Source organism: Spinacia oleracea, chromosome 1, assembly GCF_020520425.1.
Source record: "Spinacia oleracea cultivar Varoflay chromosome 1, BTI_SOV_V1, whole genome shotgun sequence".
NCBI classification, from domain to species: domain Eukaryota; kingdom Viridiplantae; phylum Streptophyta; class Magnoliopsida; order Caryophyllales; family Amaranthaceae; genus Spinacia; species Spinacia oleracea.
Window position 1 is genome coordinate 6484382 of NC_079487.1, and position 144179 is coordinate 6628560.

General features: G+C 38.0%; 6 protein-coding genes and 1 non-coding gene across 7 annotated transcripts; 3 read left to right on the plus strand and 4 right to left on the minus strand.

Moving 5' to 3' along the window:
- Window positions 1–37547: 37547 nt before the first annotated feature.
- On the plus strand, window positions 37548–64703 carry LOC130462644 (protein FAR1-RELATED SEQUENCE 5-like). The gene is made up of 6 exons (XM_056831363.1): window positions 37548–37607; window positions 37779–37921; window positions 50656–50785; window positions 52580–52676; window positions 63093–64197; window positions 64394–64703. The coding sequence occupies exons 1-6, from the start codon at window positions 37548–37550 to the stop codon at window positions 64701–64703; spliced, it is 1845 nt and encodes a 614-aa protein (XP_056687341.1).
- Window positions 64704–72025: 7322 nt separating this feature from the next.
- LOC130462645 (uncharacterized) lies at window positions 72026–78111 on the minus strand. The gene is made up of 13 exons (XM_056831367.1): window positions 77620–78111; window positions 77500–77532; window positions 77267–77326; window positions 77056–77115; window positions 75733–75789; window positions 75053–75109; window positions 73813–74645; window positions 73607–73723; window positions 73406–73513; window positions 72886–73113; window positions 72781–72805; window positions 72556–72650; window positions 72026–72471 (listed from the first exon to the last, which is right to left on the minus strand). Exons 1-13 carry the CDS (start codon window positions 77676–77678, stop codon window positions 72026–72028), a joined length of 2178 nt encoding a protein of 725 aa, XP_056687345.1. The 5' UTR covers window positions 77679–78111.
- A 1144-nt stretch (window positions 78112–79255) lies between these two features.
- On the plus strand, window positions 79256–82309 carry LOC110775995 (adenosylhomocysteinase). The gene is made up of 3 exons (XM_021980581.2): window positions 79256–79621; window positions 80337–80771; window positions 81262–82309. The coding sequence occupies exons 1-3, from the start codon at window positions 79340–79342 to the stop codon at window positions 82006–82008; spliced, it is 1464 nt and encodes a 487-aa protein (XP_021836273.1). The 5' UTR covers window positions 79256–79339; the 3' UTR covers window positions 82009–82309.
- A 2932-nt stretch (window positions 82310–85241) lies between these two features.
- On the minus strand, window positions 85242–85313 carry TRNAW-CCA (transfer RNA tryptophan (anticodon CCA)). The gene has a single exon. It is a non-coding gene; the product is annotated as a tRNA-Trp (tRNA).
- A 111-nt stretch (window positions 85314–85424) lies between these two features.
- On the plus strand, window positions 85425–86197 carry LOC110775996 (photosystem I reaction center subunit V, chloroplastic-like). The gene has a single exon (NM_001426323.1). It carries the CDS (start codon window positions 85569–85571, stop codon window positions 86070–86072), a length of 504 nt encoding a protein of 167 aa, NP_001413252.1. The 5' UTR covers window positions 85425–85568; the 3' UTR covers window positions 86073–86197.
- A 2277-nt stretch (window positions 86198–88474) lies between these two features.
- On the minus strand, window positions 88475–101421 carry LOC110775994 (partner of Y14 and mago). Its single transcript, NM_001426322.1, has 4 exons — window positions 100880–101421; window positions 99296–99412; window positions 94523–94756; window positions 88475–89093 (listed from the first exon to the last, which is right to left on the minus strand). Exons 1-4 carry the CDS (start codon window positions 101090–101092, stop codon window positions 88947–88949), a joined length of 711 nt encoding a protein of 236 aa, NP_001413251.1. The 5' UTR covers window positions 101093–101421; the 3' UTR covers window positions 88475–88946.
- A 15166-nt stretch (window positions 101422–116587) lies between these two features.
- Window positions 116588–133779, minus strand: LOC110775997 (DEAD-box ATP-dependent RNA helicase 10-like). The gene is made up of 13 exons (XM_021980583.2): window positions 133587–133779; window positions 133322–133451; window positions 132329–132398; window positions 131968–132030; window positions 128699–128773; window positions 124392–124511; window positions 123844–123885; window positions 123688–123762; window positions 121451–121594; window positions 120559–120696; window positions 120298–120409; window positions 120131–120219; window positions 116588–116792 (listed from the first exon to the last, which is right to left on the minus strand). Exons 1-13 carry the CDS (start codon window positions 133777–133779, stop codon window positions 116664–116666), a joined length of 1380 nt encoding a protein of 459 aa, XP_021836275.2. The 3' UTR covers window positions 116588–116663.
- Window positions 133780–144179: the final 10400 nt, after the last annotated feature.

Sequence of the window (144179 nt, forward strand, 5' to 3'; positions counted from 1 at the left end):
TACAAGAAAACATTATATGCAAATACGGCGTTCCTCACGAGTTCATCAGTGACCAGGGAACCCATTTTCAAGGAGAGTGTGAAGATCTATTCACCGAGTACAAAATTCAACATCATCGCTCTTCGCCTTATCGCCCACAAACCAATGGAGCAGTCGAAGCAACCAATAAGAATGTCAAGACCATCATCATGAAAATGACTACCAATTACAAGGACTGGCCTCGGAAGCTGCACCTTCGCATTGTGGGGGCATCGAACTTCAACCCCATTCTCATTGGTCTATGGAATGGAGGCAGTACAACCTATCGAGCTGGAGATACCTTCTCTAAGGATAGTCCTCGAAAGAAAAATCCCAGAAGTTGCATGGGTACAAGCAAGGTATGACGAGCTAATAATGCTCGATGAGCGTCGACTTCAGGCGGCTCACCATGTACAAGTCTATCAGCGCTGAGTGGCCAGACATTTCAACAAGAGGGTCAGAACCCGAAACATCAAGGAAGGCGAGCTTGTCCTGAAAGCCCTTCGCAAAAGCATCATGGACCCAAGGGGAAAATTCAAACCCAACTGGAAAGGCCCATACATTGTCAAGAAGATCCTCTCCGGGGGAGCAGTCGAACTAACAGACGTCGATGGAACAGAATTCAGAGCTCTGACCAACCTCGATCAACTCAAGAAGTTCTACGTCTGAGTTCCATATTCAAATTCAAGATTTCAATTCAAAGTCCTGTAAGGTAGTCAGAACTACGTCCGACCTGATTCCTTAACGGGACACGTAGGCAACCTCATTGCGAGGCCCGGCCACTTTAATACAAAAAAAAAATCAAAATTTCCACTTAAATACAAAAAAATTCAAAATTTCCTCAATTAAGGGCATCCTAAAAACCAAATCAAATTCAAAACTCAATTGTTGTTGTCTTTATTCCAAACGTGCCAATTCAAAGCAAAGCATGATCAAGCGGAATTTAACACAATAACCATTTATTTGGCTCTAAAGCCTTCAAAGCTAATACAAGGTTAGGATCAAGTGAAGCAAATTTCAAAAGCCTTTTCACTTCTTAAACACATTTTCTAAACACATCTTCCAAACACATTCTTCAAACACAATTCCTTCTAGTACAATTCAAACACATTCAGCCTACAAAGATCTAGGGTCGGCGACTATGCTCTTGATTCATGGCACCTGGAGTACTATCCCCCGGCTCCTCCCGTAATCAATCATCAATCTTCCCCTTGCCCAAGCGGCGGGAGAAGGAACTTGCAAGCCTTCCAAAACGAGAGGAAGACGAACCTCCTTTGGACTCAGATCGGTCAAGCACCGGATGGGCCACACTCCCGTCACCTTCCTCGTAGTCAGTTGATGCAGGATGTCTAGCTCTAGAACCTCGGACTCTAGCTGGTCCGAGAGAGAAATGTCCCTCTCGCTTAGGCCTCTGATCCAAACAATGTACCCCGCTGACAGAGTAACTGGCTCAGGCGGGTATTGAACACTCAAGAATGGTTTGGAGACCCAATACAGCCTCCAAACTTCAAGACAACTCCCATTCAGAGCAACAGGTTTTGGGTTCTCTTCATCACAGTCTGGGAACTCCTGTTTCAAGCCATACTGTCTCATCACTCGGGCAGGCGAGTAGAAGACCAGCATTGTAAGGCTTGGCACCCTCAAATCAGTAGAACCAGGGGCATGTCTCATGGCAGCAATCCCCCACCAAGGAACTACCCACCTTATACAAGATTTAATCCCAGAGAGTGAGCTTCGCCACTCGTCCAATGAAAGTCGGCCATGCATCATGGGCCGCACGGTGAACCCTTTTCTATTATAGCTCTCCATGTTCTCCGGTGGTGCCACCAGCATGAGCCTCTCCATAAGAAAAACCTTGGGGAATATACAAGAAAAGCAATTCAATATTCAACTTTCAAAATACAAGTACAAATTCAATATACAAGAAAGCTCCAGATCCTTACTTGGAGTAATACCGGACTTCCTGACGGCAAAGAAGAGGGGTCCGACTTCAGCATGTCAAGGCCCATCAATGTTTCGCCAACCACAAGCGGCATTGGGTCCCGACCACTAGCAAACTGCTCTACAATCTCTATTAGGGAGGCATCGCCATTGCCAAACCCCTGCTTCGAAAAGAGGAAGCGAGCAAAGATACAAAAACCCAAGGCCCTCAAGCGAAAAACCTTGGGAACATTAAGCCCAGCAAAATAGGTGACAAGGAGGGACAAATCCACCCCCTACCATATACAACAGCACCCAAAAGTGGGGGCTTCAAGCCCAAATATCTTAGAAAGCCCAAGAAAAAGTGTTCTTCAACACTAGGCATGCATGGCTCCGGCATAATGGGTGTGAGGGGGTCGAAAAAGCACGAGGCTAATGCGTGACCTTGTCCCTCGTGGGTGTGACGTTTATTTTTGTCAAATCAAGTGTAATTGGATTTCCTGTGAGTTTACACCCAATTGACTAGTAATATAGGAGTCGCCATTCAGTTTTTAACGACAATGAGAAAAACTGACAAAACCCGGTTATCGTGAAATAAAGGGAGTGCAATTATGTTTGACCACGATGGCCGTAGGTTCCCTTGTGATCCCTGGTGTGGGGATCTCTCAACATACACCCGCAAGGTAGAGATTGAGGGTTCGGGGGACTGTAACTACCGAGAGGAGTACTCGCTCTTCGATAACTCCAGAGGCATGATATCCTTACTAGCTCAACATAAATAATTGAAGGGACATGCGTTAACTATTAAACTAATCCGAGTTGGTTTTAAAAATATGCAACATATAGTACTAGATCGAGCGCGATTATCTGATTTAGATTGTATTAAGGGACCTAGCATGATAATCCAATTTCCCAAAATATTATCTTTATTAGGCGTGATAGAACAATCAGATTTAATTAGTTTAACAGTTCATAAAAGGGCGAGGAAAGCAATTAAACCATGGAAAAAAGACACATTACGACGCACCCTTGAGAGGTGCGTCACGGTTCTCAGAAAACTAACCACTTTGACTTTGCTATTTCTCCTTTTATTTAACGAATCTCAAATTATGGGGCGGGATACGTTCTGTTCGATTTATGGATCGATTGCGACAGAACGCGTGATCAGTTTTGCAGCGTGAGGCTTAGGCTTAGGGGTTTAGAGTCAATACTCAGAATAATAATTGTGTGTTCTTTTTTCACGTCGAACTTGGGCTATATTTATAGAAAAGAGTTCGTGGAAAGATAGAATTGTAGAGCTCTAATCCACGAGGAATTAGGAAAGAATACGTCCCAGGTAATTTCAGCGCCCAGGCCTGGGCGCCGAAGATTTCGGCGCCCAGAGCCAGGCGTTGAAGATAGGATTTGGGCTGTTTTCTTAGTCAGATTCGGATTCCTAGAATCCGGAGTGTTTGAGACTTAATCGAGTCTTTTACTGCGTATTAACCTTGTGACGGAATGCGTCTGGGCCCGTTACGAACTCTAGGCTTGTTAGGATTTTAATTAATACGTGACCCTTATTTTCGAATCATATTAGGAATAGGATTCTCTCATAATCTCTATCTCTTTTAGGATTTATGTTGGAGTGCAACACCTAATTCTGACAAGTTTCTATCTTTTATGACTTGCCACTTTTAACAACTACCTATTACGGCAATTACTATTTTTAGCAGGTTTCCATAAATAGCAGGTTTCTATAAATAGCAGGTTTCGGGTGAAATGAAAAGGGGAATTGAGATTCGTTATTTTATAGGAGATGCGTTGTCAAGTGGAGATTCATGTTTTCATCATCGAACCTTCCCTTTCGGGAATGGGGACAAAAGTAGGTGTCTACAGTTAGCCCCTACTTTGACTGAGTCTTGGAGTAAGACGATGGTCAAAGTATTAGACGGAGTGCGTCGCACAAGCCATGGTGACCTGTTTTGGCGAGGGTCTCACGAGCCCCCGAGTGATAACATTTGACTTAAGGGTCATCACTTGAAGTGTCGACATATCCCTCACGTGTCATTGGGATTTGTCAACGGATAGTATAAAAACTTCCTCACTTTGTCATTGGAAGGATCTAAAGGTGCGTAGAAACTCCCTCACTTTATCATTGGGAGTAGCTACAGATGTTTTCGAAATCAAAGCTATAAAGTGTAATTGGGCCTGGCCAAGCCCAATCACGAGGTAAAAATGTTTTTAAAGATTCTCATTTTCAGGGTTAGCTAAACGAGAAAACCCCCTTGTTTTTATGGGACGTAAAACGAAGGAAAATCCAGCACATCGTTCTTTTTTGGAAAAAACGGAAAACCAATCTTTGGAAAAAGGGAAAGCTACTCACATCGTTCTTTTTTGAAAAAACGGAAAACCATAAAAAGTTATCGCTGCAGCGACTAAGGACCTGCGCGGTTAGTGACGCAGACCCCGCCGGCTAAAGATGGCGAGCCTGTCCGCTAAGGGTGGACACCCCGTCCGATAGAAGTGGACGAATCTATTTTTGAAATTTGAAAATAAGGACCTACGCGGTTTGTGACGTAGACCCCGCCGGCTAAAGACGGCGAACCTGTCCGCTAAGGGTGGACACCCCGTCCGATAGAAGTGGACGAATCTATTTTGAAATTTGTTTTGTGTTTATTTTTTTGAAAATGAGGACCTACGTGGTTTGCGCCGTAGACCCCGCCGGCTGACGATGGCGAGCCTGTTTCATTTTGTTTTTTTGAAGACTATATTTTTCGAAAACTGAGGATCTGCGCGGCTAGTGACGCAGACCCCGCCCGCTGAGGGTGGGCGAACCCTGTCCGCTGAGGGTGGACGTCCCTGAATTCGTTTTTCGTTTTGGAACTCGCGTGGTTCGTGACGTGATCTTGCCAACTGAGATGGGCAAGTTTCCTATTTTTTCATCGTGATTTCTTTTTTTAGAATTTCTTTTGTTCATTCTTGCAAGAGCGAATTCTTTCGAGGGATGCTCGAATTTAGTAGTGACCTGAACGTTGGTTGACAACGGGTTTAGACGGACCGTCTTGCGACCGTCTGCTTTCGTGGTTTTGAGCTAGTCTTTACGCCTCGATTTTTGCCACTACTTGGTCTTTGATCAGAGGACCATGTAGTGGTGTCAATGACCACCCTTTTCTGAGGTCGAACCTGTTCTTTTGAGATCATCCAAACATGGGACGGCGTATAGCGTAGTCCGAGAATGTGATTTCGATTGCGCACTCTTTGTTGGAGTATACGTTTTGCGAGCCCCCTAGCACTCGGGCTTGGTTGGTCATTTTTCGCATATTTCATAACGTCTTTTAATCATGTTTAGGGTCGTGCTCGTATGTGCGAGCGACCTTTCATAGTGGTGTGCTATTTTGGCGAAGTCGTGGGGTGCGACTTCAGTCTTCGGGCGACAAGGTTTAATATCATCCGGTTTAGCTTGCCCCGGATTAATCTTTTGACAGACAAACATTTTTTATTTGAGAAGCCAACGACTTAACAACATTTTTTGGTGTTTCGAAGAATGACCTTGATATTTCATATTTGTTTTGAAAAGTGTACATATATGTTGAAGGAAATAATGCCCTTGGTCCAAGTATGCATTCTATGTTAAGTCTAATAAGTGCGGTTCAGTATTAATTAACAAGTTAATAATTCAGTGAGATCAAGTGAGCTGAATGCCTAGCTAGAGGCCGCTTCAGTTCAAGTGGAATTAATGATATTAATCCACAGCTTACTCTTGACTGAACCTGTAGGGTCACACAAATAGTACGTAAACGGATCAAGTATTTAATGGCATTAAATAATCTATCTATGGATATTCGGAATCGACGGATCTTGGTTTCAGTGGGAGCTGAGATCGTCACAAGCAAGAAATGAATACTCCGGAAACGATGATATTGCCGGAAACGGAAATATGGATCGTATCGGAAATATAAATATTATCCAAGTCGTAGATGTTGCCGGAAACGGAAACATGGTACGTATCGGAAAATATTATCGGAAATGGAAATATTGCCGGAATCGGAAATATTGCCGGAAACGGAAATATTGTCAGAATCGGAAATATCATCGGAATCGGAAAATAATTCCGGAAACGGCAATATTAAATATTTGTTCGAAACGGAAATTAATTCCGGAATCGGAAAAATTAAATATTGTTCGTATCGGAAATGAATTCCGAAAACCGGGAATTTTATCGGAAGCGTATCGTACGAATAAGCATCGGACGAGGCCTGCCGGACGAAGGCCCAGCACGAAGCCAGGCCATCGCCCAGCAAGCAACGGCGCGCCACAACACAGCCCAAGGCTGCGGCAGGCCTACCGCAAGGCAGGCCCAGCGCGCAGCTTAGGCCATGGCAGCCTCGTGGGCTGCGGTAGCTCGCATGGGCTTCGTGGGCGTGTGGGCTGTGCGCGGGCATGGCCTGCATGCTTGCGGGTCATGCTCGTGTGTGTGTTTGTGTCCATGCATGATTCCTAAAACTATTAGGATTTGATGTATGATTAAATTCCTATTCCTATTGGGATTATTTAATTAAATAGAGTCCTTGTAGGATTCTAAGTTTAATTAAATCGTATCCTACTAGGATTCCAGTTCCCTTTCCAAACCTCTATAAATAAGGGCCTATGGTCATAATTTATACGAACGATTGAAGTATTCAAAGGGTAAGTTTTTGAAAGAAAATTCAGCCACACTCTTGCACAATAATAACCGAAATTCCTAAGCACCTTAAGGGCGATTCTAGTTGGTCAATCTTGAGGCGGATCCGGACGTACTGTGGACTATCTACGGAGGGACGACACTTGGTGTCCTAAAGACTTGTTCTTGTTCTTGTTCGGTTCGGGCGCAGCTAGGGAAGGCACGCTACAAAGTGCATGCATTCTAAAATTTTGACAAAAATAAGTGTTTTTCTGCCGAATACAGAATTCTCAAATTCGAAGCCTAACTATGACTTTTCGGAGGTTTTAGTTTTTCGAATGCAAAATTTCGTAAATTTAAGATGTTAAATTAAATATTTGCGATTCTTGTTGATAAATCTTGAATTTTTGATTGACCTACTGTATATGTTTAACAAGTTTGAATGCCTAGCCTTGTTAATTATGCAATCTAATTTGTAATTATGATTAATTTGTTGAAAATTGGAATAATTTAGAATTAATTTGATTTTCATAATTAGTTATAATTTAATTAGATACCTATGATTAAAAACCACCATAAAAATTGTAAATTTATGTTAAATTTTAATTTTTATGACCTACACTTGAATCCATGTTAATCGAAAATCAATTAAATAATAAATTTTCGATTTTTCGCCCTAAAATTATGAAATTAATATTATTTATTAATTTGTCATTAATTTTGAATAATAAATTTTTAATTTTATGCGACTCGCTCATATAACTTGCACGCACAAAGCAATGGACGCTACGTGTTACCCTTAAGGGGTGTTGTATAGTGCGGGCATGCGACGACGAGCAAGGGAGCTCGTCGCCCATGCGGTACGAATACAGCGAGCAAGGGCATGGTGCACGAGCACAAGGCAGTAGCCCTGCCTTGTGTCGTGGGCTGTGAGCAATGGGCGTGTGGGCAGGGGCGAGAGCAAGGCACGAGCAGTCTCGTGTGGGCAGCAAGCGTGTTGCGCCACAGCGCGCACTGCCTCGCGCAAGCATGCGGTGCCTCGCGCGCAGCGAGCGCAAGCTCGCGTGCCACGAGCGCTACGCACAGCGTCGATAGCTCGCGCGCAGCGAGCGCCAGCTCGCATACTGCTGGCTCGTGCGATGAGCGCAAGCTCGCGTGCGGGAAAGGCAGGCGCGCAACGAGCGATGGCTCGCATAAATCGAGCGCTGGGGCGCGCAGCGAGCGATGGCTCGCGTACATCAAGCGCTGGCGCGCGCAGCGAGCACCAGCTCGCGTGTTCTATTGATGCCTTGCGATGGTGAGCAGCAGCGATGCGACGCAGCGCATGGGCTGCGCGCACATGGCCAGCGATGGCTGTGTGCGTGTGGCCCATGGGCGTGCGTTGCGTGGAGTTGTTGCGTTGCGATTAGATCGTTTTGAAATTTTAATTTGAAATTTTCAGTTTACGTAATTTTAATTTATTTTAAAATTAATAATTTAAATTATTTTCTTGGATTTTAATTTTGAATATTGTAATTATAATAAATTTTATTTATTCTAATTATTTTACTAAAATTAAAATCATGAATTAATTTAAATACGACTGAAATTAAATTAAACTTTTTGGATTCAAACATAAATTTATATGAGCTTTAAATTTTAATTAAATTTGTATGTTTCCGGTTAGACTAGAAATACATTTTTATGTTTAAAATTAGTAAAGAATATGAATTTATTGGTTTAAGTGGGAGCCCTTTTTAGTCATATACTCTTGATTAGGTCTACAAATCCTTAAGGTTAAAACAACTTGATTAGAATTAATAAGGACTGAATAATTGGTAGATTATTGGTGCCCTTGATTAATTGCTGCAAATGTTTATGTGATGCATAATGTGTTTTACTAACCAGCTATGTGGGCCATTCATGATAATGAATGGGTGAATGGTATATATTGTATATGTACTGTTTTGCAGGTTATGAAGTGACTAGTATGGCCCAAATAGGACAGAAAATATGGTCTGCGTACCATTAATTTGAATGTAATTGGTCTAAAGTACCAAAGTTGTTTTTCAATTCAAATATGGTCTGCGTACCATCAAATAGTTGTAATTAGTTTTAATTATAGCTTATCCTATTTGAAGAAAATGGTTCCTCCCATGGAGATTTTCAAGACGGACTTTGAAGTTAAAGCTTCAAGATGAAGTCGGGCCATACTAGATCACATTTATCTTATGCATGTTTTAAGTTATTTATTGCTTTTAAATATGTCTTAAAATGCATGAGATCAAAGCTTGATTATGTTGCATGATTAAGGATTTTAGTTAACTTAAAATCTAACCAACATAGTAAGAGCCTTAAGTTCCAAACTTAAAAATTGAGTTAAAAGGTGCCATGCCAAAATATACACTTGCTTGGATATCCTTTACATCAATCTAGTAATAGTTTTCGCTCACCGAGGTGTTACTTATTGGTCCTAAAGGGGAAAGGTACACAAATAATTGTGAGTACATGTTAGTTTTGGTGAAACTCAACGATATAAGTAAGGAGTCCTTTTATGTCGTGGAAAAATCGATAGGTTTACCTAATAAGTTCTTAGACGTACCTATCAACCAAGAATAGTTTCTAGACTATTAGCAAAAGGCTTTTGCTTACCTAAGATGTTTAGAATTAAGTCGACAAACTGTGCTTAATTTTTCAATGATTTTAGGATCTTGGAATCATTTTATTCACACCTGCCGGAACACATAACTTGAATAAAATGCTTAATGAACATTGAATTATGCATGTTTGCTAGAATTTAAGTTTATTAAGAGAAACTGTGAATGGTAATTTATTTGTTTATTCTTTTCAATTGTAGTTTTAACTATGGAAAACAACAATCAAAACATCATCATGGGTTCTGAGCTTATGGTCAAGCTGAACCTAGCAAATTTTCTTGAATGGGAAGCTAAGCTAGTTGAAATAGTCAGACTCAATGGACTTGAGTATGTACTGACCAATCCCATGCCAAGCTACTATGCCAGAGACATGAACCCTGAGAGATTTTACGCCTGGGATGCGGATCTCAAAAAGGTTATGAGTCTCATGCTGAACAATATCCCTGATGATTGGGCTAGAAGGTTTGTAGGCTATGAACCTTTTACGCTCATCAAGAATCTGAGGGATATCTGTCGTGGGAGCACGGAGGACACGGACCTGAACGTCCATGAGTTGATTGAATCAATGTCTGGTCTAAAGGTTAGTTCTCCCAACAGGTGTTATAGGATGGAAGTCCAAGAAACACATGTTCAGCTCCTTCGCACTAAACAGAGGGTAGGCGTCCCACTAAGGTTCCATGTGGATCTTATGCGTTCATACTTTGATCGCCTAAGTCTACTAGGAACACCAATAAGCGAAAGGATGGTGAAGGAAATAATGCCCTTGGTCCAAGTATGCATTCAATGTTAAGTCTAATAAATGCGGTTCAGTATTAATTAACAAGTTAATAATTCAGTGAGATCAAGTGGGCTGAATGCCTAGCTAGAGGCCGCTTCAGTTCAAGTGGAATTAATGATATTAATCCACAGCTTACTCTTGACTGAACCCGTAGGGTCACACAAATAGTACGTAAACCGATCAAGTATTTAAAGGCATTAAATACTCCAACTATGGATATTCGGAATCGACGGATCTTGGTTTCAGTGGGAGCTGAGATCGTCACAGGCAAGAAATGAATACTCCGGAAACGATGATATTACCGGAAACGAAAATATGGATCGTATCGGAAATATAAATATTATCCAAGTCGTAGATGTTGCCGGAAACGGAAACATGGTACGTATCGGAAAATATTATCGGAAATGGAAATATTACCGGAATCGGAAATATTGCCGGAAACGGAAATATTGTCAGAATCGGAAATATTATCGGAATCGGAAAATAGTTCCGGAAACGGAAATATTAAATATTTGTTCGAAACGGAAATTAATTCCGGAATCGGAAATATTCAATATTGTTCGTATCGGAAATGAATTCCGGAATCGAGAATTTAATCGGAAGCGCATCGTACGAATTAGCATCGGACGAGGCCTGCCAGACGAAGGCCCAACACGAAGCCGGGCCATCGCCCAGCAAGCCAAGCGCAACAACCACACGCCAAGCTTACGACCAGGCCCAACGCAAAATCCAGGCCCAGCCGAAGCTTGGGCGCGCGCGCGGGGCTGCGACGAGTGGGCTGGCGCTGTGCGTGGGCCGCAAGGCCTGCGTGCGGTGCTAGCGTATTACTCGAAGTGTGTTACTCGAATCCTAAGGCTACCGGGGTTCGTCATATGATTAAATCTAATCCTAAAAGATTTAGTTTATTTAATTAGAGTCCTAGTAGGATTATAATTAAATAAATTAGTATCCTAATAGGATTCCAAATCCTTTTCCATAACTCTAAAAATAGGTGCCTAGGGTCACATATTTACAACGAGTTTTCAAGTATTCAAAGTGAGTTTTTGAGAGAAAAATTCAGTCACACAATTGCCTAAAAGTGCCGAAAATAATAGTACCTTAAGGGCGATTCTAGTTGGTCAATCTTAAGGCGGATCCGGACGTGCTGTGGACTATCTATGGAGGGACGACACTTGGAGTCCTAAAGACTTGTTCTTGTTCGGTTCGGGCGCAGCTAGGGAAGGCACGCAACAAAGAGTATGCATCTAAACTATGTTAAATTATTATGTGTAAATAATATGTATTCCTGGCTTTATGGTTGTTTCCGCATGATTTATGAATTGTCATATGTATCATAACCTAACAGTGTTATCACGAGCCTCTTATTATTTTCATAATCTAAATTGCATGAACATGGTTAAATATTACAAATTTTCAAGAATTAAAAGGGGTGATCAATTTTCGTGATTGTTAATTAATTGCAAATTGCGTTTATTTAATTATACGTACGCAGTTTTTCGGCAGTTTCTTCGTTACTCATCCAAATCGAGTGATTTTTGTGTCAATTCCGCATGTAAAAGACATTCTAAAATTTTGACAAAAATAAGAGTTTTTCTGCCGAATACAGAATTCTCAAATTCGAAGCCTAACTATGACTTTTCGGAGGTTTTAGTTTTTCGAATGCAAAATTTCGTAAATTTAAGATGTTAAATTAAATATTTGCGATTCTTGTTGATAAATCTTGAATTTTTTATTGACCTACTGCATATGTTTAACAAGTTTGAATGCCTAGCCTTGTTAATTATGCAATCTAATTTGTAATTATGATTAATTTGTTGAAAATTAGAATAATTTAGAATTAATTTGATTTTCATAATTAATTATAATTTAATTAGATACCTATGATTAAAAACCACCATAAAAATTGTAAATTTATGATAAATCTTAAATTTTTATGACCTAGACTTGAATCCATGTTAATCGGAAATCAATTGAATAATAAATTTTCGATTTTTCGCCCTAAAATTATGAAATTAATATTATTTATTAATTTGTCATTAATTTTAAATATAAATTTTTTAAATTTTATGCGATTCGCTCATATAACTTGCAGGCACAAAGCAATGGACGCTACGTGTTACCCTTAAGGGGTGTTGTATAGTGCGGGCATGTGACGACGAGCAAGGGAGCTCGTCGCCCATGCGGCACGAATGCAATGAGCAAGGCCATGGTGCACGAGCACAAGGCAGCAGCCCTGCCTTGTGTCGTGGGCTATGAGCAATGGACGAATGGGCATGGGCGAAGGCAAGGCACGGCAGTCGCGTGTGGGCAGCAAGCGAGCTGCGCCACAGCGCGCACTGCCTCGCGCAAAGCGTGCGGAGCCTCGCGCGCAGCGAGCGCAAGCTCGCGTGCCACGAGTGCTCCGCCCAGCGTCGATGCCTCGCATAGCCAGCGATGGCTCGCAGCATCGAGCGCTGGCAAGCGCTGGCGAGCGCGCACTGCGAGCGTTGGCTCGCATGCAGCGAGCGCTGGCGAGCGCGCACAGCGAGCGCTGGCGAGCGCGCACAGCGAGCGTTGGATCGCATGCAGCGAGCGCTGGCGAGCGCGCACAGCGAGCGCTGGCGAGCGCGCACAGCGAGCGCTGGCGAGCGAGCGCAGCGAGCGATGGCTCGCGTGCATCGAGCGCTGGCGCGCGCGCAGCGAGCACCAGCTCGCATGAGGCCTTGCGAAGGAAAGCAGCAGCAGCTATGCGACGCAGCGCATGGGCTGCGCGCACGTGGCCAGCGATGGCTGTGTGCGTGTGGCCCATGGGCGTGCGATGCGTAAGGTTGTTGCGTTGCGATTAGATCGTTTTGAAATTTTAATTTGAAATTTTCAGTTTACGTAATTTTAATTAATTTTAAAATTAATAATTTAAATTATTTTCTTGGATTTTAATTTTGAATATTGTAATTATAATAAATTTTATTTATTCTAATTATTTTACTAAAATTAAAATCATGAATTAATTTAAATACGACTGAAATTAAATTAAACTTTTTGGATTCTAAATTTATATGAGCTTTAAATTTTAATTAAATTTGTATGTTTCCGGTTAGACTAGAAATACATTTTTATGTTTAAAATTAGTAAAGGATATGAATTTATTGGTTTAAGTTGGAGCGCTTTTAGTCATAAACTCTTGATTAGGTCTACAAATCCTTAAGGTTAAAACAACTTGATTAGAATGAATAAGGACTGAATAATTTGTAGATTATTGGTGCCCTTGATTAATTGCTGCAAATGTTTACGTGATGCATAATGTGTTTTACTAACCAGCTATGTGGGCCATTCATGATAATGAATGGGTGAATGGTATATATTGTATATGTACTGTTTTGCAGGTTATGAAGTGACTAGTATGGCCCAAATAGGATAGAAAATATGGTCTGTGTACCATTAATTTGAATGTAATTGGTCTAAAGTACCAAAGTTGTTTTTCAATTCAAATATGGTCTGCGTACCATCAAATAGTTGTAATTAGTTTTAATTATAGCTTATCCTATTCGAAAAAAATGGTGCCTCCCACGGAGATTTTCAAGACGGACTTTGAACTTAAAGCTTCAAGATGAAGTCGGGCCATACTAGATCACATTTATCTTATGCATGTTTTAAGTTATTTATTGCTTTAAATATGTCTTAAAATGCATGAGATTACGGCTTGATTATGTTGCATGATTAAGGATTTTAGTTCACTTAAAATCTAACCAACATAGTAAGAGCCTTAAGTTCCAAACTTAAAAATTGAGTTAAAAGGTGCCATGCCAAAATATACACTTGCTTGGATATCCTTTACATCAATCTAGTAATAGTTTTCGCTCGGCGAGGTGTTACTTATTGGTCCTAAAGGGGCAAGGTACACAAACAATTGTGAGTACATGTTAGTTTTGGTGAAACTCAACGATATAAGTAAGGAGTCCTTTTATGTCGTGGCAAAATCGATAGGTTTACCTAATAAGTTCTTAGACGTACCTATCAACCAAGAGTAGTTTCTAGACTATTAGCAAAAAGGCTTTTGCTTACCTAAAATGTTTTAGAATTGAGTCGACAAACTGTGCTTAATTCTTCAATGGTTTTAGGGTCTTGGAATCATTTTATTCACACCTGCCGGAACACATAATTCGAATAAAATGCTAATGACTTGTTTAAATTGCATGATTGCTTTAATTTTCAAGTTATTATTCATGATAAATGTTTAGACTTTGCATGCTTCAATGAATGTTTTAATTATTGTTTATAATTAAATATCTTGCACTGCAATAAATCCTTTTAGAAAGGTAACAGTAAATTTCCTCGATTGGTAGTGAATCCAAGAACGATTCACGGAAATGAGAGAAAATGAGCAATTTAAAATGTACGTTTCTTTTCGCGACTTTTATGGTTGTTTTCGAATATCAAAATCGAATGGCAAACCAATTGGTGCTTGTGAATTCAAAATACAATATAGTTTTGAAATCATAAAGCATTGAGTTTAAACGCTCAGCTTTACCAATGGTTAACAACCTAAAATCTTTTTTCCATTTAATTCTCGAATGAGTCTAGTCCCTAGACATTCGAATAGATCGATGCTTAGAGAACTTTAGAAGCTTCTGGTAAGATCATCTAGCTGAAACAAAATATTCAACATAAATTAAAATGGTAAAGAACCTTGTTGGTGACATTGGACATGTCTAACAAAGTATAAAAGTCAACACTAAAGAATTCAATTCTTAAGACTATAAGAAAGGGTACAAGAAATAGGAAAACGAGGAACAAATGAAAGGAATTTACGATACCGTTTCTACCTATAAGTTTATGTTTAAAGAGAAGTAACCTAGCAATCAAACTTCCTTGGTATCATATACCGCTTGAGGTTCTTACTTCGGTAATAACTCAAACAATGGAAGCTAGGATACACTAATGATCTACAAGTGGGAAATGAAGCATGGCAATGCTACATTAGTTGTAGGGTCATCTAGTTTGTTTTAAGTCCTTTCAAAGGCTGGAACTTAATGGCTATTTTGTTCCATAATCAGCACACCTAAATTTCTGTTTTCAAACACAGAAAGACTCACATTCAAGAAAAACAAAAACAATGTTTGTTTGTTTATTTGAATGAAATGGTCAATTACAGGTTGAGTCAATATGCTTGATTAAAACAAACAACTCTTTAAAGAACTTTACTAGGTTCAAATCAACCCCTTGATTTGAGTTCCACTAATCTTTGGCATTGTTGCTTAGACCATATCAACAAGTTAACATTCATAAGCTCTATTTTGATGGACTTTTGAAAGTTGATTGATTTATAGATCATTTTAAGACAACTAGTCTTACTTGTTAAAGGTAACAAAAGATATGAACTATTGTTAGAACGCCTAGACAATAGAGTTCAAAGCTAAAGAAAGATTTTATGACTTTATTATTTCACATGGATTTGAGTGAACATAGGTTTATTTACTCAAATGTGATATAAGTTGAATCTGTTTGGCTAGTTCAAAGATTCGGAAGTATAAAATCCACTTGGCAAGAAATCATAAAGATCAAGGTTAGATCATGTTGATGATTACTTGAGACCAAATATGATCATCAATGATTGTGTGTTGTAATTTCACAATCTAGGTCCATAAGATATGGCATATCTTAGTTGGAATAATCGAAGTCAATTAGTACTTGATTCGATTAATGATGAATCATAAAGACTTTTCCTATAATTTCTAAAACAAAATGCTCAACTACCACCAAACTAAACCAAATTCCAAAGCTATTGAAAAGTAATTTCAGGATATCTTTTCAATTATATATATCTAAAGAGTTGCTAAACTCAGTGGGAGCTTAGTGTTTGTTATTCAACAAACTAAAGGCCCAAGTATAGATATATGTTTCATCGTGATATATGTTTCATTCAAATGAGACACAAGGGTATTGTTTCTACCACGAATTTTTGAGAACATAATGTTTGTTTGCTCGAAATGATGTCCTTTTGGAGATTCGTTTCCAAAATGACAAGTGGGAGAAAATAGACCTCGAAAGTCTTCGAGGCGAACAACAAACATAAACGGACATTCCGGAGGCTTTTCGAAGTGCTTCAGAAAATTCGAACTTATTCTTTAAGGACTTTAGAAGTGGCTTTAAAGAATAGACATCTCTTAGAAGACTTTACAAGTGCTTCAAGGAGAACAGAATATTCAAAGGACTTTCAAGTGGCTATTGATATTCTATTGTTTGATGTTCTATACCCTAGTAGGCATAGAGTTCAAGTCACTGGAACTATGAGATTCTTCTATTAGATAGTGAAGAAACATGGAGTTCAGGTCATTGAAGCTATGCGATTCTTCCATTAGATAGTGAAGAAACCTACAACTTGCAGTCAAACTATTATCATGTAGATTAATGAGTTTGTGACTTGTAAGAAAGCTATGACGAAACCCAGATTCCCTAAAATGGTTAGAGGCCATATATAGACTATATGTTTAATTGGTTAAAGGCCATAAAACATACTCAATGTTTTGATGACAAAATTGAAATTTTGTTGATTTGCAAGACTAGTTTCACACCTATTGGTTGCAAGTTTGTTTTAAGGATAAAAACCATCAAACATGGAATTGTGTTCACACACAAAGCTAGATTAGTTGCTAAAGGTTACAAGCAAATTCATGGTGTGAATTGTGTTGAAACCTCATGCATAATCGTAATGCTCAAGTCTATAATTCAAGCAATGATTGCATATTGGTACATATAGCAATTGGATGACAAAACGTATTCCTCAATCAAATGTTGGAATAAACTATGTACATGGTATGTCATAGGATTTGTGGATCCAAATAAATGCTTGAAAGAGAAAGCTAGCTTATAAAATCTAAGTACAGATTTAAGCAAGCAATTGGGAATTGGAATTATATTTTAATGAAGCTAATAAGTATTTTAGTTTCATAAAATATACATGATTCTTATAGATATATAAGAAGTTTAGTGGGAGTACTTAAAACTTAATTGGTCCTATGTGTATTACACACATATCTCTCTATTGTGAAATAACATTCAAATGCTAATGACTTAGATTTGAAATTATTCATCAATGATGGACCATGGCGAAACTTAGTACATACTGGGTATTAAGATCTATTTACAAAGATCTTATGATATTGTTTTGGATTAAGTAATGGCATTTACTAAATCAAACACGAAAGTCTCCATTGGAGATATTTGACCCATGTGAATAAATCTAAGTAAAGGATGTTTGAACTATGTATAAGCATTTACTAAGTTAAACATCAAAGAGTCTAAATGAGATTCTTAACCTATATTATATGTCAAAGAATTTAGCTGAATTTAGTATCTACTGAAACTAGATAAGCTAAAGTTACATGAATAGAATTCAATTGGGAATTATTCTGCAAAAGAATTTATCATGTATGATATAATATGAGGATCGCCAAAAACGTATCGTATGACTTTAGGCATGAAGAACATATACCAATCTCTATTGATCTAAGTAAAGATCAACTAGATTGAGATCAAGAAAAACTTATGGTACTTAAAAAGGTACATAGGAATAGTTCTTGATTCAAGGAAATAAAGATATGCTAAATATTGATGCTACACGCATAAACACTGGCAAAGGATCAAGCAAGATTCCCTTGGAGTTAAACATTGATAAGGACGAGCTATAGAGCATCGTGTTTTGAAATGGCAACATGGGTTGGAGACCATGAGTTGTTGCGTGGGAAATTAAAATATTAATTTCTATGTTCTAAGATACAGCTGGAAAGTCTTCCACATGTCTGTGAACTGCTTGGATAAGTAAATCCAAACAAAGCATCACTAGCAACCTAAACAGTTGAAGTAAAAGTACTTATTGCCTAAGAAGCAATAAAACAGAGTTGTTTATATTAATGAGTTCTTCATTGAACTTTGGTGGATCACATGTCTGCTAACTTGATGGCTCTTCATTGCAAAATGCGTAGAACCACTATCGAGGTAAGAAAGACTAGATCACATAATAAACAAACTCAAAAGATCTTATCATCCTATCTCGAATATCATTCGATGAAAAAGATATTAAGATTGGCAAAGCATGATAACTAAACCTATGCAACAAGTGAGAAAGCAACACTCACATTGTAGCACTGGAAATCAAGCATAGCTTTGAATTCCATGAAATGTTTTAAAGATGGGTTCGAGGCCCATGGTTGTAAAACATTGGGGTTGAACATTTATCATATGTGAAATGAATTTTCATATTCCATTTAATCTTGGTTTAGTATTAAATGATGAGTCCCTTCAATTTGATGATATATTCAAGATAGACTGTCAGGACCAGTCCTGTGACTAAGAAATGTCTATCAAGTGAACTTGAATGTCAAAGGTTGAAAATGGTCCCTAGTCGGAGTTTTCTATAAAATTGGACGCATAGAAAACGTTAGACGATTAGAATGCAAGATGACTAGTAGTTCTGTTTCTTGAGCTATGCGGACATGGCAATGTCATAATCATTTGCATAGATACTTACTTTGGGAAGACTAGTATCGGACAAGACCTATGAAACTTTACTGTAAGAGATGAAAATCTGTCATAAGTAAATTTCATTAAAATTATTAGACACTAAATCCTCAATACCTGAGTGATTTGAGATTACTTGTTTGAGAACTGGTTGCTTTGACGTTGACCAACCGTCGCACCGTAAAAGGATGCTATAAAGGCTACGCTCAGGTAATCACCTATCAAACGAAGTCTAATCTCAAGATCGCAAGATTGGGATTGTCCTCCCATAAATCGGGATGAGATGCTTAAAAGTTGTACAAGGCCACTCGGAGAGCTAGAAACTGTGAAATGCATGGCCGTGCTCGGATGAATCATAGGCTATGATTATCTGTTTATTTGATCAGTTAAACTCTGAAACCGAGGAACACCTCTGGACATAATAAGGATGACAACTCTTACCTTATGTTCAAGAGCAAGCATCGAGTGACAAAGGAATTAGGAAATGCACACTTGTCCCTAAGGACAAGTGGGAGACTGAAGGAAATAATGCCCTTGATCCAAGTATACATTCAATGTTAAGTCTAATAAATGCGGTTCAGTATTAATTAACAAGTTAATAATTCAGTGAGATCAAGTGGGCTGAATGCCTAGCTAGAGGCCGCTTCAGTTCAAGTGGAATTAATGATATTAATCCACAGCTTACTCTTGACTGAACCCGTAGGGTCACACAAACAGTACGTAAACGGATCAAGTATTTAAAGGCATTAAATACTCCAACTATGGATATTCGGAATCGACGGATCTTGGTTTCAGTGGGAGCTGAGATCGTCACAGGCAAGAAATGAATACTCCGGAAACGATGATATTACCGGAAACGGAAATATGGATCGTATCGGAAATATAAATATTATCCAAGTCGTAGATGTTGCCGGAAACGGAAACATGGTACGTATCGGAAAATATTATCGGAAATGGAAATATTGTCGGAATCGGAAATATTGCCGGAAACGAAAATATTGTCAGAATCGGAAATATTATCGGAATCGGAAAATAGTTCCGGAAACGGAAATATTAAATATTTGTTCGAAACGGAAATTAATTCCGGAATCGGAAATATTAAATATTGTTCGTATCGGAAATGAATTCCGGAATCGAGAATTTAATCGAAAGCGTATCGTACGAATTAGCATCGGACGAGGCCTGCCAGACGAAGGCCCAGCACGAAGCCGGGCCATCGCCCAGCAAGCCAAGCGCAACAACCACACGCCAAGTATACGACCAGGCCCAGCGCAAAAGCCAGGCCCAGCCGAAGCTTGGGCGCGCGCGCAGGGCTGCGACGAGTGGGCTGGCGCTGTGCGTGGGCCGCAAGGCCTGCGTGCGGTGCTAGCGTATTACTCGAAGTGTGTTACTCGAATCCTAAGGCTACCGGGATTCGTCATATGATTAAATCTAATCCTAAAAGATTTAGTTTATTTAATTAGAGTCCTAGTAGGATTACAATTAAATAAATTAGTATCCTAATAGGATTCCAAATCCTTTTCCATAACTCTATAAATAGGTGCCTAGGGTCACATATTTACAACGAGTTTTCAAGTATTCAAAGTGAGTTTTTGAGAGAAAAATTCAGTCACACAATTGCCTAAAAGTGCCGAAAATAATAGTACCTTAAGGGCGATTCTAGTTGGTCAATCTTAAGGCGGATCCGGACGTGCTGTGGACTATCTACGGAGGGACGACACTTGGAGTCCTAAAGACTTGTTCTTGTTCGGTTCGGGCGCAGCTAGGGAAGGCACGCAACAAAGAGTATGCATCTAAACTATGCTAAATGATTATGTGTAAATAATATGTATTCCTGGCTTTATGGTTGTTTCCGCATGATTTATGAATTGTCATATGTATCATAACCTAACAGACGGCAGTCTCTATCTTGCTCAATTCACTACACAGTGGGTTTGGTTGCTTCAAGCAACTATACCTAAGTGAACCAAGAGAAGAAACAGTTGCAGAATTTGTTCACCTTGTCAGAAAGGCTGAAATAATACTGGACTGTGAAGCCAAAGATTTACTCAAGGCTAGAAGGAGACCGTTCAAGAAAAGTGGAAAGTCCAAGGGCGATGCTAAATCAAAGCAGGACAAGTCCACATCAAGCTATCTTTATTGTGATGGAATAGGCCATTACAAAAGAGAATGTCCAAAGCTAAAGGAAGATCAGAAGAACGGAACAGTCGTTCCATCTTCAGGTATTTTCGTTATAGACTGTATACTTGCTAATTCAACTTCTTGGGTATTAGATACAGGTTGTGGCTCACACTTATGTTCCAATCCACAGGGACTAAGAAGAAGTAGAAAGTTAAGCAAGGGTGAAGTCGACCTACGAGTGGGAAATGGAGCGCGGATTGATGCATTAGCTGTAGGAACTTATTATTTGTCGTTGCCCTCCAGGCTAGTTTTGGAACTGGAAGAATGTTTCCATGTTCCAAGTCTTACTAAAAACATCATTTCGGTTTCTTGCTTAGATGCTAAGGGATTTTCCTTTTTAATAAAAGACAATAGTTGTTCGTTTTATTTTAAAGAGATGTTTTATGGATCTTCTAGATTAGTCAATGGACTTTATTTATTAGATCACGACAAACAAGTTTATAACATAAATACCAAAAAGGCCAAAAAGGATGATTCAGATCTCACCTATCTGTGGCATTGTCGATTAGGCCATATAAACTTGAAACGCTTAGAAAGACTTCAAAAGGAAGGAATTCTAGAACCATTTGACTTAGAGGATTATGGTAAATGCGAATCATGTTTACTTGGCAAAATGACAAAGCAACCTTTCTCTAAAGTTGGAGAAAGAGCAAATGAACTATTGGGTTTAATCCATACAGATGTATGTGGACCAATGAGTACAAATGCTAGAGGTGGTTTCAGCTACTTTATCACTTTCACTGATGACTTCAGTAGATATGGTTATGTCTACCTAATGAAGCATAAGTCTGAATCCTTTGACAAATTCAAATAATTTCAGAGTGAAGTAGAGAATCAATTAGGCAAGAAGATTAAGGCACTGCGGTCTGATAGAGGCGGTGAATATCTGAGCTATGAATTTGATGACCATCTGAAAGAATGTGGAATTCTATCAGAATTGACTCCTCCTGGAACACCACAATGGAACGGTGTGTTGGAACGGAGGAACAGAACCTTGCTAGACATGGTCAGGTCAATGATGGGTCAGGCCGAACTTCCATTAGAATTTTGGGGACATGCACTAAATACAGCTGCACTCACTATAAATTGAGCTCCGTCTAAAGCTGTCGAAAAGACTCCATATGAGTTATGGTTTGGAAAGCCTCCAAATGTGTCTTTTCTTAAGATTTGGGGATGTGAAGTATATGTCAAACGATTAATTTCAGACAAACTTCATCCAAAATCTGACAAATGTATCCTTGTGGGCTATCCAAAGGAAACAAAGGGGTATTACTTCTAAAATACATCTGAAAACAAGGTGTTTGTTGCTCGAGATGGTGTCTTTTTGGAGAAAGATCACATTTCCAAAATGACAAGTGGGAGAAAAGTAGACCTCGAAGAAATTCGAGTCGAACAACAAACTCTAGAGAATGCTCAAAATGACATTCAGGATGAAACTCAGAGATCTTTAGAAGAATCTGGTGAGAATCATGGTCAATCTAGAAATGTTACCCCGCGTAGATCGCAAAGATATAGATCTCAACCGGAAAGGTACTTAGGTATTTTGACGAACGAGAGCTATGACGTTCTATTACTTGAAAGTGATGAACCTGCGACTTACAAACAAGCTATGACGAGCCCTAGCTCCAAGCAATGGCAAGAAGCCATGCAATCTGAATTAGACTCCATGTCTGAAAACCAAGTATGGGATTTGGTCGATTTGCCAGATGGCTACCAAGCCATTGGAAGCAAATGGGTTTTCAAACTAAAAAAGGACAAGGATGGGAAACTTGAAGTTTTCAAAGCTAGATTGGTTGCAAAAGGTTACAGGCAAGTCCACGGCGTGGATTACGATGAAACCTTTTCACCAGTTGCAATGCTAAAATCTATTTGGATAATGTTAGCAATCGCTGCATATTACGATTACTAAATATGGCAGATGGATGTCAAAACTGCTTTCTTGAACGGCGTTTTAACATAAACTGTGTTTATGACACAGCCTGAAGGTTTTGAGGATCCAAAGAATGCTAAAAAGGTATGCAGGCTAAAGAAGTCAATCTACGGATTGAAGCAGACATCTAGGAGCTGGAATATACGTTTTGATGAAGCAGTCAGTGACTTTGGTTTCATCAAGAACGCAGACGAATCTTGTGTATACAAGAAGGTCAGTGGGAGCAAAATTGCTTTCCTAGTATTATATGTCGACGACATATTACTTATCGGAAATGACATTCCTACGTTGAACTCTGTCAAGATTTGGCTTGGGAAATGTTTTTCGATGAAGGATCTAGGAGAAGCACAGTACATATTGGGCATCAAGATTTACAGAGATAGATCTAAAAGGATGATTGGACTCAGTCAAAGCACTTATATCAATAAGGTGCTTGATAGGTTCAAGATGGCAGACTCCAAGCGAGGCTACCTACCCATATCTCATGGAATAACTCTAAGCAAGACTCAGTGCCCAAAAACACTTGATGAGCGTAGACGAATGAATGGGATTCCATATGCATCATTGATTGGTTCAATAATGTATGCTATGATATGTACACGCCCGGATGTTGCGTACGCACTCAGTGCTACGAGCAGATACCAGTCAGACCCAGGAGAGGCGCATTGGACTGCTGCCAAGAATATTCTGAAGTACCTGAAAAGGCACAAAGATGACTTCCTGGTCTATGGTGGAGATGATGAATTAATTGTTAAAGGCTATACGGACGTAAGTTTCCAAACCGACAAAGATGATTTCAGATCACAGTCTGGGTTTGTCTTCTGCCTCAACGGAGGTGCAGTAAGCTGGAAAAGTGCTAAGCAAAGCACCATTGCGGATTCTACAACTGAAGCGGAGTACATTGCTGCACATGAAGCAGCAAAGGAAGCTATATGGCTAAGGAAGTTCATAGGTGAACTTGGTGTAGTCCCCTCCATTAAAGGACCAATAGCCCTGTATTGTGATAATAACGGAGCTATTGCACAGGCAAAGAAGCCTAGACACCACCAGAGAGTCAAGCATGTACTTCGTAGATTTCACCTTCTACGAGAGTTCGTTGAAAGAAAAGAAGTCGAGATAAACAAGATTGGAACTGATGACAACATATCAGATCCATTGACTAAACCTCTGCCGCAGGCGAAGCACAACTCGCACACTGCAGCTATGGGAATCAAGCATATTGGAGAATGGCTTTGATATCCCTGTTTAATGTTTTAAAGTTTTAGAGTTTAAATCTTTGTAAAACATTATTGGTTAATCATTCACAATAAATAAGGAGAATTCATTTTTCCATTTAATTTGTGGTTTATTAAATGATGAGTCCCTTCAAATTTGACGATATATTCAAGATAGACTGTCAGGACCAGTCCTGTGACTAAGAAATGTCTATCAAGTGAACTTGAATGTCAAAGGTTGAAAATGGTCCCTAGTCGGAGTTTTCTATAAAATTGGACGCATAGAAAACGCTAGACGACTAGAATGCAAGATGACTAGTAGTTCTGTTTCTTGAACTATGTGGACATGGCAATGTCATAATCATTTGCATAGATACTTACTTTGGGAAGACTAGTATCGGACAAGACCTATGAAACTTTACTGTAAGAGATGAAAATCTGTCATAAGTAAATTTCATTAAAATTATTAGACACTAAATCCTCAATACCTGAGTGATTTGAGATTACTTGTTTGAGAACTGGTTGCTTTGACGTTGACCAACCGTCGCACCGTAAAAGGAGGCTATAAAGGCAACGCTCAGGTAATCACCTATCAAACGAAGTCTAATCTCAAGATCGCAAGATTGGGATTGTCCTCCCATAAATCGGGATGAGATGCTTAAAAGTTGTACAAGGCCACTCGGAGAGCTAGAAACTGTGAAATGCATGGCCGTGCTCGGATGAATCATAGGCTATGATTATCTGTTTATTTGATCAGTTGAACTCTGAAACCGAGGAACACCTCTGGACATAATAAGGATGACAACTCTTACCTTATGTTCAAGAGCAAGCATCGAGCGACAAAGGAATTAGGAAATGCACACTTATCCCTAAGGACAAGTGGGAGACTGAAGGAAATAATGCCCTTGGTCCAAGTATGCATTCTATGTTAAGTCTAGTAAGTGCGGTTCAGTATTAATTAACAAGTTAATAATTCAGTGAGATCAAGTGAGCTGAATGCCTAGCTAGAGGCCGCTTCAGTTCAAGTGGAATTAATGATATTAATCCACAGCTTACTCTTGACTGAACTCGTAGGGTCACACAAATAGTACGTAAACGGATCAAGTATTTAATGGCATTAAATACTCTATCTATGGACATTCAGAATCGACGGATCTTGGTTTCAGTGGGAGCTGAGATCGTCACAAGCAAGAAATGAATACTCCGGAAACGATGATATTGCCGGAAACGGAAATATGGATCGTATCGGAAATATAAATATTATCCAAGTCGTAGATGTTGCCGGAAACGGAAACATGGTACGTATCGGAAAATATTATCGGAAATGGAAATATTGCCGGAATCGGAAATATTGCCGGAAACGGAAATATTGTCAGAATCGGAAATATCATCGGAATCGGAAAATAATTCCGGAAACGGAAATATTAAATATTTGTTTGAAACGGAAATTAATTCCGGAATCGGAAATATTAAATATTGTTCGTATCGGAAATGAATTCCGAAAACCGGGAATTTTATCGGAAGCGTATCGTACGAATAAGCATCGGACGAGGCCTGCCGGACGAAGGCCCAGCACGAAGCCAGGCCATCGCCCAGCAAGCAATGGCGCGCCACAACACAGCCCAAGGCTGCTGCAGGCCTACCGCAAGGCAGGCCCAGCGCGCAGCTTAGGCCATGGCAGCCTCGTGGGCTGCGGTAGCTCGCATGGGCTTCGTGGGCGTGTGGGTTGTGCGCGGGCATGGCCTGCATGCTTGCGGATCATGCTCGTGTGTGTGTTTGTGTGCATGCATAATTCCTAAAACTATTAGGATTTGATGTATGATTAAATTCCTATTCCTATTGGGATTATTTAATTAAATAGAGTCCTTGTAGGATTCTAAGTTTAATTAAATCGTATCCTACTAGGATTCCAGTTCCCTTTCCAAACCTCTATAAATAAGGGCCTAGGGTCATAATTTATACGAACGATTGAAGTATTCAAAGGGTAAGTTTTTGAAAGAAAATTCAGCCACACTCTTGCACAATAATAACCGAAATTCCTAAGCACCTTAAGGGCGATTCTAGTTGGTCAATCTTGAGGCGGATCCGGACGTACTGTGGACTATCTACGGAGGGACGACACTTGGAGTCCTAAAGACTTGTTCTTGTTCGGTTCGGGCGCAGCTAGGGAAGGCACGCTACAAAGTGTATGCATCTATACTATGCTAAATGATTATGTGTAAATAATATGCTTTCCTGGCTTTATGGTTTTTTCGCATGATTTATGTATTGTCATATGTATCATAACCTAACATATGTTCCTTGAGACAAGTCTAAGTTTCGACCAAGTTTTACCATTCATTTTTGCTATTTGGGAGCTTAAAGGTGCTTTTGGGCTTGATCTTAATTGCAATAGGGTCTCGTGTCTAGCAACACGGTTTTAAGTCTTTTCCTGTTCCGCGTTTTATGAAATCTGGGCCTTGGGCTGCATTTTCGGCGCCCAAGGCCGGGCGTTAATTATTTCGGCGCCCAGCTTCGGGCGCTGAAAGTCCTTTCCTGGCGAATTTTGACTTTCGGATTTCTTAACGCGTTTCCGAATGGGATCAGGATGTCACTTGATGCGTTCAGCTATATATAGGGGCTAGATACGTCCCTATTTTCCATCACTCTCAATTTCCTTCTTTCTTTGCTGTGTTTTAGTTACTCCTTGCTTTCGTCATGTCGATTCCTACTTTCTCACTCCAACGGGCTGTTAGGCGTTGGCTACGGGCCCTTAGTCCTACAGAAAAGGCTTTGTTAAAAGAATACCACTTAGAGGCACTTTTAGGCTTACAACAAATTAATATTGACTATAATTTTCTGCATGCAGCCCTAAGCTTTTGGGATTCCGATCATCATGTTTTTGTCTTTCGGGGCAACGAAATATGTCCTTTGCCAGATTAATTCACTGCGATCCTTGGTTATCCTACTAATGCTACCCCTGCCACTCCTGGCACTATTGAAGAGGGTAAAATAACCATAGGGGCTTTCCTAGGACTAGATGCTAACATGCTTGCTGAAATTGTTGTAGGTGATGAGGTTAATTTGGCAAAACTTGTAAAACATCACTTTAGGCCTAGTAAGAATATGACCGAACAGAAATTGAATATTCGAGCCCTTGTATTTTGCTTGTTGAATCATTATTTGCTGTCGAATAACAATGGTGAGTTCGGTGACATAAGGTTGATCCCCTTGATTAGCCAGATGGAAAGTTGTTATTCTATTATGCCGTTGGTTGTTGCCGAGACTTTGCTGAGTGCGGATGAGCTGAAGAAGGATGCCAAATCTGAATTTTTTAAGGGAAGCCCCCTATTACTGCAGGTAATCAATTTTTTTTCTTTGCGCACGTATACGTTTTTTTTGCATATATATTTTTTATTCGTCCTGCCTTGGGGCTGAGTTTCAGCGCCCAGGGCTGGGCGCTAGAATTTTGATGGTCTAAGTATTATGATGGTCTCCCGCGTTGGGCCGTAGCTACAAATGGCTTTGTGGGTCTTTCTGAAAACTACAAGTTGTGGATGAGCTCCGATGATAAGGCCGTGAGGACCGAGGCTCGAAATGGGGAGCCGGCTGAGCTTTTGATACCTCGCATTCGGTCAGATATGAGGGCCGTGATTCTGCCAATCCTCGCACCCATGGTATTAAGACTGTGAAAGCTCGTCCTGATCGAAAGCGAAAGAAAGTTCCTCCCCGTTCCAGTTCTAGGCCTAAAAAGGTGCCTAACATGAAGGGGCCTGCTGTTGTTAAAAGAAGTGCAGGCTCTCGCGGAGATCGTCGCCGGAACAATGTATGGGTTAGGAAGGCTCAGCCGCCTGTAGAAACAGTGGCTAGTCTAGTTGATGATGATAATTCTTCTCCCACCATTGTCTGTGCCCTTGAGGCTGAGCGGGCTATAACCGAGAATGTTTCTGAAGCCTTGGCGTCTTTGGAAGTTAGTGTCCAGGAGCCGGTTCTTATGGAGATTGATATAGGGGCGGAGCAGAAGACTGTGGGGGTGGATCTTGCGAACATTGCCCTCTACAAGACTTTATTTGATGATCCGGAAGAACTAGAGTAGTGTAGTTCTTGCTAGGGTGTAGGTGCCCTTTATTTATTTCAGTTGTGTTTGTTTTTTCATTTCTTAGCACTTTGTTTTCCTTCTTATTATTTTTCAATAAAGGCGTATTTTATTTTTCATTTTTTGTTTCTCCTCCTTTTTATATTTTTAATATGTCTAACACTTTTTGCACAATTTATATATGTTTTTTTTTATTGGACCGAATCCTTGGTAAGGATTGCCTACGTATCTTGTCAGAATCAGGTCGCGCGTAGTTCTAGATAGAATAAATTCTAAGATGCCGGATTTTGATAGATATGCCCTGAGGTGGAAGCATATTACTTAACCGTTCAAATGAGTGAAGTATTAACATTATTTTCGTCTGCCGTTTTTTTTTGCCGTAAGTCGCATAAAAAATGAAATTCGACTATTTTTTGTATGGCTATATTTTTTGGTGAGCCTATTTGGATACGTGTTGTACCCCCCAAGTGTTCGTTATTTTTCCGTTATGTGCGGATAAAATGACGAGCACTTCTAAAAAATTTAGGCAGGCAGAGAGTTTCAACGCCCAGGCTGGGGCGTCAAAGATTTCGGCGCCCAGCCCTGGGCGCTGAAAATGATTTATGGCGGTCGTTTTTTACGCTTTGCTTCACGTGTTCTTGCATTTATTTTTTTTTTCTTCGTTTTAGTGCTTTGCTTTTTACTTGTATAAAAATTGATTTTGAGGCTATTTCGGAGGCTTTTTTGACTGTTAGCGTGAGACACATTTTTGTCCGGATTAATTTTTTCTATTCGTGACTCGAAACGGCTTTGAAAATGGAGTTAGGGTGCGGGAGTTGTGAAGATCTTTGTGTAGGCTTTTGGGTGGGTTTGAGGTGCGTGTCGTTTTTGAAGGGTATGGTGGGGTTACATTTTATTAATTCCCTTTTTAAGCAACATTTGCATTTATTTTGGATTTTGATTTCCTTTGATTTCTTTGGGTTGCATGGATTGACTTTTATGATGACACTGGTTGACTTTTATGTTTTGGGGATATGAAGGGGATGGTACGGTTTATTTTGTGGATTTCGGGAATTGGTTCCCATGGCACGATTTCAAGACCGAGTGGGTCTCGTTTATTGGGCCTAGAGTGGGCCGCCTCTTTATTTTTGTATTTTGCAAGTGCATTTGGTGCTTACTTAGTGTTGTAAAGCTAGGGTAGTCATCACAGTCTCGTCCTCCATAGGCCTCGATTCGTTAAACAATGTCCATAAAGCCTGGTTGTCCAATACTTCAGCTGTTTTAGTCTTGGTGAGGTGGGGTACCTCATCCAAGGTGTGGCAGTCATGGAAGATTTCGAATCCTGGTTTTAGCAAGCCATCCTGAACGAAGGGTTCAGGGAAATCACAGCATGGGTGTCCTTCTCCTTCCCGAACGAACATCCCGTTAAGGGTTCTTTGATACGAGGAAATGAGGGTGGATTGTTTGGCCTTGTTAAGGCGTAGCCCAGACATGCGGTCAGCAATATCTTCCTCCGTTGGTTCATAGCCTAAGCCAAAGGGAGTAGATTTGTTGGGTAAAGGATGGAATGTGCATTCCTTCTTCCTTATGCCCAATGGGGTTCCAGGGAAATAACCTTGAGCTAACAGCATTCTAGGGATGACTCGGGATGCGTGCGGGTCTAGGAATGCTGGATCATAATCTTCGATGAACTGGATTGCTTCTTCCATTTGAAACCCGTAAAGGTCGTCTGCAGTTTCGGCCGTTCCAACCATAGTACAACTGACGTCGAGAGGAGGGGCGCGGATTTCTAGTATTACTCCGTTATGGTTAAGTTTAACCATTTGGTGCAAGGTAGAAGCCACACCTCCTAAGTCATGGAGCCAAGGTCGCCCCAAGAGGAGGTTGAAAGTGGGCTTGATGTCGATTATTTGAAACTCCGTGGTGCGTGCCACAGGCCCGGTTTGTATGGTAAGGTTGATTTTTCCCAACACAAGCCTTCAGGAGTTATCATAAGCTCGTACCCCTTGCGTGGAGGTTTGGAAGTCATCGTTTCCTAGCCCCAAGCAATGGGCGGTTCGCAATGGGCAAACATTAACCGCCGAACCGTTATCTACGAGCGCTAGGGGGATGTTTTGTCCTTTGCATCCAACTACTAGATAGAGGGCTTTATTGTGAGCACCCCCCTCTTTGGGAAAGTCTTTGTCAGTGAAAACTATGGCCTTTTCTCCGGCATCTCTCGTGACGAGGTTAACCAATGAGTCAGGTGTGATATCTGTAGGTACTGAGATGAGGTCGAGTGAGAGAATAAGCTTTTAGCGATGTTCCTTTGAAGTACACATGAGATCCCAGATGGTAATTTCAGCTTTGGTTCTTTTTAGTTGTTTCAAGAGAGGATTTTCAATAACTTCTGCGACGGTGGCGTGCCGTCCATTCTCAAGAGTTTTCCTAACTGGGATATCGTCCATAGGAGGTGGGAGAATATCCGGTTGGTATATCCTTCCGGATCGGGTGAGGTTGTCGACCTCGAGCTCCTGAGGGGTGGTGTCAATGTGAGCATACCCGGGCCAAGTTTCAGTAAAGAGGTCCTAACCCGACACTTGAGATAGGTAAATATCTTCAACATCATCATCCCACACACCGCACACTTCTCTCTCGATTCGATCCATAGGGACCACAGCGAGTGGTGCACCTTAAGGCGTAATGTACACTGTAGGGTCGAAGTTCTCATTTTCTGGTTGGTCGAGAGAGATGTGACAAGAGCCGAGTGGGCTCTTGTTGTTGTTGGGTTTGCCAACGTTAGAGAGAGGTATCACTTCATCCTCTATCATGTCCTGGATTGTATTTTTTAGGTTCCAACAGTTTTCGGTGTCATGCCCATTTCCTTGATGGAACTTGCAATAAGTACCTTCGACCCAATATTTGCTCTTGACAGGAGGGTCACGGGTAGGGCCTATAGGTCTCAACTTTCCTTGATTGGTTAGTCTTTCGAAGGCTTGCACCAAAGTCGACCCGAGTGGGGCAAACTTTCGGTCTCGGACCCATCTTCCAGGGCTTCTTCGGGCGGGAGTCTCCTCTACGACATGGACTTCTTGGGCTTGGGATGTGTTGCCTCTGTTGTAGGTGTTGCTTTTGTATGCGGGTTTACTTTGTATTGTTTTTGCGAGATCATCCTCGATCTTTATTCCCACATCATAAACTCTTTTGAAAGTGTCAAATCCCAGGTACCTAAGGTGTTGTCTGTAAGTCGGGTCCAGGTTGTCAATGAATTTTTGGACCAATTCTGTTTCGGGAGGCCTATTGATTAGTTGGGCCGCCTGGTCCCTCCATCTAGCAAAGTAGGTTGTGAAACCCTCATTTTTCTTTTGGAAGAGAACTTCCAGCTCGCGCATGGTGACTTGAAAATCCATGTTCAACGAGTATTGCTTAATGAAGACATTGACAAAGTCTTCCCAAGTGGGGAAGAGCTTAGGGTTCTGGTGATAGTACCATTTGAGCGGCACAGGTTCCAAGGACAAAGGAAAGGCAGGTAAATACATGAACTTGTCCACGCCTTTCAAGTTCATGGCATTCACAAAGCTAAATAGATGATCACGGGGATTGTACGTGGCTTTAAACTTTGGTAAGTCAGATGAACTAAACTTTTCTGGTAGTTTGCCAGGAAAAGGTTCAGGATCGAGGGAGAAGTACTTGCTCCCCATGGTTTGCTGTAGGACAATTTTTTCAATCCTCTTCTCGTTATTGAGGTCATTTTTGGCTTGTGCAGCCGCTAAGGCTTCGTTTTCCATTTTCAGTTGGCCCATGAGTTGGGTCATTTGAGCCATCTGGTCTCGCAATTCTTCGATGGACATGTTTGAGGGTGCGAATCGAGGTTGGGGAAGCGGAGATCCTTGAAATGAGGGATGACGGACGGAGCTTGGAGTCACTAAACCTGGTGTTGGCGACGTATCTTCGAGACGTACTAACCTTTGATTTCCCGATCGGCACCAAGTGGCAGGACCAGTCCTATACATAAGATAAGCTAAAGTTTAGGCCCCAAAGTTTCAAGCATTACTTAGTCTAGACTTTGACTCTCTCTATTGGTTTTTCTCTCTTTCTTTTGTTGGTACACTTTTAGTTCTTCCTTTTGGTCATTCTTTGGATTTTCAAAACACTTGCCCGTGTGACATTCATAGTTATTAGCATGTTCGGTTTCGGTGCCGAGCATTGTCGTCGTAAGATGCCTAACAACGACACAAAGAGTTATTTATTTATTTTTATTTTTTAAGTCGCTTCTAGAATCGAGTGCTTCTTCTTACGCTCTCGTAGCAATTTTTTTTTACGAACGTTTTTTTTGTGCTACGTATTTTCCTTTTGCGCGGGCACCGAGGCTGCTGCGCCTGACCAGAAGGCCAAGCAGCAACTTCAGCGCCCAGCATAGGGCGTGAGAAATTCTGGCGCCCAGCCAGGGGCGTTGAAAATGCGTCCCTGGCTGGTTCTCGTTTTCTGTTTGCGTCTACTTTTATTTATGCGACTTTGATTTTGCGTGCATGCCTAATAACGTCCTTTACGCGTCGTGCAGCGTTTGTTGGATTCGTTACAGGCCGTCCCGAGCGTCGCTTATGTTTGTGGCGATCGTTCGGGTTTGCGGAACACGTATTTCGGTATAACTCTTTGGCAAATTGGTTTATGAATGTTTGGGCAAATTTTTTTTTAAGTCGTTGGTTTGCTAACATTGTTTGTCACACAATCACATATTTTGCTACACATTACTAACATTACATCATGAAGCAATAATAATATGCCATGTAGTTTATGATAGGCTTCTATGGGTAGTTTTTGCGCCTGGCTTGGTACCGCTTCTATCGCAGATCCAACACATGCCCCGGTCGAGGTAGTGCCTTCAACAGACGAATTTCGCCCAAGAGGCCAATCACGATGTAAGCCAAGGGGGCATGCACCAATGAGAGGGACCTAATGGGCGAGCGATTGGGTTTGGGATGGGTGTACTACTAGCGAACGTGCCGAGTTGACAACATTCGAAGCGTATACACCCCCCGGTTGGCGATGGGTATCCTTAGTCCCAACTCCCGAGATGAAACACCAAGGGAGCCAAGATTCGTTATGCGGTTCTGTCCGTTCACATTAATATGCTGATTTTCAGGTCGTCCCAACTTGATGGGGAAATAAACGTGAAGGAAATAATGCCCTTGGTCCAAGTATGCATTCTATGTTAAGTCTAATAAGTGCGGTTCAGTATTAATTAACAAGTTAATAATTCAGTGAGATCAAGTGAGCTGAATGCCTAGCTAGAGGCCGCTTCAGTTCAAGTGGAATTAATGATATTAATCCACATCTTACTCTTGACTGAACCCGTAGGGTCACACAAATAGTACGTAAACGGATCAAGTATTTAATGGCATTAAATACTCCATCTATGGATATTCGGAATCGACGGATCTTGGTTTCAGTGGGAGCTGAGATCGTCACAGGCAAGAAATGAATGCTCCGGAAACGATGATATTGCCGGAAACGGAAATATGGATCGTATCGGAAATATAAATATTATCCAAGTCGTAGATGTTGCCGGAAACGGAAACATGGTACGTATCGGAAAATATTATCGGAAATGGAAATGTTACCGGAATCGGAAATATTGCCGGAAACGGAAATATTGTCAGAAACGGAAATATTGCCGGAATCGGAAAATAATTCCGGAAACGGAAATATTAAATATTTGTTCGAAACGGAAATTAATTCCGGAATCGGAAATATTAAATATTGTTCGTATCGAAATGAATTCCGGAATCGGGAAATTAATCGGAAGCGTATCGTACGAATTAGCATCGGACGAGGCCTGCCAGACGAAGGCCCAGCACGAAGCCGGGCCATCGCCCAGCAAGCCAGCGCGCCACAACGCACCAGCCAAGGCTGCGCCAGGCCCACCGCAAGGCAGGACCAGCGCGCGCCAACGCTGCGGCAGCGTGTGGGGCGTCGCAGCAATGGGCTGCGAGCTCGCGGGCTGCGCGCGCGCGCATAGCGCCCCTCGTGGGCTGCTGTGCGTGCGTATGTGTTGGTGTGCTATACGAATCCTAAAGCTATCAGGTTTCGACTAATGATTAAATTCCTAAACCTAAAAGGATGAATTAATTAAATAAGAATTCTATTAGGATTCTAGTTTAATTAATTCGTATCCTAATAGGATTACGATTCCCTTTCCATACCTCTATAAATAAAGGCCTAGGGTCATTATTTTGTATAGAGATTTCAAGTATTCAAAGTGATTTTTGAGAGCAAAAATTCAGTCATACAATTGCCTATACTAGCCGAAAATTCTAAGTACCTTAAGGGCGATCCTAGTTGGTCAAGCTTAAGGCGGATCCGGACGTGCTGTGGACTATCTACGGAGGGACGACACTTGGAGTCCTAAAGACTTGTTCTTGTTCGGTTCGGGCGCAGCTAGGGAAGGCACGCAACAAAGTGTATGCATCTAAACTATGCTAAATGATTATGTGTAAATAATATGCTTTCTTGGCTTTATGGTTTTTCCGCATGATTTATGAATTGTCATATGTATCATAACCTAACAAAACGCGGTAGGATCGTTTCACCCTTCGGCTATTTTGATTACCCACGAGCACGAGTATTTCCTTCACTGTCCCCAGCGGAGTCGCCACTGTGAGGGGGTCGAAAAAGCACGAGGCTAATGCGTGACCTTGTCCCTCGTGGGTGTGACGTTTCTTTTTGTCAAATCAAGTGTAATTGGATTTCCTGTGAGTTTACACCCAATTAACTAGTAATATAGGAGTCTCCATTCAGTTTTTAACGACAATGAGAAAAACTGACAAAACCCGGTTATCGTGACATAAAGGGAGTGCAATTATGTTTGACCACGACGGCCGTAGGTTCCCTTGTGATCCCTGGTGTGGGGATCTCTCAACATACACCCGCAAGGTAGAGATTGAGGGTTCGGGGGACTGTAACTACCGAGAGGAGTACTCGATCTTCGATAACTCCAGAGGCAGGATATCCTTACTAGCTCAGCATAAATAATTGAAGGGACATGCGTTAACTATTAAACTAATCTGAGTTGGTTTTAACAATATGCAACATATAGTACTAGATCGAGCGCGATTATTTGATTTAGATTGTATTAAGGGACCTAGCATGATAATCCAATTTTCCAAAATATTATCTTTATTAGGCGTGATAGAACAATCAGATTTAATTAGTTTAACAGTTCATAAAAGGGCGAGGAAAGCAATTAAACCATGGAAAAGGGTCACATTACGACGCACCCTTAAGAGGTGCGTCACGGTTCTCAGAAAACTAACCACTTCGACTTTGCTATTTCTCCTTTTATTTAACGAATCTCAAATTATGGGGCGGGATACGTTCTGTTCCATTTATGGATTAATTGCGACAGAACGCGTGATCAGTTTTGCAGCGTGAGGCTTAGGCTTAGGGGTTTAGAGTCAATACTCAGGATAATAATTGTGTGTTCTTTTTTCACGTCGAACTTGGGATATATTTATAGAAAAGAGTTCGTGGAAAGATAGAATTGTAGAGCTCTAATCCACGAGGAATTAGGAAAGAATACGTCCCAGGTAATTTCAGCGCCCAGGCCTGGGCGCCGAAGATTTCGGCGCCCAGAGCCAGGCGTTGAAGATAGGATCTGGGCTGTTTTCTTAGTCAGATTCGGATTCCTAGAATCTGGAGTGTTTGAGACTTAATCGAGTCTTTTAGTGCGTATTAACCTTGTGACGGAATGCGTCTGGGCCCGTTACGAACTCTAGGCTCTTTAGGATTTTAATTAATACGTGACCCTTATTTTCGAATCATATTAGGAATAGGATTCTCTCATAATCTCTATTTCTTTTAGGATTTATGTTGGAGTGCAACACCTAATTCTGACAGGTTTCTATCTTTTATGACTTGCCACTTTTAGCAACTACCTATTACGGCAGTTACTATTTTTAGCAGGTTTCCATAAATAGCAGGTTTCTATAAATAGCAGGTTTCGGGTGAAATGAAAAGGGGAATTGAGATTCGTTATTTTATAGGAGATGCGTTGTCAAGTGGAGATTTATGTTTTCATCATCGAACCTTCCCTTCGGGAATGGGGACAAAAGTAGGTGTCTACAATGGGCCACCCCAATATTGCGCTAAACTCTTCAGGGAGGGGACATACCTCATTATTCCCAAAGCGGAAGACATGATGATTAGGATCCCAAGCCTCCAAAGCAGCAAGAATGAAGTGCACATCCAGCTTTACAAACCGGAAAGAGGCGAGCACCCCAAGATGCATGCCATCGAGCTCCCTTTTCTCCAATTAGGCTCACAACTTGCTCTTGACTGAACCTATAAGGTCACACCAATGACATGTAACAGATCACCGGATTAAATGAATCGGAAATTCATTTAATAGTTTTTCGGGAATTAGTTTGGAAAAGCGTATTATACGATACGACCTTGTATCGGAATCGTATATCGTATCGCGAATATTCGTAAGTCGGGCGAAATGAATAATCGTATCGTACGACGATTATTCGTTGTGTATGATACGATAAATAATAGCCGTAAGGCGTTCGTCGCGAATACGAGCCACATCGGAGCTGCCGGCCCGTCAAGCCAAGCGCGCATGCGCGCAAGGCCCAAGAGCCAGCGAGCTCGCAACGTAGAAAGAAAGCCAGCCCGCATGGGCGTGGCAGCGCGCACAAAGGCGCAGCAACACAGCAGCGAGCAATGCAAGGCCCACGGCCCATGCTGCTCGGCTGCGCTGTGTGCTTCGGCCTGCAGTGTGGGCTGTGCGCGGGGTTGTGCACGCGTGTGTGGTGTGTGGCCGGTCAAGGCCTTTGGTCTTGGCCGATTACACCTAATATAACAATCAGGTTATATTTTTCACACACACGACAACCCAATCGTTTTCCAATAACCCTAAACCTAATTCCTAAATTACGTTGTTTAGTTTTTGCTCTCTACCAAAAACTGTTCTTCCCGAAAAAGCAAAGTATCTTGTACGTTGTCTAAACTACAATAATCAAGACGGATCTGAACATGTCGGTGAACCAAATAGAGGAACGAAAAGTTGTGTTCTTTGTTCGTGTTCGTTGATACTATACTCGGGAACACACGCTTCAAATGTAAGTATGCTTAATCTGTGCTTTATACATGTTTCCTGGCTTTGGGGATGTTCCGCACATGTTATGTATGTTTAACTGTATTCCCCTACCATTGTAACAATTGAGGCATCATGTATTGAACGGTTTTGGGTAAGGGATTCCGAGTTATTATTCAAAACTAGGCTCTTAGTTGTTTTTAGAATTTGATTAAAATGTGTAAGATTGTGATTTTGGGTACTATAAAGTGTAAACATTACATTATAATTTTATGCTCAATGTTGATTGTCATGTAATTATTAAATTATTTTAAAAGTTTTCTGGATCGAACTTCGGAGACTCCTTATTATAGAGATGAATTTTGCATCTTTTTGTGTTAATCTGATTTCAAAATTTTCATATAATCTTCAATTGATCGATTTCAATTGATTTTGGATTAAATTACATTAATTAGCAAGACATAAATTCAATCTCAATTTATTAACTTAAATTTTATTTGGAGTTAACCTTTCTATCTATTTAAGGTGTTCTATCTCAATCTCTCCTCCATTCCCTCAATCTCTCATCTTCGACCTCTCCTCCCTCCATGAGATAGAAAGGGAAAATGAGTGAACCCGGCGAATTGAACTTCATCATCTCAATGGGTTTCTCTTTCAAATCTCAGGTACTCGCTCAAATTACTTCTCCCGATTGTGGTATGGAATTGGAATTGAATTGTATATTTGTATGTAATTATGCATTTCGTTTTTGCTTTGCTGTATTCGTGCGGTTTCAAAGAATTTTCTTCAATTTATTTGTGTTATGTTTTGTGTGTTTTTGTTGTTTATCGGTTCAGATCTGTATTAACTTCTTTCGATTTCACCCAGAAGCCTCAAATTTGGGTTTTTATAAAAATCAAAGCTTTCTACAATCTGCAAGATACCCAGAACACGAATTTGGTGATTCTGCAATTTATGATTTTGGAATTCATGTTTTCTGGTAATTTCATCATTACCCCCTCAATTAATTATTATTTTTCCTTACTTTTTTTTTGTTTTTTGTTTTTTGTTTTTTTGTTTTATATGGTGTGCTAATTTTAGATTTTTTGTGTGTTAATTTCCTGATTTTGGAGTTCACCAATTGATGTTTAATTGTGCATTTGGAGTTCGTGGAAAATTGTGATTATTTTCACCATTAGCTCATTTAAAACATAGGTAATGTTTGAACTAGTATGTGGTTGTTCGATCTAAAATTACTGTTTTGTAATTGGACTGTTATTGAATTAGTTTTATTTTTAGTTTTCTAATGACAATCTATGGCTTTAGTGTTGATTTTTGGTGTTCATACCATATTTCAATTTTATTTCAGTGTTGATTGTTGGTGCTTTGCAGACTGGACCAATTTGTGTTTCGATTTTTGTTGGATTTTCTCCCATCACATTCAAGAATTCAAATTGAAACCTGGGTCAATTAAATCCTGGGTAATTCTTTTAATTTCTCTATTTTATTGCTTTGTTCAATTTCTTTTCGCTTTTGCAACGGCTTGAATCAACGGTTAATGTTTCTGAACTTGCCTAATTTCAACTAGGCTTTGGTAGGTAATTTTATGTTAACTTTTCTGATTCTTCGCTTAATGTTTGTGGAATTTATGGAATTTGTTGATTTTTTGCAACGAAAACTGATGAATCGTGTTAGGTTATGATACATATGACAATTCATAAATCATGCGGAAAAACCATAAACCCAGGAAAACATATTATTTACACATAATCATTTAGCATAGATTAGATGCATACTCTTTGTTGCGTGCCTTCCCTAGCTGCGCCCGAACCGAACAAGAACAAGTCTTTAGGACTCCAAGTGTCGTCCCTCCGTAGATAGTCCACAGCACGTCCGGATCCGCCTTAAGATTGACCAACTAGAATCGCCCTTAAGGTACTATTATTTTCGGCACTTTATAGGCAAATGTGTGACTGAATTTTTCTCTCAAAAACTCACTTTGAATACTTTGAAACTTGTGTTATAAATTGTGAGCCCTAGCCTCATATTTATAGCGGTATGGAAAGGGAATCGAAATCCTATTCAGATACAAATTAATTAAACCTAGAATCCTATAAGAACTCTAATTTAATTAATTTTATCAAATAGAATTAGGAATTTAATCATTAACCGAACTCTGCATGTTTTAGGAAACGTGCACGAACACAAACACTTGCACACACACGCACGGCAGCCACGATGGGCCCCATGCGTGCGCGCGAGCAGCAGCCCACTCAGCGCCCGCGCGCGCTGCGCGCTGCGCGTGCTGTGCGCGCTGTGCGCGCTGTGCGCTGCGCGTGCTGTGCGCGCTGTGCGCGCTGCGCGCTGCGCGCAGCCTGCTGGGCCTGGCCTTGCGCTGGGCCTGGCCTTGCGCTGGGCCTGGCGTGGCTGTTTGTGCGGCGCGCTTGGCTTGCTGGGCGATGGCCTGGCTTCGTGCTGGGCCTCGTCCGGCAGGCCTCGTCCGATGCTTATTCGTACGATGCGCTTCCGATTAAATTTTCCGATTCCGGAATTCATTTCCGATACGAACAATATTTAATATTTCCGATTCCGGAATTAATTTCCGTTTCGAACAAATATTTAATATTTCCGTTTCCGGAATTATTTTCCGATTCCGGTAATATTTCCGATTCTGACAATATTTCTGTTTCCGGCAATATTTCCGATTCTGGCAATATTTCCATTTCCGATAATATTTTCCGACACGTACCATGTTTCCGTTTCCGGCAACATCTACGACTTGGATAATATTTATATTTCCGATACGATCCATATTTCCGTTTCCGGCAATATCATCGTTTCCGGAGTATTCATTCCTTGCCTGTGACGATCTTAGCTCCCACTGAAACCAAGATCCGTCGGTTCCGAATATTCATAGATGGAGTATTTAATGCTATTAAATACTTGATCCGTTTACGTACTATTTGTGTGACCCTACGGGTTCAGACAAGAGTAAGCTGTGGATTAATATCATTAATTCCACTTGAACTGAAGCGGCCTCTAGCTAGGCATTCAGCTCACTTGATCTCACTGAATTATTAACTTGTTAATTAATACTGAACCGCATTTATTAGACTTAACATAGAATGCATACTTGGACCAAGGGCATTATTTCCTTCAGTCTCCCACTTGTCCTTAGGGACAAGTGTGCATTTCCTAATTCCTTTGTCGCTCGATGCTTGCTCTTGAACATAAGGTAAGAGTTGTCATCCTTATTATGTCCAGAGGTGTTCCTCGGTTTCAGAGTTCAACTGATCAAATAAACAGATAATCATAGCCTATGATTCATCCGAGCACGGCCATGCATTTCACAGTTTCTAGCTCTCCGAGTGGCCTTGTACAACTTTTAAGCATCTCATCCCGATTTATGGGAGGACAATCCCAATCTTGCGATCTTGAGATTAGACTTCGTTTGATAGGTGATTACCTGAGCGTTGCCTTTATAGCCTCCTTTTACGGTGCGACGGTTGGTCAACGTCAAAGCAACCAGTTCTCAAACAAGTAATCTCAAATCACTCAGGTATTGAGGATTTAGTGTCTAATAATTTAATGAAATTTACTTATGACAGACTTTCATCTCTTACAGTAAAGTTTCATAGGTCTCGTCCGATACTAGTCTTCCCAAAGTAAGTATCTATGCAAATGATTATGACATTGCCATGTCCACATAGTTCAAGAAACAGAACTACTAGTCATCTTGCATTCTAATCGTCTAACGTTTTCTATGCGTCCAATTTTATAGAAAACTCCGATTAGGGACCATTTTCAACCTTTGACATTCAAGTTCACTTGATAGACATTTCTTAGTCACAGGACTGGTCCTGACAGTCTATCTTGAATATATCGTCAAATTGAAGGGACTCATCATTTAATAAACCACAAATTAAATGGAAAAATGAATTCTTTTCATTTATTGTGAATGATTAACCAATAATGTTTTACAAAGATTTAAACTCTAAAACTTTAAAACATTAAACAGAGACATCAAAGCCATTCTCCAATATGCTTGATTCCCATAGCTGCAGTGTGCGAGTTGTGCTTCGCCTGCGGCAGAGGTTTAGTTAATGGATCTGATATGTTGTCATCAGTTCCAATTTTGCTTATCTCGACTTCTTTTCTTTCAACGAACTCTCGTAGAAGGTGAAATCTACGAAGTACATGCTTGACTCTCTGGTGGTGTCTAGGCTCTTTTGCCTGTGCAATAGCTCCGTTATTATCACAATACAGGGCTATTGGTCCTTTAATGGAGGGGACTACACCAAGTTCTCCTATGAACTTCCTTAGCCATATAGCTTCCTTTGCTGCTTCATGTGCAGCAATGTACTCCGCTTCAGTTGTAGAATCCGCAATGGTGCTTTGCTTAGCACTTTTCCAGCTTATTGCTCCTCCGTTGAGGCAGAAGACAAACCCAGACTGTGATCTGAAATCATCTTTGTCGGTTTGGAAACTTGCGTCCGTATAGCCTTTAACAATTAATTCATCATCTCCACCATAGACCAGGAAGTCATCTTTGTGCCTTTTCAGGTACTTCAGAATATTCTTGGCAGCAGTCCAATGCGCCTCTCCTGGGTCTGACTGGTATCTGCTCGTAGCACTGAGTGCGTACGCAACATCCGGGCGTGTACATATCATAGCATACATTATTGAACCAATCAATGATGCATATGGAATCCCATTCATTCGTCTACGCTCATCAAGTGTTTTTGGGCACTGAGTCTTGCTTAGAGTCATTCCATGAGACATGGGTAGGTAGCCTCGCTTGGAGTCCGCCATCTTGAACCTATCAAGCACCTTATTGATATAAGTGCTTTGACTAAGTCCAATCATCCTTTTAGATCTATCTCTGTAAATCTTGATGCCCAATATGTACTGTGCTTCTCCTAGATCCTTCATCGAAAAACATTTCCCAAGCCAAATCTTGACAGAGTTCAACATAGGAATGTCATTTCCGATAAGCAATATGTCGTCGACATATAATACTAGGAAAGCAATTTTGCTCCCACTGACCTTCTTGTATACACAAGATTCGTCCGCGTTCTTGATGAAACCAAAGTCACTGACTGCTTCATCAAAACGTATATTCCAGCTCCTGGATGCCTGCTTCAATCCGTAGATTGACTTCTTTAGCTTGCATACCTTTTTAGCATTCTTTGGATCCTCAAAACCTTCAGGCTGTGTCATAAACACAGTTTCTGTTAAAACGCCGTTTAAGAAAGCAGTTTTGACATCCATCTGCCATATTTCGTAATCGTAATATGCAGCGATTGCTAACATTATTCGAATAGACTTTAGTATTGCAACTGGTGAAAAGGTTTCATCGTAATCCACACCGTGGACTTGCCTGTAACCTTTTGCAACCAATCTAGCTTTGAAAACTTCAAGTTTCCCATCCTTGTCCTTTTTCAGTTTGAAAACCCATTTGCTTCCAATGGCTTGGTAGCCATCTGGCAAATCGACCAAATCCCATACTTGGTTTTCAGACATGGAGTCTAATTCAGATTGCATGGCTTCTTGCCATTGCTTGGAGCTAGGGCTCGTCATAGCTTGCTTGTAAGTCGCAGGTTCATCACTTTCAAGTAATAGAACGTCATAGCTCTCGTTCGTCAAAATACCTAAGTACCTTTCCGGTTGAGATCTATATCTTTGCGATCTACGCGGGGTAACATTTCTAGATTGACCATGATTCTCACCAGATTCTTCTAAAGATCTCTGAGTTTCATCCTGAATGTCATCTTGAGCATTCTCTAGAGTTTGTTGTTCGACTCGAATTTCTTCGAGGTCTACTTTTCTCCCACTTGTCATTTTGGAAATGTGATCCTTCTCCAAAAAGACACCATCTCGAGCAACAAACACTTTGTTCTCAGATGTATTGTAGAAGTAATACCCCTTTGTTTCCTTTGGATAGCCCACAAGGATACATTTGTCAGATTTTGGATGAAGTTTGTCTGAAATTAATCGTTTGACGTATACTTCACATCCCCAAATCTTAAGAAAAGACACATTTGGAGGCTTTCCAAACCATAATTCGTATGGAGTCTTTTCGACAGCTTTAGACGGAGCTCTATTTATAGTGAGTGCAGCTGTATTTAGTGCATGTCCCCAAAATTCTAATGGAAGTTCGGCCTGACCCATCATTGACCTGACCATGTCTAGCAAGGTTCTGTTCCTCCGTTCTGACACACCGTTCCATTGTGGTGTTCCAGGAGGAGTCAATTCTGATAGAATTCCACATTCTTTCAGATGGTCATCAAATTCATAGCTCAGATATTCACCGCCTCTATCAGACCGCAGTGCCTTGATCTTCTTGCCTAATTGATTCTCTACTTCACTCTGAAATTCCTTGAATTTGTCAAAGGATTCAGACTTATGCTTCATTAGGTAGATATAACCATACCTACTGAAGTCATCAGTGAAAGTGATAAAGTAGCTGAAACCACCTCTAGCATTTGTACTCATTGGTCCACATACATCTGTATGGATTAAACCCAATAGTTCATTTGCTCTTTCTCCAACTTTAGAGAAAGGTTGCTTCGTCATTTTGCCAAGTAAACATGATTCGCATTTACCATAATCCTCTAAGTCAAATGGTTCTAGAATTCCTTCTCTTTGAAGTCTTTCTAAGCGTTTCAAGTTTATATGGCCTAATCGACAATGCCACAGATAGGTGAGATCTGAATCATCCTTTTTGGCCTTTTTGGTATTTATGTTATATACTTGTTTGTCGTGATCTAATAAATAAAGTCCATTGACTAATCTAGCAGATCCATAAAACATCTCTTTAAAATAAAACGAACAACTATTGTCTTTTATTATAAAGGAAAATCCCTTAGCATCTAAGCAAGAAACTGAAATGATGTTTTTAGTAAGACTTGGAACATGGAAACATTCTTCCAGTTCCAAAACTAGCCCGGAGGGCAACGACAAATAGTAAGTTCCTACAGCTAATGCAGCAATCCGTGCTCCATTTCCCACTCGTAGGTCGACTTCACCCTTGCTTAACTTTCTACTTCTTCTTAGTCCCTGTGGATTGGAACATAAGTGTGAGCCACAACCTGTATCTAATACCCAAGAAGTTGAATTAGCAAGTATACAGTCTATAACGAAAATACCTGAAGATGGAACGACTGTTCCGTTCTTCTGATCTTCCTTTAGCTTTGGACATTCTCTTTTGTAATGGCCTATTCCATCACAATAAAGACAGCTTGATGTGGACTTATCCTGCTTTGATTTAGCATTGCCCTTGGACTTTCCACCTTTCTTGAATGGTCTCTTTCTAGCCTTGAGTAAATCTTTGGCTTCACAGTCCAGTACTATTTCAGCCTTTCTGACAAGGTGAATAAATTCTGCAACTGTTTCTTCTCTTGGTTCACTTAGGTATAGTTGCTTGAAGCGACCAAACCCACTGTGTAGTGAATTGAGCAAGACAGAGACTGCCATCCTTTCGCTTATTGGTGTTCCTAGTAGACTTAGGCGATCAAAATATGAACACATAAGATCCACATGGAACCTCAGTGGGACGCCTACCCTTTGTTTAGTGCGAAGGAGCTGAACATGTGTTTCTTGGACCTCCATCCTATAACACCTGTTGGGAGAACTAACCTTTAGACCAGACATTGATTCAATCAACTCATGGACGTTCAGGTCCCTGTCCTCCGTACTTCCACGACAGATATCCCTCAGATTCTTGATGAGCGTAAAAGGTTCATAGGCTACAAACCTTCTAGCCCAATCATCAGGGATATTGTTCAGCATGAGACTCATAACCTTTTTGAGATCCGCATCCCAGGCGTAAAATCTCTCACGGGTCATGTCTCTGGCATAGTAGCTTGGCATGGGATGTGACAGTACATACTCAAGTCCATTGAGTTTGACTATTTCAACTAGCTTAGCTTCCCATTCAAGAAAATTTGTCAGGTTCAGCTTGACCATAAGCTCAGAACCCATGATGATGTTTTGATTGTTGTTTGCCATATTAAAACTACAATTGAAAAGAATAAACAAATAAATAACCATTCACAGTTTCTCTTAATAAACTTTAAATTCTAGCATACATGCATAATTCAATGTTCATTAAGCATTTTATTCAAATTATGTGTTCCGGCAGGTGTGAATAAAATGATTCCAAGATCCTAAAATCATTGAAGAACTAAGCACAGTTTGTCGACTTAATCCTAGAACATCTTAGGTAAGCAAAAGCCTTTTGCTAATAGTCTAGAAACTATTCTTGGTTGATAGGTACGTCTAAGAACTTATTAGGTAAACCTATCGATTTTGCCACGACATAAAAGGACTCCTTACTTATATCGTTGAGTTTCACCAAAACTAACATGTACTCACAATTATTTGTGTACCTTGCCCCTTTAGGACCAATAAGTAACACCTCGCTGAGCGAAAACTATTACTAGATTGATGTAAAGGATATCCAAGCAAGTGTATATTTTGGCATGGCACCTTTTAACTCAATTTTTAAGTTTGGAACTTAAGGCTCTTACTATGTTGGTTAGATTTTAAGTGAACTAAAATCCTTAATCATGCAACATAATCAAGCTTTTGATCTCATGCATTTTAAGACATATTTAAAACAATAAATAACTTAAAACATGCATAAGATATTTGTGATCTAGTATGGCCCGACTTCATCTTGAAGCTTTGACTTCAAAGTCCGTCTTGAAAATCTCCGTGGGAGGCACCATTTTCTTCAAATAGGATAAGCTATAACTAATTACAACTATTTGATGGTTCGCAGACCATATTTGAATTGAAAAATAACTTTGGTACTTTAGACCAATTACATTCAAATTAATGGTACGCAGACCATATTTTCTATCCTATTTGGGCCATACTAGTCACTTCATAACCTGCAAAACAGTACATATACAATATATACCATTCACCCATTCATTATCATGAATGGCCCACATAGCTGGTTAGTAAAACACATTATGCATCACGTAAACATTTGCAGCAATTAATCAAGGGCACCAATAATCTACCAATTATTCAGTCCTTATTAATTCTAATCAAGTTGTTTTAACCTTAAGGATTTGTAGACCTAATCAAGAGTTTATGACTAAAAAGCGCTCCCACTTAAACCAATAAATTCATATGCTTTACCAATTTTAAACATAAAAATTTATTTCTAGTCTAACCGGAAACATACAAATTTAATTAAAATTTAAAGCTCATATAAATTTATAATTGAATCCAAAAAGTTTAATTTAATTTCAGTCGCATTTAAATTAATTCATGATTTTAATTTTAGTAAAATAATTAGAATAAATAACATTTATTATAATTATAATATTCAAAATTAAAATCCAAGAAAATAATTTAAATTATTAATTTTAAAATTAATTAAAATTACGTGAACTGAAATTTTCAAATTAAACTTTCAGAACGATCTAATCGTAACGCAAACACCCTACGCGTTGCACGCCCATGGGCCGCACGCACACAGCCATTGCTGGCCATGTGCGCGCAGCCCATGCGCTCGTCGCATAGCTGCTGCATCCCTATCGCAAGCCTCCGCACGCATTGGTGCTCGCTGCGCGCGCCAGCGCTCATCGCACGCGGGCTATCGCTCGCTGGGCGCGCGACATCGCTCGCTGGGCGCGCGAGCCATCGCTCGCTGGGCGCGCGACATCGCTCGCTGGGCGGGCGACATCGCTCGCTGTGCGCGCGAGCAATGCTAGGCGCAGCGCTCGTGGCACGCGAGCTTGCGCTCGCTGCGCGCGAGGCTGCGCGCTCTTGTGCGAGGCAGCGCGCGTTGTGGCGCAACTCGCTTGCTGCCCACACGCGACTGCCTTGGCTCGCCCTACGCCCATGCCCATTCGTCCATTGGTCGTGGCACACGACACAAGGCAGGGCTGCTGCCTTGTGCTCGTGCACTACGCCCTTGCTCATTGCATTCGTGCCGCACGGGCGACGAGCTCCCTTGCTCGTCGTCGCATGCCCGCATTATACAACACCCCTTAAGGGTAACACGAAGCGTCCATTGCTTCGTGCGTGCAAGTTATATGAACGAATCGCATAAAAATTTAAAATTTATATTTAAAATTAATGACAAATTAATAAATAATATTAATTTCATAATTTTAGGGCGAAAAATCGAAAATTTATTATCCAATTGATTTCCGATTGTTATGGATTCAAGTCTAGGTCATAAAAATTTAAAATTTATCGTAAATTTACAATTTTTATGGTGGTTTTTAATCATAGGTTTCTAATTAAATTACAATTAATTATGAAAATCAAATTAATTCTAAATTATTCTAATTTTCAACAAATTAATCATAATTACAAATTAGATTGCATAATTAACAAGACTAGGCATTCAAACTTGTTAAACATATGCAGTAGGTCAATCAAAAATTCAAGATTTATCAACAAGAATCGCAAATATTTAATTTAACATTTTAAATTTACGAAATTTTGCATTCGAAAAACTAAAACCTTCGAAAAGTCATAGTTAGGCTTCGAATTTGAGAATTCTGGGTTCGGCGGAAAAATACTATTTTTTGTCAAAATTTTAGAATGCCTTTTACATGCGGAATTGACACAAAAATCACTCAATTCGGATGAGTAACGAAGAAACTGCCGAAAAACTGCGTACGTATAATTAAATAAACGCAATTTGCAATTAATTAACAATTACGAAAATTAATCACCCCTTTTAATTCTTGCAAATTTGTAATATTTAACCATGTTCATGCAATTTAGATTATGAAAATAATAAGGGGCTCGTGATACCACTGTTAGGTTATGATACATATGACAATTCATAAATCATGCGGAAAAACCATAAACCCAGGAAAACATATTATTTACACATAATCATTTAGCATAGATTAGATGCATACTCTTTGTTGCGTGCCTTCCCTAGCTGCGCCCGAACCGAACAAGAACAAGTCTTTAGGACTCCAAGTGTCGTCCCTCCGTAGATAGTCCACAGCACGTCCGGATCCGCCTTAAGATTGACCAACTAGAATCGCCCTTAAGTTACTATTATTTTCGGCACTTTATAGGCAAATGTGTGACTGAATTTTTCTCTCAAAAACTCACTTTGAATACTTTGAAACTTGTGTTATAAATTGTGAGCCCTAGCCTCATATTTATAGCGGTATGGAAAGGGAATCGAAATCCTATTCAGATACAAATTAATTAAACCTAGAATCCTATAAGAACTCTAATTTAATTAATTTTATCAAATAGAATTAGGAATTTAATCATTAACCGAACTCTGCATGTTTTAGGAAACGTGCACGAACACAAACACTTGCACACACACGCACGGCAGCCACGATGGGCCCCATGCGTGCGCGCGAGCAGCAGCCCACTCAGCGCCCGCGCGCGCTGCGCGCTGCGCGTGCTGTGCGCGCTGTGCGCGCTGTGCGCTGCGCGTGCTGTGCGCGCTGTGCGCGCTGCGCGCTGCGCGCAGCCTGCTGGGCCTGGCCTTGCGCTGGGCCTGGCGTGGCTGTTTGTGCGGCGCGCTTGGCTTGCTGGGCGATGGCCTGGCTTCGTGCTGGGCCTCGTCCGGCAGGCCTCGTCCGATGCTTATTCGTACGATGCGCTTCCGATTAAATTTTCCGATTCCGGAATTCATTTCCGATACGAACAATATTTAATATTTCCGATTCCGGAATTAATTTCCGTTTCGAACAAATATTTAATATTTCCGTTTCCGGAATTATTTTCCGATTCCGGTAATATTTCCGATTCTGACAATATTTCCGTTTCCGGCAATATTTCCGATTCTGGCAATATTTCCATTTCCGATAATATTTTCCGACACGTACCATGTTTCCGTTTCCGGCAACATCTACGACTTGGATAATATTTATATTTCCGATACGATCCATATTTCCGTTTCCGGCAATATCATCGTTTCCGGAGTATTCATTCCTTGCCTGTGACGATCTTAGCTCCCACTGAAACCAAGATCCGTCGGTTCCGAATATTCATAGATGGAGTATTTAATGCTATTAAATACTTGATCCGTTTACGTACTATTTGTGTGACCCTACGGGTTCAGTCAAGAGTAAGCTGTGGATTAATATCATTAATTCCACTTGAACTGAAGCGGCCTCTAGCTAGGCATTCAGCTCACTTGATCTCACTGAATTATTAACTTGTTAATTAATACTGAACCGCATTTATTAGACTTAACATAGAATGCATACTTGGACCAAGGGCATTATTTCCTTCAAATCGGATCGGGAGCTTCCATGGAGGACGGTTCTTCTTCCGCCTATCTGCCGCCATCCAGTTCCATTCCGACAACCAGTGGCACGGTTGCCGAGTTTCTCCCCTACCATCTGTTTCGCGATCTCTTCTACCGCCGTTTCCTCTTCTAATCTGGTACTCTTTCTTTCTCCTCCATTAGAATTAGCCCTAAGTTTTATTTTCTTTTATATAGTGTTAAAATTTGTTGTAATTTATTTGATGTTGGTATTGCCATTGTGAGAATTAACAAACATCAATTTAGTATTGTGGTCTGATCATCAACAGGGATGGCAATGGATCGGACTCGGGTCTGATGCAGCAATATCCAATTCCGATCCATTTACTAATCGGATGCTAAAAATGGATCTGAATCCGAATCCGAGTCTGAAACTCCGAAACTCGAGTCTGATCCGAATACTCAATTTGAAGGTCCGAATCCGACCCGATCCGTCGGACCTCCGACGAGATCCGAATCTATCCTAATCAATTTGAACGCTTCCTGCAACATTTTTCTTAAAGTTTTCCAACAAAAAAGAAATTCGTATAAAGACGATGAACAAATACATAGTACATATGATTCTTAAATTTAAACCTAGCTCATATAAAATTAAACTAGAAATAATCCAAGTTGATTACATATATTATTCCTATCGGTTAAATAAATTACACTTAAATTGATTACAAAAATGAACAAATACAAATCTATGTCCTAGAACTCTAATTAAGGAGTACAAGAAATCTGAAATTAAAAGATTCATATAACGAATTAATGAAGTAACCATATACCTATAAATCTAGCCCAATATATAAATAAATCAACCATACCTTAAACAATTAATTCAAACCATAGATCATCACAAAAAGACCGATTGAAATCGGAAACCGCAGCACCTAGTGGAAGGCGGCGATGGTGGAAGGCGGCGATGGTGGTCGAATTTATAAGAGAGATGGAGTAGAGAAGAGAGAAAGATTCCTTTGAAAGAGTTCTTAGTGGAGGTCGAAATGCTGGATGATTTCTATGGACATGGAGCAGGGGCTACTTTGAATCTTTGATACTTCGTAGTTTCTAATTTCTGAGGGGGCTGTAGGGGTGGGAAGGAGAGAGAGTTAGATTAGGCGGTGGATGAGGGAGTTGGAATTAGGGTTTTCTTTTATATATTACAAGGGAAAATGAATTATTAATGTTAAAGATTAGCGGGTCGGAGTCGGGTCGGATGCCACGCAGGATCCATATCCGATCCGACTCCCATTCAGACTCGGAGTTATTTTTTTGGATTCGGATTCGGATTATTTTATTTTGGATGAGCGGAGTTTTTTCTTCATATCGGGTCGGATTCGGATCTGAGTCGGATTGAATTGTCATCCCTAATCATCAAGCCTTTATGGTAGTATATCTCAGCAGTAGACGGCGTTGAAAAAGGAATTATATTGCCTGATTTGTAGTAATGGAAATGGTTGTTGCTGTTTGTATAGCCCCATATTGGGTATAGTATTCTTGACTGTTGTATACTGGGGCATGGTTTGCGGAAAGGATGTCAGGGTTATTGATTTTGAGGAATGCAATGGCTATAGGGGATATCTAGAGAAGAACACAAACTGGTGGGTAGTCAACTATTTAGATTCTGTTTTTGGTTGATTACATAAACATTCTTAAAGCGAGGCCTAAAAATGGTTTATGGAGAAAATACTTCTATAATTAAAATTAAATGAAGCATTTTCTATTTACTTCAATTGAGATTCTGCACAAGTGCTCCCATTTCAAAAACCTCATTGTTAAATCCTTCAGGAACTTTTGTTTTGTCATGGTATAAATGTACTGTTAAGGTGGACAGGTGTGATGAATTCCTAGGCATATTGTAGATTCCTAAACTCTTTCAATGGACTGATGGAGTATACTATTTGCATGGTAGTTTATCTTATGCCTATTGGCCACCCAAGAGTTACACTTCGTATATGTCATCATTCAAACATTTTCAGAACTTCAGATGTTCTATTTCTAAAACAATAGGAATTAGTTACTCGACTCTTCAAACATGTACGTCCTTCAACTGTTTTAGGTTAGATGCAGTAGGCTGATGTCTGATGCTAACTGGAGTACCGAATATTTTATTGTATACTGGTAAGTCTGTTTTTACCATTTTGCTGCTAAATCTTGGGCCTTAGGTATACCGGTAAGTCTGTTTTTTATCTTTTTTTGTTTACTCCATGAATTCAAACTTGAAAGATCCTAGAACCTTCAAGTTCTTTAGTAATTAAAATAACTTTGCAATGTGTTTTTGTCCTCATACTCCGTAGCAATCAACTATTGAATGATAGTCTTATATTTTATAATCTATTATTTTAATATAAGTCACGACTGGCTCAATTTTTTCTCACATGTTGCCACCTCTAGAGTTTGTGACTACCGGTAGCAGTCTCGATGAAAAAAGTGAAGGGTGTATAAGAGGGATGGTGGAGGAGAGATGGATAACATTGTTGTAAATTTCAGAAGTTGGATCTTTGAGAAATTATAAAAGGAGTGAAGGTTATAGTAATTTCAAAAGACATAGTAGTTCTAATCGTCATTTCAAATTCATTAGTTCATGCGATATTTTTAAAAAAAAATTATACATAGTAGGATGTTGACCGGTTCAAATTTAAAAATCTTTCTGGGCTTTCCTTATAAAACCACCAAGCGGTTATTAAGATTTTCTTAAACTACATATCTACAATTAGTTGAACAAAAACGACATAAGTAACTTTAGAATCCAAAACACTGTGCTAACAAGCAATCAACGCATTTTTTTTGTTATTAATTCCTAAACTAATATTCGCCCTGATTTTAGGAGTTACATAATACAAATTTATTAGCACAAAGATTTTGAAATAATTGCATGATTTACTATAGCACAAATTTGTTAGTTAGCACAAATTTGTTAGCACAAAATTAGTTTGTTAACCGTGAATGATAGTTGGGAATGATAGTCTTATATTGAAGCTGATTTAATTTCCACAAATTTTGAAAGATATAGTGATACAGGAGATATAGTGATTGAAAGAAAGTTGGCACAAAAATAGTTTGTTAACCGTGGATGATAGTTGGGAATGATAGTCTTATATTGAAGCTGATTTAATTTCCACTTTGTGCATATTATAATTATACCAGTGCATAACCTGCATATTTGATTCTTCGGCGCCGGCTATCATACTATTTCACCATTAATTCTTTTTTGGGTATTGCTTTAATTTTTCTAGGTTTGTTCATTTTAATTAATATGAAATTGATAATTACAGAGTATTTCTTTGAATTTGATGTAAAAGTGTTATTACCTAGGTATTAGTTCAATGATGATTGTATTCATGTATTGTGATACTTTGTAAGGTTTTTATATGTTGTGACTATTTTTTGAATTCATAGATTGAAGGTCTGCCACAAATGGTTTCGGGTGTTTGTTCAGATGACGGAAATGCTCAACTTGAAGCTACTACTCATTTTCGCAAGCTGCTTTCAATAGGTAGCTATCTGATGTTCTCTATATGTATTGGACTATAGGAATATGTGTATAAACATCTTACTTTGTGTAAAAGGTAGAGAAATTCTTATATAGTTCCTCAATGAATGTACTGTATCACTATATCTCCTGCGTTACGTTATTGTGGCAATTGTATAATTCGGAATTCTGTTGTTTTGTGGTTGATTATTATAGAAGGGCTCTATTAATTCCTAAAGTTTGATGTTCTATAGTAATTCTTTATTTTGGTACTAAGATTTAGATTCTTTGTCATGTAAAGAAATGATTACTTTGTTTCACTATTTAAATGTATGATCATATAGTATAACCTTAATTTTTTTTAAATAATGAATTTTGTGAACATTTTTTTAATCCAATATTTATATTTAGTGGTAGTAATACAATTTTAAGTTTTTATATAATCCCGCACGCATCGCGTGCATATAAGACTAGTATATTATGTATGAACAAAATATATTGTTTATAGATTATGGAAATAATATATGTCACATATTAATAATTTGCTAAAAATGATTTTTGGTAATACTTTAGTTAAATTGTTCGTATTAGATTATTATAAATGAGTATGTTCAAGATTTATTAATTATGCAAAAATTTTAGGGAGAGAAATATATTAGTCAAATATATTATAGAAAATTAGTCAAATAATTTTAGAATATCCGTGCATGCACGGACCCTAATCTAGTAATTTTATATTTTTATGTACCAACAATCATGGTGCATACACTACAAAAATTTGTATCTTTTATGACAACCTAATAACGACGGGTAAAAATCCCGTCGCAAAATGGCTTTTGCGACGGGGATAACTGAAGGAAATAATGCCCTTGGTCCAAGTATGCATATAATATTAAGTCTAATAAATGCGGTTCAGTATTAATTAACAAGTTAATAATTCAGTGAGATCAAGTGAGCTGAATGCCTAGCTAGAGGCCGCTTCAATTCAAGTGGAATTAATTATATTAATCCACACCTTACTCTTGACTGAACCCGTAGGGTCACACAAATAGTACGTAAACGGATCAAGTATTTAATGGCATTAAATACTCCATCTATGGATATTCGGAATCAACGGATCTTGGTTTCAGTGGGAGCTGAGATCATCCAAGGCAAGAAATGAATACTCCGGAAACGATGATATTGCCGGAAACGGAAATATGGATCGTATCGGAAATATAAATATTATCCAAGTCGTAGATGTTGCCGGAAACGGAAACATGGTACGTATCGGAAAATATTATTGGAAATGGAAATATTGCCGGAATCGGAAATATTGCCGGAAACGGAAATATTGTCAGAATCGGAAATATTATCGAAATCGGAAAATAATTCCGGAAACGGAAATATTAAATATTTGTTCGAAACGGAAATTAATTCCGGAATCGGAAATATTAAATATTGTTCGTATCGGAAATGAATTCCGGAATCGGGAATTTAATCGGAAGCGTATCGTACGAATTAGCATCGGATGAGGCTCGCTAGACGAAGGCCTAACACGAAGCCAGGCCATCGCCCAGCAAGCCAAGCGCAACAAACCACACGCCAAGCCTCGACCAGGCCCAGCGCAATGCCAGGCCCAGCTAAGGCCTGTGGCGCGCGCGGAGCAGTCGTGGGCTGCGACATGGGCTGCGAGCAAGAGCAGCTCGCGTGGGCCGCGAGGCTTGCGCGGGCTGTGCTTGTGCTCGTGCTCGTGTGCGGTTGTGTGCAATACAAATCCTAAGGCTATTGGAATTTGTTCTATGATTAAATCCTAATCCTAATAAAGATAGAATTTGTTTAATAGAGTTTTAATAAGATTCTAATTAAATAAATTAGTATCCTAATAGGATTATAATTCCTTTCCATAAACTGTATAAATAGGTGCCTAGGGTCACATATTTAGACAAGGATTGAAGTATTCAAAGGTAAGATTTTCAAGCAAAAATCAGCCACAAACACATGCCCTGTTTAGCCGAAAATCCTAGTACCTTAAGGGCGATTCTAGTTGGTCAATCTTAAGGCGGATCCGGACGTGCTGTGGACTATCTACGGAGGGACGACACTTGGAGTCCTAAAGACTTGTTCTTGTTCGGTTCGGGCGCAGCTAGGGAGGGCACGCTACAAAGTGTATGCATCTGAATTATGCTAAATGATTATGTGTAAATAATATGTTTCCTTGCTTTATGGTTTTTCCGCATGATTTATGTTTATTCATATGTATCATAACCTAACAATAACAACCCAACAAAGACGGGAACAACTGTCGCAAATGTATTTTACGACGGGTTAACGACGGGATTTTCCATTAACGACGGCCCCCTTTTATGACGGGTTCGCGACGAAAAATTCCGTCGTTAATCAACAATTATTGACCTTTAGCGACGGAATTTCCCATCGTTAATAGTACACAATTTCTTGTAGTGATATTTCTTCCACCGCCACTAGCTATTTATGGCGGATCTTGAACAAGTTTATGAGGGGGGCCGGTAGAAACATTAAAAAATATAGTATAAAATTATACAATTATATTCAAATTTTAGGGGGTATCGGAACTGGAATTTTTTCCTGAAAGAGGTTGGGCCTACCCAGACAATAACTAAGAACCGTCACTGCCCACTACGGTATACATTATAAAGTACTACAATAACGAATAATTCTTTATATATACATACATTTCAAAATAAACGAAGATGAAAATATAATGAATATCGTATTAATAAGCAACATAATATACATTATGCATTCATGATCCCTGATGAGATAAGAATTCATCTTTTTCTTGGTGGTGAAAGGGAACTTTCACTTTGGAAGGAAGCAAGGGAAGAAAGGGAATGACCAAGAGTAGTTTTATTGAAGCTTTTCACCACGATTGAAGTCTATCATATCATCTACTTTGCACCCAAATAATATCAAAGTTCCATGGATTAGTTTGGTAACATAATACGAATTACATGTTTATAGTAGGTAATTAGATTAGGGATAGTGCTACTTGAAAACAACACTTTCTCTCTCTTATAAAAAAAACCTCTTCCTTCTCTCTACAAAAACCCAAACCCTAGGTTTTCCCTTAGCGTCGCTGGCGGCTTGAGAATCGTCACTCCTCTCAGGTCGCCGGCGAGCGGTTAAGTGTAGTAGTTTCTTTCTTTTAGGGTGTTTTTATTTTTATTTTTGGTGGAGGAGCTACCTCCGGCAAATTAAAGAAGGATTTTCAATAGATTGAAGAAGCTTTTTTGCTTCTCTCGATCTCCTCGTCGGCGATTTAGTTTCAGTCAACTTTGCCGACCTTTGAAACAAGGGATCTCCGTCAGATCTGGTTAATTAAGCAACCTTGGTGTCCATCTCCAAAGCTTCCCTAGACGCCGCCGTGGATAATTTATCTGGTAAAGGTGAAATTTGGGGTAAGGGTCTAATTCGGATTAGGGGTGCTAGTTAATTAGGTTGTTTGCTCTATTTCTGTTAGGTTTTCGGAAACCAATTAATACCTAAGTTCCTTCTCGCCGCCGTCTTGCATTGTCGGAAAATACGCCGATCTTGATGGTAAAAGGTAAAGACTAAGTTAGAGTGTGGTGTTTGGTATTAATTTTGGCCGAATTTTGGAGGATTATGTCATTTATGTGAGTGGTGTGATCCTTGTTTTCATCCCTGTTGTGTTTTTGATTGGTTTAGTTGGTTAGTTTTAATGTCAAGTTCTTTTTTAATGTTGTTGGGTAGTATGGTTTTATGCTTTGGTGTTGGAAGTTTTCCTGTTAGCTAGAACGGTTAATTATTGTAGCCCTCTGAGTTTTTTTCCAAAATTGGTTTATTGTTGGATGTCTTATATGGGTATCTTCAACTTTGAGGCAAGTATGGGTTGTTCGATTGAGTTTAAGTGTTGGCCCGATTCTAATTACAAAAGAGTCAGTTAACCTTGTTAGCAATCTTGTCCTAGGCGTTCATACTACCTCTAGTGGTGGTATGTCAGATTATAAGGCGAAGGGAGAAGATGGGGGTTATGGAAGGGGGTGTTGGTGTCCACAAAGTTGGGTTGTTCGATTTAGGTTTGAATTGCGATGAGAGGCGATCTTATTGCATTTAAAATTTCTTATCCGAAGACAGCTCCCCAATGTTTGGGGGTTCATAGCTTGTCAACTAGATTGAGTCTCTCCCGTTACAAGGAAAGACTCCATATACCTTTTCAAGAAGGTATAAGGTCAGTGTCTCAGTTTATTTGTGACCATTTCACCCTGCTTATAAAGTTGGGTGAATCAATGAGTGGATTATCTATCCTTCCTTGCCTCTCTTTGGCGTTCAAGTGTCATAGGGTTTCAAGGGCTTCCTTTCGATTACAAGCTTGCTTCGAGCCAAGTGAAAATGGGAATGTAGAAAAGGACTTCATCAGTCAACGGATGACGATCAAAGTGTTCACTACCGTTGCGGGTTTAAAAGTTTACTGTTTAATTTGGTTTAAAAGAGCTAGTAAAGCTCTAATTGTAGTTTGTTGTAATATGTGAACCTTTTCAATTATGTATGTTTGAGTCTATGTCAAAAATAAATAAATTAGGGATGATACTTCAATAGCTTTTCTACTAAAGAAAGCTGTTGAAGTGCTTTAATCTATAATGAATCACATCCATTTATTTTTGCCAAATTGATCTCAAACCATTAAAACTATTTGATTTCATATAATTTCAAAAATAATTTCCCAAATGTTACATAAATCATTTATTATATTTTCTGGAAAAACTTAAATAATTTAGGAAACTAATTTCTAAAATCAAACATATAAAAAGTTGGGGGGTGGGGGTACCCAAATTCTTATTTACAAGTGGTGTACAATAAGGGTAGTTTATCCCCATACTCACCTCCAATCTTTAGACTCTGCCACATCAGCTTTTCACTAACTTTTTCATTATCCAGACTCACACAAAACTCACTCTATTTTTACACATTATCTCAGACTCATTTCAGACTCACCTAACTCTTAAAATAATATTTTATGTATATACCTTTTTTTTGGTACATAAATATTGAAACTATGTTTTCTTATATACAAACAAAGTAATTTATAATTCGAGAAAAAAAATGAAAAATAAAACAAAAAATGTTAATTTCGAAATTGACATATATTCCGTACAAATTAGAAACAATAATACAACATATTAAATTCAAAAGATATAGAACATAAATTTAAAGGCAAATGAAACAAAATAATACATAAACCATGAATAATTTAGTTGGGTAAAATAAGATAAATTAAGTTTGATGATGTGACATGATTTGATTGGAGGAGGAAAAAAGTGGAGTCTTAAGTGAGTCTTGAGTGAGTCTTGGATTTTCAAACTCATTTCAAGACTTGGTGTAGTCTTTTACAACGTTATCCCAAGATTTAGGCTTGAGACTCACCTCAGACTCCCTTCAAGACTAGGGATAAACTCACCCTAAGTAATGTACACTTAAGTAAAAGTTAACTCAAAATGCATGAAAGTTACCCTTATATATGTAAAAGTTATCTATTTTTTGTGATGAAAATTTTCATTTTAATAAAAATTATTTCTTCAAAGTCACTAATAATGTATAAAATTTAATCATTTAACCTTTTAATATGTTTATCTATCAACTTTTTTAATAACATAAAAGTTAATCAAAACATATTAAAAGTTACAAAAAAAATTAGGTAAATGTTAGAAAAGACTTGGTAAAAGTTATCATGGTATACAATAATTATTGTACACCTTGTGCATGCAAAACCTTTTGAAAAAGTAATTATTGTTCATTCTCCTTTCTCCTCCTCCTCCTCTCCTATTCTTCATTATGGGTTATGTTCTTCATTCATTTTACGAGAAAAAACATCATATTCTTCATTCTCATCTTCCTTCGTTCTTTCTAGCTCCTTCTTGAACCTTTTTTCTTCCTTCTCTCCTATTCTTATTTAAAGGAATGGCGGTTCGAACATTCAACCAAGTATATATCTATAAAATAATGCCAAGGATGTGGTGTAGGCAAGAAAGCTTAAATTCGATGGACAACGAGTCTAGTGATCGTGTGAAATCGGATGTGGTGTATTGAAGTTTAATTCGATGGACAATGAAATACTGGAATTCACATTCCCCCCAAATTTTCTCATATAAACCTTGAATTTCTATTGGGTATTCATCATTTCCTCCTATAAACCCTAAATTTCAATTAAATTCAGCCTATGAAAATAGAAATTGACCAATTGAAAGAGAACAAATCCATAAAAAGAATACTAAAAAGCTGGATTTTCTTCAAAGAACAAAATTTGGGTTTGTAATTAAATTCTTCGCATTGGCCACTTAATTTTAGAACTTAACCAATGACCAAAATATACTTTGGTTATCCCAGGAAGCACATTACTACGTAAACAAGGAGCAACACATTGCAAACACGAGTTCAAATAGTTCTTAGGCGCAAAGTTTTTGCTATACCCGGGTACAGCCAAAGTTGGCTGTACCCCCATCCAAAACGATGTCGTTTTGTCTTGTTTAAAATGAACATTAATATACTGGTACAAAACTGAACATTTAGTATTTTGGAAATGAACATTTATTTATTTATTTGGAATGAACATTTACTATTTTGGAAATGAACATTTATTTATTTATTTGGAAATAAACTACAAAAATGAACATTTACTATTTCGGAAATGAACATTTATTTATTTATTTGGAATGAACATTTACTATTTTGGAAATGAACATTTATTTATTTATTTGGAAATAAACAATATAGGCGCTTGTAAAAACATAAAAGACCAATGAAGTGAACAATTTCATTATGAACATTAACCATATATTTATTTTGAACAAACAAATAAATAAGAAAGAACAAATAATTCAACAAAAAAGAACAAACAATATAAAAAAGAACATAAAATTCTAGAAAAAAGAACAAACAATACAACAATTATGAACAATTTTATGATGAATTTTAAAGCCAACATGAAAGAACAAACAATACAACAAGAAAGAACAAACAATAAAGCATATACTTATTATGAACAAACAAATAAACAAGAAAGAATAAATAATTCAACAAAAAAGAACAAACAATATAAAAAAGAACATAAAATTCCAGAAAAAAGAACAAACAATACAACAATTATGAACAATTTTATGATGAATTTTAAAGCCAATATGAAAGAACAAACAATACAACAATAAGTTTGATGAATGAATTTAAAAAATAACAAGAAAGAACAAACAGTACAACAAGAGAGAACAAACAATACAAAAAGAAAGAATAAAAGATTAATGAAGAGTTTAATTATGAACATTAACCATATAATTAATATAAACAAACAAATAAACAAGAAAGAACAAACAATATAAAAAGGAACATAAAATTCCAGAAGAAAGAACAAAAAATACAACAATTATGAAAATTTGATGATGAATTTAAAAAATAACATGAAAGAACAAACAGTACAACAAGAATGAACAAACAGTACAACAAGAAAGAACAAACAGTGCAATAAGAATGAACAAACAGTACAATAAAAAAGAACAAACAGTCGACAAGAATGAACAAACAATATGAGCGCGTCGTTTTTGGGGGGTACAGCAGTTAGCGATTGGTTCTTAGGTGATGTCTATATACACATTTGATCATTCATTATTGTTCATTTGCTTTCATTAGATATCGATGGTGTTCCGCTACATCAAGATCGTTACTTATAGTTAATGAAAAATCATAGAGTTTTCAAATAAAAACTAAAGAAAAAGTATAACAACCATTTAATAGGAAATTACAATAATACGAGAGTAGAGATTCAAAAAATTATAGTCACATGTTAAAGTTGAAGTGGGATTAGATAAAAGTTAAGCTCCTTTGAATTGAATAATTACGATAAAGAGATAAAGACATATATAGGGGTCAGGTACAAGAGTTTAAAGTTTCTTTCGATGTATAATGGACAAATTGATATTATGATAGTTGTATAACTATATAAGGTTATTAGTTACTCCGTATATGTATACAATAATATAAAATAATAATTTATCAAGTAACTAATAACCTTATATATACAGAGTAAATCATATAACTATAACAAGTCAAATAATTTCATATAATTTACTCTGTTGATAAAATAATAATTTGATTAATTTGCAAGTCGAATAAGCTCGTTTGATAACAAACAAAAGGTCTTGCGCGCATAAGGTGTACAATAAATTTATTGTACACCAAGATAACTTTTACCCATTTTTTCGTAACTTTAACCCAGTTTTGATTGACTTTTATATTAGTAAAAAACAATTGATAGAAATGATTAAATGATTAATTTTATAAATTATTAGTGGTTTTGGAGAAATATGATTTTACTGAAATGAAAATTTTATCACTAAAAAAATAGATAACTTTTACATATATAAGCTTAACTTTTAAACATTTTGAGTTAACTTTTACTTCGGTGTACAATATTTATTGTACACTCTTTATAAATAAGAATTTGTGGATAACAAATTATACTTCGTATTATTTTAGTTAACAGAGTACTACAACCATGATAACAGGAATACATGATACTAATAGTAGGTCACGTATAATTCGATTACGTGGTTGAGTATTATGTATTAAACTAGATCACTAGCTTAAACAAGTTTCAAGTTGCGAGTCAAATGATATAGTTTGACAACGAATTATATCGTTTTAGTTAAAATAGACTACAGCCATGATAACATGATAACAACTAATTTGGGACGGACAAAAAAGGAAAGTGTAACTACTAATCTGGGACAGAGAGAGTATCATTTTATTTTAAATGTAATATTATGTTTAGGGAATGGTTAGTTGAATATGAATTAATAACTTACAAATCTATACTAATATATTAAAAGGCGTTGCGAGAAAAGTTTATGTGCCACGTATAACTCTCCTATTTACGACACATCATCCATTCACCAAGGTTGTGTGATGTTATTGACAACAAAAATCATTACAATAAAGGTTTGAACACAAGACCTCAAGTTTCGAGATTAACTCTCATTACCATCTTAACCCACCACTAATTGGTGTTTATTCATGTACTTTAACTTATAAATACATATAACGTGAAGTTGAAAACAACAATTTCTTTATGTTACCTTTATTTCTTATGAACTGTATTGGAATAAAATAATAATTAAAATATTAGGAAAATCACAAATTAACACATGATACTATAAGTCTCATAAACATCAACTATAGACATACCCTGCACGCAATTTTTTGGCTGCCCTCGGGTACAGCCAAGCTGGCTGTACCCCTAATCAAACGACGTCGTGTGATGCGGGTACATCCAGCGCTGGCTGTACCCCCCCGAAAACGACGTCGTTCAGCGTATTTTTATCCCCTTCCTGAGTTTCCTAAGTTAGACAACTCTTTAATTTTTTGTTTCTTCTTCTTCAAGTTGCGATATATCTTGTTCTTAGGGTTTATTTCGATTTTTTCTCTCCTATTTTCTCTCTCCTCTGTTTCCATGGATCTCGCAGTTATGGAAAATTCTGAAGCTCTTTTCGAATCTAATTCTGGAATTTTAAGTACATTGATGTCATAACGTAAGTTTATATTTTTATTATTTTCATTTATTTGTTTTGATTTCAATGTTTTTGGTTTTGATTGTTTTCGATTTTATATTTTGATTTTGGATAAAATGTGTTTAGAATTTTGTTATTTTTCGTGTTTTCGCTGGATATTTCGATTTTGATTTGTTTCTTTGTTTTTGTTTTCTGCAAATTTTCTTATTTTTTTGCAATTGTACGTTATTTTTTGTTCGATTTTTATTCATAATTTTATTTATTATCAATGTATATAATGTTAATGAATTTTTAGCTCAGATCTTATGAACATTATATATTTTGATAAAATACATATTATGTTATGAATTTTTGAATTGTTCTGTCCCAAAAGAAAATATTGTTCATTGTTTACTTATAACATTCTTAACAAATATATGAATATTCAGTTCAAAGAAATTGAACATTGTCTACAACAATAATGAACATTTTATTGAATGACTTTGAATGTTACGTATATTAGTAATGAACATTGCATTAAAATATATTGAATATTTTTTATTTAGATAATGAACATTGTATTGTATTATATTGAACTTTCTATTAAGAGTTATTGATCATTACCTATGTTACAATGAACATTTAATTCAAGTATTTATCATTATTTATAATTTATAATGAACATTTTATTTAATGATTTTGAATATTACCTATGTTCGTAATTACCATTTTATTTAAGTACATTGAACAACACCTAATTAAGCAATGGACATTCTATTTTTAACATTACTATTTTAATATTGAATATTTTATTTAAGGATATTGAACATTTCAATTTTCCATTGTTAGTTATTATTGAAATTGATCATTCACTATTTTAACATTGAACAATCACTAGTTTAACATTGAACATTTCTTCCTTTCGCAGTGAATAAGGAAGTAAGTCTTTTTGTTGAAGGGTCAGAATCTATGTTAATGATGAAGGAAGTTAAAAATGAAGACGAAGCTTATGATTTGTATAATGAATATGCTTTTAGTAAAGGTTTTGGTATTAGGGTTGGGAAAGGTCGGAAGCGTCAAAACAGTGAATTTTATACTATGAAACGGTTCTTGTGTAGCTGCGAAGGGGTTAAAGATGAAAAAAGGAAGAGAACAAGGTCTTATGCTAGATTGGATACGCGTACTGGGTGTACTGCTTTTGTTCAGTTTTCTATTGGTAAAGATGGTGTATGGACGGTTGTGAATCATAATATGATTCATAATCATGCTATGGTTCCTCTAAATAAGAGGCATTTGATAAGATCACAAAGGAAGGTTAGTAAGGAGGCTCTTTACTTTATGTCTACTTTAAAAGCTAGTGGTGTTAAAGTGTCTGATACCTTGAGGGTTTTGAGGAAAGAAGTAGGCGGATCACCTATGGTCGGTTTTACAGCTAGTGATGCTTATAATGCTTTATCACGTGCAAAAGCTAATAAACTTGAAGGTCATGACTGTCATCAGTTAATCAAGTATTTTGCTCAGAGAAATTCCAGTGAAGAAGGTTTTTATTATGACTTTGAGCTTAGTGAAGAAGAGGGACTTTTAAGTTTCTTTTGGCGTGATGGTCGGATGAAGAGAGATTATGATTATTTTGGGGATTTATTGGTTTTTGATACTACTTATAGGACCAATAAATATGATATGATTTGTGCTCCTTTTGTTGGTATGAACCATCATTCTAATAATGTTATGTTTGGAATGGGTTTTGTTATCAATGAAAAAACCGAATCTTTTAATTGGCTTTTTCAAACTTTCCTTACATCCATGGGTGGAAATCCCCCAATAACCATTATGACAGACCAAGCTCCATCCATTGCTGCTGGGATAAGAAATGTTTTTCCAGATGCTAGACATAGATTATGTACGTGGCATATTGGGGAGAATTCAAAGAAGCATATTGGGCAGTATAGAGCTTTAGATGGTTTTTCTGACATATTCAATTATCTTCTGAAGTATTGTGAAACTGCTGCTGAGTTTGAATATCATTGGCCAAGGTAATTAATTTGGATTACTTATTTACTTTTAATTAATAAATAATATGTACTTGTAACCTTATGAACATCTACTTACAAACAAATGAACATTTAGGAATTTCATGTTATTACTAAGTTATATGCTTTCTGACTTTGATCAAATAGGTATATTCCGATGAACAAATTTGATTTTTATATTGAACATTTTGTTTTTCAGAATGTTGACTCACTATAAATGCGTTGAAAATCCATGGTTGAAGAATTTATATACAATTAGAGAGATGTGGTGTCCTGCTTATTCTAAGAATTATTGGTCTGGTGGTGTGTTATCATCACAGCGATGTGAAACTACCAACAAGTCAGTTTCCCATCGACTTGATAAGACACAAGGGTTATGTGATTTTTATCATGTTTTTTTGGATGTTATTTCTGATTGGAGGAGCAAAGAGAATGGTCATGACTACAGAAATTGGAAAGGTAGACCAGAAGTTGCAGCTGCAAATTGCGGAATTCTTCTTCATGCGTGAAAGATTTACACTATAGAAGCATATGTTTTGTTTGAAGAACAATTTCTTAAAGGGATGGCATGTTCTAAAGAAGAAATACGTGGAAACACAGCTATAGAGAAAAGTTATTATGTGTGGAGGCCTAAAAAAGACTTGATTAAACATGAAGTTCGGTTTAACCAAGAGACTTTTGCAGTGGATTGTACTTGTCAGTACTTTACTGAAATGGGTTTTTTATGTTCTCATGCGCTTCGTGTTTATCATGTGCATTGTGTCCCAGAGATTCCCAATCTTTATATATTGAAGAGGTGGACAAAAGCGGCTATGTGCAGTCATTTGGTTGAAGATGATGGTGAAAAGTCTAATATAGTTGCGGCTTCTGTTTGGAGGGCACAGGCCCTTAGGAATTTTGTTAAGCTTGTTATGTCTAGTCAAGATTCTCTTCAAGCTAGGGCTGAGGTTGATTCTGCCTTTGGTCTTTTAAAAGAAAAAGTGGAGAGTATTAGGGGTACTATTGATTTTTCTGATCCTAAAGAGGGTGAAGATATCTTTGTGTCGTTAGTAAAAAACCCACAGAATTTAAGGAAAAAAGGTGAGAGGAATGACAGATTGAAGGGTACAGTTGAGAAAATCTACAATAAAGCTAAAGGGAATTGGAGGAGGAGGAAAGCAAAATTTACAGATGCAACAAGGTTTAAGGCTCAATTTGCAGTCATGGTAAATATTTATTAATATTGAACATATATGTTTTATAAACTGATCATTTGCTTATAACTAATTGAACATTTTTGTTTTTTTTTTTTGCTTGGTTTTTGCAGGAGTTGGATGAAGTTGGTGCTCCTGTGATTTTTTCTAATTCTCTTAATGACTCATCTGATCTAGTTGTACTAGATCCATCACTATTTCAGGTTTTTTTTCTTGCGAAGTTTGAACATTTAGTTATAAATATAGTAACATTTACTTGATAAATGATCACTATATTATTTCAGGTTGATGCTTCTTTTCCGAAGCCACCTCCAAAATATTTTAGAAGAGGTGCTGCTGTTGATAAAAATGTAGAATCATCGGACAAGGTAGATATTAATATTTAATTCTTTAAAGTGAATATTTAAATTTCTGTTTTTGAATGTCTTTACATTTTGTGTCAATTTTAGGAAAACAATTCAACAAATGAAACATCAAATGATTCATATGTTCATGGAAGTACTAAAACCGATGCATGTACAAAAGTTAAAGCACCATTGGCTACTAAAGCACCATCGGCTACTAAAGCACCATCGGCTACTAAAGCAACATCGGCTACTAAAGCACCATCGGTTAATAAAGCACCATCGGCTACTAAAGCACCATCGGTTAATAAAGCACCATTGGCTACTAAAGGAACATCAGCCACTAAAGCAAAAAAGGATCAGCAGAGATTTGAGTATAATATCAAGAGTGCATTTGACTTGGGACTTTCACCAACACCGATGCTTACTAAAGTTTCATCTGTTACTAAAGCTCCATCTTGTACTGAAGCTAAAGTTCAAGGACCTATTCATGCTTCAGAAATTATTCAAGTAGTACCTACAGTTCACGGATCTATTCAGGCTGAAAAAATTACTCAAGTTGGATCTAAGGTTCAAGGACCTCAAGTTTCATTGGTTACTAAACCTCCGTTGGGTACTAAAGGATCTCATCAATCTGCTAATGATCAAGCTTATTTGAAATTTAAGTATGATGCTTTCTTAGCTCTTTTTGATGAATCAATGGCTGCTGAAGAAGCCATTAAAAGTCAAGGATTTAGTAACTGTTGATTATTGAGTTGAACATTTAGTTTTAATAGAATGAACATTGAGTTCAAAAATTTTGAACATATAGTTTTAATAGAATGAACATTGAGTTCAAGTAGTACGTGCTCTTTTTCTGTTTGATCATTTAGTTTTAATAGAATGAACATTGAGGTCAAACATTTTGAACATCACCTTTTTTCATAATATTTTATGTTTGAATTTTTTTTTTTTTTTTAAGGCATCCTTCTGAAGTTTATGAACATTTTAGTCAAATATATTCAACATTATCTACTTTTGTTCACTTGATTTTGAACAATACGTATTTGTCAATGTGTTTTCTTTAAAGGTTTTGAACAATACGTATTTCAAAGTGAATATTCTATATGAAAATTTTGAGCATTAAGTATTTTAATAATGAACATTTTATTGAAATACAATAATTATCAGTAATTTAATAATTGAACGTTGTATGAATCATATTGATTATTACCTATTTTTACAATGAACATTGTTTAACGATATTAATCATTATATGTAACTTTCATAAATCAAGCAGTTAAAAAACATTTATTTTGTATGCATTATTGATTTGGAGTATTTGTTTGTGCATTGGATTTTCTACAGCAAAGGAAACTGAATATTAAACATAAAAGAAATGAACACCAAGTTATATGTTTTTGAACAAACCACCAAAATACCAAAATATTGTCTTTACATTGTACTAAAAATCTATCTATTGTTTGTTAACCTTGAAATACTATCTGCTTAATTTTTCATTAACTCCTCCATGCTTCATTTATGTTTGACTCATGCATTTCATTTTGCTTTGAAAGCATTAGGAGACCACAGAAAGTGACACGAAGCTTCCTTATTTGATTTGTCTGTATATCAAAAATAAAAATAAAAAAATAAAAAATGTTTTATAAAATCCAAATATTAAATTATAAATTTGAGGAATATAAAAGAAATTCAACAGGCAGAACAATAAAACAGAAAAGACCAAAACAATAAAAATAAATGAACAAAATACAAAAGAAGAATGAACAAAATACAAAAGAAGAATGAACAAAATTCAACTTACATCATTTGCCTTCAAGTCACATATCCATTCATGTTCTGGATCACCAGTATAGGTCTCCATGTGCTTCATGACATACACACCGCAGTTTGTATAGTCTTTCATGCTTCTCCATTTCATCTTGACCAAATTCATTTCATACTTTTGCATTGGTTCTACCTCATAACCAAATGTGCCCATATATTTTGCAAAAGCATCCAACTGGAATTTATGTTCATAAATGTAAGATAATTATCTACGATGTTTCAAATATACATTTTATGAATGATTTATTTCTTACCACAACTTCTGGGTGTCCCTCATATTTATCCTCAAATTTTACATTTCTTGGTAGAGGCCTGTTGTCAATTACATCCACAGTTGCATTGTAATGGTTGATGACTAGGAGATAGAAGTGTTTTGCAGCAAGAACAGGGATGAATATCTGAAAAAGAGGTAATTATTTAACTTAAAAACAATGAACAAATTACATACATTAAAATGAACATTAAAGTTTGAAGAATGGGTTAATAGTTATATAGGTTTACTTGTTTAAATTGATGAATGTTTTTGAAATTATAGTTAACCAGTTCTTCGTTAACCCTTATGTTAAAATCCTCAAGCCTTTTTTCGTAGGAGGATCCTGCTGGACACACCTTGTTTGTGCACATAATATGCTGCATTTAAACATAATCAACATTCAATTATAAATATATGTAAAATTAGTTACAATGATAATGAAAATTTCAATTTAATCATTTGTAATTTTTATCTTAATTTTGTAGAACATTAATTATTTCAATAATGAATATTGTATTTCAAAATTTTGAACATTATGTATTGTAATTATGAACATTCTATTTAAATATATTAAACATTACTTGTTTTAATATTGAACATTCTTTTTAAGAAAATTGATCATTTTATATAAACAAAATGAACATTTTAAATAACATCAATTATTATACTTACATATGGAACTGTTGAAAGGAAGAGTTTATCTTTATGGCCCTTTGCATTTAGATACTTTGACCATGAATCAATCACACAGTCAACCACTTCCGCTTCATCAACCAGTGTTTTCATGTCCTCTCTATTGATGTAGTTGTATCCATCAAAATAAAGAACCTCACTACAAACAGGAAGTAAATTAGGAGGAAGTATAAGAATTTAAATTTTAAATTATTTTTACGTGAAATTAAAGAAAATACCTGTTGTCCTGACCACTTAAGACATAATCTGCTAGGCTTTGATGCATTGTGTCCAGATTTTTGAACAAGTCTCGATACTTGACCAAATATGGAGAAGAGAATGCAGCCGGTAGTTTGTGAATCCTTTGAGGTCTTTTTCCTTTGTCACCTTTCTCATTTCTGTATATACAAAAAATTTAACAAAAAATCAACATAATTATAAATTGAACATATAAGATTAATAATATGAACATATAAGATTAAGAGTACCAAAAATTTAACAAAAAATCAACATAATTATAAAATGAACATATAAGATTAAGAGTATGAACATATAAGATTAAGAGTATGAACATATAAAGTAAAAAGAATGAACAAAAGGTACAAAAAGAAAGAACATAACATTCAAAAAGAATGATCCAAAAAAATTTAACAGGTTTGAAAAAGATAGAACAAAAACTAGAAGAGTATGACATATTATTATGACATTTTAAATAACCAAAACATTATTATGTCTTTAAAATAGTTTTCATAATATAACCAAAGTTTCACAAATACTAATTCAGTTTTAATACAGTTAAAATTTACCCTTCTCCTTCATCTTCTTTTTCTCCTTTGTCTTCAAAAATTTCGTCCAATTTCAAATCTGTTTTTGTGCTTGAAATTAATGTTGATATTGAGACTTCATTCAATGGAGTTTTTGGTGAAGGAAGAGAAGATTGTTCTGCACCAACAGATAGTTCAGCTTCCACTGGTTGTTGCACCTGCGACTGTGTAGGAGTATGAGGTTCTGCTGGCTCCTCAACCATTTGTTGTGCAACCGTGTTCTCAAGCACTTGTGGTTCAGCACTTTCATTTGTCTTATTTTTTGCAGGCTGCTCCTCGACCCCATCTGGTGTAACCTTCTTCTCAATCACTTGTGGTGCAGAATCCTCTTCATTTCTCACTTCTGGTGCAGGCTCCTCTTCAATTACATTAGTTACAGGCATCATTTCTGATACATGCAACTCAGGCTCCACTGTAGCTTCATCCGAGCTCACAATCTTCTCTTCTTGTACAACAATCTCCTCCACTGTTGTTTTTGGTTTTTCTGAAGCTGGTTCACTCACTTCTGATTCTGCTTGCATCATTTTCTTAGCTTTTGCAATTTCATTTTCTTTTTTCTCTTCCTCCCTTCTTTGTTTTAGATTCAGCATAGCAGAAGCCAAAGATTCATCTATTTCTTCAAGTGACAAACTTGGCGTAGAGGTGGATGTACCAGCTTTCTCACGTTTCAACTTGTCATCATCTATTATCGGTGATGGTGAAAGTCCCAAGTCGAATGCATTCTTGATATCATACTCATATCTCTGCTTATCCTTTTTTGCTTTGTTTTTCTCCAGCTCAATTGCATCCAACAACTCTGTTTCTTTTTCCAACAGAGCCTTAATGAAGTCATCAGACCACTCATCTTGGCTTAATGATGGTTCTTTTGCCATTTTTGACAAGAACTCTTCCACTTTAGATACCAACTCATTTCCTGGGAAGAATTCTTGCGCCTTCTTCAGTGAATCAGAAAGCTTTGACAAATTGTCACCAACAGCTTGAATTACCGACAAACTCATCCATAAACTCCTGTGTTTTAAAACCCATTGACATATATTAGGGAATAGTAAACTTTTAGGTGTTTCAGTTTGAACATTTAAAAGTAAAAGTATGAACAACTATATATACTGAATGACACTTGTGCACATATACAATATATAAATAAATAGGCTTGAACACTTATTTTTTATCATTTATTGATACAGTTTGAATAAATAACTAAAGAAGTTTGAACATTTTATCTTTATATATTGCACTAATTCTTTATTATGTTATGTTATGATATGTCTTAGAGAGGTATGAACATTATATGCAAAAATAAAGAACATTTAAGCAAAGGGTTATGAGCATTTATTTATATATGTTCTAAAAATATTATTTAACATATTAAAGGAAGGAACATAAAATTAATATTACCCATATTTATATTTGGCAGAAGAATTAAATTTAATCTATTAGAATTTGATTTATTTAGTAATACCTTGCGAGTTTGTTTTTCTTCAATATTGATTTTGGGTAACACCTTCCCCAATCCAAAGCCACTTTCCTCCAATTTATTCCGTTTGTGTCCTATTTCCTTTGTCCAGCAGGACACAAGTGGAATTCGTCTTGGAGGAAAAAAGTTCATTCTTTGAACTCTGTCAAAATAGAAAATCTGACATACAAAGTATAAGTGTTAGAAAATCCCTAAGATTGATCAAGTACATTAAAATCATCAATTTAGAAGGTGTAAATGAAGTTATACCGTCAATAACGGCAATGGTCCTGTGAAAAATGTTGCTTTGTCCTTTTGTTTCAGGTTTTTCTTATACTGTGCAGTAGTTGAGAGCAGTGCCTCCCACACATACTTGCACCAATTCAAGTTCCGGATTTGCTCATGATTCATCATTGAGAACAAAAATTTGAAGTATGCTTGGTTTGACAACGTGCTCTTGATCAACGTGTTGACAGTGACCACCAAGAAGCTTGTAATGAAATTTGCATCCGGTCCAGCCTCAATTTGGTCTTCTCGACTGTAGTACTTTAAAATTTTCTGAACTGATGGGACCTTATTCCCATTAGGATTCCACTTTGAATCTATAAAGATCTTTTTCCAACTGTTTTTTTAAATGAGCAAAATTTAATTAAGATAAACATTCCCAAACAGAAAGAACAACCAATATAAAAAGAAAGAACAAACTCAACAACAACTATGAACAATTATGAACAATTATATGAATCAGGGTTATAGAAAAAGAACAAGCATAGACATATGAACAAAATTTAATTAAGAAAAACAAAATTTAATTAAATATGAACAAAATTTATTTAGGATTCCACTTTTCATGTATTACTGTCTTCTTCCATCTGTTTTTGTTAATGAACAAAATTTAATTAAGGAAAACATTTTGAACATAAGACTAAAAACTTTGAACATAAAGGAAAAAAACTTTGAACATAATGGAGAAAAGGTTTGAACATATTGGAGAAGCTTTAAACATATTAGGGAAATTTTTTGAACATAATTGATAAAAACTTTGAACATAAGAAGGAAAAACTATGAATAATTCTATGAGAAACACAGAAAAAACTTTTTCTCATTATAATTGTAGTAAAACTTTCAAATTCTGAATGTATATTAAGCCATACACAATTGAACAAATAACTTTAAGAAAAAGAACATTTGTAGTACATGCATAATGCAGTTAGATTTTTGAAGTCTATAATATATTGAAAATATAAGTATAGATTTAAGATCATTTACCTTGCCATGAATGCAGAAAACTCTTCACTAGCCTTGTCAGACTTTGCCTCAACTATGTCTACTTCACCGCTAGGAAGGCCATATATCTTTTTCACGTCCTCAAATTCTATCAGGATTTTCTCATTCTTCGGCAGATAAAGATATTGGCTGTTTTCCTCAAAGTTGTTACATAGCCATGTAACAAATTGTTGGGATGAAGTAGGTAGCTGGAAATCTAGCAATGCTCCTAGACCGATATTCCGAACGGCCTCCTTCTTCTGTTCATTCATCATGGAAATGAAAGTGATGAATTTTCCATGTCCTCCTCTAACTCCAGTTTTTTCTTCCTCTTCTTCTGCTACTTTTTCCTTGTAAACAGCAATTGATTTCTTTGGTTTCTTTTTTGCAGGAACTTCTTTGGTAATCATCGCCAAAGGGGAAACCTCCCGTTCCACAATTAAAGCTGATTAACAAAACCAAAAATTAATGCAGGAATAATAAGAATAAAAATAAATTACATAGATTCATTCAAGTATTTTTATTTTACCTTTTTCTATATTTTCTTCCTTCACTTCATATTCTTCATCAGTTATTTTCCTTTTTGTTTTTCTTTCAGCAGGTAGGTTTGCTTTTGCTGCTGTTCTTTTTTATGCTGGAAAAGGAACACATATAAGTAAGTTTTAATAACAATTGTAGAATTTTTAATTTTATGGAGAACAAATAAATTTTAATTTTACCTATTTTTTGTCTTTGTTTTTCAAACTGAACCAACCTATCTTTCACCGGTACGGTTTTCTCTGTTGGAGAAGAACATACAGTTAAGAAGTTTTGATAAACATGTAATACAATGTTTAATATTTTAGTATACTAAATATACCTTTTGGCATCTTGTTTTGTTCTTTTTCTTCTTCTTCTTCCCATTCTTCATCTTCCTCATCTTCCTCATCTTCTTCCTCTTCTTCCTCTTCTTCCTCATTTTGTTCTTCCTCCTCTTCTTGCTCTTCTTCATCATTTCCCTCTAACTCCTCTTCTTCTTGAACCTCTTCTTCTTCTTCCTTTCTTTTTTTCATTTTCCTTTTCCCTTTAACATTGACTTTTGCAAGTTCTGTGAACAGAACAAAATAGTAAAAATGTTTGAACATATTACCCAAAAACTTTGAACGAAATAGTAAAGCTTTGAACATAAGATAATAAACTTGGAACATAATGGAGAAAACTTTGAACTTAATATAGAAAACTTTTGAACATGATGGAGAAAAACTTTGAACATATAACCAAATAGTTTGAATAACTGTGAGATAAAAACAGAAAGAATTTTTATCCAAACAAAAATAACATTTTATGATAACCAAATGAACGTTCCTTGAAAAAACTTTGAACAATGTTAAATGTAATACCTGTTTTCTGTTCTTCTTTCACTTCTTCAATATCATTTTTCTTATTTCTTTTCAATGCACTCCTAAGAGGAAGAATTCTTCCCTTAACAGGTGCTTTTTTTTCAACTCCTGTAAAAAAAATTACAATGTATTTAACATATTAACATTTTATCAATTATCTTAGATTATTTTTTAACAATGTTTTTTTGTAAATATGTTTACCTTTTTGTTTTTTTATTTTTATTATCTCAACATCCAAAGGCTCATCCTCATCTTCTTTCTCAGCCGCTTTCCTTTTCTTTGGAGTATTTGTTACTTTGGAAGTAACTCCAGAAACATCTACATTATTAACAAATACTAAGTACAACTTACATAATAATATATTTTGAATATTTATTGAAATAAGATTGAACAATGTAAATAGTTACATTTGCCTTCAAATTCTTCTTTGCTAACTACTTCAGCACAAACATTTTGTTGCACTTTCACTATTGATCTTGTACTTCTTCTCGGATTGTATGAATCTGATATGTTGTGCAACTTCTTTTGTAGTTCTTCATCCATAGTAATACTTAGAATGGTGTTCTTCTTGGTAGCTGGTGTCTTCTTTCCTCTTTTTGTGCCTTTACCACCAATGGTTTGAGCTTCACTCTCTGAAGCATTTACATTTTCAACCACCATGGCAATTGCTTTTGTGGCATCATCGTCTTCTTTTTTCTTTCTCTCATCTTCTCTTTTCTTTCTCTCAGCTTCTTTCCTTTCCGCTTCCTCTATCAACTCTTTGTTGTTTTTAGCCATAAGCTGGCTCATTTTTTCTTCATATTCTTTCTTTCTTTCCTCTAAATCCTTCTTCATTGCTTCAGCTTTATCTTCTTCTTCCTTCTTCTTATTAGCCTCGATCCTCTTGTTTTCAGCTTCTTTCAGCTCAGCTTCTCTTTGGGCATCACCTGCAGATGCCTTCTCCTCATCCAGTTTTTTCGCTTCTGCATCAGCTGCAGATGCCTTTTCCTCAGCCACTCTTTTGGCTTCTTTCTCAGCTGCATACGCCTTTTTCTGAGCGACTCTTTTGTCTTCTGCATCAGCTGCAGGTGCCATTTTCTCAGCTTCTATTTGTGCTGCAACGGCAGCTGTATCTATCTTTTTGTCAGCTTCTTTGCTGGCCATTGCAGCAGCAGCAGCTGCAGCTACCATTTGTGCAGCCTTTTTTTTGTTGTTCTGCTTTATGCTCTTTGCTAAAAGTTGTTTCAGTAAGTTGTTGCCCCTGATAAACAAAGAACAAAAAAATTCAATAAATTAAAACGACAAATGTGTGATCATATATATGAAAACGTATGAAAAATATCATTTATATATAAAGTTACAAATAAAGAAGAAAGAAAGAGTTTTTCAATAATAAAGAATAAACCATAAAAAATAAAGAACAAACAATTCCAAATGAATGAACAAACAATGAAACCATTATGAACAAATATGCAGAAGAAAATGAATTGTAAAAAAATGCCAAATTCTACATATTTTTTGTAGCAATCTTTCTTTGTACCAAATATTTTGAAGACTCTTCTTGATCTATTTCACTGTTATTTGAATAATATATTTTTAATATACATGCTATTTTATATAAAAATTATGAACGATTCAACTAAATTGAAAATTCATATTAATTTTTACCTTGATGTTTTTTGAACTTCAGGCTGTGATTTTGATGAAGATTTCTTATCTCCTTCACTGTAATTTGAATAGTAAGGTGTAAACGTACAAGTCATTTTATATAAAATTAATAAAAAATTATTTAAAAAGCTAAAAATGGACATTATATTATACTGTGAAATTTGAACCCATGACTAAAAACTTGAACATTAGGGTAAAAACTTTGAACATAAAGGTAATAAACTTTGAACAAAATGGAGAAAAGTTTTAAACATAATAGGTAAATTTGAACATTTGACTAAAAACTTTGAACATAAAGGTTAAAAACTTTGAACAAAATGGAGAAAAGCTTTGAACATATAACCAAATAGTTTGACTGAGATATAAACAGAAAGAAAGGCTTTGAACATATGACTAAAAACTTTGAACATAAAGGTTAAAAAATTTGAACGAACAATGGAGAAAAGCTTTGAACATATAGGAGAAGCTTTAAACATAATAAGTAAATTTTTTGATCATAATTCATAAAAACTTTGAACACAAGGAGGAAATTTTTTGAACATAATTCATAAACGCAGATGAGATAAACTTTCAATGTATGAATGAATATTAAGCCATACACAATTGAACAAATAACTTTAAGAAAAATAACATTTATATTACATGCATAATGTAGTAAAAAAATGGACATTATATTATACCTCAATGGTTTTTGAACTTCTGTCTCAGAAGTTGTACATGCCTTCCCATCTCCTTCACTGTATTTTTTATTAATATGATGTTAATGCACACATTATATTATATAATATTAAAAATAATTCAAATTTAATAAAAAATTGATATTATCTTATACCTTAATACTTTATGAACCTCTGGCTGGGATTTAGTTGGTCTTCGCTTAAATTTGAGTATTAACCTTTGTGGTTGTTCTCTAGATTTTATAAATGTATAACTAATGAGTGTCCAGAGCAAAATTCAGTTTGAAGAAATGAATATTTTATGAAAACAAAATGAACATTTAACATAAAAACAGTTATCATGAGTTTTAATAATAAAAAGGACTGAAGAAATGAACAAAAGTTCAAACATTGAAATTATGAATATAGTAGTTGAAATAATTGAAGATTTCTAAACCAAACTTAGTATATCAGAGTAAACGAACATTTTATTAAAAAGAATTGAATATTTTAGCAAAATAAATTGAACATTTTTCGCAGATGAGTGTAGATTTAAAATTTTACTGTAGAAAAATTGAATATTAGTACAAAGAACATTTCCATTATGAATATAATACTAGAAATAATTCATAGTATATTCCAAAACAAAACTCCGTAACAAAATATATTCCAGAAAAAAAATTGAACATTTTATAAAAAGAAAATGAACTATCAAAATATATTGAATATTTTATAAAAAGAAAATGAATATTTTATCAAAATATATTGAACATTTTGGAGACAGACAGTTACCATGATTTCTGGATTTAGTTTTTGGACATATGAATGAACAAATGTTCAAATTATTTTAATTATATATATAACATTCGAAATAATTCAGTATTCCTAAAGAAAATCTCAGTAGACCAAAAAGGATATCCAGTTTGGAATATATGATCATTTTCCAAAAAGATATTGAATATTCTGCTATAATCAATTGAACATTTTGCATAAGATAGTTATCATGAGTTCTCAAGACTTAATTTATTTTACAGAGGAATGAACAAAACTCAGTGGACCAAAATGAATATCTAGCTTAAACAATATGAACATTTTACACATAAATTGAACATCTAACATAAGATTAGAAAAACTCAACAAAAGTTCATCACATTTACATTATTATAATAATATTTAAATTAATTGACATTCCCAATCCAAATTTTAATCATCAATAAGATTATTGTTAAATCTCTATGAATATGAACAATGTATCATTAATTTGTATTTGTATTGTATCAAATGTCAAAAACGGCACATTCGCAAATTAAATAGAAATAGATATTCAAAAACATAAAAATTACTTACTGGAATGTGTCTATTTGCTTTTCAGCTTCAATTTCCTTCTCAATTTCGTATTTTCCAGTTCTGTGATCAAAAAACCAATAGTTAGGGTTTGGTTAAATCATCACGCAACGAAAATGAACATTAAATTAAAAACGATTGAACATTAACATAAAATTGATTGAACAAATGTAAATTAAAATGAATTTATCTACGAAAACTTAAAATAACTTACTCCTTCATGTCTGGTTGCTTTGCATTCCCGATTTTTTGCTCTTCACTAGATCTTCCAGTCCTATAGCCAAAAAATCAGAAGTTAGGGTTTGCTAACATCATAAACCAAAAAATTGACCATTATAATAAAATTATTTGAACATTATAAAGAAAAATACTGAAAATAACTGAATTAAACAAATATTTAAGTAATAAAACAGTTGCATGTTCGAAATCTGAAATTAAATTACATACGTTTCCTTTTTTTCTTTCGGCATCTTCGTTTTTCTGAAATAGAACGAAAATAAGCAAAATTAGATTTCATTTTAGTTCGAAAATAAAATCGAAACATCAGAATCAATTGTAATTACTTACTTTTTGCTTTTCGGTGGATTTTGAAGCTTGTTCATGTCAATTTCGTCACGAACATCCATTTTTCTCTTTTTTTTCAGTAAAAAGAAGTCACAGATTTCTTCTCTTGATATTTTGTGGAAATTCAGCTTTAATAATGAAGATTAGTAGCGGTTTGAAGAGAGAGAAAGTTGATTGAGGTGGTTGCAGGAAGTTTAATGGCGGTTTTAAGAGAGAGAAAACAACGAAGTAGAAGAGTGGGCAGAGGAGAGAGAAAATTTTTTGCGTGCTGAGAATTTGAAAGGTTTTCGAAATGATTTTCCTCTTTTTTTTTTGTATTTATAGGCGATTCTTGCGCGAAATTTATTCCCATCACGTGCCACAATATTTGCTTACCCGCGCGTGGGTTCCACGCGCCTAACAATGGCAGGGGGTACAGCCAAGTTGGTTGTACCTGGGTATTTTACCCAAACGACGCTGCGCGTCGTTTTGGGCAGGGGGTACAGCCATCTTGGCTGTACCTGGGTATAGCAATTAGGGATATTACCCTGCATATATCTAATTTTGGTATTTATTAATTTGAAGCACTTAGTTCCATTAGAAAATAAATTAGACGAATTGTGAGATGATCTAATTGAAAAATCACTTGGCATGATAAATGACGTAATGCACATGTGTAGTTGATGAATTTAATTAATCTTTTCACTTTAATGGACTACATGCATTTTGGTCAAATATTGAGCTGAGAAGAATGTCGAATTTTAATTATTCAAAGTAGCAATCGGGACATTGTCCGGGCCACACACTAGTTTAAAGACTATAACGTGTATAAGTGATTACTCTAACAAGCTAATAAGTGCTGATTTGATGATGAACATAACCAATTCAAATTTTTTTAAAAAAGCTTCACAAAGCCATATATAACAAGACTATAAGATTATCCGCCGGATTAGATGATGCCATATCTTATCATGCTTTTAAAAAACCATGTGACCCGAGTTCAACCCAACACTTCGTGTTGGTGTCGGGCCGTTCTTTTTATCAACCCGACCAAATGCCCATCTTTAGTACTCCCTCCATTCCTAAATGATCTTCCTATTTGATGTTTGGGGTAGAAAATAAGAAAATGGAATCTTGTAATGATTGGGGGTAAGAGTAATGATTGAGTGTAAGAGAAAATAATAAATAAATAAAGGAGAGAAAAGATATTTTTATTAAAGTAATAAAAAATCATAAAAGTGGGGTTGGGTGGATGAATGGGGAAATGTGAATGAATTAAATAAGGGATGGTGGAGAAATTTATGCTAAAATGTCATGTCCAAAAATAGGAACAAGAAAATCAAATAGAAACGACATTTATAGAAACAGGAAGATAAAAAAAAAAATGGAAGGAGTAATCACTATTAGTAGTCTAGAACCATACTAGTATTCCTATTTTTACTCCTACCAAAAGGGTTGGGCTATTCGGACCTATTCTATAGAAAGCAACCAAATGTAATTTTACTAATTCCATCACCACTAATTTCCACCAATTACTATCGATTTTCGCATCACCAACCCCTCAAAATATACACGTAGAATTCAAATTAAAAAAAAAAATCGTGACCGTCAAAAGCCTCCCCTTGAAACCCTATTTATACCCCCACCCCTCACTCCATTTTTCCTCGCAACACCCTCTCCTTCTACTCCTCTTTCTTCCTTCTACTTCCCTCTTCAAGGTCGGTTTTCTCACTCCTCAGCAACAATGGCGACTTCATTGTCAGTCGAGAAGACCACCTCTGGCCGGGAGTACAAGGTCAAGGACATGTCCCAGGCTGATTTCGGTAGGCTTGAAATTGAGCTTGCTGAGGTTGAAATGCCTGGACTCATGTCTTGCCGTACTGAATTTGGCCCTTCTCAGCCATTTAAAGGTGCTAAGATCACTGGATCTCTTCACATGACTATTCAAACTGCTGTTCTTATTGAGACTCTTACTGCTCTTGGTGCTGAAGTTCGTTGGTGTTCTTGCAACATCTTCTCTACCCAGGTTTCATTCATTTCTGATCTTACCCTCGATTTCATAATTTCAGATCTTAAATGGGGTTTACCGTTTTTGTTGATTAGATCTTGTGATAATTTTGAATAATGATTTGAGAAATGGGGGGTTTTAAGATCTCAGATCTCGTGATGTTTGTCGGGTTGGTATTTATTGATTATTTATGATGGCTCTGATTATTTAAATGCCGTGGTTTTAATTAATGATAAAATGGATGATTAAATTGTTGTAAATACTCAAATGATTTAATCGAGTTGCTGGGATTTATATGATTTTCATTTTGAAATGTGTAGAGTTAAGATCAATTCGCATATTTCCTGATCTCTGTGTTTTTTTTTCTCCCAGAGATTTGCGTAAAGTTGTTGATTGTTCACTAAAATTTTAAGTTTAAGATTAGTATAATAATTGATTATATCTGTTGGATCTCAGCATTTTGGCGTGTAATTCTGCTAGAAGTTGCACATTTCCAATACTAAGAATCATGTTTTCCAGATTATGAAGTTTATAATTTAAAAATCATGTTTTCCAGATTATGAAGTTTATAATTTAAAATATGAGCATAAGATTCGGATCTTTCCATGATTTTTGGGCTAACAGTTAGACTGATTCAGTGATTCAGATGCGTTATTATTGGATCTATATTCATGATTATAAAACAAAAATGGTGATTAACTAATTGAGTTTTTATAATCACTTAATTATATAGGACCATGCTGCCGCTGCTATTGCTAGGGACAGTGCCGCAGTTTTCGCCTGGAAGGGGGAGACCCTCCAAGAGTACTGGTGGTGCACAGAGAGGGCCCTTGACTGGGGTGCCGCTGGTGGCCCCGACCTTATCGTCGATGACGGTGGTGATGCTACGTTGTTGATCCACGAGGGAGTGAAGGCCGAGTTGGAGTTTGAGAAGAATGGCACCATCCCTGACCCAGCTTCCACTGACAACGTCGAATTCCAGCTTGTATTGGGTCTGATCAAGGAAAGCTTGAAGGTTGACCCCAAGAGGTACCACAAGATGAAGGAAAGATTGGTCGGTGTTTCTGAGGAGACCACCACCGGAGTTAAGAGGCTTTACCAGATGCAATTGAACGGCACCTTGTTGTTCCCTGCCATCAATGTTAACGACTCTGTCACCAAGAGCAAGGTATAATTCTAACTCCCATACATGAATTTTTCGAAAATGGGTACCTTTTTTATTTAAGATGATGAACTTAGACATTAAACTACATGGTTGGCTGGATGCAAATTTGATTTTAAAACATCATATGTTTTTCTTTTGGTGGGTTTACAACTGTTCTCAAGTATTTGCTTCTACAAGTTTGAGTTTGACAACAACTTTCGGTAAAATTCTTGATCTTAAACTTGGCACTTTTAGATGTGAAGTAGTACTTAGAGATTGTTTTTGTTGTTGCTTGGTAAGAGTTTTGGAGGAAGTTGTTGTTATGCTTCTAGTTTAGTGTGACAGTTGACACTCATTAGATTTATATTCTGACCTCATTAGTTTAGTGGAAATTGTTTTTGTTGTTGCTTGGTAAGTCTATGGATATGATTTGGATTTAAGATGATGAACAATGGAACCTTGTGATATTTGAAATGGGTGTGCTTACAACAACTTGTTTGATGTTTGTTAACAGTTCGACAACTTGTACGGATGCCGTCACTCCCTTCCCGATGGTTTGATGAGAGCCACTGATGTCATGATTGCCGGAAAGGTTGGTGTTGTCTGTGGATACGGAGATGTTGGAAAGGGTTGTGCTCTTGCCTTGAAGGCTGCTGGTGCTCGTGTGATCGTGACCGAGATTGATCCCATCTGTGCTCTACAAGCTCTTATGGAGGGTTTCCAAATCTTGCCGTTGTCCGATGTGGTATCTGAAGCTGACATCTTTGTGACCACCACCGGTAACAAGGACATCATCATGGTTGATGACATGAGGAAGATGAAGAACAATGCCATTGTTTGCAACATTGGTCACTTTGACAATGAAATTGACATGGCAGGAATTGAGAACTACCCAGGTATCAAGAGGATCACCATCAAGCCACAAACTGACAGATTCGTCTTCCCCGAGACCAAAACTGGTGTTATCATCTTGGCCGAGGGCCGTTTGATGAACTTGGGTTGTGCTACTGGTCACCCCAGTTTTGTCATGTCCTGCTCATTCACCAACCAAGTTATTGCTCAGCTTGAGTTGTGGAATGAGAAGGATTCAGGTAAATACAAGAAGGAGGTGTACGTGTTGCCAAAGCACCTTGATGAGAAGGTTGCTGCCCTTCATCTTAACAAGCTTGGTGCTAAGCTGACTAAGCTTACAAAGGACCAGGCTGACTACATCAGCGTGCCCGTCGAGGGTCCATACAAGCCAGCTCACTACAGGTATTGAGCAAGGAATTGGAGATTGGCTTATGGGATCTCTTCCCAGAAGGGGCTGTGTTTTTTAGGATGTTAGTTACTTCCGGAAGAAGAAAAAAAAAGCATTCATCAGTTTCTGGTCTCTGAAAGAAAACATTTATGTATAATTTAGCGTTCAAATTAGACAAGAAAAGAATGCTTGGAAGAGTGGTTATAATAGACCAAACTATGTCATTCATTTTGTGTTAGATGGTTGCTGGGTTCGAAACTCAGCGAAAGAAATTGTTTTGTTTACGTTTTCATAAGAACTTAAGAAGTTTGCAGAGACTTTATCGGGCTTGTTTTCACTGCATTGCTATTTGCTACCCCTCAAGTCTTACTTTCAATCTGGGCCCTTCCCTTAGGTATCCAGGAGGCATCTTCTTATAGACTGTTTCCTGCAAATCACCCTGAAGAAGCATTTTTAACATCCATCTGATGTACTATCCATCCTTCAATTGATGCTACGACTATTAGAGATCTAACAATGGTTATCTTACTATCCATCCTTCAATTGATGCTACGACTATTAGAGATCTAACAGTGGTTATCTTAGCTACTAGAGCAAATGTTTGGTCATAATCAATTCGATGTTTTTGATTATTTCCTAAAACTGCAAGTCTGGACTTAGGGTTCCATTTTGCATGATTCTTGGTTCTGTACAAGCATTTACAGCCAATTGTTGTTTTCTCTTTAGGAAGATCAGTGATCTCCCATGTCTTGTTGATTTCAAGAGCATCCAACTCTTCAGTCATAGCATCAACCCATTATGAGTGCTTGATAGCCTCTTTAAACAATTCTGACTGGAGTGATATTTCTAGTACTGAATTCCTGACCACTTACATCAGGAGCGTTATCTTCAGTGTCAACCCATCTGCTATGAGGTGATACAGAGCTTTGTATGTTAGAATCAATAACCAGTTTAGGAGTATTAGGGTTTAAGATCCTATATAGCTTCATAAAATTTCACATCTCTACTTACAAATGTTACGTTGTTAGTGAGATTGTACACTTTATAACCCTTTTGTGTTTGAGGATAGCCAATAAATAAAGACAGTACCTCATATGGACTCTTGTTTTCCGTGAGTGGAATAGGTAGCCTGTTTGTGATATAGACTGCTGGTAGGACACAATAACCCCAAAAACTAAGAGATAGCCCCGCCTGAAATCTGAGTGCTCTACTCATTTTCTGGTAGTTCAAACTGAGCTCTGCAATACTCATGGCATTCAAACTGTAGCATCATTCAACACTTATTTATCAAGTAGTAAAGTCCATTAGTATGCAGCTCAGTTTATCAATTTCTGCCTGATTCAAGATGACCAGGCTTATTGATCACATGCTGTACATGTATTTTGCTAAACATAGCAAGCGAATCAAGTTCTTCTTTCACAGTTGTTGAGCACTTGTCTGTGTGATTCCTCTTGTTGAATGATGCTACATGTCATCTCCACAGAAGGCAGAGGGTTCATCATGAGCCATTTGACGTCTTTGAGGTCCATATGCCTCGAATCTGAAAAAGCTTCTGTTTTTCTTGATGCATATTCAAAGCAGTCACAAATGCATTGATTTGACGCTTGAGTTGGGAATTGAGTGTTGATTATGTAGCAATGTTGGTGACAGATTCTCAAAATATACAGGAAGTCTTACTCTTGTAAGTTCTCCAATAAGGTGAAAGATTGAGTTGAGCTTCAACTGGAATGTTTAAGGTGAAGCTCATGTCGGATATTACCACTTAAGCTTGGACTTCCCTCCATTAAAGTTAGGTTAGTGTTGTAGGTTGTAGACCATTTTCTGTGGTGAAAAAAGCTTATAAAAGCAAGGTGCTACACTATGCTTCTTGCTTATGACTTTGATGTTTTTCTTTGCATTGTTCACTAATATTGTTTGATTTGAATTATGAACGTAGCAAGAAGCCAATTAAGGAAGTTGAACTGTGTAGGGCATGAAAATCAAAACCAAATCTAATATCATCAAAACAAAATAATATTTCTGGAAAATATTCAGCTCACTGTGTTTGCTGTCAAGGGATCACTTACATATTTAGTGTTTAAACCAAATACAATTTCCCATATGCAAATACAACATCCCTATTCATATTAAGTGTTCGGCGGTAGCGTTTGAGGTAGCGGGTATCGTTTTGACCTATTCAAGACGTTACTTGTAAAATTTGTAAGTGTTTGGCATGGTAGCGGTTTAGGTAGCTTTTGTCAAACGTTAAAATTAGTATCGTTTAAGGTAGCGGGTAGTGTTTGACAAACTTATACTCCGTAGTAAAGTTTTAAATAATATTTCAGCTTTTATTTTATTTTACAATATCAACCGCTATCCAGTGCTACCCGCTACTCAAGCGCTACTTTTGCCGAACACTGCCATAGTTATAGTTATAACCGGTGTCTTGCGCGGAGGTGGTTTTTTTAGTGTCACCTAAGATACCTGTTATAACCTATAACTCTGGGCTATATTTTTCTTTTTCATTTTTTTTAATCCTTGCACCCACGTGGCTTCGCCACAGACTCCGTAGATGACTATAGGGATAAGGATGCGTTTATCTAAACCGACCTATAATCAACTAACTAGTGTGTGGCCCGGGCGATGCCCCGGTTGCTACTTTGAATAATTAAAATTCGAGAATCTTTTTCAACTCAATACTTGATCAAAATGCATTTAGTCCATAAAAGTGAAAAGATTTATTGAGTTTATCAATTACACATGTACGTTACGTCATTTATCTTGCCAAATAATTTTTCAGTTAGATCATCTTATAATTTGTTTAATTTATTTTCTAATGGAACTACGTGATTCAAATTAATAAGATATATGCATGGCATTTCTGTAGTTGATGCTTATGAGACATATGATATATATATCATGTTTAATTCATTGTTCTCCTAATATTTTAATTGCTATTTTTTATTCCAATATATTCCATAAAAATTAAAAGGTAACATAAGATTTAGTTGTTTTTGACTTCATGTTAACATGCGTTTATAAATTAATCTGCATGGATAAACAACAATTAGTGGTTGGTTAAAATGGTAGTGAGAGTTATTCTCCAAACGTGAGGTCTTGTGTTCAAACCTTATTGTATTGATTTTTGGTTGTCAATAATACTATAAATAAAAATATAGTGATATATTAAAATTTCAATCAATTATAAACAAAATTAGTTAAACATGCAATGCCAAACATTAAAATAAAAAAATATGATCCAATGAGTTCGGGATTGAACCCGACGTGAATCGAACACGCAACCTTCTGATCTGGAGTCAGACGCGCTACCATTGCGCCACGGATCCTCATTTGTTAACTCCTTTGTCCAAAACTAATTAACACCAATATAGAAAGTGGATATTACAATATAATCTTAAATCCAAAACAAACCAATAAAAAGATGCCAAGTCAGCTAATAAAATCAAAATTTCCACCCACAAAAAGTTCTGATTGGTCTGTCAGTTCTGTGGACAACATCACTTGATCATTCTTTTACATGATCATATAACAAAAATACACCATATAGTTTCTGAAATCCAAAAAAATAAATCCGTAAAAAAATGGCAGCAGCAACAGCATCTTTGAGCAGCACTTTACTAGCACCCTGCAGCTCAAAGCAGCCGCAGCCGCAACAGCAACATCAGCATCAGCAGCTCAAATGCAAGTCCTTTTCCGGCCTCCGCCCACTGAAGCTAAACATCAGCAGCAACAACAGCAGCAGCAGTCTATCGATGTCTTCTGCAAGAAGATCAATGACTTGCCGTGCAGAGTTGAGCCCATCATTGGTGATAAGTCTGAGTACAGGGCTATCCCTTTTCTTAGGAAGGTTTGTGTTCTTCAATTTCCAGAGGGAGAATATGGCCAAACAGGTGCCTGAACAAAATGGTATGTCTCATTTTGAGGCGGGCGATACTCGTGCTAAGGAGTATGTGAGCCTTCTTAAGTCTAATGATCCTGTTGGGTTTAACATTGTTGATGTTCTTGCTTGGGGTTCTATTGGTCATATTGTTGCTTATTATATCTTGGCTACTGCTAGCAATGGTTATGACCCTAGCTTCTTTTAAATTATCATATTTCGGATTTTAGTTTCTTTTTTAATTGTTATATTATTATTATTATTATTATTATTATGTTGAGTTGTTGTGTAATTAACAGATTCTGCTCAAATATTATTGCATTCACTTCTGTATTACTTGCTTTTAATGCTACTTGCCTACATGTAAGCCTTAGCGCGATGATCTCTGTTATGTTCTCCCTCCGTCCCTTAAAAGATTGCTATATGTAAGCCTATCAAATCAGGTTTGAGTTTGGGGGATCGGGTTGGCTCCATTCTCTTCACCTTATTCTTATTGCTTATTAGACCAGACCAAATCGGACCTGACCAGACTAGAAAAGAAAAAAACACACTCACATATATAGTCACAAGAAACAAGCAGACCAAGCCAATACATAGACTAGATAAATCTGACCAGAACAAACTAGGTGAAGAGAACAAGACCATAGTTGTTTATCATTATAAAATGAACGATACTGAAATTTTCGAGTTAGGTTTGATTCCAATTATGTAAGATCGAGTCTAGTTTAAACAGTACAAATTCCGCAACGGGTTATTTTAATGAGAAATTTGAGTTGTTGATCCAGAATCCGACAACCAGACGTGTAACTTGTAGGAGGCTAGTGGTATGCCGTAATAAGATGCACAAAGTTAACTGACATATTAAGCATATAAAAACTATGTACGTACATCTTTTGAGGTGGGATCATTACGTTATAGTATTAGTATATGATTAATCTAATTAAATCTTGTTTAAGGAATGGAAATCTAGGTGCCCAGAAAAAGGCGAAAGAATTGCCAGATCTTGTTGGAAATAATGCAAAGAAAGAGTATTACCATATTGTGAAAATGTCCCACATTGGTAGAAATGAAAAGGAGGCTTTTCAAGTGGAGTATTTAAAGAAAATGACTTTGTCCCACATGGAAAGAAAACAAGCTTTTCCCTTTGTTTAAATATAGGGAAGTAATGTTTATACTTTGAAGTACTTCCCCAAGTGTTGTGGGCTAGAAGGGGGAATCCCCACGCGCGGCGCCGCCGCCCGTCCGGCCGGTTCGTGTTCGTGGCACGTGCGCGGTGTGGTGGGGCCTCCTTTATGGGCCAAGTCGTAGCTGACGGTCCAGTCTTTATGAGGCCGGTCAGTTACGTAGCTCACTCCACAATCGTAACGGTCCATGTTTCCCCAAGTGTTGTGGGCTAGAAGGGGGAATCCCCACGCGCGGCGCCGCCGCCCGTCCGGCCGGTTCGTGTTCGTGGCACGTGCGCGGTGTGGTGGGGCCTCCTTTATGGGCCAAGTCGTAGCTGACGGTCCAGTCTTTATGAGGCCGGTCAGTTACGTAGCTCACTCCACAATCGTAACGGTCCATGTTTCCCCAAGTGTTGTGGGCTAGAAGGGGGAATCCCCACGCGCGGCACCGCCCCCCGTCCGGCCGGTTCGTGTTCGTGGCACGTGCGCGGTGTGGTGGGGCCTCCTTTATGGGCCAAGTCGTAGCTGACGGTCCAGTCTTTATGAGGCCGGTCAGTTACGTAGCTCACTCCACAATCGTAACGGTCCATGTTTCTCCTTAGTTGAGTGCACATTTTGGAGAGACGCTGTGTAAAATCTTGGGGGGCAACGCCTTTTCCGATTGCACCATAGTCGGGGCGAATTTTGCTTCTAAGACAATGTTTCGTAACACGTCACAGCTTTATTTACATCAAATATTCGGCCCACATTTTATTAACTTTTTCGGATTTTACAGTCTTAGTTCCTACAAATCTAACCTCATTCTATTAAAAAGGGTTGAGAGGAAAAGTAGAAAGTAGAAAGTAGTTGCATGAGGTTGAATCATATATCCACGACAACCGGATTCGAACAGAGTGGCAAAAGCAGCAGATATCCAACCTGGTGCAAACGACTTTCTAAAAAAAAACCAATCTAATTAAGGACTTTGCACTTGTTATACTTCCTCCGTTCCGGAATACTAATAACGATTTGATTTTTTTCACTATTCACATAATTCACTTTGACCGTATTTTATTTATAGTACTCCCTCCGTTACTAAATAAGTGTCCACTTTCCAAAAATAGTATTCCCTTATAAGTGTCCACTTTCTATTTTTGAACATACACTTTTCCCATTTTATATACACTTTTCCCACTCTTCCACATACTTTTCCCACTTTCCCATAAATCATTATTACTTTTTCATCACATCCACTTTTATTTGTACTTTATCAATAAACAATTATTTACTTTTTCCTTTACCAAAAAAAAACATTCTCAGTCATTATCTCTTACACACAATTCAGTTTTATTAAATCCCATGTAAATGTCCAAAGTGAACGCTTATTTAGAAACGGAGGGAGTATATGAAAATAAGTGTTAGCATATGATATATTGTTGATTTCATCTTAATATATATTTTATAAGTTTTTATAATAATTAGAGATATTAATAGTCAAAATTATGCATTAACAAGCGTATACAGTCAAAACATTGAGAGTAAGGGAGTATGACTCAATTTCAAAGAACTCGAAAAGGCTTCTAGTTCCTGCTCTATCAAACGACTTTCTTTTAAAAAAAATAAAAAAATCTAATTAAGGACTTTGCACTTGTTATATGACTCAATTTCATACCGGCAAATGCGAAACATACGTTACAACAAACATTGATCAACAATACCACAATACCACAATACCACAAGTTACACACAGCTAAACATCAACTAGACCATGGCAGAGAACTCCCTAGACCAATCAAAGCCTGAACTGTTGAGTTGAGTTGAGTTGAGTTGAGGTGTGATCCCTCTCTCAAGAGCATCTAATGAAGGATTAACTTGTGACCTTACTCAATCAAGATTCAAGACAAGCTTGGATAAATAGCGATTAGAAGGAATGAAGAGGGTCACGATTTTGATAATACTGACGAATGTTCACCCTCCAGATGTTTCAGCTCCTCACGCCAACCATCCAACTTGTTGGCCTTTTCGAGCTGTTCAGGTTTCATATCTTCAGGGCTAGCCTTCTGCAGTTGAGCTTCTGCAAGCCGAATCTGAAGAAAACCAAATACAAGTTCACAGGTCAAATATGTTTCATGACATTAGTAGTCACCTCCAAGAAAATTATCAACAGATCCCCCTGCAATTGAATCATAAGTTCTTGCAAAACATAATTCAAGTCTTTCGATTGCAATAAATTACCACGTTCAGATCATAACATTAACAACATAAATCCTATTGTGATTTGTGAATATAGAGAAAGGGAATGGCAATAAAATGCTCGTAAGCATGTTATGAGTTATGACTGAGCCACTGAGGGATATCCCATATCATAATTAATCAATCTTCAGAGATTTATGTTTGTTCGTGATACATCAGGGTATCAAGATCATCAACGCATGTACCAATCATAATATACACATCACTTTGTTAACAAAAAATTCCAATGTTCCCTTGACTCTGATAATCCACTTAGTAAAAGGGGGAAGAGGACATAAGGAATCTTTGTTCTCATGTAGATCCAATTTTCTGTAATGTATCCTGTATCACCTTAAGCAGGCAACGTATAATCAGACTGAACCAAGTAAGGTATTTGGCAGATTATATCACAGTTGTGGCAAAATGAAGGGGTGAAACGCCGAAACTAGAGACTCCCTTGCGGGATAATTAGGCCTGGTTATTGGGTGGGTTGAGGCATTCAAATGAGGTAGGACCAAAGTTGTTGCGGGGTGGGCCAGGGTCATGCGATTCAGGTCCATGGCCTTTCAAAGGAGGGTCGCTAATGGACTTTAAGCTGGTCTCTGTAAGGTAATTCAAGTATATCTATTGAATGTCAATCCCTACTTTTTTTAACAAACAATTTGGGCCTCTTTTTAATTTAAACAAATAACAATTTAACGATGGAGAGAGGAGAGTGGCTAAAGTTGCTTTACCCCTCATGACAGGAAGAAAGTACCCCCCAAATTTTTTTTGATTGCGAGATCAAGGGCTAAGGGTCAAGTATGAAGTGAGTCCTCAAATCCTCAACAATGGGCTTCTCTGATGAAGGAAAATCCAACATGTGGCATTACTTGGGGTACTGAGTGTAATATTTAGTTGACTAAGGCCACCAAAGATGATATAGCTATTGAAGGAAGCTTCGGTACTCCGACTCTTCACTTCATCTCAAGTACACGCTAACATGGATATGGACACGCTAACTCAGTTTTCAGCCGAATTCCCCATGTTTTCAACAAAAAGAAAGGGAAAAAGGAAAGAAATGGAGAAACTCCATTGAAATAGAGTAGAGAACTCCATTTTCAAATCTAAAACAAGCAGGAAGAGAAGGTAGACAAAGGAATTCATTTTAACTATGTCACGTGTACGGTTTAGGGGAGGGGGACTAGGGTAGGTAGTGAATGGGGCTGACATGGGGCTTATTTTTAGATTTCAAATTCCTACGCGACAACCGCGACACGGTCCGCGACTAACGCATCATTTCCGTTACCGAGACTCCGCGACCGATCCCGCGACCGTGACCGATACCGCATTTTTTATCTATTAAGCCGCAACATTTGGCCTGACCCTTTTTCCTAATCAGGCGTTCAAGACTTCAAGCCTACGTATAAACCCAAGGAACTTATGGTTTCCGACACCATTCACCACAGCCTGTAAAGGTCTTATAAGTGAGTCATATCCTTCAAAATAGGATGTTGCTTAGGAGCCAAAGAGTCTTCCAAAATTCATCCAAACTTTTTCGCAAGCATTGAAAACAAGCTTTTATATGCAGCAATCCAATCTCGTAAATCATTAGAGAGCTTGGAACCCAAGTGGGCTCACTCTGGTTGGTTTCCATAACCGTCTTAGGGTGTGAGACTGTGAGTTACATATTGCCTCCAAAATGGAAATGGCTCGGGCTATTATCTTCAACAAAAAACTAATAATACGGACACTGGAATCCTTTCAGGACTATTTGGGAGCTCAGTAACCTTTAGGAAAAGTTCATTTTAAGCATCCAAACAAATCCCGAAGTAGGTCTCTTGGACATGACTTTTGATTTTTGTAGGGCCCAAAGAGTCAAAGACCATTAGGCAACCATGACAGACATCCCATTTTTCAAAACACAAAACACCAGATTTCAATAGGGTTGCACCATGGTTCATACTTCATAGTCAACTTTCCATCATCAGTAGAACATGCGCTTAAAGCTATGTGAGTTCAAGAGACTTCTCTAACTTTCCACCACTTGTCAAAGTGAGTGACTTAAACATGACTAATGGCATACGTACCTTAAATCTGGTTTACATACACATCCTACTGACATTAGGCAATGTTTGTGAAGCCTTCATAGTCTCTCTGTAGATTCCAGAAGAATGCTCGGGCTATTTTGTTAGGTGTTGTTTATAATTCAGACGGTCTCTAAATATCCTTTGCAGAGCCGCAGGAATAGAAAAGCACCTCAAATTATATTCTAAACTTTCCATTAACATCCAGAAGGCGCGATCGTGCAAACTAATGTCTCTCTCTACATACAATCAAAGCCAAATTCCAACATCACATATGGAAACTGTGACTGTTAGGTACTCCCTCCGTCCCTTAAAGATTGTTCTATTCCCTTTTTTTTAACTTTGTTAAGAGTTGTATTGAGTAGGTAGGTAGAGAGTTGTATTGTTGTTTAGCATATGCAATAGTGAACAAAGTAGAGAAGGATGGTGGGGACCATATTAACAAAAGAGGAAAAGAAGCTATCTTTTAGGGACGGACTAAGAAGGGAAAATGAGAAAAATCTTTTGACGTAGGGACTTGGGGAGAAACTGAGTAGAGTTAGAATTTATTTCTATTGAAATGGCTGAACTTGTCCGTTAAGGCAATACACACATTTGAAATGAGGGCACTGAGATTTCACAATTGGTACTGACCAGTTGGAGTATGGACCTAAGGCTACCAATTATCCCAGAAACCTTAGTACACTGCGCACGACCACAACACAAGGTCTTCGCCTTTTTCATAGTACCGTATGCAAATTTGATTCAATGGTCAGATTGGTCACTGAGAAAACGTACAAAATTTTACCCTTCAAAAAAGAGCCTGCCTTAGCTATTACTCCTGTTAGAATAATGCCTTGAATCAGTCAAGCCCCTTACTGCAACGCCCCAGCACGGGGATCTGACATTATAATGGTGCATGTGGTACATCTGTTTTTGTGAGAGGATTCAAGTCAAGGTGGAGATTTGTTAGAATAATGCCTTGAATCGGTCAAGCCCCTTACTGCAACGCCCCCGAACTTTACGGTATCTGTTATTCTGGACTAGGGTTATCTGTTTTGGGTCTATTTTCTGGGCTTTTCCGCATCTGTCTAGAGAGTACTATATAAACTCTCTAGGTCATAACCTAGTTGTATTCTGTAATCTGTATTCCTCAAGATCAATAAAACTTTCCTCCCCTCTCCTTGTGGACATAGCTAACACATTGTTAGTGAACCACGTTAAAATTCTCTGCGTTCTTTATTACGTTCTTTATTCTTTCTTTGCATCCGTTATAACAACTCCATATAACACTAAAAAAGCCCTTGAATCCAAAGCCCTCCCCAGCTTTCTACCAATACCTAAAAGAGGGCGTTTGGCAAGAGCAAAATATCTCACATCCCCTGTCGCATAGAAACCCTACAGCTACTGAGTAGCAAAAAACATGTTCCCTCCCAAGTTCAATTGGTAATCCTCATCTGGCCTCAATGTCTATGACAAGTTAAGTCATAACCAACCAAAAAATCACTGATGCATTGTAATCCTGATAAAGTCAGGGTGTAGCAGAAACAGCATAAGGTGGTGGTACTCCGAGTTTCACATTTATCATATTGACTTTTCAAGATTAAAAAAAAAAATTGAAGAAATTCCACTTTCTACTGTAATTAATAATTTTGGAGCATATTCTAAATTTATAATTCACTATTTACTTTCAAGCACCTTATCCATAGAAAAAATCGCGGATGCGGTTGCAACCGCGGAAACCGATTGTAACTGATAAATAAAACAGACCGCGGCTAACGTAGTGTGGATTGTCTAAAAACTCACATTAACATGTTCAAGCCTGTTAGTACTTTTAAGTTTAAAAAATATTTTTTCAACACAATATAACCAAACCTATCATAATATGAGTGGTCATATTTTGTGAACAAATAATCACTCATAATATCATGTTCCATAAAATACATATTAATTACTAAAATATTTTTCGCCAATTTTTACAAAAAAACGGTACAACGGGGAAAAAAAAAACGTTCTAAGGCAGCTAGTTACCACTACATAACCGACAACGCGTGGAGATAGGTGTGATTTTTGTCTCACCATTATGTAACGGGGTTTTGCGGAACCGAAAATCCAAAATCCGTTACAGAACAGCTGTTACGTAACCGAACGGCCGAGTTTGCTTATTTTATGAAGAAATAGGGTTTGTACTGGCTAAAAAATTAGCTTAAACTTCACAGTTCTGTTAAACTCACAGCTTAAAAAGGGTCCACTAAGAATACACCAGTAAATACAACACAACAGCTGATATAGAGCAACAGTAACTCAAAGAAGCTACTTCAAACAGGAGGAGGGGGGGGGGGGGGGGGGGGGGGGAGCATTCCTCACTTCTTTTCAATATTCCCAAGTGTATCTCATAAGCATCTCAATAGGGTGGGTGGATGGATGCCCCTTCAAAATGTCCATGGGACTTGGAATTGAACGCTGCCCTAACCTTACAAAATCCATCAAAATGAGTCCAATGACCATTTACTGGTTTAAGACCCCAATTTGTGTCACGTCTCTAAAGGTCTTAATGGAGGTCAGCCATAAATTTCAAAATGGGGTTTGATACCACAAAATTGGTGGTGGTGTCTACAGTCCAAATTGTCAGTATAAAATATAGAAATTGGTGGTGATGTCTAAGGTCCAAATTGTCAGTATAAAGTATAGAAATTGGTGGTTCTCAAAACTTCAAGGCAAGAAGGCTTGTCTCTGTGCATGCTATGATCTATGTCCTCAGTAACAACTACATCACCCCAAGTCCACTGTCATGCATGATTGCATGCACCTAATGGTTCTTTGATTTCATGCCTAGGAACCACTCGATAACCACCTTATCTACTCATAGTCATTCAACGAATTCTCCATCAGTTGCAAAAGAGGCAGAAAGTGCCCATGTGATGAGGGGAGAGGGCAAGCAAAAACACCATCCAAAAAAGGAATACTTCAAAGTGCTTCACTTATTTGTAAACGGACATAGTAGTAGTAAGAAAAAAATACAAGTTCCTAAATCACTCAAAGGGATTATATTCTCAATTTCTCATTCAAGAACTTCACATATAAAATATGTATGAGAGTTAAGAAAAAGAGTGAGATAAAGATTTTTTTTTCAGTTTCTTGACCCTTCAGAAACAGAGATTAGATTTGATCATCGTAACCAATTACCAAAAAATGCATACTCAATTTATGGTCGAAAATTACTTAGATAGGAATGGTACCTTCTTTTTTAAAGCTCGGATCTTTTTGTCAATATCTACACCTGCATTGGCCGTATCTGATCCCACTGTAGAATTCAGTGAAGATTTACCAGTAGCACTGTTAGAAAGAGCTAGCTGGCTAATCTGAGAAGTAGCAGACTCCAGAGATTGCTTTAAATTTGGATCTTGAACATCTGTCTCCTCCATATCCTCATCAGCTGAATATTCTGAGTTCTTAGCTCTATCAACGGCAGCCTATCAAAGCCGAATTAACTAATCAATCTTCTGTTAAAAACTTAAAACATACATACAAATGGGGGGGGGGGGGGGGGGGGAGGGGGGAAATTGTATTATTTTGAGATTGAGGCTATCACGCATGATTTATTCTCAGGGATGAAGAAGCTATGCTGACCTAAAAATTATACTCACAAGCCAGAATGATTATCACCCGGAATCTACACTACAACAAACTAATAACCGACCTTACATATCATATGGAAAAATGAGTAGCTGCAAAGAGATCATTGACTTCTTGGACTCTACAGAAATCTCACAACTTTATGAGAATAACTTTTTTTTCTGCTATTCGTTCTAATAAAATACTGTTGAGGAAAGACAAGGAGTTAAAAAAAACAAAATTTAGCAATGTTTGAATTCTGCTAAAGAAGAACAATGCTTCAATGAAGGTGGTGCCTTGGCGCGATGGTCAAGTGTTACTCGCTATCCACTAGGTCATGGGTTCGATCCCTGGAAACAACCTAGCCTTGTGCACTGGGTACGACCTCTAAGAATAGTACTTTCATGAAAAAATTGTTACACCCTCAAATTGGGATGCCTTTTAAGCAAAAGCTTGTGATGTGGAACAGAGATGAAGACCAAAATATATAATCATAACAGGAAACCAAGGAAATCCGGAAGACCGGAACTCGTCATCAAAACATGATTTGGAATGAAGCAAGGGAGGTTAAGTCAAACCAGTGAGTCAGTGAAAACAACTGTGCACTAACTCACTAAGTCTATGGACAGGGAAATCTAGAGTAGCAGAGGTTCGCATAGCAAATAGTTGCATTGTTACATTGATTATTTTGTCAGTGTTTCTCACATAGTCACATACTCCTAGCATGTTAGACCTAACTACAGTGACTGAACTTCTCTGTACAATGTTTTCAAGCGAGATGACCGTCCACTAGTACCTCTAAGATATGAACGCAAGAACATAACATAGAGATTAAAGAGGACATGTTGACAATCAACGAAAATTTCCAAATTCCAAGTTGAGTTAATGCAATTAATAAAGTAACATATCGTACAGATACATGGCCCTAATGACAATAGATAAATGTACCAAAAGCTGCAAAAACAAAATGACTTGTTAGGATAAAAGACAGATTGACCAAGCACCCCACAAGTGAAATATTGTAACAAAGACATGAAATCGTCATGTGAGAAGTCTGAGAACTCTTGCCATGATGAAATAAATAAATATATTCAAGACATTGGCAAAGTACTTCCATATAGTTTTTCCCTTCAATCAGATTATCGGAATTTTATCTTCCACCAGTAAACAAAAATTAAAAGAGAGTCAATCAAGCTGCCTCATTTGACCGTCACATGCTCGATTGCTCATATTTACTTCGTATACAGCTACTGGTAATATTATTAGATTCCTCAAGCCCATGAGATAAATAACCAAACATTGATATACACCGACTTCCAAACACAAAATTAGAGGGAATAAATGGGTTCACTCTTAGTTTAAAAAAGCGTGCCCAAGGCGCGCCTAGGCTCAAGGCTCACCTAGGCACAGCTTTCAGCGTCTTTAGCTCTCCAGGCTCACCGATGTGAACCAGGCGCGCGCCTTCTTGCGCCTTAGGTAAGGCGCAAGGCGCAGCACAAGACCTTCAATCTTCGGGTGTAATAGGGTGATGTGGATCCTTTTATTTACTTTTTTTTCTTTCTTAATGATATAAACACACCCCATGTGACCTATCAACGGTCATATCTCTACAACCTAAGCTTTTTGGATAGTGGCAAGTTAATTTTTATATTTCCAGCTTGTAATTACCATGGGATATTCTAAATCTGGCACTCCATCGACGGGATCACGCCTTCTTAGGTTGTCAACCAGGCGTGCGCCTTCCTGCCCCTTTGTGCGCCTTAGGTAAGGCGCAAGGCGCAACGCCTTGTGCGCCTTCAATCTTCGGGTGTAATTGGGTGACGTGGATCCTTTTATTTACTTTTTTTTCTTTCTTAATGATATAAACACACCCCATGTGACCTATCAACGGTCATATCTCTACAACCTAAGCTTTTTGGATAGTGGCAAGTTAATTTTTATTTTCCAGCTTGTAATTACCATGGGATATTCTAATTCTGGCACTCCATCGATGGGATCATGCCTTCTTAGGTTGTCAACCAGGCGCGCGCCTTCTTGCGCCTTTGTGCGCCTTAGGTAAGGCGCAAGGTGCAACGCCTTGTGCGCCTTCAATCTTCGGGTGTAATAGGGTGACGTGGATCCTTTTATTTACTTTTTTTTTCTTTCTTAATGATATAAACACACCCCATGTGACCTATCAACGGTCATATCTCTACAACCTAAGCTTTTTGGATAGTGACAAGTTAATTTTTATATTTCCAGCTTATAATTACCATGGGATATTCTAATTCTGGCACTCCATCGACGGGATCACGCGATTCTTATGAACCGGCAAGAAAATATGGCACTACAATAGTATTATGTTGTTTTGAGTATAAATTGTGTTAATTTTGTTCTATACCGAATTTAAAGGTTTATTAGGAAATTATGTGCGCCTCGTATCGAAAAGGTGCACGCCTGAGCCTTGTGCCTAGGCTCCATGACCCTTGTGCGCCTTAGTGCCCTTGCGCCTTTTTAAACTAAGGGTTCACTTAGTTCTTTTTGTGACTTAGGTCTTCTGTGACTTATGGAGTTCCTTTTCCTCACTTTTCAAAGGTTGACCTTTTTTTTGAAAGTGAGCATATAGTAATATAACCTCGTAAAGCATTAAAAATTCTTCTAGAATTGGAGTTACTAAGCCAGAATGAGGAACAGCATCACAGAACCAAGTAGTAAAGCGGAGGTAAATTACAAATAAAAGCACACAAAAATCAAATTGGAAGAAAAAAAATCTTTGTAGAACTAAAACAAGGAAAATCTTTTCACATGAAGGACTTCTTATTTCAGGGGTCCAGGGCATACTAAACAATGGTTTTGGTAACAGTTGAAATATTAAAGCCCCTGTTGATTCGCTTCTCGGCATGAGTTTTGTATTGAACTGATGACTGATGAATCCAAGAACCAAATAACCCATCCCAAAACTCTATTTTCTCTCCCCTAGTCTCCTCCTCCACTCCGATATCCCTTTATCTTCCCTACTAACCCTTCCACTCCACTGTCTAGTCGTACACTCTCTTGCAACTCCTCTGTCTCCAGCCCACACGCTCACTTTAATTTTCATCTCCCTCCACTTTGACTCTCTCTAGCTGCTCCCTTCACAATGCCTCATCCGTCCAATGTTGGTGCAAATATTTGCAATATCCGACTAGCAACAATTAAGAATTGCAGCAAACATCACTAAAACTTCTCATGCAAAAGTTCTAACTTGCCTAGTAGACACCCAAGAGAATAAGAATGATCTCACAATACACAAAATTCAAAATTTGGCCTCCTTTCACTCTCCTCCCCAATCTTCCAGAACTGGGAACAAAAAATAATTTGGAGTTTTGGTTGCTCAATAGAGTTCAAGATCATGGACTTTGGTGGTCAAAATCAAATTGTATTTCGAAAATATGTGAGGATTTAAGAAAAAGTGGTGATCGTGGGAGGGTAGGGGTAGGGCTGCAAATGAGCTGATACGTTCGCTAACAACTCGCGAACCAGCTCGGTCAAAGCTTGGCTAAAACTCGTTTATTAATTAATGAACGAGTTTGAACAAAAATTCTAGGCTCGATAAGTAAACGAGCGAAGCTCGAACAACATCACGTTCGGCTCGTTAACGTTCACAAGCACTCGGTTATAGCTCATTAATTACTCGGTCATAAGCTTGTTTATATGCTCGTTTATAACTCACTCAAGCTCGAAAAAATAATTTAATGGAATAAAATATAAGTTTCTTTAAAAAAATATGACCCTTAAATGTCAAGAATTGTATAAAACCGAATCGAATCTATCATGTAGTATAGTATCCCATGGAATATTCCAGTCATGCATATATTTTGTGAAGTTTCTCCTTGATTATATGATTTAAATCAATTTGACGATTTCTCAAAACTCGTTCATCAAGCTCGAATAAAGCTCGTTTAGCTCGAGCTCGAACTCGGGTTTAAGCTCGAGCTAAACGAGCGAGCTCGAGCCGAGCTCGAGACTTCCTAATGCTTAGCGAACAAAGCTCGAACAACAAATTGCAAAGCTCGGTTAAGCTCGAGACAAGCTCGAACAATGAAAATCCTTATCAAGCTTAGCTCGAACAAGGTAAAACTCGGATCGGCTCGGCTCGTTTGCATCCCTAGGTAGGGGAAAGGAAGCATCATTCCTCCCTCAATGGAAGAAGATATTACTGCAAAAGCAATTGTTTTGCTGATTGACCATGTGTAAGGGTCTACTAGGCAACCACTTTCCCAGTAGCAGAGTAGTGGAATGGTTGAAGTAGATATTTGTTCACATAATCAACTTACACCAAAAGATATATTACACTGACTTTCTATGCTGCAATTATTCCAGAATGGAGGAAGTGTATACAAAGCATTAAAGGATTTATTAAGAAAAACAAATAGCACCTGTTGTCTCTTTTCTTTCTTTCTCTCGTTTCTCTTGACAGACTTGCTTTTGGGTTTTGCTTCCATTTGGGGATCGAATCCAGGTGGTCCAACTTCTGAGTCCATCTCCTTCTTCCACTGCAAAAATTTTTGAGTCAATCCTTTCAGATTTTGCTCATATCAGATTCATCGATTGATGGCTACAACACAAATATGGACCAAAAAAGGAAGAAAATCGGGAAATGGAATACATTTGAATTAAAATTCAGCATGGAGTGATGTATAGTTATCAATTAAATAATCTACTCCGTGATATATACATATATAAAGGGGAGTTTTTTGGAGAGCATTCAGAGTGCCACGTAGGATTTCCATGTCATCAAATACTAATATTATTTCAGATCCACGTCTTCATGTTAAAACCGTTCTCACATTTTTAGCTTGTTTCCGTTCCTCCTCCCTTTAGTTCCTTCAATATTATTCACATAGGTAAGATGTAAATTTTTTAATTTACTTTGGATTTTTAGTGGTTAATCTCTTCCACAATTTTTCTGCTCATAACATGTACTTCGTATATGAAAACATGTTTGGGTCCTTGGGTGAGAACCCAAGACATCAAATATGTAATATATATATGGATAATCTTTGAATTCTTTTTACAGCATTTGACTTAGAGAATGAACAGTAGTCATTGTAGACTCACACTGTCATGCTTATTGGCATTGATTATAAAATAATCACTGTTCTAATTATCGCTTAAAGTTGAAAAAAAAATCTCACAAAAAAATTTGAACTTAACCCGTGCATCGCACGGGCTTTAAATCTAGTAACAAATTCAACTCAACATCATTCTGTTGTTTTAATCCCGTAACATTTCTTATGCCACAGACCCATTGTTCGATCAACTAGGTGGACTGGTTTGAATAGTCAATTAGCATCTCTTAATACTTAGGCAGCAACTATTGAAATATGTTAAGGTTGTTGTTATCCTAATATACTTCAGCATGGGGAGTGGAGGGCATAAAGACATATCCCTAGTTGGTCCAAATCTACACTAAAGATCAAGTGAATATTATCAGCCTTTGTTCATGTTTAATTCTTGGGCAAATTCAAACCGTTACCGTGTTGCCTTGTTGGATGAGTTCATCAAGAAATTCTCGAGAGCTTGCAAGGTTTTGAGCTATCCCTACCACTATATTCACCTAAACCTACTTCAAATCCCATCACCATCAAAACCAGTTACTTCAAGCTAAACAAACTTCAAATAAACCTCCAAAGATCCAGCCCTTATTCAGTATTCTTTGGTTTTTGTTCAATCAAATACACATATCACAAGTTCACACCTTGAACCACATCACATTTCCAACACAATGCATTGACAAAACATCACAATTAAAAACAAGATAAGACTAAACATGACAAATGAATAATCAATCAAATAATGAAACAGTGTTCAAAAAATGCAAAATGATAGCTTATTGCCAGTATATATTGATATTCACATCACCAAAATCATCAATGGGAATCAATTAAAACAAAAAAAAATCGAGCAAATTACAAAATAATCATACAAAATCAACCAAAACAAATGAAAATGAAAGTTACCAAAGTTCCTTTAGATTGATAAATGGCAACTTCTTCCTGGGGAGTATAACCAGCCCTAATTCGGATGGGTTTGCGAAGAGTACCATCAGGTCTACGAGTAGGACCCACTAATCTTTCTCCTTGTTTTAGGGTTTTTTCAAGCTGTTCTGTTATTTGGCTTGCTTCTTCTTCTACTACTACTTCAACTCCATTGTTTTTCGCACTGTTTGCCATTTTTCATCAAATTTTTCCGCCAAAAAAATCTTCAATTTCTGGGAACCCCACCAAGCAAAAACGGAAGAATTTCTTGAAAACGAATCCAACCCAATTCAGGAGAAGGGAAAAGAGGAAGAGGGTAGAGTGTTGCTGCTCAATTGAGAAGGTAAAGGTCAGTCAGTCATGGTGGCAACAGAATGTTGTGGGAACAGGTAAGAGTGTGGTACTTCAAACAACTGGAAATACTTGTTGTATTATGTGGGATGAAAAGTGGAGGGGTTTTGCGTTGAGCTCAGTCCTTATGCCTTAGGTTACCGCGAGATCCGACCCATTTCACAAAGGTGTACTTCGACCAATTGCATGTTGGTTTAGTGGTGATTGACGCTGAATTTGGTAGGGAGTATCGCATGTTCGATCCTCTGCAACAATAACTGGGAGGGGACTGGAACCTATCCACCTAGAACTCGCCCCGAAGGATTAGCCTTAAGGGTGAACCGTTTGGTAATACACAAAGGTGTACTTCGAACTTTGCGGGATACCGTTGATAAAGACTCGGGAGCACATACTGACATACGTAAAACATAATTTCTATACAAACTCGGTCTTACATGAAATACCACCAAACTCGGCTCTCTCCATGAGTACTCAATATGGGCGGTAACATATATTCCGGCGACCGAAACCTTACGCTGGTGGTGTTGCGTGGGTCGAGGCAATAGAGTCAGAGATTGAAGTTTTTGAACATTTTTTTCGTCCTCCACCGTCATTGCTTCGCATGTATGGTACTGGAATCACTTCCTTCTACTTTGGGTTTTTATTACTTTTAGTTTTTTAATTTTTGAGTTTTTGTGATTAATTTTGATTTGGATTTTCGATTGATTTTGCTTATTTTTATGTGAATCTGTTGTTGAGAAGCGGTGATTTTTCTGCAATTATCCAAACATAAAATTGAGTTATAAGGTGTCATTCTAAAATAACACTTACTCACCTTTAGATCACATTAGTGATAGTTTTCCGCCAAAACGAGGTGTCATTTCTTGATCTTAAAGGGGTAACGTACACCAGTACATTTTTTCGGTCGATTAGTGATAGTTTTCCACCAAAGCGAGGTGTCACTTCTTGATCCTAAAAGTTGAGGTACACTATTAGTTGTGAGTACGAGTTGATTTTGGTTGAACTCGACGATATGAGTAAGGAGTACTTTTATGTCGTGGCAAATGAGATATGTTTTCCTAATAAGTTCTTAGATGAGCCTATCAACCAAGAATAGTTTCTTGACTATTAGCAATAGATTTGCTTAGCTAAAATATTTTAGAATTAAGACAAGCAAAAGCATGCTTAATTTTTCAATGATTTGGGATCTTGATTTAATTCACTCTGCCGGAACTAACTATTTCGAATAAAATGCTCAATGACTTATTTAAATTTCATGTTTGGTTTTCAAGTTATTACTCATGATAAATGTTTAGACTTTGCATGCTTCAATGTAGTCTTACAACGTACTTGATGTAAGCCGTAGCAAGTTGCTCCATTTTTCCAGGTCTCCTTCATTGGTATAAACACTGCTGACTTGATCAAACTATGTACCACAACTCAAATGGTATCATTTTCTAACTTTGACTTGGGCAAACAAGTGACAAGGTCCATTTGAAGGAAATATGTCCTTCACCCAAGGTGCATTAAGTCTAATACCAAGGTTCAGATTAATTGCGAACAATTAATTCAGTGAGATCAAGTGATCGGAACAGCTAGCTGGAGCAATGCTTCCGATCAGTGAGTTCTAATGGATATTGAACTCACAACTTACTCTTGACTGAACCTACAAGGTCACACCAATGACACGTAACAGATCACCGGATTAAATGAATCGGAAATTCATTTAATAGCTTTTCGGGAATTAGTTGGAAAACGTAATATACGATACGACCTTGCATCGGAATCGTATATCGTATCGCGAATATTCGTAAGCTAGGCGAAACGAATAAATCGTATCGTACGACGGTGATTCGTCGTATACGAAACGATAAATAATATATCGGAAATATATTAATCGCGGATACGGAAAGGAGCAACGCTGCCAGCCCAACGAGCCAAGGCGAGCAAGCGCGCAAGGCCCACTGGGTGTAGCAGCGAGCCAACGCGCAAGGCCCAAGCCTTGGCTGGGCGCGCGCGCGCACGCGAGGTACAGCAGCAGCAGCGCACACAGCGCGGCCCAAGGCCCAGCGCCTGTGTGGCTGTGCGCGTGTGGGCTTGCACGGACGTGGCTGGCTGGCGCATGGCCTACGTGCCTTGGCCGGTTGATATTATAACCTAAGGGTTATAATATTATTCTAACTCACGTTTTCCAATAACCTAATGCAAAAAAAATCAGATTCTAACCTAAGGCAAGAGAAACCTTAAACTCTCTGTGCCTCCATTAGAATTGTTCTTCCCAAAAGCACAAACTCTTGATCGATTGTCTAAGCTACGATAATCAAGACGGATCTGATCGTGTCGGTGAACCAAGTAGAGGAACGACAAGTGGAGTTCTTTGTTCGTGTTCGTTGACGGATTATTGTGGAAAACACGCTTCGAATGTAAGTTTGCTTAATCTGTGCTTTATACATGTTTCCTGGCTTTGGGGATTGTTCCGCACATGTTATTATGTTTAACTGTATTCCCCTACAGTGGTATCATGAGCCTTATGTATTCAAAGCATGAATTAGCATGATTATTATTGTTTTTTGCATTGTCGAAATTTTTGGAATTTTTGTTGATTTTTCGGAATTTTTTCGAATTATGAGATTAATTGCGAAATTGGCAGTTCCGAAATCAAAAACATTCGCCTTTTCGATTTTTAAAACCCTAATCTGATGGAAAACGATTTTCTAAGATCAACTCATGAGAATAGAATTGCGAAAACAGGCCTCAAAGCATCGTTTTTTTGGCGTTTTTGTTAATTTTTCATTAAAAATTAAAAGTGTCGGACAGTAATTCAATTAAAAGGTCGACCTAATCTACTAGGAATTGCTTTAATTTTTGACAAAATGTTGCTGGGTACATGCTTGATCTATGGTAAAAATTTCAGATTTTTCCAATAAGTATAAACCCTAATTTTGCCTTTCCCCAATTCGTAAAATTTACAACCCTAATTGAATTTTAATTAATTTTGGTTTAATAATTCGGTTAATTGGGGAAGGGGGTATAATTTCATTGGTCAGTGGCTAATTTTAAAAATTATTGGATTAAAATTTTGAATGGTTTCGTTAATTTTAATCGCACTTAAACCAAATTATTAATAATCTGAAATTTAATTGTTTATGAACGATATAAAGTTTTGGATTTTATTAATTAAAAGTTCAAACTTTAATGTTGATTCGATCGTTCTTGAAAGTTTGAATATTGTTAGCCCTTGATTTATTAATTTTACGAAATTGGATTGTCGTTAAAGTTTATTAAATCGTTAAAATTCGTTGTTTTTCGAAAATTAAATCGTAACCTTTTTGAAAAATAAAATTAATGCAAGTTCGTGAATTAAATTTAATTTTAATCAAGTTGGTCCGTTTTACGAACCAAAAACACGAACATGGGCATGATGGAAGTATGGCTCGTCGAGCCATACGAGGCCATTGTGCTCGCCGAGCCATGCGACACGGGCAGCAGCAGCAAGGCTGCGTGCCTCGTGCGCGCTAGGCAAGGAAGGGGCAGGCGAGGGCGCCTGCGGGGCTGCGACGAAGCAAGGGCAAGTCTTGCGACGTCCAGCACACTCGATGCACAACACACGCAACGCAGGGGCAGCATGGCTATGGGTACGCGGTGCGCATGCGGTGCGATGGGCCTGGGGCGCGCGGGCATTGCTCGTGTGCTCTTGGGCCGCACGCACGATGGGGCTGGGGGTGCGCGGGCAATGCTCGTGTGCTCTTGGGCTTCACGCAAGGCGGGGCTGGGCGCAAGCCTAGCCCGATTAGGCAATTGAACTTTTTTTTAAATCGTTTAATTCGTTGGGCTTCGTATATTTGCATTAATTTGGGCTAACGTGATATTTAATTTAATATTTTATTTGCTTGGGCTGGGCCGCGAGTTTTAATTTAATATTTCATAATTAATTATCCGGAATAATTATTGGTTTGAGTGGGAGCCACTAAATGAAATTAAAATGAAATAATTATTTTAATTATTTCGTAGGTCGTATTATTTTAATTAAATTCAATTTTAATTAGAATAAAGTCTAAGGATTAATAATTTGGAAATTAATTAATCTTTTAGGACGCGTTTATGTGAATGTGAATTTTAATTAATTCACGTAAATACTTGCATATTAACATGAGCCATTCGTTTTAGCATACGAATGGGTGAATGCGTAGAATATATATTTTATGCAATGCAGGTACACCAAGTGACTAGTATGGCCAAATTTAGGATAGTTAAATACGGTATGCGCACCGTTCTATCTTTGAATGTAAAGTTTTAAATATGGTCTGCGTAACATGGAAATTTTGATGTAATTTATTATTTTCAAGTATTTCTAAGTTTAGAACTTTAAGTTAGCATTTGAACGAAGATTCAAGACGATGTCAAGCTAACAAGGAGGTGATGAAGATTGGATGCTTCAAGACAAGAAGTTTTGGGCCATACTAGATCACCAATTATTTATGCAATTTAATATATATATATATATATATATATATATATATATATATATATATATATATATATATATATATATATATATATTATGCGTGAATGTATGAATGTATGTATGCTTTGCATGAACAGGTTGTTTCCTATGAATCGATTAGTTTTAAGTTCACTAAATAATCGAACCAACATAGAAACAACTAGGTCCAAGTAATGTTGAGTTTTAAAATTGCCTTCCAAATCAACACTTACAAAAATCTAGGGATCTAAGATAGTAGGTTTACGCTAAAGCGAGGTGCTATTTTAGTTGACTTAGGTGGTAAGACGTCCTAAAGGAGCACGTTGATTGTGGTTACAACTCAAACAACAATGGCATTAAGTTGTGGCAATGGGATAAATTATGGCATTAATTTATTAACCAAGAGTAATTTGGAGATTACTAGCAATAGGTTTTTCTTACCTAAAATCTTAAACTACTTAAGACATGCTAAAGCTGCTTAAGGATTTAGGACTTTTGGGGTCTTGGAATAGTTTCATTCATTTTGGACCATGTTTTTGCTTTTTGCATGAATGAAATGTTTTAATAGCTTTAATGATTGCATGTTTTGCTTTTATTTCAAATTTATTGAATTGTATGAATGGTTATTTATTGCAAATTCTTTTCGATTGTAGTAATCAAAATGGTCGCAAACATAACAACAATCATATCATCTGAAATTCTGGATGTCGAGTTAGACTTGACTAATTTTCTTGAATGGAAAGAGAAACTTGTCGAAGTTTTGAAGGTTAATGGCATACACTATGTCATTGAACAACCTTTCCCTAGCTATGATGCGCGAGGCATGACTCCTGAAAGGTACAGAAGTTGGGCACTTCACAAGTACCTTGTCACGGAGTTCATCCTTAAGTCTATCCCTGAGAGTTGGAGAGGGAGGTTCATTACTTTTGAACCTCAAGATCTCCTAAGTAGCCTCGAGGATAAGTGTGCGGGTTTTCAACCCTTGTGCCAAACTGGTGGCAATGGGGTTGACGAATTGGCTAATTCGATGAGCAATCTCAAGCTCGTAACCCCACGCAAGTCGTGCCTAGAAGTCGAACTTCTGGAGGCACAAAGGCGCATCTACTCTGTCAAGATGGACAAAAACACATCAATTCGGTCTCATGTGGATATGATGTCTGGATTATTTTTCACAATTGAGAGACTTGGTGGTTCCATCAAAGAGTCGGTAGCTATTGCACTAGTGTTGAATTCTCTTCATAAGGATTATGAGGGTTTTAAGATGCACTATCTCTTTCAGAAAGAGAGCACATTCTGTGAACTTGTGGAATTACTCATGAAATGCGAGAAAATCCTCAAGTTCAATCAAGACCCTTTGAATGTGAGGTGCACTAAATTCAAGAAAGTAGGCAAGGGGAAGAAAAGCAAGGTTGCATCTTCGTCCACTCCCGGAGGGCATCTGGCGCCTTCCAAGAGCAAAATGAAGAGGAATGCTTCTCCTTCTACATCGCAATGCTTCAATTTTAATGAAATTGGTCATTACAAGCGAGATTGCCCCAAACTAAAGGAAGAGAAGAAGGACGGAAACGTTGCTTCTCCTTCAGGTATGTATGTTATACATTGTAATCTTGCTAATTCTACTTCTTGGGTATTAGATACTGGTTGTGGCTCACACTTATGTTCCAATTCACAGGGACTAAGGAGAAGTAGAAAGCTTGATAAAGGCGAGATGGATCTACGCGTGGGAAATGGAGCACGGATTGCTGCATTAGCCGTAGGATCTTATTTTATTTCTTTGCCTAGTGGTTTTGTTTTGGAACTAGAAAACTGTTACTATGTTTCTAGTATCACCAGAAACATCATTTCCGTTTCAAGTTTGGATTCTAAAGGTTTTAGTTTTCAATTTAAAGACAATAGTTGTTCTTTTTCTTTGAATGGAATGTTTTATGGTTCAGCACAACAAGAAAACGGTCTTTATGTGCTAGATACGAGCAAACACATTTATAACATAAATACCAAAAAGGCTAAAACTGGTGATTCGGATCTCACATTTCTGTGGCATTGTCGATTAGGCCATATAAACATAAAGCGCATGGAATTACTTCAACGGAAAGGAATTCTAGAATCATTCGACTTAGAGAAGATTGATCAATGTGAATCTTGTTTACTTGGCAAAATGACAAAGCAACCTTTCTCAAAGGTGGGAGAAAGAGCAAGCAAACTACTAGGGATAATACATACGGACGTATGTGGGCTTATGAGTACGAAAGCTAGAGGTGAGTTCAGCTATTTTATAACGTTTACGGACGACTTTAGTAGATATGGCTATATTTACTTAATGAAGCACAAGTCTGAATCGTTTGAGAAATTCCGAGAATTTCAAAATGAAGTAGAGAAGCAACATGGCAAGAAAATCAAAGCTCTAAGATCAGATCGAGGAGGTGAATATCTTAGCCACGAGTTTGATGACCATCTAAAAGAATGCGGTATTCTTTCTGAATTGACTGCTCCGGGGACACCTCAGTGGAATGGAGTGTCGGAACGGAGAAACATGACCTTACTCGATATGGTCAGGTCAATGATGGGTCAGGCCGAACTTCCTTTACAGTTCTGGGGACATGCGTTGCAAACTGCAGCACTCACACTGAATCGTGCTCCGTCAAAAGCCGTTGAAAAGACTCCATACGAATTATGGACTGGGAAACTTCCAAAGTTGTCTTTTCTGAAGATTTGGGGTTGCGAAGCATATGTCAAGCGATTAATTTCGGACAAGCTATAACCTAAATTTGACAAATATTTCTTCGTTGGGTATCCAAAAGAAACTATGGGGTCAAATAGAACTATTTTTCAGCCTGACAGATGGACAGGCGTCCTCTTGACTGAAAACTTAGACGTTCTCATATTGGATAGTGATGAACCTTTGACTTACAAGCAATCTATGACGAGCCCAAGCTCCATTAAATGGTTAGAGGCCATGCAATCTGAAATAGACTCCATGTCTGAAAATCAAGTCTGGGATTTGGTTGATTTGCCGGATGGGTTCACACCTATCGGATGCAAATGGGTCTTCAAGTTGAAGAAAGACAAAGATGGAATTGTATACATATACAAGGCTAGATTGGTAGCAAAAGGTTACAGGCAAGTTCACGGCGTTGACTACGATGAAACCTTTTCTCCAGTCGCGATGCTTAAGTCTATTCGGATAATCCTTGCGATTGCCGCTTTTCATGACTATGAAATATGGCAAATGGATGTCAAAACTTCCTTCTTGAATGGTGTTCTTGAAGAGACTGTGTTCATGACACAGCCGGAGGGTTTTGTCGATCAAAAGAACCAAGGAAAGGTATGCAAGCTTAAGAAGTCCATCTACGGACTAAAGCAGGCATCAAGGAGTTGGAATAAACGATTTGATGAAGCAGTCAATAAGTTTGGCTTCATCAAGAATCAGGACGAATCTTGTGTATACAAGAAGGTCAGTGGGAGTAAAATTGCATTCCTAGTCTTGTATGTTGACGACATACTGCTTATTGGAAATGACATTCCTATGTTGGAGTCTGTAAAGACTTGGCTCGGGAAGTGTTTCTCAATGAAGGAATTAGGAGAGGCACAGTACATATTGGGCATCAAGATCTATAGGGATAGATCTAAGAGGATGATTGGACTAAGCCAAAGCACTTACATTGACAAAGTGCTAGCTAGGTTCAATATGATGGAAGCCAAGAGAGGCCATCTACCCATGTCACATGGCGTATATCTAAGCAAGAATCAGTGTCCCAAAACATCTGATGAGCGTAGAAAGATGAGTGGAATTCCATACGCTTCGGCTATTGGATCCATCATGTATGCTATGATTTGTACAAGGCCGGATGTTTCGTTCGCACTCAGTGCAACGAGCAGGTACCAGTCAGAACCAGGTGAGGCGCATTAGACTGCTGCCAAGAACATCCTAAAGTACCTGAAAAGGACTAAGGATCAATTTCTGGTTTATGGTGGTACAGATGAGTTGATTGTTAAGGGCTATACGGACGCAAGCTTTCAAACCGACAGAGATGATTTCAGATCACAGTCTGGGTTTGTGTTCTGCCTCAACGGCGGAGCAGTAAGCTGGAAAAGTGCTAAGCAAAGCACTATTGCGGATTCTACAACTGAAGCCGAGTACATTGCTGCCTCAGAAGCAGCAAAGGAAGCTGTTTGGATTCGGAAGTTCATCGAAGAACTTAGTGTTGTCCCCTCCATTAAAGGACTAGTGGCTTTGTATTGCGACAATAGCGGAGCCATTGCCCAGGCAAAGGAGCCTAGGAGCCACCAGAAGTCCAAGCACGTACTACGGCGATTTCATATACTTCGAGAGATCGTTGAAAGAAAGGAAATCGAGATTTGCAAGGTTGGAACTGACGACAACATTGCGGATCCATTGACTAACCGTTGCCACAAGTGAAACACAACGCACATGTAGCAACCATGGGAATCAAGCATGTTGGATAATGGCTTTGATTTTCTAAGTATTGTTTTAGAACATCTGTTAGATCTATGTTTAAAACAATTGGTTTGACCATTTCATATTTATGAAATTTATTTATTTCATATTCATTTAATTGTGGTTTAGAATTAAATGATAAGTCCATGTGATTCAAATCATTCAAATGGGATGTCAAGATGGATTCTTTGACAAAGAAACACCCATAAGTGAACTTGAATATTGAAGTCACAAAGGATCCCTAATCCAGGTCATTGAAAGGTGGACGACCAATGACTAATGAAGATTAGATTGCAAGTAGATTACTTAGTTCTGTTTCTTGAACTAGAGTGACTGGATGTCAGAATCTTTTGCATTGATACTTATTGGATCTTGTATCGGATTGACCATGAGAACGCTTTAAGAGATTAAAGTCATGTCATAGGTAGTTCTCATTAATGGTGATTAGAAACCGTTCCTCAGAACATGAGCGATTATGTCTGCTTGTCTGAGAATTAGTTCGCTTTGATACTAGCTAAACGTCGCACCGTAAAAGGAGGCTATAAAAGCAGTTATTGGGCGTACTATGAATCAAAGTGAGTGTTCATAGATTGCAAGAATGGATTGTCCTCCTATCTTTGATAGGATATGGTGTTGTTGTGTAACAAGGCCTCTCGGAGAGTTAGATACTGTAAAATGCATGGCCGTGCTCAGAATGGTTAGGCTTAACCTTCTGCAAAAGTTTGACAGTTGAACTCTGTAATCCGAGAAACACTTCTGGACCTAATAAGGATGGCTTGGATCTTACCTTATGTTCAGTAAGTAACACTAAGTGACAAAGGAATGTGGATGCACACTTGTCTAAATGACAAGTGGGAGATTGAAGGAAATATGTCCTTCACCCAAGGTGCATTAAGTCTAATACCAAGGTTCAGATTAATTGCGAACAATTAATTCAGTGAGATCAAGTGATCGGAACAGCTAGCTGGAGCAATGCTTCCGATCAGTGAGTTCTGATGGATATTGAACTCACAACTTACTCTTGACTGAACCTACAAGGTCACACCAATGACACGTAACAGATCACCGGATTAAATGAATCGGAAATTCATTTAATAGCTTTTCGGGAATTAGTTGGAAAACGTATTATACGATACGACCTTGCATCGGAATCGTATATCGTATCGCGAATATTCGTAAGCTAGGCGAAACGAATAAATCGTATCGTACGACGGTGATTCGTCGTATACGAAACGATAAATAATATATCGGAAATATATTAATCGCGGATACGGAAAGGAGCAACGCTGCCAGCCCAACGAGCCAAGGCGCGCAAGCGCGCAAGGCCCACTGGGCGTAGCAGCGAGCCAGCGTGCAAGGCCCAAGCCTTGGCTGGGCGCGCGCGCGCACGCGAGGTACAGCAGCAGCAACGCACACAGCGCGGCCCAAGGCCCAACGCCTGTGTGGCTGTGCGCGTGTGGGCTTGCACGGACGTGGCTGGCTGGCGCATGGCCTATGTGCCTTGGCCGGTTGATATTATAACCTAAGGGTTATAATATTATTGTAACTCACGTTTTCCAGTAACCTAATGCAAAAAAAATCAGATTCTAACCTAAGGCAAGAGAAAAACTCTCTGTGCCTCCATTAGAATTGTTCTTCCCAAAAGCACAAACTCTTGATCGATTGTCTAAGCTACGATAATCAAGACGGATCTGATCGTGTCGGTGAACCAAGTAGAGGAACGACAAGTGGAGTTCTTTGTTCGTGTTCGTTGACGGATTATTGTGGAAAACACGCTTCGAATGTAAGTTTGCTAAATCTGTGCTTTATACATGTTTCATGGCTTTGGGGATTGTTCCGCACATGTTATTATGTTTAACTGTATTCCCCTACACCATTGAAATAAAGTTCCATTTCCAACTCGAAATTTTTAGTGGTTGAACCTTTCCTTGAGGTGTCCTATTTTGACCTTCTGACAAGTCAAACATCTAGCTACAAACTCAACTACTTCATTCTTCATTTTTTGCCACCAATAGACCTTCTTCAAATCCTTATACAGCTAGTCACCGCCTACGTGCACTGAATATGGTGTATTGTGACCTTCTCTCATAAGCTTTTCTTTCAACTCGTCAGACTTTTGAGGTACACACCACCTTCCTTTGTACCTCAAACTTCCAACATCATGGATCTTAAAACCCGTCTCTTGTCCCTGCGAAATATTTTCCTTGATTTGCTCCAACTTTACATCTACAGCTTGATTCTCCTTAATCTCATCAGATACTGATGGTTGAATAGTCAATGTATTCATCATTCCCTGCACACATTCACCATTCACGATCTTCAGATTCAATCGTTGAATATCCTTGCACAGTTCGTTAGCAACTATTAACGCACTCACACTATGAATTGATTACCTACTCAAGGCATCTGCAACTACATTGGCTTTCCCTTCGTGATATTGGATGTCCGGATCCTAGTACTTAATTAACTCCAACCACCTTCTTTGACGCATATTCAAATCTTTTTGGGTGAAAATGTACTTCAAACTCTTATGATCTGGGAATATCTTACATTTCACACCATACAGGTAGTGTCTTCATATCTTCAATGCAAACATTATGGCTGCTAGTTCTAAGTCATGGGTAGGTAATTAGCTTCATACGTTTTCAACTGCCTTGATGCATACGCAATAACCTTCCCGTTCTGCATCAATACACACCCTAAACCATTCTTCGACGCATCACTATACACAGCATATGTATCACCTCCATCTGGTAGAGTTAATACTGGCGCGATTCTCAAACGCGTCTTCAGCGCTTGGAATTCTTCCTCACACTGCTCATTCCACACAAACGTAGCTTCCTTTTTCATCAAATTAGTCATTGGTTTTCTATCCTAGAGAAATCTTGCACAAAGCGTCTATAATATCCAGCTAAACCAAATTCGAATATCAGTGACACTTCTTGGCGTAGGCCATTCACTAACAACTTTAATCTTTGCAGGGTCCACTACAACTCCTTCTTTAGACACAAAATGTCATAAAATGCAAACCTTCTCCAAAAAATCCTCTAGTTGACCCTTCAACTCACTCATTTCTACTGGAGCTATTCGATATGGAGCTTTCGAAATAGGTGCGGTTTCGGGTACTAAGTCTATAGTACGTAAAGCCAATAGGTCGATTGGAAGACATTTCCGGGATCTCTTCCGGAAACAGATCTAAAAACTCATTTACTATTGCAATGTCCTTAGGTTTCTCCTTGACTTCACTATTGAGGTCTCTTACATTGCATAAGAATACTGTGGTTTCCCGTCTAACTAGCTTCACGGGTTCCATTGCCGTGATGATTCCTACATTCCTAGGTTTACCAAAACGACGATAGGATACTACTTTACCTATGCTAGATCTTAAATAAATTTCTACTTTTAGCAGTCAATCTTGGCTTTGAACATGACCAAGCAATAAAATGGATCCCTCTAGGAATGGATTGGTTAGGTCTAATGGGTATGGGAAAACTCTACTACTCGAATACATGGTATCCCCAATCCAATTCATCCACCTTGGATAACACTAAGGCTACAGATCAACAAACCAATCAAAATTATATGCAATAATGCATTAAGAAATTTCTCGAATTAATTCTTATTGAAAAAGTGGCGCCACCTATGGCATTTCCTCAATCTTGTTCGTATCACATAGCTAAGTGGTATCTAACCACAACACACTAAATTAATAATTAATTCGAGAAATAAAACACATAATCCCTTTGCGTTGATTGCTCGAACTCACTTTAATTAAAAGAAGCTTAGAAACTTAGAGAAGAATATTGAAAGAAAACTAAGTACTTTTATTGCTTTAATAAAAATTCTACATCCTTTGAATCAATGAACAAAATTTTCAACTAAGACCATAATTCGTAGCTTTTCTACTTTATTGTTTGACATCAAATAAAAAGAATTAACTGCTACATAATCAGTACTTCAATGCTAGCGGCATCACACCTATCATCTCTTTCTCTATAAAGCTCTGGAGTGAAGTCTTGATCTTCAGGATCATCCATGTCTTCTTCTGGGTCAGAATCTTCATCCAAAATCTCATCGTTCTGTTGTGGCCATTGTTGACCTCACCATTAGCCTCAAACTCTGACTTAGATGCACTAGACAGCTCAATAGTAGGTTCACGAACCACTGAATTTGGATTATCAATCTCAACAACATCATCACTATCATCCTCATCCTCATTTTTTTCCATTACATTCTCAATATCATCATCACCTTCCACATACTCAAGGCCTCATCCCTCAACAAGTCTATTTATAGGCTTTGTATCCTAGGTAGTCTAGGATTTGTAATATTAAAGTTGGGCTTAAATAAAAGGATTGGGCTCGAATTATTCTTTTGGGCTCACAATAGGAATTGGACTTTACTTAGAATAATTCAAATCGCTTTTTCTTTTCAAAACCAATTAAATTCCCAACTAAAATAAATTCATTTTCTTTTTGATTAAAAATAATTATTTTAGCTAAGTGTTCTTAGCTTCTGTTTTCTTAGTGCAGCTGTTGGGCTGTCACTTTGAGTTGTAAATTGGTGGTTGGTAATTAATAAAATCTGTTACTTGCTTGCCAAAAAAAATAAAATAATAATTATTATAATATTTTTAATTAATAAAATACATTTAAATAAATATTTAAATGAAACTTTAATTTATAAAACTAATAAAATGCTTTATAAATATAATTAAATATCTTTATAATTATTTAAAAATACAAGGTATTACACAAATCAACCGATCCGGTGGTTCCTGGAGTTTGGGTGGGCGGTAGCTCTCTCTCTCTCTCTTTTATGGAGGATGATGATTATTGCATGTTGATATATGGTTGCCAGCCAATGTGATCTCTTCCTGAACAGGGTGGATTTATTTTTATTTTTAGTTGTTTTGATTCCCCTGATATTGATGATGTTTGGTTGTTTTGATGCCCCTGATGTTTGATGTTTTTTTGTTGTTTTGATGGCCCTGATGTTGATAATTTATGATGTCCCTATTTTGGATTTTTTTTATGATTGTTGATGCCCACGTTTTGGATTATTTTTTATGATTATTCATGTCCTATTTGGATTATTTTTGATGAGCTTGATACCCCTGTTTTGGATTTTTATCCGAATAAGTTGCCCTTAAATTTGATTTATTGATGTCCCTTAAATTTAATTATTGATGCCCATTAATTTGATTATTGATGCCTTAATTTGATAATTTGAGCCTTAATTTGATCATTAAAGCCGATTAATTACGCCCCTTAAATTATTGAACTTTGATTCCCCTTAATGATGACCCTTAAATTTGATTATTAATGCCTCTTAATTTAATTATTGATGCTCTTAAATTTGATTAATGATGCCCCTTAATTTGACAATTGATGCCGATTAAAGATGCCCCTTATTGAAGCCCCTTAATTTGATTATTGATGCCACTTGATTATTTTTGATGACCTTGTTTTCTGATTATTTGCCGATTAATTTGCCGACTTTTGAATCTTTGATGTCCCATGTTTGTCTATTATGTGTGGGGTGGTGGATTTGCGTTGGTTTTCAGATAATTAAAAGTTTAATTATAATGGGGTTTAATTTCTAATGCTTTGGACATTTGAGATTGTTGTAAGTTGTTGTGTCTTACCAATGATGAGTCTTCAATAATGTCGAGAACTGAACTCTTAGGGCCACTAACTACTTCGCGCCATTAGCAACCAGTCAATGTTGACTGATTTGACGCTTCTCGGGTGCTAAGTGGTTAGGTATCGAAAACACTAAAACGTGATGGATTCCTCTAGGAGCATATAAACTTAAAAGATGGTTTTAACCATAAACACCAACATATAAACTTAATGTAATATGTAATACAAAGAAAAACCAATAGTGTAAATGCCGATAATAATATTAGAAACAGAAATATAATAAATAAAAAATTGAAACATTAAGTTTCACATTTCTTCAATTACGAATAATAGGGCACGGATTATACACTCGTCAAGGCATCTCAATACTCCCCCTTATTGTCTCAAGACGACGATGGTGACCACCCATTCCCTTCCCTCCCTCCATCATTCTAACAGACAAGTAGTGTGATGAATGGATTGAACTAGTCATTAAAAACTTCTCAGTATGAACTTAGTCGTTAACTGTATTCAATAGAGGCATTCTTCCAATTTGGTCAAAAATGAGATTGACCAGAAGTTAAATCCTAAATACTTAAAACTCGAGCTAAATCGACTAATTGTAATAGGCTAACAGCCTCCAAACCTCTGATAACACCACAAAAAACATAATTTACAAACAAGGGAATAACAACTCCATGAACAAAGTGCATAAACAAAAAAATTCTAGTAAAACAAGATTATCGTACTAAAGTATCTCAGATTTTGCCGGACAAAAACCGGTGAAAATTACATCATGGAAGAAAGTTTCTAACAAAATTGTTGAGTATCCTATTTCTATACTTTAAATTTGTCTTTGCAAGTAAAAAAACATCATCTCCGCGACTTTTTGAATGTTTTGCCACCTCTGTTGCCCTTGCTCGTGTTTTGCCATTTCTCAACTTCATCTCCATCATCATCTCCCCTGCCTTTTCTTTTATTTTTACCACCCTCCTTTCTTTTCTGTGATGCAACAAAGGGGCATATTAAAATACCAACCAAGTAGACCAAAAACCATGCTAGACAATGTTGATATATTTCTAAAGGATAGGAAGACATGAAGCACCAACATATATCAAACATCTTTTCACTAGGGAAAGTAAAGCACCAAATTCGTATATAAAAAATTTACAAGAGGATTATTACCTTTCGTATATAAAAAATTTACAAGAGGATTATTACCTAATTGCCAACATTCACGAGATCTGTACACAAAAGGTACCACAAATTTCATATTCAATTATATAATACTTCCTCCGTCTTTTTACTTGCGTCATTTTCCTTTTATGGAAGTTGCATATTAGTTGCACCATTTCCCTTTATGATATGTTTTCATATGCTTTTTGGTGTGTTCACACACTAAATAGTCATTGTACCCTTACTCGCATTTCACATTTACCATTGCTACCTAACCTTTTCCTCTCTTTTGTTTGTTATAATATTGGCAATTATAGGGATATCAACGAGCCGAGCCGAATAGAGTATTTGGTTGTTCGAACTAGGCTTGACAAGAAATTTCCGAGCTCGAGCCAAGCTTAAAGGCAATCATTTTCCCTGTTCGAGCTTGGCTTGTTTAACTTTTTCATTAATCGAGCATAGTTCACGAGTAGCTCGTACAAATTCAAGCTCGAGCCGAGCTATATCAATATAAACGAGATGTTAAAAAACGAGCCTTGATAAACGAGCAAGATCGAATTTAAACGAACATATTTAAAAACATAATATTATTTTAAAATTTTAAAAAATAACCCATTCAAATGAATTTTTTGCATAGTATACTTTACTAATACTATTCTATGATCTCGTAAAATAAAAATATTCTAACAATGGAAGTCTAACAAAATAATTGCAACTTAATTCTAACTTAAAATTCGAGCTTGAATGAGCTTATAACGAACATGAACGGGTTGTCCACTTGTCCGGGATCCTAACTAAACGAGTTGAACACCAAGTTGTTCGAGCTAGTATCATTTATTAAACGAGCTTCAAAATTTTGTTCAAACTCGTTTATTTATTAATGAGCGAGCTTGTTCACGAGTTGTTCAAAACCGTATCAGCTCATTGACATCCTTAGGCAATTGATATTTAGAACTTTTTTCCTCAATCTTTGTGCCCAACCCAAATGGTGAAGTAAAAAAACAAGGAGGAAGTATTAAATATTATACCCTCCTTCAGTCCTTCCTGATTTTCACTATCAACTAACACAGAGCAACTAGCAACGAACAAGGAACATGAATGTGAATTTTAAGCCTAGTCACAAAATCATACTACCTCTGTTTTGATTTTTACAGCACTTTGATTTTTACCCTATTCATACATTCTACTTTCTCCGAGGAATCTTGTTAGCTTTATCCCAATAGTACTTTCAAACCATTAGCTTTTTAAAAACTTCTACTTATTGATAATTTAAAATATTAGTGATTGAAGTTATGTATTGACAAGCGTGAAAGTAGAAGGTTTGCATCTCGAAAAATAGAGAAAGAACATTTTAGCTTGACACAAATAGGAAGGCAAAAGCTGATAGTGGATGGTACTGGAGAAAGATCTGTGGTGTTAAGGAGGATCTGAAGATGTTGTTCACCGAGGCTGAGTTGGCTCAAATGCCTAAATACTCTATTCAGCTATGTTGCACGGAAACGGGTACGGGGATGGGTACGAGGACGGGTACGGGGACGGAAAACGTCAAAATCAAAATTGCTAAAAACGGGTGCGGCATGGATTCGGCAAAATAAAAAAAACAAGAATTTAACTATATTAAACATCCATACGTAAATGGGTCAAAGTTCAAAATACCAATAACACAACAACTAAATGTAATAGTAGATAAAGCAACAACAATTAAGTCCTTCTTAAAAAAAAACAATTAAGTTACTGCCTAAATTCTAAATGACAAAACAAAGAAAATAAAAAGAAAAATAAACAAAAATAATCAAAAAAAAATAAAGAACGAAAATAAAACAGCTTTCAGTTTGCCACATTCATTCAAATATCAAAGAACAAAACAAATCGAGCAAAAAAAAAAAAAAAGTAGAACGGGTTAGGGTTACTCGCCGGCCGGAGAGGGAGAAAGAGGTGAGACACTGAGACGACGGCGAAGCTCGAAGGCCGTAGAAAAACTCCCGAAGGCCGTGGAAGTGTAGAACTGTAGAAGAAACTCGAAGGATCCGTAGAAGAAGAACCGGCGAGTTGGGCAACCGGCGATGGTGTGAGACGACCGTCAAGGCGAAACGGCCGGCGGCGACGGAGACGACAACCACTCACCGATGACGCAGATGAGAGAGAACTTGTCGATTTGGTGAGTTTGAAAAACAAAACCCTAATTTGTGAATTTGGGCTTCACAGCAACCATAATAGGCTATGGGTACGTGATTTCATCCCCAAATACGTACCCACCCGTCCCCAAAAAATGAACCCATCCGTACCCAAATCTAACCCGCGTACCCACTATTTAGATTCGTCCTGGGTACGTTTTTGGGCCGTACCCGTCCCGTACCCGACCCGTACCCGTACCCAGTACGGGATACGGCACCCGGGCAACGTACCCGTGCTTCATAGCTATTCAGAAAGTATACCAGAAACTGGTTCAGCATGATGACAAGGTCCCTTGGGGGTCTGCAGTGTGGAATAGAGCTTCTATTCCTAACACTAGAGTGATCTGTTGGCTGATGGTGCAAGGGAGATTGCAAACAAGAACAAGAACCAAGACTGCACAAAATGGGTATCTGCAATTCTACCAAGTGCTTGTTATGTGAGGCAAGGGATGAAACTCACTCACATCTGTTCTTTGACTGTGAATACAGCAGAAGATGTTTACAGGGGATTGAAAGTTGGTTAGATATTCCTACTAGCAAGGTTCATTATATGGGACTGTTGAGATGAGTTAAATGGAAGAGCAAATGTAGCAGATTCCAGAAGACATCAATGCACACTGCTGTCAATGCTACTATCTATGTCCCACTCCATCAGCTACTATTAGATTCATCCAAAGGAGTGTCATTGAGAGATTAGCTGACATAGGTGCTAAGCAACCTAGCATTGCTGACCAGATTTGGTGGAAGAACAAATGTGTAATTTAGAGTTTGTTTTTCCTTTTCTTTTCTCATGACTGTTGTCATGTTTGTTTGTTCGTTAGTGTGGACTTTGTTTTGTAATCTGGTTTTTCCTTTAAGCAATGAAATTCTAATCTGACTTATCAAAAAAAAAAAATAGGAAGGGAAACAGAGAAAAAACTTAAATCGTACAGGGAACATAAAACTATAACTGGATAATCACAAGAATACGGTAGCATTAAGTAAACATACCTTTTGTGATATTATTTTCGCCTGATTAACACGTGCCAGAAAGAGCATAACATCCTCTTCCTTAGCAGGATGCACCGGTAACGTTTTGCCTGTATCTCAGATAATTAATAAAAGGCCTCAAAGGAAAACAAATTAATGCATATCACAAATATTGAACTGCTCCTCACCTATCAACTTCTCTATCTGCAGAAAATACTCAAGTTCATACTGATTTACTAATGAGATAGCAACCCTTGACCTTCCAGCACGTGCTGCTCTCCCTACCCGATGAATGTAATTCTGAAGCAAAGACATCGTCAAATAGAGACAATGGAGACATACTAACATAAGTACATAACCATGGTCGCAACACATATGACTAAAACTCTAACAGCAATTTGTCCTCTTTGTATTACTACAAAATGAACTATAAGTAATATCAAGCTGACCTTGGAAATAGAGGGAATATCATAATTTATCACCATATCCATTGTAGGAATATCAAGCCCTCTACTTGCCATATCGGTGCAAATGAGAATATTGCAATCACCATCTTTGAACAAGTTTAGTGCCCCAGATCGCGTTTCCTATGAAACAGGGAAGGTTATTTCAGAATCAAAGACGTATGACCAATCAATATTAGGTTTGGTATAGAATTATTTTTAAAACGAGCGTACGAAAAATGTATGGTAGTATAAGTACGACTGCAAATGAGTCGATACGTTCACTAACAACTCGCGAACAAGCTCGGCCAAAGCTCGTTTATTAATTAATGAAAGAGTTTGAACAAAAATTCTAGGCTCGATAAGTAAACGAGCCAAGCTCAAACAACATCACGTTCAGCTTGTTAATGTTCACGAGCACTCGTTTATAGCTCATTAATTACTCGTTTATAAGCTTGTTTATTAGCACTTTTTTATAACTCGCTCTATCTCAAAAAAATAATTTAAATGGAATAAAATATAAGGTTTTTTTAAAATATGACCCTTAAATGTCAAGAAATGTATAAAATGGAAGTGAATCTATCATGTAGTATAATATCCCATAGAATATTCTAGTCATACATATAATTTGTGAAGTTTCTCTTTGATTATATGATTTAAATAAATTTGACGATATCTCAAAGCTCGTTTATTAAGCTCGAATAAAGCTTGAGCTCGAACTAGCTAAACGAGCAAGATCGAGCCGAGCTCGAGGCATCCTAATGCTTAGTGAACAAAGCTCGAACAACAAGTTTCAAAGCTCGATTAAGTTCGAACAAAGTAAAACTCGGCTCAACTCGGCTCATTTGCAGCCCTAAGTATAACTAAAAGAGAAGGCAAAAGCAAAAACAAAAAGAACCTGAGGCATTTGGCCATTGATTGGAATCGCCCTAAAACCAAGGTTACGAAGCATGAGTGCTAACACTCCTGTAGCATCACATGTTTGAGTGAAAATCATAGTGCTACCAGACATCTCACTCAAAATATATACAAGATAGCAGTCCTGAGAAAAAAGAATGTTACAAAGAGTAAGGCATAATTAAAATCTCCAATAACTAAGGTGTGCAAAAATTGGTCCAGATCGAAAAAATGGCCCGGACCGAACCAATCCAGACCGGACCGAAGGCAATCGGTCCGGTCTCCGGGTCGAGAAATATCAATTTCCGGGCTTCAATCCTGTCCGGTCCAAAACCCGATTTCGGACCGGAACGATTTTTCCTCAATAAAATATAATATAAACTATTTAAAAATTTAGTTCTCTCCTTTAATATGGTGTAAATAATACTATATTGTGATATATTTTATTTAGCTTCCAAAAAAGGCCTTAAACAATACACCAGTTAGCACTCCAAATAAACAGGCACTATATTTCTATGAGAAAAATGGTAGAATTAAAAAAGTCAAGCACAAATGTAACCTCAAGTCTTCAAAGCAGCAAAAAGGTTATAAGTTGCACTAGGTCATAGTGTCAGATCAAAATAAACAATCATGACAAGAACATCCAAAGGAATAACAAGCCCTAACATAAAATGAAATATAAATGACTAAAAAGAAGTAAATTAAATAGCATGCATCAACATGATACATTCCATAATCCATGATATTTGCAAGTTTAGTACAGCCAAGAGCCAAAAAAGAATCTGAAGCTGAATCAATTTACAAAGAACCTAGTATGTCTCAGCCAAATCAAAGAATAGGGATAAAAAAATTAAAGACCTCTCAACACATAAATTAAAAAAAGTAGGGACCTACAACGTTTCATTATTTTTGTCTTCCAGTCAATAACGCTAAATTTAGACCATTGACTAGAAAAAGCAAGACTTTTCTTTTTCCTATTTTCATTTTGACCATTCAAATGCTTGTGATAGCAAGAATCACATGAAAGCTGGTCAAGGGCCCTTTCACCTGAATCCTCATTGGTTTTCCTATATCTTTTACTCCCTACATCTTCCATAGATATAGTCATTAGTAAGGTTACCAAATACGTTGTTTATGTTGCATTTTGATGATGAAACTACTATAAAAAAATAAAAAATATGTCATCGTGCTATATTGCAGTAGGGAATCCATTATTCAAATTCAAGATTCACACAAAATAACCTTCTTTAGATAAAAGAAGAAAGAATACAGTTGCAGTCTTGCAGAGGAGTTTTAAGCAAGGATGAGTTCAGTCCCAAACAAAAATCACTGGCTTGAACTCGGCTAAAAAAAATTAGCTTCCCAGTTTCTGAGAAAGATCCCAGGAAAGAATGGGGTCTGAGAGGTTCAAAATAAGTGCGATGTTGCTTTAACTCGAAAATATTTGGGATGTAAATAATTTCAACATCCAGACTCAATATACTAATCAGTAATCAGAAGGATCAAAAGCAAGATGAACAAAAATACTACTCCAATCTATATGTATATTTTGATGACCTAAAAAGCAAGATGACCAATAACACTACTCTTAACATAACAGCCAGCTCCTTTATTATGTATTTATGTCTATATCAGGATCAAATATGCCATCAAAAGAAATTATAGTGAACACTCGAAATAAAACCAACAATCCCCAGCTTCAGCTATGATTCATGATTTTAATAAAATGAACTGTGATCTTGATGGGTTGTGCTGGAGTAAGTGGACAAGTGGAGTACTTAGGCCTAAGTTGAGGGCTCCTACATAGTAGTCACATGACTCACACCTTTGAAATAACTGTTGTTGAGGAAATTCCCTCTTTGATTCATTTTAGTCATACATTTTCTCCAAAAAGTGAATACAATAAAACATCTCATGACGAAGCAATAATCGTGCTTGTACCTTTAATTCCTTTCATGTAATAAAAAAAAAAAAAACTACCTTAATTCCTTACATTGACTAAATAAACTAATTCAAAAAATTCAAAGCTTTAAGGCAATTATAAATTGATTTTATTCTTTCACCAAAAATGTACAATCAATGTATCAGACATGAGACACCACAGGAATGTTAAATGAAATAAACGTTCCAATCATCAATTGTCAAAGTCACAACAAGGTAAATCAGTATAGGAAACTGCATTCATAACAAAGGGTCCAAACAAAACAATATGAGAAGGAAGTACAAAAGAAGAGAAACCTTTTTTATAGCGGGTATAAAAAGATATTGCTGCTGCAAAGTGTCGGCAGTAGAATATTTTGAGTCTGACTCAACCTGGAATAGAAAAAACATATTGATAGAGAAAAAAGAAGATATATAAGTTTCTAGGTATAAATTGATGGCACATAGCGTAACCTTCACGGGGTCCATTAAACAAGCCCTTTGAAGCTTCTTGACCTGCAACAAGAAATGACCTTCTAATTATAAATATCCCTCATCTCATTTCCTGAAAAACATCAAAACTTAACAACTAATACAATATTTTTTGTCTTTTGAAATAATAGCTGCAATAAGCCACAAAAAGGAGAGAGGTAAAAAGGTGAAAGATGTGTCAAATATCTAGAGAAACTCGTGATGAACAATGGTACTTTCCTATCCTCAACAAGAGCATCAATAAGGGGAGACTCTTATTTTGATGGCTCTTAATCTCTCTCCTATACCACCTAAGGTCCAACTCCAAATAAGAGTCTCCTCCCAAAAATTGTGAAAATGCACTAACTCTTAACACTAGCTCTTATTCTCTCTTACTCTCTTTTTTATTTTAATGTGGCACTAGCTCTTATTTCAGAATTTTCTCTAACAATCTCTAATTAAGAGTCTCCCATTTCTCACCTAAGAGAAAGCGTAACATCTTCGAAGAAAATGGTGAAAAAAGAACAAAATAAATTATATCACATGCTTACCTTTTTTGTCATAGTGGCAGAAAATAGATAAGTCCTTCTATTAATAGGAATAACTTTTAAAATATCATCAAGTGCTTTTTCAAAGTCCACATTCAACAATCTATCAGCCTCGTCCAACACCTGCAGATTATAGGAACCAATCACTAAATACTAATATAAATATGGCAAAATCAAAACAAAATAAATAGAAAAATGAAATCCACACATACAGTACTAGCACCTAACACATCTCTGTGAACCACATAGACACTAAACAAGAGGCAACATTCCTTTGGCACAAATCAACAAGATTCTCAGGCAGACGAGTGCAGCTTAAAGAATAAAGTGCAAGATATCACTAGTGGAAAATGACTCATTTGCATCGCACATTTAAGGTCATTTGCGTCGCACATTGCGCGACGCAAAAGGTCGCGACACAAATGACTAAAAGTCATTTGCGTCGCACAAAAGTGCGACGCAAATAACTCTCATTTGCCACGCACATTAGCTTAATGTGCGTGGCAAATGACCTTTTGGCGCCAAAAAAAAAAAGTCATTTGCGTCGCACATTAAGCTAATGTGCGACGCAAATGACTTTGAATTTTGTAAAAAAAATAGGTTTCATTTTAATATATATATATATATATATATATTTATATTAAAATGAAACCTATTATATAGTGAGTTCAGCAAGGCAACGAGCAACAGAGCAAAAATGTGAGTTCTGAATACGACACACCGGTACGTTTTAGAGATGGAAAAGGCTTCCAAGTGGCTGAAAGTAGCACCAAACACTTGTAACAGACACAATATATTCTTTTGGGGAACAGGCAAATCGCCACATATGGCTGTCTTAACTCATTCGATACAAGCATAACTGTATAATCACCTTGACTCATACTCTAGTGTTAAGTGTTAACAGAATAACTGATCTAGGCAAGAACCTAGAATCAAAATTAATCACTTCAACAAGAAAGCAATCATGTAACCATATGGGCAAACTGAAAATAAAAGACAAAAAGAAGAGCAGCTGCAGCTCAGTCCTGGAATAATCAGCTGCAGCTCCTAGAATGGAAAGAAGAGCAGCCATCCCAGCAATCTCCTTCTTGCTACGAGTCCCAACAGCAATAGCAGCTCCAACTATAGCACCTGCACCTGCAGCATTAACCTGCACAAGAAGACCTACTCAATTCGTATTGGATCAAGGGTCTCCAACTATTTTCAGTGTAGGCATATGCAGACATGCAGTACAGAATGCGCAGCTGATAAAATGAACAAGTAACAATAAGGAGTACTCCGTAATGTTAAGACTTAAGAGTATGAAATATTCTAAGGAGGCGGATCAGCAGGACAACTGATTGCCTAGCTTTCACTAATTTGTTAAAAGCTACTGCCTTGCAGCTAAACAGATAATAATTCACGGTTAAGTGTCTTGATCACCCCCATGTTGATATTCACGGTTCTTATCTTTTAATGTTACAATCAATCCATTTTGGGACTTATCACTCGAGACACGGATGTAATTACCAACAAACTCAACCTCATAAGTTAGGGAACTCTTTGGGTGGGTGGGTTGGGTTGTGGACGAAGTGATTTATCCTACGAAGAAACTCACATCTGAAAAATCGGATGTCCTAAACAGCTCTCCTAAGACAAGCAGGTCATACATAAACGCTTCCAGAACAATAATAGTTCACAAAGAATATAAATAATGAACTTCAAAGTATAGAAATATTAAATCTATGCATATCATAAACAATTCAACAACAATTTTTTTTGACTTCAGCTGCTTGATACAATTTCTTTCAGAAGAAACTTATTCTGGTTTAAGATCCAAAAAGAAAAATTATAGTTACTAATCACAAGATAGCAATGGCTAATTACCTGATTCAGTACATGTTTATGGGTTTCATACTCAGCTGCAACAAATGCAAACACCTGCAGCAAAAATTACAGAAGCGCAAAAATCAAATTGAATTCAATTACCCCCCTTTTCTCCTTTGAATCCAATTGCACAAAAATCAGCAGTTCAGAGGAACCAAATTACGAAAATGCATGAGTAATTACATGAAATAAATCAATCAGATTAATCTAATTAAAAGATGAAGAAATTACGTTGTGCCCATCTTCTAAGAGGATGCGAGGGAGGGCGAGAGGTTCTGGGTTGTCGAGCAAGGCTGCACAAGCCAGGAAAGCGCGCGGGATCGCGCAAGTGTTGCGGGGATGCTTCGTAGTTACCCTGCTTCGTGCTGGTGGCTGGCTGGGGTGCTGGGGCCGCTGACGAACAGAGATGAAAGAGCAGGCCGGTGGTCGACGGTGAGGGTATAAGCGATTACGCCGGCGCTGCAAGGGTTGATTGGCTGGGTTTTGCGTCACCGCCCAATTGATTTGGGGGTTTTCTGGTGCTGGGTTTTGTTTTTTCAATCCCGCACTATCTCTTTTGGGGTTTTTTGGTTTTATATTTCGAGATCGAGATGAAGATAGGTTGGTTAGAGGAGATTTCAGGTGAAGTCGCCGTTGAAAATGGAGTTTCTAGGAAGAGGATGAGAGAGAAAGTGAGGAGCTGAGCGACGAAATTAATGTAGGGTTCTATCATATCTGAAATAATGTTGGAGGAATATGACAGGCACTGCGTCGCACATTTGTTAATCTGCGAGGCAAATGACTTTGGGATGCCCCCAGAGTCATTTGCGTCGCAGATTAACAAATGTGCGACGCACTTGATTGAGTTATTTGCCTCGCAGCTTTGTTAATCTGCGACGCAAATGACTCTGGGGGGCATCTTAGAGTCATTTGCCTCGCAGTTTAACAAAGTTGCGACGCAAATGACTAAATTTTATTCTAAAATTTGTCATTTGCGTCACATGTTCAGAATGGCGTGGCAAATGCGGGGATGCAAATAAGCGTTTTTCTACTAGTGTATCCAGCTTTTAAAATTCTCTTTATGTTTCCAAGAACAATTAAGAAAAATAAACGAAAACGAAATATTTCAATTGACGTGAGAAACGGAAAATACGAAAAATACCTTTAATTTATGTGTCTTATCATCAGAATTACGTTGAGACTAGGCATGAATAACAAAATTCCCAAGTGACGACAGCAGTATTCACTATTCAACGATGAAAAATATTAATCTGAACTAGGCTTGGGCATCAGAAGTTTAGGCAACAATATAAGACAAGTTTCAAACAAGAAAATTGGAGAACAAGACGGAAAAAGAACTATTTGTTGTTATTCCTCCTCCCTTAACCTTAATTAGAAATGGAGGAATATAAAGATAGTGTTGGACTGGGGTTGCTAAGAATATGTATGTGAAGCATGAGAGAAACCCTTTAAATGACAGCAGATATGATCCGTCACGTCAAATATAAACCAAACAGTCAACAAAAGGAAACTCTTAATTATTTATTCAAATGAAACTGAGACGAAAGGATGGAACTACATAATCTGTACAATTGGTGATGGTTTTGCAAATTAAACAGCTTGGCTCTATGTCGTTTTTCCAAGTCCTTGCTCAGTTTCATGCCTACTTTGTACCAAATGCCCCAAGTTCCCAGCCAACTCACAACGACCTTTTAAAGATTTTAAGAGAACATATGACCATTTTTCTGTCTCAAAGACAAACTGGATAACTTAGGATTATAGATGATGAGACTAAAGCCCTATTCTCTTTAGCTTATATTTAAGGCACTGAAATTATTTCTACAGATTAAAACTAATTCTATTGACTTTCTACTGAATACAACCAATTTCTACTAAATATATCCTCTGTTGTTTATTTGTTGCAACACTTCTATTTTGGGATGTTTCACAAGTATTGCAACAATTCTTTTGTGGAATGTATTCCAAAATATAAGTTACAACTTTACCCTTAGTCCTTAACCAGTTAACCACCCCACTTGTTTATCTTTATTTCTCATAGTTTTTTAAGCACATGTGATCTTCTGATCCAAAACTCCACCTTTTACTCTTTCTTAAAATATGTACCAACCCATCCACTTGGAAATGTTGTGATAATGAAAGAATTGAGATATTCAAGTTGAAGAGAACATGGCCTAAGGATGATAAAAACACATGACAAAATCCAAGTCATTCAGCTAGGGAAGACTTGTAGAAATACAAGGATAAAGGAGAATACTGAATGCATTCATCATCATTATCATTACCTCATTGCCTCAAAGAGGCTCCCGCAAGAAGCGGGGTAAGGGGGGGTCGGATGTACGCAACCTTACCCCTGCAGTTGCAGAGAGGTTGTTTCCAATAATACTGAATACATTCCAAAGAGGAAAAAAATGCTAGCAGGACCTATTTTACCCGTGAAAACATACCAGATATTTTAAGGTACGAAGTGAAAAATCTTTGGTATTAGTCAAATGATACATAAGGCGTCCATGCGTTCCCACCTATCATAAAAAGAAAAACAAATGACAAAGAAGACAGATAATTAAAGCAAGAACTAATTTTGTGAAACTATAAATCATTCGAATAAGATAACAAACGAAATTAATGGAACAAGATCATTTAAAGAATCTTCTTGATTTGTTATTGAACCAAGTATTGTAGCCCACATATGCATTTTCCGTCATCTTCTATCAATGTACTAGCCTAGAAGCTTGGGGGGTCAAATTTATGGTGGGAGTTCTGGGAGTTCAATGATGTACTCGAGATAAAAATATAAAAACATTGAGCACGTCTATATATCTTACTATCACTCAACAAATAAAAAGGCAGATCCCCTATCCTAAGTCCAAATAGAACACTAAGGTTTGGTCCAAGCTCGATTGACTTGTATAAACCAACAGCGGCATCGGGCTAAGAACCCCCAAGAAACTTTTAGGGGGAATTTGGTTTAGCCCTTTTTGGAATCAGGTATAGTTTTGAATCAACCAAACTCATACTTGATGTTTGGTTCAATAATTTTAAATTTTTGATACCTGGGGGACCCACACTCCAAACCCCCAAGGTATTGGTTTCTCATACCTTGGGGGGGGGGGGGGGAAGTGGGCATGAGCCAAACCCATGATCTTGGAATCAAATTTTTATTAAACAAAATAAAAACCAAAAACCAAAAAATGTTCACTGCTCATTCGCCCTTTCTTCTTCCTCCCCTGTCAACCACCTTAATCTAACAAAATAAAATGAAACTGGAATGATGAAGATCATCTTCTCATCAACCATTGCAATTACCATGGCTAGAAAAGAAAAAAGAACAAAATAAAGTATAACAATCATCCCTTCATTTCTATACATTAAAAATCATCAATTTTGGACTGTGAGTTATAGTGGTGGTCGCTAAAATTTCAGAATTAAAATTCTTAATGGACAAACTCAATAACTTATGTCTTTTAAGATTAATTTGAGTTTCGATGGTCATCAGAAGAAGCGTCATTTTTTTTTGAAGAAAGACAATGTTCTGTTGGAGGAGCAGCAATATTGTCCCTATGGAGGAAGGGAGGAGAAGGAGAGAAGGGATGACGAATCAAAACTAACAAAATAAAGAACAGAAAATTGATTTTTAATTTTGTTTGGTTAACCAAACACCTGGATAAAGGTATCAGTGTATCACTCATTCTAAACCCACGGGTCTGATATCTAACCCCATACTTGATTCCAAAGTTGAACCAAGTGCCCCTCTTACAAGGCATTCTATACCTGCTGCTATATCATGATTATCATCTCAAATGCATTATAAGAGCAGGGTGAATAACTTAATTATTTCAGAAATGGGAAAAATATTTCAAGGTTAATAAAGTCCCCAAACAATAAATACAAATTAAAGTCATGCGTGCATTTGAAAACCAGGAGTAAATACCAAATTCGACAAAGATGAAAAAAAAACAGCATCTGATTCATAGCAGATATTACTCCTGTTTTTTTTAGTTTACACGATTTGACTTTTACGCTTCACAAAACACGACGTTAACCATTAGTATCTTTAATTATCTATAAGCGAGCATTATAGAATTTGATTTTTTATAAAAATGAATATCGAGACGAATCTTTAACAAAACCAACCTGATTGTTTCTCTTTACATACTTAGTTTTAAAAGGCGTGAGGCACACGAAGGCAAAAAGTCCCTGTAGAAGGCGCGCACCTTTTGTATGCAAGACAAGTAATTTATTTTAATCTTTTTGGTAATTATTTTTCACGAAAGAATCAAAATAGTATACTTGTTGTCCTAAAGGGGTAAAAGTAATACAATAAAGCAAAATGCCTTTTTGAGGGGGGGGGGGGGGGGGGGGGGAGTAGCACGGGGACTAAGGAAAGTTCATGTAACTTTGTAGTCATTCACTATTTATAGCAATTCTCAGAAATAGTGCGTCACATCTTAGATAAAAGGTAATAAAAGAGGGGTTTACATGACTCGTCATTGTCTGAAAGAGACAAGAAAAAAGGGAGAAAATTTAGGGTCATTTCATTACGTGTCGAGAAAAGTGTGGAGATTACAAGGAGCTTTGACTCAACTATTTTTGTGATACTCATATGTTAAGACTCAACTAGTTATTTTATTGCAATGAAGAGAGAGTACAGAAAGTGTCAAGTCTTTAATTAAGCAGACGATGTTCATCAACGACCTTTATTTAAAGTCTATGCTTAGTTTTATAAGCGCGCCTATGTCATGACGCCTAGCCATGACACGCTCAAGCCTCCTCCAAAAGGCGGCGCCTTTGCACCTTTTCCCAGGCTCACAACGCCTTTTGCGCCGTATGGTATAAGGCTCCAATTGTTGACAAGTAATATTTATTTTAAAAAAAGGCTAAAACAATGTGATTTTAATGGCTCCCTAAAGGTTAGAACTTACTATATTGAAAAGAGAAGAGAGAAAACCCAAGTTTTCCATTTTTTCCTCGGCTCTTTCAGCGAGTAAACTCTTCCTTTTTTCTATTTTAAAGTAATATTTTTATGCAAGGTGTGATGCACTTCCTTTGAGAATCTAAATACATAGAAACCTTCCTTAGTCTCCTTTTTGTTTGGTTTTTCTTCCTCAAAAAAGCTTTTAATTTTACTGTAATTACTATTTTGCCCTTTTGTGACAACAAGTAATACATTTTTATTAACTTATTCAGAAAATAAATACCAAAAAAATTGTGCATCTTGTGTACAAAAGGCATGCGCCTTCGCCCTGCGCCTAGGCTTCAGGGACTTTTGCGCCTTGCGCCTTTTAAAACTAAGATTATATGGCTCTAGCTAGCTACTTAAGGTAAAATTAGCGGTCTTTTGAAACTTTAAACGCAATGGCAGGTATGTTCACAAATGTGTACCACATTTAATCAGGAAAACCCGAAGGACCACATTAAATAACATCGACCTATTTACAAATTACACTAACGAATCTAACTCAGGAGTCATGACATTATCAAACTTTTAGATGCTCCAAGACACTTCTATGTAATATTTCACACTTATAGCATAGTATACCTACGCACGTGCATTATGCACGAGTTTCTAAAATCTGTTAATTTAATAGTTACAACATAGGTCATTAGTATGGTATCTAAGGCAAGTTTCAAAATGTAGTCATTTATTTATTCACGATCCTGGAACAATGTATACCATGTACTCGTACTACAAAAAAAAATGTGAACGACCACGTACTACGATGTGAGGCTGTCTTCCAAGAGCAAGTTGCTGCTGGTTCATGTCCACTCCACCAACAAGCTACAAAAAGATATGATGCTGTCAGCATTTGTGAAACCATATAGTCATCGAACTTGCTTTCAGACGCAAGTAAAACCATGTGACTCGCAACAAAGAAGGCAATTACTTTCATTCTTTCATTTGGTATCGAAATTAGTCAAGTAACAATTAAATTCCTCGAATAATATTTATGATAGAGTTGCTCTATAAATAATATCGCAAGCTTTCATACATGGCCAAAAAAAAGCTCCACAAAGTAGAGCAGTATTTCAAGTCAAAGTGCACAAATGAAAGGTAATCAATTCATTAAAAAGCTTACCACTGCAGTTCTTAATCCACTGCTAGCTCCTAGAGCTTCAAATTGTTCAGCAATTTGGAATGCAAGCTCCCTAATTGCACAAAAAAAGAGGATAAGATGAGAGAGACATCATAAGTTGGCCCAATGGAAGTGCATTAAGTTGTAAATCAATGAGGACTAAATTCCCATTGGAAGAGTAACTCAAACAGAAGATAAAAGGGGTACCATTAATAACCTAACCTTCATAGGTCAACAAATAATGAAATATAAAGTAATAACTAATAACCACTACCGCAGTGATCATTCAAGACTCGCTAGAAGGTGGATATATGCTAGATCAAGCATGTGTAGCCTTATTGTGGAAATTGTAAGTAATTCAAATTAAAACATTCAGTAGAAAGGTGTATAGACTGTATAGTATCAAATGCAAACTTGCAAAATACTCTGTATGCAGGTTCGAGAAGATTCTAATTAAGAATTTCTGAATTCACCCAAAACAAAACGCAATATTGCAGAAAAAACCGGCATGAAAACAAACAGCAAAAGCCAAAAGGTAATGAGTGGACCTGGTTATCGGGCGGGGCGGGTAATGAAAGGGTCATTTTTAGAGGGTCGATAATGGACAAGTCAAAAGCGGATCGCAGGTCGTTAGTGGGCGGGTCAATAAACAAGCAATGAAAAATGAAAAACAATAGAGTCGTGTGCAAATAGAAGTGAATACGAAGCTATACATATAATTTTTTGTATCATTACTAATTTAGTTTTCAAAATTATTGTGGCATATGTTTGACCCTATAATGACCCTGTCCAATGGGTCCAATAAGAGCCCTGCCCAATAAAAGCCCTATTAACTTGACCCTAACCCTATATCCATTGGACTACCCTGTCCAATAACTAGGTCTAGTAATGAGAAATTCGACACTTTTAAAATCAGGCATTAAATAAAAGGGTCCTCGTAGATCAACAATGTCAATTAAAACCCATTAACCACCAATAACACAACAAAAAGCTCACCGAGTTGGCGAAAGCACGCAACCGAAGAAAGGCTGAGGTGAATTTTCATCCAAAAAAGCCTGAATTATGGGCAATGCAAAAGCCCCAGTTTTACCAGACCCAGTCTGTGCAAGCCCAATTATATCCTTTCCTGCATTCATCAATTCACTCGAAAATCAAACAAGGACAATTAACCTCATAAATTTAAAGACAAACAAACACCCAATTCAAACAATTAATCAGATAATATAGTTAATTAACAACAATTAATCATGAAGATGCATACCTTCAAGAGCATGAGGAATGGAATCGGCTTGAATTTTAGTAGGAGCAGTCCACCCTAATCTATTACAAGCTTCAATTAAGGAATCGCATATATTAAGCTCTTTGAATGATTTCACCTCTTCTATGGGTTGTTCCACCTCTTCTATGGGTTGTTCCACGGGTTGTTCCACCTCTTCTATGGGTTGTTCCACCATTTTTTATCCTTTGAAGAAATTGCAATCTATGAACTATTATTTATTGCGAACAGAGAGACGCAGAAGTCGATAAGTATAACACCAGAAAGCGTGAACCGAGGTTTTAGGGGTTTTCACTTTTGAGAGACTTTTTAACATTTAAAACTCTTACATAAACCTAATCCACCTATAATTATTGTGGATCAAGCCTAAAACTTAAAGTTTATGCTCCGCAAATTTTTTATTGTACCCGTATATCGTTAGAACTAGATTTTAGCCCGTGTGATGCACGGTTTCTATCAAATTGTTACGTTAATGTAGACACCTACTTTTGTCCCCGTTCCCACAAGGGAAAGGTTCGATGATGAAAGAATAAAAACTCCACTTGACAACGCATCTCCTATAAAATAAACGAATCTCGATTCCCCATTTCATTTCACCCGAAACCTGCTATTTATGGAAACCTGCTAAAAATAGTAAGTGCCGTAAAAGGTAGCCTCTAAAAGTGGCAAATCATAAAAGATAGAAACCTGTCAGAATTAGGTGTTGCATTCCAACATAAATCCTAAATGAGATAGAAAACTGCGAGAATCCTATTCCTAATAGGATTCGAAAATAAGAGTTACGTATTAATTAAAATCCTAACGAGCCTAGAGTTCGTAACGGGCCCAGACGCATTCCGTCACAAAATTGATACGCGCTAAAAGACTCGAATTAATCTCAAACTCTACGGATTTTAGGAATCCGAATCTGACTAAACAAAACTGCCCAGACCCTATTTTCAACGCCTGGCTCTGGGCGCCAAAATCTTCGGCGCCTAGGCCTGGGCGCTGAAAATACCTGGGTACGTCTCTTTTCCTAATTCTTTGTGGATTAGAACTCTGCAATTCTATCTTTCCACGAACTCTTCCCTATAAATAGGCCCCTAGTTTCGACGTGAAAGAACACAACAACACATAATATATTCTGAGTATTGACTCTAAACCCCTTAGCCTAAGCCTCTCGCTGCGAAACTGTTCACGCGTTTTGTCGCAATCGATCCATAAATCGAAAAGAACGTATCCTGTCCCATAATTGAGATTCATTAAATAAAAAGGAGAAATTGGAAAGTCAAAGTGGTTAGTTTTCTGAGAACCGTGACGCACCTCTCAAGGGTGCGTCGTAATGTGTCCCTTTTCGATGATTTAACTGCTTTCCTCGCCCTTTTTATGAACTGTTAAACTAACCTAATTTGATTGTTCTATCACGCCTAACAAATATAATATTTTTGGGAAATCGGATTATCATGCTAGGTCCCTTAATGCTATTTAAATCAGATAATCACGATCGAATTAGTGTTATATGTTGCATATTGCTAAAATCAACTCAGATTAGTTTAATAGTTAACGCATGTCCCTTCAATTATTTATGCTGAGCTAGTAAGGATATCCTGCCTCTGGAGTTATCGACGAGAAAATTACTCCTCTCGGTAGTTACAGTCCCCCGAACCCTCAATCTCTACCTTGCGGGTGTATATTGAGAGATCCCCACACCAGGGATCACAAGGGAACCTACGGCCGTCGTGGTCAAACATAATTGCACTCCCTTTATGTCACGATAACCGGGTTTTGTCAGTTTTTCTCATTGTCGTTAAAAACAGAATGACGACTCCTATATTACTAGTCAATTGGGTGTATACTCACAGGAAATCCAATTACACTTGATTGAATAAAAAGAATCGTCACACCCACGAGGGACAAGGTCATGCATTAGCCTCGTGCTTTTTCGACCCCCTCACAGTGGCGACTCCACTGGGGATAGTGAAGGAAATACTCGTGCTTGTAGGTAATCAAAATAGCCGAAGGGTGAAACGATCCTACCCCGCGTTTATTTCCCCTTCAAGTTGGGACGACCTGAAAATCAGCATATTAATGTGAACGGGCAGAACATCATAACGAATCTCGGCTCCCTCGGGAGTTGGGACTAAGCTGGATACCTTTTTTTCGCCAATAGGGGGGTGCATATGCCGCGCATGTTTCCCACTCGGTACTTCTGCAGGTAGTACACCTATCCCGAACCCAATCGCTCGCCCATTAGGTCCCTCTCGCCTGCATGCCCCCTTGGCTTGCACTTGCGGGTTGGCCTCTTGAGCGAAATTCGTCTGTTGAAGACACTACCTCAACCGGGGCATGAGTTGGATCTACGATAGAATCGGTACCAAGCCAGGCGCAAATAAACTACCCATAGAAGCCTATCATAAACTACGTGGCATGTTTAATTTTCAAATCCATGTTTGTAATGTAGTTATGTGTAGCGAAATATGTGATTGTGTGTGACAAACTATCCTAGAAAACCAACGACCTTAAAAAACTGCCCAAACATTCATAGACTAATTTGCCAAAGAGTTACACCGAAACACGTGTTCCGCAAACCCGAATGATCGCCACAAAATAAGCGACGCTCGGGATGGCCTGTAACGAATCCCGCAAACGCTGCCACGCGTAAAGGAAGTTATTAGGCAAGCACGCAAATCAAAGTCGCATAAACAGAAGACAGAAAACGAGAACCAGCCAGGGACGCATTTTCAACGCCCCTGGCTGGGCGCCAGAAATTCTCACGCCCCTCGCTGGGCGCTGAAGTTGCTGCTTGGCCTTCTGGATAGGCGCAGCAGCTTCGGTGCCCGCACGAAAGGAAAATACGTAGCAAAAAAAATGTTCATAAAAAGAATTGCTACGAGGGCGTAAGGAAAGCACTCGATTTCAAAAGCGACTCGCGAAAAATTAATAACTCTTTGCGTCGTTGTTAGGCCTCCTACGACGGCAATGCTCGACGCTAAAAGTCGACCATGCAAATAATCATGAATGTCACACGGGCAGAAATTTTCAAAAAACATAAAGAGTTCAAAGTGCACACATAACAGTCCAAATATACTTGTCCGACTTAAGGGTAGTCATAGAATGTCTAAAAAAGCCGACTCATGAAACAAACTAATGTGTCTCCTACTCCACAACAATAATGCAGGGCCCCTGAGTACTTGCCCGTGATAGCCATCAAGAAACGCGATGGAAGAAGCATATCCCGAACATCTGTACCTAGAGGTCGCATAAACCCAAGAGATGCATGCTCTGGGACACGACCCTTTACGTTCTCAAAGGCCACTTGCCCCAAAGAACCATGCTATGCCAAAAACGCTCCCCAACTCACATGCTTTCGGGCTATTGTTTGGGTTAGAAAAGAAAAGAGCAAAGAAAGAAACAGAAATTATGGCATTAGCTCTCCAAGATGAAGTGTTCGATCCTACTAAATTGATCGCTCCATCACCCTCAAAAGATGACCAAATCCAACGAGGGTGGCGCAAGACTTTCAAATGGACTAATGCTCGTGGGATGAAGTTCAAGATATCTGCGGGAGAGGGTCCGATGTACGAAGAATTAGAGTCTGAATCCGAGTCTGACTCCGAGTCCGAACCTAGCAAAATTGTAACCCCTCCCAAAAATAGTTTAGACCCGGAAATCTCTACTCCGGGAGATCTTTTTGATGTAATGCTTCATGACTTTAATAAGATAAACAAAACTTTTGAGTATGTGCCGCTTAAAAATCAGAGTAATAATGCAGAATGTCTCGCCACTAATGAGCACGAAAAAGAGCCAGAAGAGGAATATACCAAACTAATAAAAGCTGTAAATGAACAAGAACTCAAAACTCCTATAATTGAGGACACAGAATCGGTAAATATTGGAACAGAAGAAAATCCTAAAATTATTAAAATTGGCCTCACCTTAACTCCCACTGAAAAGGCCGATCTAATCTCCACTTTGCGGGAATTCGAGGGTGTCTTTGCTTGGTCCTACAAAGACATGCCGGGAATAGATCGAGAAATCGCTGAGCATAAAATTCCGCTAGATCCCAAAATGACGCCAGTAAAACAAAGCTACAACGGCTCAAACCAGAGATAGCCTTGAAAATAAAAGAAGAAGTCACTAAACAATTAGACGCCGGCTTTATAAAAGTCTCCAACTACCCAGAATGGGTGGCCAATATTGTCCCCGTAGCTAAAAAAGATGGACGAGTGCGAATGTGCGTAGACTTTCGAGACCTCAACAAAGCCAGTCCTAAAGATGACTTCCCCCCTACCTCACATTGACATACTAGTAGACAACACCGCAGAACACGCGCTCCTCTCCTTTATGGACGGGTACGCCGGATATAACCAAATACTAATGGCAGAAGAAGACATGGAAAAAACAACTTTCATTACCCCTTGGGGAACATATTGTTACACTGTAATGCCTTTTGGTTTGAAAAACGCGGGGGCCACCTATCAAAGAACAGCCACCACGTTACTCCATGACATGATACATAAAGAAATCGAGGTCTACGTGGACGACATGATCGTCAAATCTAAAGACCGGCGCGGTCACCTCCCGGCACTTAAAAAATTCTTCACTCGAATCTTGAAATATAACATGAGACTAAATCCACAAAAATGTGTGTTCGGGGTAACCTCGGGAAAATTGCTAGGATATGTTGTTAGTACGCGAGGAATCGAGATTGACCCATCTAAGATCAAAGCCATTACCGAAATGCCCCCACCAAAAACTGAAAAACAGATAAGGGGCTTCCTAGGAAAGCTGCAATACATTAGTAGGTTCATTTCCAAGCTTACTATGACTTGTGAGCTAATATTCAAAAAATTAAGAAAATAGGAAAAGGCCGAATGGGATGAACAATGCCAAACTGCCTTCGATAAAATCAAAGAATACCTAAGCAAGCCACCCGTCCTCTCCCCACCTTTGCCTGGAATCCCTTTACGCCTATACCTAACCGTCACGGATACTGCAGCAGGAGCTATGCTCTCACAGTGTGTACATGGATCCGAGCGAGCCATTTACTACTTGAGCAAGAAGTTCATACAGTACGAGACGAGATACACAGAACTTGAGAAAACCTGTCTCGCCCTCGTCTGGGCATCCAAAAAACTCAGACATTACCTATTGGCCCACACTGTTCATATAGTGTCACAAGTAGATCCCTTAAAATACGTGTTCGAAAAGCCCGCCCTGAGTGGTCGCCTGTCCAGGTGGCTAGTCATGCTCTCAAAATTCGACCTAAAATTCATGCCGGAAAAAACAATCAAAGGAAGAGCGGTAGCCGAATTCCTGGCCGAGCATGCCACGAATGAGGAAACCCCGGAAGCTTACCTCCTCCCCGACGAGGAACTTCTGATGATACAAGACGACTATTGGACACTATACTTCGATGGCGCGTCCAACCAAAAAGGATGCGGCGTCGGAGTTCTCCTAGTCAGTCCCGAAGGAGCCCATATACCAATTTCCGTCAAACTTGACTTCGAGGCCACAAACAATGCCGCCGAATACGACGCCTGCATAGTCGGGCTAGAGGCCGCAGTTAGCCTCGGAGTCAAATACCTACAAGTCTTCGGGGATTCTTCCCTAATAATCAACCATATATCCAAAAGATGGAAGGTCCGAAGCACTAGTCTCTCAAAATATCAAGCTCACTTGGACCAAATAGTCGAGCAATTTGAAAAAATCGAGTATACGTACTTGCCAAGAGACGACAACCAATTCGCGGATGCACTAGCGAAGCTAGCTTCAATGCTCAACATCCCAAATGAATGGGACGGAATGACCCTTCGGGTCGAGCGAAGGAAAGAGTCGGCTTATTTTTGTGCCATAGACTCCGAACCTGAAAACACCGAAGAAGAACCATGGTACATGGACATCCTTCGTTACAAAACAAGTGGGGAATTCCCCCCAAACACTTCCCCGCGAGCACAAAAGGCCCTACGCCTCCTCGCTTCACAATATAGCATAATTCTGGGAGAACTATACAAATACACGCCGAATAAAATCAAGTTACTTTGTGTCCATCAAAACCAAGCCCAAAGACTAATGGAAGAATACCATAACGGCGTGTGCGGACCCCATATGAACGGAAAAATGCTATCCCGAAAAATATCCCGCTCAGGGTACTATTGGACCACTATGGAAACCGATTGCCATCACTTTGTAAAAACTTGCCCAAAATGCCAAATCTTCAGTAACCTTAACCATTTGCCTCCCTCAGAACTATACACCTTCACTTCTCCATGGCCCTTTTCCACCTGGGGTATAGATATAATCGGCAAGGTAACACCAACAGGCGTAGGAGGACACGAGTACGTTTTAGTTGCAATTGATTACTTCACTAAATGGGTAGAGGCAGTCTCCTATGCAAAGTTAACAGCCAAACATGTCGCTCGATTCCTAGAAAAGAACATATTCTGTCGATACGGGGTTCCACATGAAATCATAAGTGACCAAGGTTCCCACTTCAGGGCCGAAGTCCAAGACCTGCTCAAAAAATATCATGTCAAACACCATAAATCCTCTCCCTACAGGCCGCAAATGAACGGCGCGGTAGAGGCGGCCAACAAAAATATTAAAGTCATAATCGAAAAAATGGCCGAAAATTATAAGGATTGGCCCAATAAATTACACTTCGCATTATGGGGCTATCGAACCTCAATCCGCACCTCCATTGGAGTAACACCCTACTCCTTGGTATACGGAATGGAAGCAGTCCAACCGGTCGAGTTGGAGATTCCCTCCCTCAGGATCGTCCTAGAAAGCAAGCTACCCGAAGCTGATTGGGTTCAAGCTAGGTACGACGAACTCGTCCTTTTAGACGAACGGAGGTTGAGAGCTCTACATCACGTGCAAGTGTATCAAAAGCGCATCGCAAGGCAATTCAACAAAAGAGTCAAACCTCGAAACATCAAAGAAGGCGATTTTGTTTTAAAAGAAGTCCGCGCACCTACTACGGACCCTCGAGGAAAATTCCGGCCTAACTGGACAGGACCATATTTTGTAAAGACCATCCTACCTGGCGGAGCAGTCCAACTAGCCGACATAGATGGAGCGGAATTCGCTAACCTCACGAACTTAGACCAATTGAAAAAGTACTATATTTAATAAAATTCAGTCCGGAGTTAAGGCATCTAATAAAACATATTAAGACTCATAAGCAAACATTCTGCGCATTACTCTAAACAAACGGCATAAAACTCGATAAAGTAGAAAAAGCGAAGGACAAAACTTCAACGCCCAGGACTGGGCGCTGTTATTTCTCACGCCTAGGCCTGGGCGCCGATATTTCCTTCGCCCTAAATCGGGCGTCGTTCTCTCTTGCCACCTACCCTCCCGCTTCTACAAAGTGTTCGTACTCCTTTTTCTAATCCTCAAAAGAACCACGAACACTTGGGGGGGAAGCAGACGAGTAATGAACACCCTTTCAAAAAGTTTTTTTCAAAAAAGCTAGAACTATGCGCGACCTGATTCTGACAGGATACGTAGGCAATTCTTCTCAAGGATTCGGTCCAATAAAAAATTAAAAAATAATAAAGTCATGCAACGCATCAAGAAGAAAAGATATTGCAAAGGGCACTCTACCCTAACCCATGCACGGGCAAGACCAAATAAAATGAAAAAGCCACAAGAGTTTCGAGAAACAAGCCCAACAAAGGAGTATGACACGAGTCGGCAAAAAAAAAACAAAAAATAGTGAGCATGCATATGTAATACCCCAAGTAGTCGGTTAGTCTAAAAATATATGTGCACTCTTATATGAACTCATTATTTTTACGAAAGTCTTTTCCTTTTCGAAATTCGTCGTTGGTTTAGGAAGCTAATATTGCTATAATATGTTAAAACAAAGCCCACGGAAGGCTCAAAACATTCTTACACCAAAAATCGCAAAATATATATATATACATGCGGAACACAAGAATGAATATGTATAAAATAGGAGGTAAGCCTAAGACTCGTCATCGGCTCCATGTCTCCAAGCCTCGCCGGTCCATCCACTCCACTCCCCGTGGTATGAGGGACCCCAGCCAGAGTCACCCCAAAAATGAGGTTGCGACTGCAACTCGGGGCTAGGCTCTCGGGCCACTGACACGGAACGCCGCCTACGCTCCGGCTCGGACCTCTCCCCGGAAGAACTCACCCCCGCGTCAGAACGGCGATGCCGTAGGGGCGAGTGTCGTGCTCTCTCTCTCTCGCGACGACCGTGTCCCCCGCCCGAGGGACCCACATCGTCGGCCCCAGAACGCCCAGTAGCCGTCTGCAAAAAGGGACAAAAAAGAGAGTGAATAACCGAAAGCCAAACCAAAGGTACAAATCAAAAGAAAAAAAGAGAGGGCACATTACCCGAGTAGAGTGGGGGCTCCTGCAAGAAAGCGCAGACCGAGCTCGAACCAACGCGGACTTCAACCGGTTGATCACCCCCACCATCGCATTGGCCGTATGGGCCGGAACCTAAAACAAGAATGTCAGTAAAAAAGAAAGAAAAAATATAAAGAAGAGTACACAAATAAAAGGTGCATACCGCCTCTACTCCCTCAGGGAGCGGAGCATGGAAAACCCGGTCTTCCGGGAAAGTTTCCACAATCTTGGATCCACTCTCTCCGGTATACGAGATCCGAGCATCGGGAAGCACCCATCCCCCCAACAAAGGGTCAGGACCCTCCTGCACAAAACACAGTAGGCATAAACACATGGGCACGAACATGAAAACACTAAAATCAATACAAAGAGAGGAGGCAACTTACAGCGCCAGGCTCCGGGAGACGAAGATAATCCTGGATAAACTGGTAATAGCTAGCTCCCTCTATCACCAACTCTGTCGCCGGCACACCAGTCCTCGAGTGGACCCTCCACGACTCGCCTATCGAGCGAGTAGACAGCATGGTCGCAGGCGGAGGCCTGGGCACCGAAAAAACCCCGACCGTCTACATACGTACCCGCTCTCCCAGGTACCAGACAGGGTCCCGGCGGCCAACGAACAAGACCCGCATCTGGCTCAGGGCATAACTCCCCCTGACCGAAGCATGGGTACCCCTAAAAGAGAGCCATGGGGTCCAAACCACCTGTTTTCGTACAAAACGCAGTCAGATCTCGCACATGAAAAGAATGACGAAATACGAGATAGAGGATAAGATTCTGTACATACTCAGGGTTCCCGTCCAGGATAAGATCCCACACGGTATCGGGTGGTGGACGCACTGTCAGCTTCTTCTTCCAACCCCAACGGCGACCGGCAGGGAACTCCAAAGGCCTCTGCCCCTTTCGGGGAGCCAGCTAAGGTAAGTGCTCAAAGGCCCACAGCTGCAAAAAGAAAAGGATAATAAAACGTTAAAAAAAAAGAGGCCGGGTAAAAGCGAGAAAAACAAAAGAAAGTCTAGGCACATACCTCGATCAAACGCGGCACTCCCGCTAATGTAATCACAAAGTGACGTCTACTCGGGTCCGAGTCGCGCACCGACAAACTCATCTGGCCGACAAGCGTCGCATAGCCCAAATCGCCCCAGCGATAGTCACCCAGTGTAGACACGTCCTCCACCATGCCTATCCACCTCGGGTCAAAGGTGTTAGTCGGACCCGATAGAAAAGTGGAAGTAATAAAATGGAGGTAGAACAGCCGAGCCTATCTCGAAGGCGACTCTTCTACCCCATGCTCCAAAGCCCACATCAGGTCAGCGAAAGGTATCCTACGGGGCTGGTACGAAGGTAACCTACTACCCATCCACGAGTCCAGGAGCCTGGTACCCTCAACAACAGTCGGTGATGGGCCGTCCGACCTCAGACGAACGGGGTTCCCTGTAAAGGTCAAACCCGTCAAAGCTATGTAGTCCTCAGGAGTGATCGTCATCTCGCCCCAAGGAAAATGGAAAGTGTTGGTGGTATCCCACCACCACCTCATGAACGACCGCAGAAAGGACAGGGAGATGTTAAGTCGCAGTATCTCCCAGAAGGTCTCAACCACCGGAAACAGTGAGCTCGCCCTCACCAAGGCCTGGGCGTCCGAGCTCAGATAGCTAAAAACGGTCTCACTCGTCGCGGCGCCATAGCCGCGAATCGTAGTCTCTCTCCTCGCGTGAAGGCGGGAAGTCACATGGTGCTCTAGGTCGTAGTGCAGATCACGACCATCGTAAAGCTCAGGGCCCACCCATAGGGGACCCGGGCCAGTCGACTGACGCGTCATGCCACGCACCTCGTGGCCATCAGGAGGGGGTAACGACTCGTCAGACATGCTGATCAACAATACAACAAGGCATTATACCTTTGACAAAATCGGCACTCATACCGATCCCTAAAAAGAGTGCATTTCACTCATGAAATGGAGTCATACAATTTTTGTTCCCTAAAAACATGGTACTAAGTTCATACTTAGCAAAATTCCCTAAGTAAAAATTAACTCCAGCAAAATCAAAATTCTCCTATAATTTGTCATTCATGAATTATGAGGAATGCAAGCAATATACCAAGAACACGTACATTATAAGAAAATACTAGATTCGTAGGTATACTTGGGGGCTAGCATGAAAATGCCCAAATTCAACAAAAATCAACATACTTGCAAAAATTAACATGCACAAA

Bases quoted from the DNA above. Each gene is read 5' to 3' on its own strand.
- LOC110775994 (NM_001426322.1), bottom strand. From the start codon at position 101,092: ATGGCAAACAGTGCGAAAAACAATGGAGTTGAAGTAGTAGTAGAAGAA. The intron at 99,413-100,879 runs GTAACTTTCATT...AAATTTTTGCAG, and splicing joins ATCAATCTAAAGGAACTTTG to TGGAAGAAGGAGATGGACTC. The intron at 94,757-99,295 runs GTGCTATTTGTT...CGGCTTTGATAG, and splicing joins AGAAAGAAAAGAGACAACAG to GCTGCCGTTGATAGAGCTAA.
- LOC110775995 (XM_021980581.2), top strand. From the start codon at position 79,340: ATGGCGACTTCATTGTCAGTCGAGAAGACCACCTCTGGCCGGGAGTAC. The intron at 79,622-80,336 runs GTTTCATTCATT...TTAATTATATAG, and splicing joins GCAACATCTTCTCTACCCAG to GACCATGCTGCCGCTGCTAT. The intron at 80,772-81,261 runs GTATAATTCTAA...GTTTGTTAACAG, and splicing joins ACTCTGTCACCAAGAGCAAG to TTCGACAACTTGTACGGATG.
- LOC130462644 (XM_056831363.1), top strand. From the start codon at position 37,548: ATGAGTGAACCCGGCGAATTGAACTTCATCATCTCAATGGGTTTCTCT. The intron at 37,608-37,778 runs GTACTCGCTCAA...TTATCGGTTCAG, and splicing joins GTTTCTCTTTCAAATCTCAG to ATCTGTATTAACTTCTTTCG. The intron at 37,922-50,655 runs GTAATTTCATCA...CTGTTTGTATAG, and splicing joins TTTGGAATTCATGTTTTCTG to CCCCATATTGGGTATAGTAT.
- LOC110775997 (XM_021980583.2), bottom strand. From the start codon at position 133,779: ATGGTGGAACAACCCATAGAAGAGGTGGAACAACCCGTGGAACAACCC. The intron at 124,512-128,698 runs GTATGTTTTCAC...TATAATCTGCAG, and splicing joins TTCGTACCTTAAAATATCTG to GTGTTGGACGAGGCTGATAG. The intron at 120,697-121,450 runs GTTCTTTTTGTT...CCTGTTTCATAG, and splicing joins TCAATGGCCAAATGCCTCAG to GAAACGCGATCTGGGGCACT.
- LOC110775996 (NM_001426323.1), top strand. From the start codon at position 85,569: ATGGCAGCAGCAACAGCATCTTTGAGCAGCACTTTACTAGCACCCTGC.
- LOC130462645 (XM_056831367.1), bottom strand. From the start codon at position 77,678: ATGGATGTTCGTGACGAAATTGACATGAACAAGCTTCAAAATCCACCG. The intron at 77,327-77,499 runs GTATGTAATTTA...TTTTGGCTATAG, and splicing joins CCGAAAGAAAAAAAGGAAAC to GACTGGAAGATCTAGTGAAG. The intron at 72,472-72,555 runs GTAAAATAAAAA...TTTGTTAATCAG, and splicing joins GGAAGAAAATATAGAAAAAG to CTTTAATTGTGGAACGGGAG.